Source organism: Thunnus maccoyii, chromosome 21, assembly GCF_910596095.1.
Source record: "Thunnus maccoyii chromosome 21, fThuMac1.1, whole genome shotgun sequence".
Lineage (NCBI taxonomy): Eukaryota > Metazoa > Chordata > Actinopteri > Scombriformes > Scombridae > Thunnus > Thunnus maccoyii.
In genome coordinates, this window is record NC_056553.1 from 12,691,929 (window position 1) to 12,834,285 (window position 142,357).

At 41.8% G+C, this 142,357-nt stretch overlaps 8 protein-coding genes across 13 annotated transcripts; 3 read left to right on the forward strand and 5 right to left on the reverse strand.

The window, feature by feature from the left end:
- Positions 1–11,914: 11,914 nt before the first annotated feature.
- Positions 11,915–24,199, reverse strand: qtrt2 (queuine tRNA-ribosyltransferase accessory subunit 2). 3 transcript variants are annotated; one of them, XM_042398925.1, is made up of 9 exons: positions 24,116–24,199; positions 23,603–23,806; positions 23,458–23,513; positions 21,669–21,745; positions 20,946–21,155; positions 19,761–19,960; positions 16,529–16,698; positions 12,965–13,079; positions 11,915–12,817 (listed from the first exon to the last, which is right to left on the reverse strand). In XM_042398925.1, the coding sequence occupies exons 1-9, from the start codon at positions 24,127–24,129 to the stop codon at positions 12,565–12,567; spliced, it is 1,299 nt and encodes a 432-aa protein (XP_042254859.1). In that variant the 5' UTR covers positions 24,130–24,199; the 3' UTR covers positions 11,915–12,564. The 3 variants fall into 3 exon arrangements, with proteins under 3 accessions (XP_042254859.1, XP_042254858.1, XP_042254860.1); XM_042398924.1 differs by having other exon boundaries at positions 23,603–24,152; XM_042398926.1 differs by having other exon boundaries at positions 16,547–16,698; positions 23,603–24,151.
- Positions 24,200–24,285: 86 nt separating this feature from the next.
- ccdc191 (coiled-coil domain containing 191) lies at positions 24,286–38,780 on the forward strand. Of its 2 annotated transcripts, XM_042398920.1 has the most exons (17): positions 24,286–24,792; positions 25,435–25,473; positions 25,743–25,878; positions 25,983–26,132; positions 27,445–27,623; positions 27,788–28,011; positions 29,775–29,931; positions 30,071–30,261; positions 30,471–30,720; positions 31,457–31,878; positions 33,250–33,341; positions 33,685–33,767; positions 33,857–33,958; positions 34,129–34,272; positions 35,696–35,848; positions 36,225–36,379; positions 38,599–38,780. In XM_042398920.1, exons 1-17 carry the CDS (start codon positions 24,715–24,717, stop codon positions 38,738–38,740), a joined length of 2,697 nt encoding a protein of 898 aa, XP_042254854.1. In that variant the 5' UTR covers positions 24,286–24,714; the 3' UTR covers positions 38,741–38,780. The 2 variants fall into 2 exon arrangements, with proteins under 2 accessions (XP_042254854.1, XP_042254855.1); XM_042398921.1 differs by lacking the exons at positions 36,225–36,379; positions 38,599–38,780 and having other exon boundaries at positions 34,129–34,256; positions 35,696–35,818.
- An 83-nt stretch (positions 38,781–38,863) lies between these two features.
- On the reverse strand, positions 38,864–49,316 carry zdhhc23b (zinc finger DHHC-type palmitoyltransferase 23b). Of its 2 annotated transcripts, XM_042398922.1 has the most exons (6): positions 49,027–49,313; positions 44,692–44,846; positions 42,700–43,389; positions 42,109–42,276; positions 39,877–40,146; positions 38,864–39,442 (listed from the first exon to the last, which is right to left on the reverse strand). In XM_042398922.1, exons 2-6 carry the CDS (start codon positions 44,829–44,831, stop codon positions 39,397–39,399), a joined length of 1,314 nt encoding a protein of 437 aa, XP_042254856.1. In that variant the 5' UTR covers positions 44,832–44,846; positions 49,027–49,313; the 3' UTR covers positions 38,864–39,396. The 2 variants fall into 2 exon arrangements, with proteins under 2 accessions (XP_042254856.1, XP_042254857.1); XM_042398923.1 differs by lacking the exon at positions 38,864–39,442 and having other exon boundaries at positions 40,060–40,146; positions 42,109–42,364; positions 49,027–49,316.
- A 1,612-nt stretch (positions 49,317–50,928) lies between these two features.
- gramd1c (GRAM domain containing 1c) lies at positions 50,929–63,449 on the reverse strand. Its single transcript, XM_042398919.1, has 18 exons — positions 63,192–63,449; positions 62,471–62,582; positions 61,938–62,061; positions 61,044–61,144; positions 60,095–60,190; positions 59,912–59,992; positions 56,877–56,995; positions 56,634–56,790; positions 56,388–56,547; positions 56,143–56,286; positions 55,913–56,031; positions 55,658–55,800; positions 55,457–55,560; positions 54,927–55,097; positions 54,252–54,318; positions 53,954–54,073; positions 53,436–53,541; positions 50,929–52,383 (listed from the first exon to the last, which is right to left on the reverse strand). The coding sequence occupies exons 2-18, from the start codon at positions 62,567–62,569 to the stop codon at positions 52,315–52,317; spliced, it is 1,980 nt and encodes a 659-aa protein (XP_042254853.1). The 5' UTR covers positions 62,570–62,582; positions 63,192–63,449; the 3' UTR covers positions 50,929–52,314.
- A 306-nt stretch (positions 63,450–63,755) lies between these two features.
- Positions 63,756–74,872, reverse strand: atp6v1ab (ATPase H+ transporting V1 subunit Ab). The gene is made up of 15 exons (XM_042398915.1): positions 74,726–74,872; positions 71,562–71,665; positions 71,043–71,171; positions 70,528–70,742; positions 70,302–70,439; positions 70,059–70,210; positions 69,770–69,932; positions 68,116–68,224; positions 67,786–67,908; positions 66,610–66,724; positions 66,431–66,494; positions 66,118–66,321; positions 65,804–65,898; positions 65,470–65,641; positions 63,756–64,488 (listed from the first exon to the last, which is right to left on the reverse strand). The coding sequence occupies exons 2-15, from the start codon at positions 71,641–71,643 to the stop codon at positions 64,396–64,398; spliced, it is 1,854 nt and encodes a 617-aa protein (XP_042254849.1). The 5' UTR covers positions 71,644–71,665; positions 74,726–74,872; the 3' UTR covers positions 63,756–64,395.
- A 1,948-nt stretch (positions 74,873–76,820) lies between these two features.
- On the forward strand, positions 76,821–81,401 carry naa50 (N-alpha-acetyltransferase 50, NatE catalytic subunit). 2 transcript variants are annotated; one of them, XM_042398918.1, is made up of 5 exons: positions 76,821–77,031; positions 78,827–78,960; positions 79,404–79,523; positions 79,642–79,708; positions 79,927–81,401. In XM_042398918.1, the coding sequence occupies exons 1-5, from the start codon at positions 77,024–77,026 to the stop codon at positions 80,102–80,104; spliced, it is 507 nt and encodes a 168-aa protein (XP_042254852.1). In that variant the 5' UTR covers positions 76,821–77,023; the 3' UTR covers positions 80,105–81,401. The 2 variants fall into 2 exon arrangements, with proteins under 2 accessions (XP_042254852.1, XP_042254851.1); XM_042398917.1 differs by having other exon boundaries at positions 76,822–77,031; positions 78,824–78,960.
- Positions 81,402–81,627: 226 nt separating this feature from the next.
- LOC121887839 (basic helix-loop-helix domain-containing protein USF3) lies at positions 81,628–92,569 on the forward strand. The gene is made up of 7 exons (XM_042398889.1): positions 81,628–81,751; positions 82,237–82,366; positions 83,643–83,674; positions 83,807–83,889; positions 84,093–84,189; positions 84,367–89,321; positions 90,179–92,569. The coding sequence occupies exons 2-7, from the start codon at positions 82,323–82,325 to the stop codon at positions 91,985–91,987; spliced, it is 7,020 nt and encodes a 2,339-aa protein (XP_042254823.1). The 5' UTR covers positions 81,628–81,751; positions 82,237–82,322; the 3' UTR covers positions 91,988–92,569.
- Positions 92,570–93,107: 538 nt separating this feature from the next.
- On the reverse strand, positions 93,108–120,236 carry boc (BOC cell adhesion associated, oncogene regulated). The gene is made up of 18 exons (XM_042398890.1): positions 119,896–120,236; positions 106,052–106,180; positions 105,323–105,595; positions 101,707–101,853; positions 100,872–101,015; positions 100,072–100,365; positions 98,664–98,936; positions 98,300–98,568; positions 98,023–98,188; positions 97,303–97,371; positions 96,741–96,950; positions 96,222–96,397; positions 95,890–96,112; positions 95,591–95,776; positions 95,289–95,500; positions 95,094–95,182; positions 94,531–94,682; positions 93,108–94,235 (listed from the first exon to the last, which is right to left on the reverse strand). The coding sequence occupies exons 2-18, from the start codon at positions 106,161–106,163 to the stop codon at positions 94,066–94,068; spliced, it is 3,165 nt and encodes a 1,054-aa protein (XP_042254824.1). The 5' UTR covers positions 106,164–106,180; positions 119,896–120,236; the 3' UTR covers positions 93,108–94,065.
- Between the last annotated feature and the right edge of the window lie 22,121 nt (positions 120,237–142,357).

Below are 142,357 nucleotides of genomic sequence, written 5' to 3' on the forward strand. Positions count from 1 at the left end.
GATTGTCTGATGTCAGCAGGGAGATTATTCCATAAGAACAGGGCCCGATAGGAATCGGCCCTGCTGCCTGCTGATGTCTTTTTAACTTTGAGTACACACAGGAGCCCTGCATTTTGAAAGCAGACAGCTCGAGATGGAACATAAGGTTTAAGGAGATCAAACAGGTATGATGGGGCATGCCCATTTAGGATTTTATAAATCAGCAGAAAAACCTTGAAGTCTGATCGAACATGAATAGGAAGCCAATGAAGGGAGGCTAGAATTGGTGTAATATGGTCAAATGTTCTTGTTTTAGTTAAGATTCTAGCTGCAGCATCTGAAGACTTTTAGTACAGAACAGGACATTACAGTAATCAAGTCTGGATAAAACAAATGCATGTATTAAGAGTCTCTGTGTCAGCCGTGGACAGGGAAAACCAAATTTTAGCTATGTTACTTAAGTGGAAAAAGGCAGTCTTGGTGATTTCTTTAATGCACTTCTCAAAGGAGAGGCTGGGATCAAACATAACACTGAGATTCTTTGGCTGTCACACTTTGTGAAATCACACAGTCGTTCAACATTACTGTTACTTGATCAAACTGGTGTCTGTGTCTAGCAGGGCCAACAACCAGCATCTCAGTTTTATCCGAATTTAGAGACAGGATATTTAGTGACATTCAATTTTTCACACATCCAAGCAGGCTTCTAATTTTGTAATTTAAGTATGATCATCAGCCCATAGGCACATACAGCTGAGTATCATCCGTGTAGCAATGGAAATTTATTCCATGACTATGTATAATTTGGCCATGAGGCACAATATAAAGAGAGAAAAAGGCGAGGGCCAAGAGCCAAGCCCTGAGGTACTCCATATTTAACATCAGAGAATTTAGATGTTATATTATTATAGCAAACACACTGTGTTCTTTCAGATAAGTTAACCAAAATTACAATTCAGTCTAATAGTACACAGTGATCAATGGTGTCAAAGGCTGCACTGAGATCCAGTAATAGAAGCACAGAGGTGGAATCTGAATCCATAGAAAGTAGAGGATCATTTATCACTCTGATTAGAGCAGTTTCAGCAGAGTGACAGGCCCTGAAACTGATTTAAAAGGTTTATATAGATAATTTTCTTTTATATGAGTTGAAAGTTGTTGAAACAAAACTCCCTCTAGTACTTTAGGAAAGATTGGAAGATTAGAGACTGGTCGATAGTTATTAAGAGACCCTGGATCGAGGTGCGGTTTCTAAAGTAGAGGTTTAACCTTAACACTTAAAACTTCTGGGGACAATGCCAGCAGTAAGTGATAAATTAACAACATCTAGCATTGTAGGGTCCCAGAAAAGACCAGAGGTCTTTAAAAAGTTTTGCTGGTAAAGGGTCATGTAGGCAAGTAGTTGGTTTAGAAGCTGACATGAGATTAGTCACAAGTTTCAAGGGAGGTAGTCTCAAAAACTGTAGTAACAGAGACTATCTGTGACTCTTTGTATAAATATGACTTTGGTAAGACAGGATCAGTAGGAGTAGCTGGAGTTGAAGAACTAATTTTGTTTCTAAAAAGTCTAGAAACTTGTGAGCCGTGATAGGTGGGCAGTTAATAGACTGCTGATTTTTAGTAAGTTTGGCTACAGTGTCGAAGAGAAATCTAGGATTGTGTTTATTAATATTGATTAAGAAAGAAAAATATGCTGTTTTCGCAAACGGATAAAGCATGCTTGTGTTGCAATAAACACTCATTCCAAGATAGGTAAAAAACTTCCAATTTTGATCTTTGCCATTTATGTTCCAGTCTCCTGCAGGCCCGCTGAAGGGCATGTGTCCCTTCATTAAACCAGGGTGTAGACCTCTTTAGTCGCCTAGTTCTGGTAGTAAGAGGTGCAACTGAATCCAGGAGATTAGAGAAGGCCACATTTTAGTCACCGCTGAAATTTTCAACAGAGCCTGTCTCCGCAGTGAAAGGAGCCAAGGCTTCAGGCAACTGCTGGCCAAATGCAGCTATAGTAGAACTAATGCGGCGAGTGGTAAATACACCTGTGCCGACATTAACAGGACAGCTTCAAATTTAATGTATACATCATCATCAATATAACTACTATACAAATTGAGGCCATGCAAACCTCAACCTCAAATAACCCTGAAAGTAAACAATTTAACAAACAGCAGTGGAAATGATTCTTAAAGCTCCACATATATGCATGTATACAGTAAATTACATAACGTCACAAAGATCACCTCTGTGGCATAATGATACTTGAAGCAGGTGGAGTACTGATTGGACATGGGTATACTGTGGCCCCATCTTATGCATTTCAGATGAATGTGGTTGTATACATGTACTTGGGAAAAACAGATGTAAACATCCCGGTTTACATTTGTACACTCTCATCTCCCCTACTGATCACACTGCTGGTGTCATTTCTCTGCTTAATGTCCCAAGTGGGGATGAGTAACTGAGGCGTGGTGCAGAGAGGTGGACAACAGTAGAGATTTGTGTCTACTAGTGGCTGTTTGACAGCCTTTTCATCAACAACATCGAAACATTGAGCTAATGCCAGAGTTTCGATGTTCACTGAAGATTCAGTGCTTTGGCTCCATCATTCTCCCTTCAGCCTGGAGCAATGATGCGAAAGATTCTGCTCACACATTATGTCAGTGTATCTATCAAAGTGGCAGCACCTATCACACTGCTGGTCTCCATGCCAAAACACAGAAAATCCCCGTCCACTGAAAAAATGTGTTTTTGTTGTTGGCATTTCTCTTGGATAATAACTTCATACAGATTTATGTTTTATGCACAACTGGCCACCAGAAGGTTCAGCTCCTCTGCTTAATAAGAACATTTTCTCTGCAGCTTCCTGAAATCTGAGTTGCAGATGTGCATGTACAAATATAATTTGTGACATCACAAATATTGGAAGCCAATCGTGGTCCAAGTGAAGTTGAAGGCAGTAAAGTGATTCACCTTTTGATGTTAAAGGATATGGCTGGTGATTTTCTTTTTTTTTTCTTATTGTCAAAATAATCTCATGTGCAAACCAACAAAGAATTGATCCTACTTATAAGTATTGTGTGTTTATCCAATACCTGATGTATTGTATTCCTCTATGCCATAGACCTATGTTGTTGTCCAAAAACTATTAAAAACATGTCAATGAGGCGCACTGATGTACTGGGTGACACGTTACTTTGCCCTGAAGATTACGTTCACGGTAGTTTGTTTAGTTGTTGTTTATACCCAGGAAGCTTTCTTCCACTATTTATCCAAGGAGTACCATCCTGAGATGGAAAAGATTGCTTTTTATTTGCTTGCAAGTTGATTCTGAAGCCTAATGCTATAGCCTACAAACTGTTTATCTTGGAGCTACAACTGCAAGTGGAGCTTAGTATACAAGTATTTATTGTATTAACTAAAGTCTCAAAAGAAATCTTTCTCCATGCAACTTATTTCCTAGGTGACTCTGACATTGTTAGCTCATCGCTAGCAGCTGTTGTTTGCTAGTTCATTAAATCAGACAATGTACTGTTCAGTGATATTGACAATGTTGGCCAGATGTTGGCCTTGTGTGATTACGGTGGGAATAACTGTGGCCCCAATACTTTCCTGCTGTCAACCACAATTTAAAATGTGTTTTTCATGTCAGTTGGATAGTTCGCTCTGTTATGAGTGCAGACAGCACGCAGAAATTGTTAGAATCTGCAAAGCTTACTTTTTCATCTGATGAGATATGTAAGTGAGCTCTCCCGCTGGCTCATTTAAAATTTTATACGACAGCTGCAGTGTGCCTCTCTCTGCAATCCAGTCATTTCTGAGTGTACAAGCACAAATGAGACTCCACTAGACTTCTTTTAAAATTTTGTGGCTTGTGTGTCTGTGTTCTCTAGTTACCGTGTGCAGAACAGTATAAGCGGACCAGCAGTGGTCGTGGGTGGATCACAAGGCCCGAGGCGGCTTCATGTTTGCATATTCATAGACACTGGAATGCTCAGTGAGGGAGGAGTAGATGTGCTTTTAAAGATTTTTTAGCCGTCATTGAACTTTTTTATTAAACATCCATCATAAACAAAATATTACTACAAGCGGTGTATCTTTGTATGTTCTATATTGAGTCCAAAGGGGATCTTTACAGAAAAAAAAAATCAGCTTATAAACATCACAGTTTCCAGTGAGTCTCCTCCATGCGGATGTGACTTAAAGCTCGACAAGCGAATCTGCTTTTGATGTTCCTTCAAATCCAAATGAACTTCTAAATCCCTGCTAAAGGCTATCTCCTCTCGTGAAGGCGAGAAGAAAGAAATCCTCATGTATAAGAGCAAGTACGATCGGATTTTTCTCCGGTACCACGCCATTGGTCCGACGGACGATTTTTCCAAGACCCAAACAACTCGGAAAAACTTCCCATTGGACCAACGCTCTTCATCTCTCCCACTTAAAAATTCCCTTTCTATTCTATACAATACTATACTGGTTGCTTGCTCCCTCAAAGGCTGCTGTCGCCTGTCATTTCTCTGTCATTCCCACATGTCCTTATTTCTTTTTTTACCCCTTTTGCCTCTGTAAAATTGAGAGAACACAATGTTCCATGGCTTTCTGTGAAAAAGAAATCTATGCACTGTGTCTTAAAGTCTTTACCATTAAGAAATAATGGAACACACGCCACAAGGTAGCTATCACAACATCGGGCAATCCTCGCCGTTCGTTCCTGGGAGGTAAAGACGTCGTGCCTCGACTGATACCTCACTTCATCAGTAGAAGGAACAACCAAACCCTTCTGTGAATGTGATCGGTATTTAATCAATGCTCTGCATGTAAGCCCATCAACATGTTGAGTCACGCTCTCAGGAACAACACCTTCTAGGCCGTCATTACAATCAAATTCTATTGATTTCAGCCTGATTGTCAGTGATGTCACTGTTGGTGTTTAGCCTCCTATGAGTGTTGATGTATGTGGGTGGCCGAAGACAAAAAAAAAAGGCAAAAGGCCAATTTATGTGGACATTTGTTTACACTTTGTACTAACATAAGGCACACAATGACATGTAGCCTGTGTGTTTTCTGATTCACACCTCTAATAAAGGCTGTGAATGAGGCAGTACACCTCAGATTGCTTGATTCTTGTAGCCTAAATACCCATTTCTCTTCATCTAGCCACTTTAAAATGTGAGACAGAGCATTTATTATATACAAATGAGACCATAATTCTTTTGGAATTCATAAATAATGAATTTTAGATAACAATAAGGCAACCAGATTTATGTGTGACATGTATATGAATAGATCGTTTACAAAGGAAATCTCTGAGTGGTTTGATTGATTGCAGGGTGATCACATAAATTTCACCATCATTAAGGCTTCCTTTGCCGCATGTCATTTTTCTCTGTCAAGCAAAAGCTATGAACAACAGTGGCAATCAAATACAACTAGTTTGAAGGTGCATTACAAATTACCCCTCAGGATCCTTACGGAAATCTCATAAACAACTCCCTCAAGGTTCCACATGTATCACACCGTTAGGAGAACATGAATCCCTCAATCATCACTCATTGTGTACGAGGGTTTTCAAACTACTGCCTGTACAGAAATAGATGCTTGGAGATACCTTTAGATGTAAACACTTTAGTTATAGCAAATCACATCAAGCCAATTCCCTGTACTATAAAAAGGAAGATGTTCTTTACAGCTACAAATAAAACTTTTATTGTTTTACCCAACACCCCTTTCTTCTTCTCGCCTTCCATTTCTGCAAACAGTCCAGACCTGATATTATGCTGAATGAGGCGCTCCTTCCCTGTTTTCCCGCACTCACCGATGACGCTCATCAGTAAAGGTCAAATCCTACGTGGCCTTTTCATCCGTCCACTGCTCTACTAGACTGAACACAGTTGACCTTTCATTCAACTCACTGTGACCTCTAGGACAGCAGAGCAATAAAAATGAAAAGCCTGCTTCAGTGAAACACAGAAACTACAAAGCACCAGCTCATCTGGCCTTCTGTAACATTTGGATAAACCCTTAATTAACTAGACATTTTGAGCAACATTTCCAATTTAAGGTAACCCAGATAAAGCACAGTGCACAAAGAAGGTTTGCCATTGAGAGAAATTATAGTGTGTTAATTCTCAGTATTTTAGCTCTTTTACTATATTACACAATAATCAGGCCCTTAGGACATGAATCACTGTACAGACGGATCATCACTCCCACAACTGAAAGATGCCAAAAATGAAAAATGTTACCGTTGTTGCCCTGGGTGTGTTGTTCTGCTATTGATCGCTATGACAAATATATGTCACAAAAAGCAGCTTTTTTTGAATATTGCCTAAAAATTCTACCCATTTTTCTTACTGTGATGTGTCTTTTTTTGCTTAATCAGAAGCAAATAAAGCAACACTTGTTCTGGTAAAATATGATTCTGAGTCCTGACCAACCTCTCCTGTCAAGTCAAACCTGCAGGTCTTTGTCCTTACACTGGCTGTACATTTTAATGAATTTGGTGTGTGTGAAGAGGCAAAGTGGAGAGTTTATGACCAAAGAGTATACACAGTAGAGCTGTGGACAATAAGCTGATTAATCAAACTTTCTCTGGTTCCAGAGATTTGCGGCTTCTCTTTGCTTTCAATGATACTGAACTGAATATTTTTCACTATTTTTGTATTTTTAGCCATGCTAGCAGCTTCGCTTTATGGATGGCAATATTAGCTGGTCATTTAGTCCAAACTAAAATATCTAAACAACTATTTGATGTATTGCCATGAAATTTTGTACAGACATTCATGGTGCCTAGAGGATGAATCCTACTGACTTTAGTGATACCCTGACTTTACCTCTAGCACCCCCATGACGTTCACATTTGTGGTTTTGAGTGAAATCTCTCAGCAACTGTTGGATGGATCACCATGAAATTTGGTACAGATGTTCATGTTCCCGTCGGGATGAATCATAATAACTTTGTGATCTAACTTTTCATGTCACGCCATCATTAGGTCAAACTTAAAAAAATTTCCAATACTTTATGACCAAACACCCCCAAAATGACATTCCCATTGGCCTCAGCTGTACTTTATGTTTAATGTTCATTATCCTATTAGCATGCTAACATGATGAACCTGCCTATACCTATTAAACATCAACATGTTAGCCTGCTAATGTGACCATTTGGCTCAAAGCACCACTCCAGCTGCTAGCATGGTTGTAGACTCTTAATCTTGTTGTTTGACCAGTTGACCATGCAATTTCATGTTGACATCAATACACCCAATATTCACTAGGGACAAAACACTACCAGTTTCAGTCCAATAACTATAATCCAATATACTCTCTCCTTTTCCCTTGTCTTTTCCCACTGAATTTGTTGTCTGGCACCTGGCCTAAATATGAGATGGGATTTGCACAAAATTTAGGCACAGCCTCATTCACCACCCAATCACTCAAGAACATTCATCAAAGTCAGTGGACTGGTGACGGTGAACATATTTTCAATTATACTATACTAATATAACTCCATATTACCTTCTTGTTTTGAGGAACCTTTTTGAGTCATGTCTGCTCTTACCACCTGGCAAGGCACATCTGGTGTGGACACAAATAACCAAACACACCTGTTGCGGTAGGCATACTAATACCAGAAAAAAAATAAATTACAGTGTCAGACCCCTTCCAGTGAACCATCTCCTGCACGAAAATAAAGAGGATTCATACAGTGCAGAACAGAGTGATGAAGCATAATACCCAGAAAAGGCACTGGGCATCCAAACAGCATGCAGCTCCAAGCTGGACCAGCTATAATCAGACCAGGCAAACAGACATATTCTACGCACTTTCTAAAAAAAGAGAACTAAACTGCCTTTAATGGTTTAATGTCAAATCCCTATTAAACGAACACACACCAGGGCAGAGGGTCCTGAGATATGTTAACTAATAAGTCTCTAGCATTAATGTGTTATGACCTTCTTACTGTATTTCAACAAAGCACTTCAACTTATAATGCACAGAGTCATAGCCCTGATAAAATATTCACTCATTGTGTTCGACAGAAGAAGGTCCCTGCTGATTTATAACACTGTCAGCTGATGATTTATGTGTATAAATGAATCCTGAAATACATCAGGGAGATAATCAGGCTTTGGCCTCCTGTTTAGCGGGCAATCATTTATAGTCAGCTTAGTGGCAAGAATCACACCGGCTCCTTGCTGGTGGTCAAGGGTTACTATGGGGACAGAGCAGAGGGTCAGGAGCTACCGAGGGAGTTGTCGCCGTGTCAGTGTTTTAATGTCCTGATCGCTTGTGATTGGGTTAAATGAAGGAGGAGAGTTTGTAAGGTGAGCTGTCAGTATAAGGTGGTTAACAGCGAGCTGTGGCTGCTGTGACACCTTGTCGAATCAATGATTTAAGCTCCCAATGCATCACGGACACTTGCCTCTCAAAGTGACAAATACTGGCACTCTCTCACTCCTGTAAAGACTTTGGATGTTCTGGTCTGACATCACAATCACTCACTGATAAAACCCCTCTCTGGCCATCATTTCCTCCACGATAACACCAGCTGCACCTCACACCGCTGGCTTTATGAGACTTTGTTGTTTTGGGAGAGCAGTGGAACTCATTCGTTTTTCATTTTGTGCTGCCTGCCACAACAGCAGATAACAAATCCGGCAGCCATGTGAAGTGCAAGATAAATGCGAGAGGCACCACTCACACTGCAAACTTGTCCAGAAGAGTGGAGAGACAGACAAGAAACTTGCCTGCCAGCCTGAATAGCAATCTGTATAATTGGTTGAAATGAGCTACGAGGGCCCACCTGCTGACTGTGCCATTCAGACCTCTTTACATGGAAATTGTGCCCAATGTCAGTCTTGCAGCAGAGAAAGAAGCTCACAAAGAATGAGTGTGTGCATCAGCTTCAGCCTACATCTAAAAAATGTTAAACTCTGGGATGGAAATTAACTCGTATTATTATATTAACATTATCAGCCAAAGACTAATCAATAGTAAACCTGCAGTGCTGAACTTTTACATATAAATGAACGTCCGTTACATTCAAGCCCTTGCGAAATGAGTTCACACAATGCTGATTAAGCTTATCATCGCCAGGTAAATCTCTGAGCTTAAGTTCCTCCCCTTCCGCTGTCCACCATGGGACCTTATTTCAGAAAAAATATGAACAGTAGTCCTGTCCTGTCTGAATTGTGCAATGAATTTGTTTGTCGTAAAACTGTTGAAGTTACATGTTAGTTACATGTGAAACCAATCAGTGAACTACATCTCTCATTTCGCACAATATACGTCACCAACACCAATATGTCTAGGTAACTTAGCTATTTTACACACAGAAATGTATCTGATGTGTTTTATCCAGTGACTCCTGGTCCTTTTGTCGCCCAGGAAGCCAAAGAACGAGCAAGACCTGTTGCTTGTGTGACTACACTCCGGTACGAAACACAGACATCATGTTAACATTAACTTCAGCAGCTCTGGTAGCTCGTGAAGAGAGAAAGTTATGTCAGTTTTTGGTGTGTAGTCTTTCTAATTATGTATTTTCACAGTGTTATACTTAAACAGTTTTACGACAAACTGCAACTTTCTTAACTTGCAAAATTATCTTTTAAATTGACAAATATCATGTGTATTTCATGGCACAATTTAAACAGGATCAAACAATTATTTGTCCTCCATCGTTGACTACCACTCATATTTTTTCTGAAATAAGGTCCCAAGGTGGTCCAGCGGTAGGGGAGGAACTTAGGTTCTCTATAGAGAGTTTTTAAATCTGGCGTCGGTGGCGACATTTCCGCTATGGCTTAATGAATGTATACCGCTCATGCTGCATGGGCAGAGCATGAACATGAGTCTCCCGCCGGCGGAGCCAGCTAGCTTCTGCATAGTCCTCTGCTAACTTGAATAAAATAATTTAATCACGTGGCTCTTCTCGACTCTCGAAATGGAATAAATTCTGATAGAAAAACAAGTCATTTTGCGGGGGTTGTGTGACAATCAAAACTATTTATCCACCAATTTATAGCCACAACAGCAGTGATGGAGGCTACGGCTGACTAATGGTACGCTGAATGCCCAGTACCAAAACGGCAGACAAAGTCAGCAGCTGTTAAACATAGCGGAGCATTTAGCAGAGAGAAGAGCCAGATATTTTCCTCAGGAGACCAAAACAGAGCTTAATGAAGACTGAATATTGGACTTACAGTCATCACATAGCCTGAAACACAACTCCAAATGAATGCTACTGTTGCTCCATGTCTGTTAAATGTGTAAAAAGGCAACTGTTTGCTAACATCTTCACCCTAAACTTCATATGGTGCTATTAAGTCAATGTTGTTTTCAAAGCTTGTTCTGCTACCCACTAGAAGAGTATTGTGGGAATTCTCGGTGTTGGAAGGCATAAAACCTCTGACAACTTTCAGATAATATTATATACTACACTTGCCAATTTAACTGGTATCCTGTGTTGCACTGCCAGTTTAACTACAGTTGATAAAATTCAACTCTCACTTTTTTAGACAGGAGCCACACCTGTCAGGGTACTGTGGTACATGAATCTAAAAAGCTCCATCAAACCTCTGGCTTTGGGGATTTTCTAAACTCTGTATGGTTGCCAAAATGTACGGTAATTAGCTGAAAGGAACACACTGACCCTGTAGGGAAGACTTTCTTCAGACAACACATATTTTGCTGTATAAGACCCATGTATAGTTTTAATATTGCATACGTGCATTCTGTAGGAGGAGCCCCACCCGCCATCCCCCTCACCTGCTATGTACTTATCTAAATTCTATGTCATTGTGCTGTATCTCATCATTATTGCAATCACTTATGTTCTACTTTATCTTACAGTTGAAGGTCACAAGCTTGATAAACATATGTCAAAAGGAATAACTGGTTGGAGTCCGGTAGTCAAGTCTTATTATGAACAATTTCACTCAAGAGTCATTAACACCAACTTCAAAGGGCCAAAACTATTGCAATAACCAGACTGAAATATTCAGCATACTTATCCAGAGTAGATTTACCAAACTTTCTGATAAAAACTCTTTGTCAGATATATATATTCATACAAAAGGGCTTTAATTTTTTTGGTTGCTGCTGAGCACCTTCACTGGAACAGATTCTGAATAAAATATCAATAGCGGTTATCTGAGGAAAGGAGGACAGTATCCATTCACTACCTAGTCTATTTTTACTAGAGCTACTCTGGGGGATTGACTTTACAACCTTCCCCACACTATACACTACATCTACTGCCATCTCATGAAACCTTAAAATAAACATAGTTAAGAGGCCACTGCTTGTTTTAGCTTTCACCCATTTTCCCTAAAGATATTAATAAAGTTCCATCTTTTCATCTTTCCCAACCAATTTTACGCCTACATTTCTTAAGCTTTTAAGCACAGCACCCACCTGCCAACCTACTTCTTTATAATGCTCCGTGCGGTTAAGCTAACCCACAAGTACAACAAAAATCCTCATTGCTGTTCCATAAAACTGTCACACTCTCCTCTCTCTCTCTGTCTGTCCCCTGTCCCCCCACAGACATCTGCACGGTTTGGCAGTCAATTATATCCCCTCACCTTCAAAAAGTCTCCCTCCATCGCTGCATGGGAGTCAGTAGAGACCCATATCTGTATCTGATTTTTATCCCTTCTCAGCAGCGGGAACGGTGGAGCTGTCAGCTCAAACCTTCAGTTAACCTCCCTGAAGCCCATGAGACAGAAACCGTCACATCTGCATGTGGAAAGCAGCTCATCTCATACATGCTAGTTATTTTACATGAAGTCAATAAACAGTACATGTGTGTGAAAAGCTGTTAGAGGAATCCAACTGAAGCATTAAAAATATTCATGTAGCACATGAACAAATACTTGATGAAGAAAAAAAACAAAGACAGATCAATAAAGTATGAGATGACAAACCCTCAAGGAAATCTTATTATAGACATGACTTTTTAATATATAAAAGCAGAAAACTGAACTTATTTTGGTGATTTTTTTTCACTGTAATTAATGGTCACTCGAGTTGGTTCTCCCTCCGGTCTATGCTGCTGTGTCAGTCAGTCCACATTACATTAGTCATCTGCTGACCTGCAATCAGACCACAACAGGAAGCACATAGGGATTCAGCCATAGTCGACAGTCCACCACCATCAATCCTCACATTTCTTTCTTCATGCAAATTCTTCTTGACCTCTCATGAAGCTCCTTTCCCTCTTCAACCACCTAACCCTGAGTCCGTCTCCCGACTATCCACTCAGATCAATACAGGGGCTTAAGAGATGTGAAACCAGGGTATAAACCGAAGGCGCAAACATCAAACGGTTGTCTTTATCTGTTCTGTTCTGTTTTCATCCTTTGCGCTTAGCTGTGCTTGAGAGACATGACTTTGGTAACATATGGAGAGACTCAAGTCTCAAGGTCTCTGCAGTATAACAGCTCATCCTCTAACTGGGCTGGGAAGAGCAAGAAAGCACTTTGATTGCCTCTGGCCAGGCTAGTCCAGTGATCCTTAAGAAGAGGAGCAGCCCCCCATCCTTTTCCTCCCCAGAACAATCCCTGTCTTATCACTGATTCTTCTATCTTATTCCTTTGTTTTTGTCTGCCAGTCTCTCTCCCCGAGTACCCGTCTCTTGAGGAGGTCCAATTTATCGTTAGCCAGAGCTTCTCTCAGGGCGCTGAAGAAGCCGTGATAGTGGGCTGTGTTGTGGATCATGAGCAGGACTCCAGCCAGCAGCTCATTGGTCACCAGCAGGTGGTGCAGGTATGCCCTCTGGTGGTTCTTACAGCAGTAGCAGCCACACCCCTCCACCAGGGGCCTGAAGTCATCGTGGTACCTGGATAGAAGTTTACACAGTTCAAAGAAAGTCAAAAACAGACACCTTAAATGTAAATCGAGTGTGCAACAAACACATGAAAGCGAGGATTTTGCAAGCATTGCTGCTTGTCAAAACTTTTAGGGTTTTATTATAGCTGCAACAAACCTCTTGTCTTTGAGTTTGATCTCAAAGGATGTCATCTGTGTTTGATCATCGAAATTATGATCTCCATTCTGCTGTGTCTCCCCTGCTGCGTCCCTCTCTTTGTGCAGCTCCAGCACTGCAAAAAACAGACATGCATCTCATTAATCCCAGAACACCCTAAACTACTCTCACCATAATTTGATCCTCAAGCAGAAAAAAGCCCCTATATATAGAACCACGGCGCCCCATCAGCCCAGCGGCAGAAATAAAACGCCAACATATAATGTAGCTTGACCCCTATTAAAACACTGCTGTGTCCTATATTCTCTCTTGCCATTATAATATAATTACTTACTGGCTATATTCTGACTACCAGCCTGTTTTACACAGATTGGTGTTCAATGCAAGGTGACTTCACTTAATGTGATGAGAATGGAAAAAAGTAACTAGAGCTGATGATGAGCTGTCATACGCTTTTATTAAGAGAGTTGTTGTTATTCACAGTAGGGCACAAGGGAAGAGTGGAGGTTCATAAAATGTATGTATTGGAAAAGCTACACCTGAAACTCTGGAAAAGTTTAAAGGTTAAATGACAATCTATAATAACATGGTCTGTGGGGAGCTGGTAAGATCCCCAATACGTGTTACTAGCAGCTTCCCTCAAAAGCCAATAATATTGTCTTTTGGGAGACGCTGCTGGAAAGAAAAGAAACTGAACGCTGTCTAGTTTGTGTAGCTCTGGTGGATATGTGTCACCATGGATTTTGCAGGTTAAGCAGATACTAATTGACTGAGGTTTGTTTTATCTCTGACTCACAGAAAAATGTGACAACAGCAGCTGGTTGAAACTAACTGCTGAGCAAAGGTTTAAAAACCGGTTCATATACAGATAGAAGTGGCAAAGCGAGCTCCAAAGTATGTCAGCGTGTGTTCTTTATGTAGAATTTACATAAAATTATAGACACACTATTTGTAATTTCAGGGTTTGCAACACCAGAATCCCCAAGGTCACTGGAAGAAATAAAGGCTCGGACGGGGATCATCAGGTCTGCAAACTTGTATTAACAACCCTCTGATATCATATTTTGTTTCAATGTAAACTTTGTACTATTCAAACCGTCCCTCTGTTTACATAATTTTTTATTACAGTTGCATAAGCCGAAAGTTATATGTTAATTATGTGCCTTCTTGAAGAATGTTCTACCTCTTTTTAAATTATTTATGTTGCTCTTCCTTCCCTCAGGTTGCCATTATTGTGTTGTTATTGTACTGTATATTCTGTTTGTACTCTATTGTACTATATCATGTAACCATGGAGAAATCTGAAATTAGAAACAGGAAGGAAATGGTCCACGGTGATGCATATAAGCACATAAAAAGGCAACAATACAGCAAAATGGATTTAGTGGAATCTGTGAAAAAAATGAAGCGGCAACAACGTATATAAACAAACTAGGAAAAGGAAATCATTATGGAGCTTACCCATGAGAATAAAAAGGACAAAATGAGGCCCGGGAAAGGCTAATAATATGCAAAAAAAATGGAGAAGTGAGCTGTGCTGATGAGAAAATGGTGGACAAAGTGCAGTGAGGGGAGCATAGAAAGATTGGATGATGAAAAGAGGAAATTCTGAAGATGGAGAAAAGGAGATCCAACAGAGGAAAACTCAGAGAGAGTGAGAGGAAAGGAAGGAAGGAAGGGGGTGAATTAGCATATGGTCTGCTGTGTCAAAAAGGACCTTAACTGGGAAGCGGGGGTGTTGACACCCCCACCCCCACCACATGGGGCCTTGTAATTGGCTGAGAGGGGAATTAGAATTTCTCTCCAGGTTTGACACCATCACACCATCTCACCTCCGCTGAACTCCATTACGCTCCCTGTGCAGAATCGATTAGTGCTGCCTGACACAAGATGCTGCCAGATACCAAACTTCTCTGTCAGACGAGTTTAACACAACTTTTTAATGAAGCGCAAAGTCCGCCACGGGCCAACTTGTGCGTTTCCCACAGCTCATGTCATAACACTTCTTTAGCTTTTCACTTGGGACAACGATCAGAACGACTGGCCTGGACTTAATTGTTACCTTACTGGAGCCGCAATGAAACACGACATCGATTTCATTTCACCAGCTGAATTTCTTTCTACCCAATTATTTTGACTGACCTGAGGCTATAAAATACACACATACAATTTGGTTCACTGTTAGATGTATCTCTGATTTTAATTCCCTTATCTGCCGGGTGATGTGACCACAACAGACACGCACTTTCTGCCTATTTACTGTGTGAAAACAGGCTCAAACAACAGCCAGACCGAGCCTTAACAAACTGAAACTAGATCAGGGGTTGCTCATTCACTGCAGACACTCTGCAAAGTCACACTGATCTGATTTAACTTTCGTTAAAGATGGTGTAATTAGAGAAAATTCCCTGTGCAGCCTCTTTGCTGCCAGATGAATCTGGTCTACATTTGTTCAAGATCATTACCATAATTCATTTTCAACTCTATGTACATCATGAGCATCTCCTATAGAAATTTAGATAAGCCTACCAGGCTCATTATTAGGCATATTTAATCATCAGCTCAGCTGGTTATCAGCTAATAAAATCAAACTGGTGCCTCTTCCCCCATTTCTAATATTCTCTGTATATATCTCAGCATATTTACAACGAGGAAATTTATATCACTGCTTTGTCTCCTCTTCATCGCTTTTATACACAGCAGTGATGCAGGTAAACAATTTCGGTGAGAGGAATCATATTTAACACCATATTAGCGATCACATTACTTTCAGGTTTCATTATAATCCGAAAGTATCTGGTGGGAGAGACCCCCTACCCAAACTCCCAAATTACATAGTGACATGTCAGTTTGCTCAAGGCACACGCTGCAAGCACTTTAAGACAAATGTGAGTGTTTTATATCTTTTTTGGGGGGTAATTTCCTTCATCACACTTGTGTAAAAAAAAAAAAAAAAAAGTAATTGTGTGGCTTTAGGCAAAGTTGCTTTACCTGAGAGGTCACTCTGTTTGACAAGAGCAGAAATGTAAAAGTAAGAGATGAAAGTGCTGCCAAATTCCAAAATGTCTCATCATTTCCCTTTGATCCCTTTTTTAAATTCTGAAACAAACCCCCGTGTGCTTTGATTTAAATGCTACATGTAAAAAAAAAAACATGTGACAGTTACACAGGTTACTGCCTGACAAGAAAAAAGTGTATGAAATGACACATTTACAATGGGGAATGCTTTAGCAGCCTAAAGTGAATAGAGGTTGATGCAATGGGAATGTTAGAGCAGCTGAAAGTTAACAAGCTTGATATACATCTATAATATGTACTTTGCATATTACAATATCCAGATGAGGCTGTAGCACAAGAGAAAGAATAGACTGAATAGAAAATCATTAAAAATAAAATAGGCTGTTTTATTTATGGAGTTTGGTGCTAAGGGACCAAATATAGAAGTTAATAAATCCCGCCAGCGGATCACAACTGCCAATTAAGTTAGTACGTAAAACCTTTTTTATTCGTCTTTTTCTGAGATATATATTTGCCTTCTAAATGACGTAACTTTATTCACCACACCTGCAAGGGGCGCTCTACCTGCGCGCTCCGGGTCCGGAGAGATGTCGAAGCTGAAGCAAAGAGCGCAGCCTCGCTCCGTCACCTGAAAGGGGAAGAAACTCTCGAACAGGTCCACGCCGGCCTCCACGCACGCCAGCACCTCATCAGGTCGCCCGACACCCTGCAGCAGTCTGAGAGTCACGCACAAATACAGCAGGAAGCCAAGCATGAATCAAATTAGAATTGAAATAAATCAACTATTTCCAATACACACTAATGTACCATCTGCAACATATTAATGCAAGAGAGGAGGCAGGCACGAACACCAGCAGCATTTCTCTCGAAAGGTCATGTGCTTTTTGCTCTTACTGGGCTTTCAGTTAACTGGTTCCCTCTCATTCTCCACCTGCAGGCGTCAAGGTCAAGCCCAATTTAGCATTCGATAATGACTCGACTCCACTTTCCAGAGGGAAACCGCATCTTCTAACAGCCAGAACAGCAGGGTTCCCACACCTTCTTAAACATCAAATTCAAGGACTTATCAAGGACTTTCCAGGCCCAATTCCCTCAGACTCAAGGACCCAACACGACATAGTTTGAGACGCGGATCAAGGTTAGTTACGACACAGAATTTTTATGAGAACTAGCAGGCTTTACAGAAGCTCACAGACTATGTGGTCTCTTGCCTTTTCTAACACAGCAACACAATATTCTAGTCTTGAACAAAATATATAAATCCAAGCACTATCAATGACCCATGTCTATTTATGTCTACTTTCAAAAACTTTTTTGATTTTTTGGGTTTTTTTTTTTTTTCAAATTCACAAACTTTCAAGGGTTTCAAGGACCCGTGGGAACCCAGGAATAACGAGTAGGGATGGTGTCCCATGGTATTCGAGATCAGCCTGTTCACGAGCAAACTACCACTCCTCACAGTAGGGTTGAGCCATATTGTATCGTTCATGATAATATCAGTATAATTTTTAATATGATCAAAAAAAATTCATATTGTGATTACAGCGATATTCCAACCTCGTTACGTAATGATGTCATACCGTTACGCACAGCAACAACAAGTATGGCTGAAAGCAAAAGCAACGTTGCTACCAGCTCCACGGTGGAGGAGTTAGGTCGGGTAGGTAGGGGGCGACTTCAGTGGTGTGGAAGTGGTTAAGTTACAAAAGATCAGATGTATAACAAACCGCTTTAATATGTAAGAAGTGCAAGAAGGCTGTAACAACAAAAGGGGGCAATACAACAAACTTATTTCATCACCTCACACAGAAGCACCCTGTTGAGTACAAGGAGAGCCAAAAGTCCTATAAGAAGTATTTCGTCAAGAATATCATTATCGCAGAAATACCCTGAAATATTTTGATATTATCTACAGAATAACCTCCACGGGATTCAAATATGGCAAAGCTAGATTATCTTGTTATCAATGTTTCTGTTTTATCATTAGTTTTAGTCTTCGCTGTCACTCCTGTAGTTCAGTTCAGTTTGTTGTGACAAGGGAAAAAAATTAGACATTTTTGAAGATAAGCTCTGGTTCAGTTACTGACTTATTACAAACGAACCGAGAGTTATAAACATGAGGTCATTTAGACTGACAGGTAACTCATTGATTGAGCAGATCTGGTGATTATCATCCTGCATCATTTAAGCTATGTACATGGATCCATGTGGGAAAAAATCAGTGCTTTCCTGCACAAAAGTGTTTATATAACTTGGTGTAAGGATCTCATGAAGACGTAACAGTCAGAGCATTGGTCGAGACTGCAACTGGAAGGGCAAAGACCAAAAAGAGGCGTCTTGAATTATATTTTGGTAGTCGATATCTGACGGACCAGGACAAAAAACATCACTGATGACCTGACATGCACATGTGTTACTATGGTTACCGAATAAAGTTGCATAATTATATAGATCACTTTCTTTAAAGTTCCCACAATCAGCAGATGGATGAGCGTAGCTTCTGAATTCATGTTAAATCTACTATCACAGAATCCTGCAGTTGGTCTGCTTTGCTTTCACACTACGAACAAACTGCAGCAGAGTGCGCTTGGTTGTTAAGTCCGCACACCAGAGTTTGATTGACAGCTTTCACACCGACCTAAATGAACCAAACCAAACCAAACAGGCAAACACACCAGCATTTGTTTGAACCAAACCAAACAAGTTAGGTGTGAAAGTACCTTTTATGTCTCTTCTTGCTGACATTCATCTGACACACAGAGAAAAATGGAAGCCTTCTTAAAAACATTTGGTTTACAATAACTTTTCTCAAATCTGTTTTTAAGGTTGAGAATAACTGTTTGAATTTGACATTGTAACTTCTATATTGTAAAAATGACAAAATGTGAGCGAACTTAAAAAATCCAGTTACTGCCAGCTATCAATGCAAAAACAGGAACAGTGGTAGATGGACAAAGAGTAACTGACACAGGTAATATCCATCAAGGTCCAACTGAGATAATGACTGCTGACAGACTGCGGAGGGGTTGGGCGAACTTCTGGGTTTTCACTTGTAATCAATCAAGCAGGATAATTAATGGATTGAGCAGGACCCAACAACTGGGACCGGTCAGTCTTTAAATCACACGGTTTTGCACACAGATGCCCATAACTGCACTGCTGCAGTTTATTACAAAAAGATATTACAAAAAAAGTAAAAATAGGCAGGTATCAATTAATTAATCTATTGTTAGTAAAAAATGAATGAGAATCAGTTCTGTCCGAGCTTCATAATATGTTGAGTTTCTTTCATTCTTTTCATTTCACCATTTTATTTTGTCGTTTCATTTCTTTTTTCATGAATACTTGATGAAGTAATCTATTTCACAGTAAAAATTGTTTTTTAAAGTGGACATTTCTCTGCCTTTTATATAGTAAATGATTCATTTAAAAAAATGATGGTGACTGATTGTGAAAATAATCTCTAGGTATGCCCCTGCAGGTCATCTTTCAGAGCATCTACAGGCTGTTCTTACACTGGCTGACATATGCAAGTCATGCCCTTTGACTTTCATCTCTCTTATTGATGTCAGGATAATGAATAACTGAGTAATACAGATGGTACTGTTTGTCCTCCCACCCACTATACTTTCTTTTGTTCGGTTGTAGTTGATTCAATGTCTTTAGTGAAAACTTTTCAATTTAACGCTGGGGAAGAGTGAATGACACATGGAGCAAAAATAAACTCCTCTTTCAACTGGAATCAATCCTACATCACACAGCAGTGGGCAGTGCTGACCTGGGTTTGTCCTCAGGCAGCTCTTTGGTCACAGCAGTGATGAGCTGGGTCCTCAGGGTCTGGTCCATGGAGCCTGTCTGGAGGCCATCCAGGCAGAATCCTGCCACAGGCCTCTTGGCTGTCTCCTTGGCTGAGCGCACCCTCTCTTCCAGGATGTCTCCTCCCTCCACCACCCCGAAAATCTCCACTCCCTCCAACTCCTGGCAATGACAGATGGAGGAATAAACAACTGACAGAAAGAAACCACTGACAGAGAACAAGAAAAATAAGTAGATGCTTAAACCAACAGAGCATAGATGGTAAACGAATAAAAACAGGAAACTAAATATGCAATAAATAAATCATCAGTGTTGTGCACAGATCTGCTGCTGATTTCTCCTTTCATTCAACACTTATCCTCACAAAGGCAGGCGATGAATGAGTTCTGCGAAAAGCTTTAAGTTTTATTCTTGCTAGAGCCCATCTGGGTTCTGATGACTCGACGTCAACTTGACTGCACATCAGTGGGAGGGGAGACACGGTGGGGGGTGGGGAGCGGAGCTCGGTAGCAATCAGGCAGCTCAGTACAATGTTGATGTCAAGAATTACCTGCGGCACGCTGTCGGTTCTGTTTGGCTCTTTGCTCAACATCGCTCTACACTTTACATTTACTGTCCTGAGGGAAATTTGAATTGCAGCCAGGCAATAATACAGACAGAAGAGCACATAAATGCAGCATTTAGCAAAGACATACAGATGGCGAAACACACATTTGATGATATAAAAAACTGTTAAAAAGACACACAACTTTCAGATTGATGCGAACAAAAAGAAACACAAAAAACTTCCTACACGTGACAACTGTGAATCTCCTCATCATATGAATTCTTTTCTGTCTGTTCTCTCTATCATGAAATGAGGTTGCGTTTCACTGCTTTTAAAAGAAAATGAAAACAGGTGATTTCATTAGTCACGCCTCTTGATAATGTGTGTACCCACTGATAATGTATTCCTCCTAATCTCACTGTGTTTACAGCCGTAGCACAGCTGCACAGCACCCTTGTGACAACAAGACCACCAAACATCAATCAAAATCCTGCGTGCTTGTGCCGTGCATGACCGACTAACAAAAATAGGGCTTATAGAGAAGTCTACTGCGTAGGAGAGCAGTGGTGTGTGTGTTCTGATTGCAGGCTGTGTGTCCACCTGTGATTTTTGGTGCAGCAGCAGACACTCGTCCAAGTGGGCGAGAGTTCGATCCACCGACTTTCGAACCCTTTTGCGGGAGGTGTTGGTCTGCCAGGTCTCTCCGTCTGCCATGCTCTGGTACCAGTCCGGCTGTATGATCTTCTGAAGATCCATGAACTTGTCCACCGTCAGCTCTATTCGCCCGCCGCTGCCCCACACCGACACCGTCTACCAACAACCCGGAGAGGGCATTTTCATTTTAAGAGACATTTGAGATTTCATATTCATGGGCTTGTCCTTTAATGTTTTCAAACTGATTGTTGAAGAGATAATTAAAATATTTGATCTTTTGTTACATTATAGCTGGAAAAAATCCAGGATAAACTTGTAGTTTATCTCTGTAAAATACTTTTGGCCATCCAAGGACAATAAAGGCTGCAACTGTCAGTTAAGTAAAATGTACGTAAACTGGTTTTTACCTTAAGATTACAATATAAACAACATATAAAATACTGGAAAAACGGACTACATATGTGTTGCTATAAGATGTAATCCATTACGAATGTTACTGAAAGACCCTGCTCCTCTGTAGGTATTGCGTTGCTCATGTCAACCCGATTTTTTTGCTAGAAAACATCAATTAAAAAAGTTTAAAAAATGAGAAACAACAGAGACAATAGCTCTGCTGATGCTACAATGTTAATCTGCTGTTTCTCTTTTTCAGCAGAAGCCCGATCTCACCTTGTAAGTAGTATGACCTGTCGGGAAAGAGGTCGCGGGGTCATGAAGCGAGCAGTACAACACTGTATCATGAAGACCTGCACAAAGTAATCAACAGAAAGTACGTATCACTCACATACAACAAAACCAGAGGGATTACACTCAGCAATGTCCGAGCACGAAGCAAGGTGACGGAGAGAGACACTTCATTACTGCATGTTAATGTAGCAGCTCCGGGTCTGGAGAGAGGAATGAGCTGTGGCCTTATCAGCAAACCCAGCTGCAGCAGAAGATCAAAAGGTGAGAAAACAAAAAGGCCTAATAACAGCAAACACTGCTATTATGTCTAATTATTCAATCACAGCTCTCGCCTTCTGGGACTTTAGAGACAATACTGTTGTAATCCCCTGACAGTTTAACAAGTGACACTACAGCGATTGCATTTCTAATTTGGTTGCCTGAGGCAGGGTAAAGCTTAGTACCACAACTACTGTTCCACAAAGCTGAATGAGGTCACTCTTCTGGGGCATTTATATAAATATTACAGAGAACAAAACTACTTTTTAAGTCAAGCTCATTGAGCTAATCAGCTTTTCAATATTGAACTTGACATACTGTATATTTAAAAGCATGCAAATTTGCACCAGTCTTTCCAATTTAGCCGGTGGAAATGACTTCCATAAACTCCAAGCTCTGCAGGGTAAATGTGTGCATCATGTATGCGTGACATTTACATCAATCAAACGTTCACACCAGTACAGGATTTTAAGCCCGGCAGAGGTTCTTCAGATGTTGTTGTTGTTATTTGTGAAATGTCTGATGCAGAGGGTTAAATGAAAATCACAGTGGAGCAGAAGATAAATAAGGTTAATTTAAAATAGTTAAACCTCCTATACAGCCTTCTGATCTTACAGTTCTGTGTAAACAACAACAAATGCAGCCTAATGGTTAAGATGCGTACCATGCATATAATGGCAACATACATGGTTTCATTACAGCCAGGGACCTTTATTGCATGTAAATCCCCTTCTCTCTCCCAACACATTTCCTGTCACCTACTGTTTACTGTCAATTACTGCAAAATACTACAGATGCCTCTATGGTCAGAGGACAGACAGTTGTATAACTGTCCAGAGTCTGAACACAGTTCAAATGCCATGTTGGTCCCTTAACAGGAAGAAAAAAAAGACTATTTTGAGAAAGATATTTACACTCTAAACCTTTTTTTACCTTTGTGTAAATATTGAAACATAGTATTCTGTCAGGGATTGCTCAAGTATCTGCTAATACAGAATGACTCCAATACTCTCTTTAAAAACACCTTGCATAAAGAGTGGCCACAAGCACTTAGATGTCATTTCACGCTAGAGTTCAGGGGCTATAACTTTTTAAATATGATATTTAGTCAAGTATTTCGGCAAATCAATCCATTGCAAATATTGGGAATCAGCACTATCAATACTTTTAAATGCACATGTTACAGTGATTCCAACAATGTCATACCAACAGGAGAAGAAGTTTGGTGCCTGTGTTAGGCGCCTGTAATTAAATCTCTACTGCATTAGCATGTAGCAGTCCTTAATGATTTCAGTTAGTTAAAAGCTAATGATGGATTACCTTTTAATCAATACTGAATACATCTGAATATATTGGAATAAGTGTCATCGTTATGTATGTCTAATCAATGGTGTTTGGTCTGTTTGAGTGTCCCAACTTATCCTCTCTGCTCCTCCTGCTTTTCCCTGATTACTCTCTAGAAGATAAGTGGCAGTAAGAGAGGAGAGAGAAAGTGTGATGCAGCTCACAGTACCTGAAAACTTCTTGAATCCATCCTTAAACTCCTCCAACACCTCCTGGTGCTCTGCTCTGGAGGGGGCAATGACGGAGATGTAGGTTAGGTTACAGAGAGAGTTCAGTGTGTGTGTGAGTGTGTGTGTGTGAGGAGTATAGCTTACACGTTGGACAGGGTGATCTGAGTGACAGAGGGGAGGGTGCTCAGGGTGTGCAGCGTGTCCTGGGTTAGGTGAGGGACTGTGCCAAAGTGTGTGTACAATAGGCACCCCGGGACCTCCAGGGAGTGCTGCCCCGTCCTGCCCAGCCCCGTCAGGACACCCAGCCGACCTGTGCCCTGAACCACCCGGAACAGCTCCAGCTTCATCCTGCCAGTCGCCATACGAGCAGACAAAAGGCTCTCTCTCTTAAATGACTGCACGACAATTGTCTCAACAGTAAACCCGGCTGGCTATAACGTCAGCTGAAGGCACAGACTAGTGAAACAGCATGTGAATTAGCCACGCAGCTAACTAGCCTCTCCACTCACGTGTTACGACTATGTGCAACCTTTCGCCGATTTGAGGTGTTTACTGCTAATAAATGACGGACTTTAAGAAAACCTACGCATTCACAGCTGTGTTTGTTTGAGTTATAAGTTATACGTTTTTAATCCAAGGGCGCCTTTCTTTGCTTACCAACGAAAAGTCATTGAATTGCAGGAACTACAAGTCGAGGAAATATGTCGTCATCAACAACGGCGACAGCATTTGAAAAACTAGAAAATACACTGAAATGACCAATGACACCTTTTTTCGTTTAAAACATCAAAAACCATTATTATATTCCACACAAATCTCCAAATGTGCATTATATGTCATTTATTTTATCTTACTTTAAAGATTCTTTCATTTTAAACGTAATTTTGGTTACTTCTTTAGCGAGGTGAACAAAGTTGCCATGGTTACCTGAGAGACGCCTGAACTACAAACAAAGTCAAGTGGGACACGTAGTTCTGAAATGCTATCTTGGTGCCGTGATTAGCCTAAAAAAACGGGTTCATACACTACATTACCCAGAGTGCTCTGTAATCGTATCGATGGCAGTTATGTGCACAGGTCTTGGCTTTTGCGAGGGACTCTTTGTAGTTATTTCTGAACATATTTTGATGGCATAGAAATAAAATAAGTCGACTATTCTGGTTGATGAACGCTGTTGGTAGAAGATCAGAAGAGGATACTGAAATGCTGGTTGGGATTACACTGTAATAGTGTACATTATAGTCTGTAACAAACAGATGATGACACTCTCAGGTCATGATCCTCACCTGTTCAGGTGGAGGAGGCTCAGCAGGAGTAAAACATCTGCAGACAAGGTAAGTTTAGTCTTTGGATTAAACTGACCACAGCCTCTATAGTGATTGGTTCAGACTTCACTACTGGGAAAAAGGAATTAAACTATGCTGTCTGTTTTAGATTATAAATCAAAGGGGCTCACCTCAACACATTCTCTTATCTTAAACATAAAATATTTTCCCCAGGATTATTAAAATCCCCTAGAGAGGTAAAACATAATGATTTATGTGCCCTATTGAATTTATGAATACAGGGAAAGCACATCAGTGTTAATACTATCTATAGGCTCATAGCTTGTGTCAGGGGAAGGTTTAGAGATGTCATACAAATGGCCTTTCTCAGAAACTCACATGCCTGCAGCTGAATCGCTGCTAGATTGCACTGACTTTTGGATGTCAGGTAAATGAATCTGAAGTAATCTGCTGATTTAAGGCAATGGCTAAGCTTTCCCCTGAAATAATCCGCACACATCAGGAATTGGCTCAGCCCTCAATTTGCACATTGTGCCTTTAGGCTCAAGGTGTCTATAAGCTCATCTGTGTACTTTCAAACGGGCAAAGGTGACCATAGCATGAGCACGAGAGCAGCATTTTCATGAACCCTGTGGTCTCTCGTGCAAACAGAATGAGCTCACACATTAAATTATTTTCTTTCTCTAACAGATGCATTTGAAGAATGGTGATATAGACCAGTGGAGGAAGGTAAGGAGAACTTACTGTATGTGCAGATTTGTGTTTATATTAAGTAGTATCATAAGTAGCCGATTAATCGATTAGTTGATCTAGAGAAAGTTTTGATAAGTGATTTGCTACTTTTCTCTTTTTTTTGTATCACTTTCAATTGAATACCTTTGGGTTTTACAACTTTTATATAAAAAACAAGCAATTTGAAGGTGTCACCTTGGACTGATAGGCACTTTTAATATTTTCTGATACATTTTTACTCCTCTCTTGAAATTCCTTGTCCTCAGCAAGTGGAGAAGGCCTCTGAGTTCGCTGTGTCTGAAGTCTTCTCCCATAAGAAACCTCAGTCAGGAAGCAACAACCTAGCTGTACCTCTGCAAAGCTCCGACCAGTTAAGAGCTCATGATGACGCCTACGGCGAAGGTAGCAGCACATAAAAAGTGTCTCTAGAGACATGTAACCTTCATAATAGAGAGTGTGTGCAGCGGCAGGCTGAACATTGATATTTGGGTTGTTGCATCTTGCAGCTCAGGCTCTTTTAAGCGATTGGCTGGGCAGTAAGTTGCGTCTGGAGCTGGAGATGGAGGAGGAGGAGGAGGATGACCTGATGTGCTCCACTGAGAGGAGAAGCCCTGCTGCACTGGCTACTGCACAGCCTGCTGCCTTGAACTTTGATGGTACTGAGCAACAATAAAACCTGTGTTTCCGACCTGAGGATAATTTTTAATTAAGCAAGACTTGTTCAAATGCAATACTTCTGGCCATAATGGGAATTGGGAGGTTTACGTTTAATATGATGTACAGTATATTAGGACTGCTGGATTAAAGCTAGTATGTGTAGTTAAATACTGTGTTTGAATGACTAGTGCAGAACATCTTTAAATAGTTCACTCCAAGTGAAGATCCAGTCATCACGTCACCTTGACACCAAACTCAGAAATACCAACACTCAGTGAGTTTAGACCCTGTCAGTCAATCTCCCTTCTTCCAAACCAGTTAATGTTAACAGAGACATGTTTGAATTTTAATTTTTCAAATTAACTACTTTTTTAAGGTTAAATTAATATATAGTTATACAATGTTTTTTTATAAAGGTATCATTATATATTATTGGTTTGGCCAAAAATTTAAACAAAATGAAACATGAATCACTACCAGCTATTAACTATTGTCATAAACTTCTGGTAATACTACGAGTTAAAGACCATACCAGTGGTTTTGCATGTTTTAACTACAAATCATGTCACCTATACTTTACATTGCTGCTGACCTTTTTTTAACAAAGATTATAAGTCTTTATACTGATTTACTACTTTTCAGTTACTCGTTGGCTTGAATTATTTTGACTGCAGTATGAAAATCAACTTACTTTAAACATGCTTTGATTTTGAATTTATCATAGTGAGCATGTCATTAACTTTTTTTTTTAATCAAATTAAAGTTATCATAGTGTAGTAATACAGTTGTGATGCAGGACTTTGTTGAAAACCATTCAAGAATCTAGACTTGACCATCAAAGTGCAAGGTTTTGAATGCAAGGAGCTACAAACTGAATCTTTATCTTTCCCACAATGTGCTGACTTTTCATCTTCTGGGTTTCATATTCTAACAACAAAACTCATGAGTGTGAAGCTTTTCAGCAATTTTCCCCCAAATGTGGGATGTTTGTGCTTCCAAGAGTTTTCTAAACAATCCATAACTCCATTACAAAACAGCTGAAAATATATAGTACATGCAAAGTCAGCAAGTGTTGCATCTCCACACATTGATTTTCACACCATGGTGAACTGAACTGAAACTAGTGGCCACCTGACGGGAAGGAAATCAATCTAAAAGTATTGTATGCTTTGCAAAACAGTCTGCAGTAATTTAAAATACAGATGATTTGCAGTTAATGGGATAAAACAAATAAAGCCACTGATATGGTCCTTTAAACACTCCTTCAGTTGTGATACAGTATTTCTCTTTCACATTCACTTATGCACGTAGATCTTTACACCCAACTGGCTGAGGAAGAAGAGCACAGTGCTGTTAGCAGCATCCTACAAGACCTGATGGAGCAGGAGGTGTTGGACTCTGGGATGATGGAGGAACTGGCGCTGGATGTTGGACAAACAAGGAAGAAGTTCAGAGACCCAATCATCACCATGGAAGCACGACACCAGCAGGTATGTTCCCAAATGTTCCTTAAATTCCTCAAGTTTCATAAGACATATGAATGCTGTGGCTTTGGAAACTGTCACCGTGAACAGCCCTGAGTGAATCAACTGGAACACACGGGCACCCAAGTAGCGTTCTCAATTACACTAATTGCTGCTGATTGCCACTGAAGGTGCGAGAGAACAGGGCTCGGCGGGATGCTGAGAGGCAAAGGCAGCAGAGAGAGATGGAGGCTCAGCGGGGTGCCAGAGAGGAGGCAAAGAGGAGGGAGCGAGTGGAGGAGACGAGGAAGAAGCAGGAGGCACGTAGGCAAGAGGAGATGTTGCAGCAGGAGATGGTGAGACTGCGACGGCAGATGGAGGAGCGCAGAGGCCTGGAACAGCTGGTTCGACAGAGGTATGTTTTCCACTAGGGGTGTGCCGGAATACAAATACATTATTTGGCACAGCACAAATAGTGGTATTTTTACAAATATTTGTGTCATACAAATATTTTAAAAATTATTTGTTTTTGGGAAGAAATAAAAACCCATGTCAAAAACCAGTGCACAGGTCAGTTACATTGCTATCTCAGCTCCACTGTCACATCCACCTGCTACATGACTCACATTTCCTAATTTGCACATCACTCTCAGAGTTGGAGGTGTTCCCCGGAGAAAAAGCTGAGCTACTGACACATGTGAAGTGCTCCCAAGGGACTCTCCATAACCTGTTGTTCCCCTTCTTCCCCCAAAGAAGGGGAACAACAGGTTAACTTCCACAAAGTTAGGTTGTAAAAAATAGGCAATAAATGAAAAGTTCAAAGCAAGAATCGCCTTGAAGTTCTTCCCTACACATTACACGGTGTGTTGTCTCTGTGTTATGGGTGTATAAATAGGTAGAAGTCTGTCTGCAATGAGGTGATGAGTTAAGTTTTAGCTCACTAGTCAGAGCAGTCATCTATGATCTGGGAGACTCCAGTTCGAGACCCAGTGTGGGGACCTCCTTCGTAAGGTAGTTTATTTAAGAACACTGTAAAGCGTAATAAAAACAACAGGATTTTAAGCCTCTTTCCACTTTTATTCGAATACAAATACGAATAATTTTGCTGCCTCAACAGATATAGACACAAACACAAATACTGGGCTCTCTGCTCATCCCTAGTTTCCACAACAACCACTGACCTCTGCTGAAGTGGTTACAACAATCTCCTATATCTGAAATTACCCTCAATCTCTGATATGATTGCATTGTACATGCCTGCTTCACCTTCCTATAGTGGAATCCACTATAGGAAGGTGAAGCAGGCAAGGGTCAGGGAGCTGTGAATCAACAGCACAAGTATGCCTGTGATGAGCTAGCTTCCTGACCCAAACTATTGTCAAAGTGTTCCTGTGGAGAGTACATAAGCCCTTGGCGAGCATGATGAGGCTGCTGTTGTGTAACCCTCTCTATGTGTGTACTCACCAAGGCCTTTGCTGCAACTGGAAACTGAGCCGAGGTTACTTTTATCGTCAACATCATTGTGAAAAGCAGTCGACAGGAATCAAAGTGCCACCTTTAGATATCTTACTTTCTGAAAATGTTGCGACTAAGAATAGTATTAATGATATACTTTCTGTTCAGATGTAACTTAATTGAGTGGGAAATTATATAAAGCACTTCAAAACGAAGAATAGAAAGAAACCTGGAGAACTGATTGGACAAGTGGAGTAAGGACTTGAGTACATTGTCTGGAAAGTAAATGTTTTGTGATGACTCAAAGTAATTGTATATTATGCATCATATGTCAGGAAAAGATTCACACATTCAATTTATGTATTAAGTGTAAAATGAAAAGAGTCTGAGTCTTTGCTCTTTGGGATTGTTGGAAAGGTAGTAAAATATGAATTGAACCTTGTGTTTTTCAGTTTTGGCCATCATTAAGGTATCCTTATGGATGGATTATTTTTTAATCATCTGGTCATAAAAAGTTTCTTCTTAAATTCTGGAAATCTAATTAGGCACCAAAAATACAAGACTGGAGGTCATTAATGTTATATTAAATGAAATTAATGTAATTAATTAATGAAATTAACATTTTATTTATTTGCAGTGTGATTGTATGGTATTGAGTTGTACTGTCAATTTTCATTTATGCCAAATTAAAGTATGGCTACTAACTGCATGTTTGTCCCACAGGGAAAGGGAGAGACTGGAAGGGCAGCGGACAGCGAAGAGCCTCCAGTCAGCTCCTCCACTTTCCACAAAACAGCAGCAGCGGCGGCAGCAGCACGACACAGAGCGACTATACAAAGAACAGAACATTCAAACCATGGTTCACATGCGCAACCTCAAGGTTGGTACCTGTACTATGTGTGTGAGTGTATGAGTAAGTTGTACAGTATATGTGCCTACGTTCATTCTTATAATTGTACATATGAGTCACAATAACTCCCAGGCCTGCATATTTTCATGCCTTTGTGCTCATGTTTTAGTGTCTGCAAAGGCATTTCTCTGGATGGTATTCAGTGGTGTTGAACCAAAGGCTACGTATGGGAAAAGCCAAGGCCCTTTATGACTGGAAGAGGCTGCTGACAGCCTGGCGGGCGTGGCGAGCGGTGGTGTGGGCAGAACAAAAGCAGCAAGAGGTGATGAGAACAGAAGAGGAGCTACGAGCTGAAAACAGGCAAGAAAAAGAGAAAAAGTACTATGAAGAGTCCTGTTAACCTTTTAACCTGGTAGAAATTCTGCTTTTTACTTCAAGTGACAAAATGCAAATCACAGGTACCTACCTATATTTGAGTGATACTACTAATTATTAAAGTATGATGAGAGACAAACAAAACATTTGTTAAAGCCATAATTGAAGTTTAAAAATACAATCACCTCCTCTAGACAATGCAAACTGGCTGTGGAAAGTGACCGAAAGCGGTTGCTGCGTTGGTGTCTAAATGAGTGGCAGCTATGGTGTCGCACGGAGAAGGAACAACGAGAGCTTTTGGCCCAGCAGCAGGAAACCCGACGCAAGATGGTCGCCTTGATTAATGCTGCATCAACAGGCAAACTCAAGGCCACAGAAACCCCAGCTCATCAGTCAATAATGGCCCCACCTGAGGCATCTAACCAACCAAAGAATGCAGACAAGGTGAGAGGTGCACTTACAAATTCTCATATCGTCAGCAACAATGCACAGGGATAAATGCAAATGCTCTTTTTTTAATGTTTGCCACTAAAAACAAAACTTCAACTCATGAAGAGTAACTCAAATATTACACACCGAGTGAAATCATGACTTAAACATCAGCGTTGTCCTTGGCAGGTGATGCCAAAGGCCTAATTACTGAGGCAATAAATAAGTTTAGGGACTAAACTGAGTAAGAGTTTTGTTTCCTGACTCCTCTCTTCTCTTTGCACCTCCTCTCTTTGCACCTTTGACCTGAACCTTTCACAGCACATCAACCAGGGAGAAAAAACGTTTTTCCCGCTGAAATATTCATAACTCTGGAGAGTAAGAGAGCAGGAAACATTTACAGTGTAAATGTAGAGGACAGGAACGCATAAAGCAGATGGAAAGAATTCTAGAGAGAATTAAGAGGTGTAGGATAGTGGAACACAGTTCAAAGACAGAAGAAATGGAGCAGGAGAAGAAGTTGGAGTTGGAGTGGTCGGTATGGAGGTCATATGCTCTATCAGGCCTCTGCTGCTTATTTATCAGGATTCCTGAGGCTGAATAAAGTTTCAGTGGAGACTAAATGCCCTGCGATACTGATAGGAGCTTGATACTGCATCTGTGTTATCCCCTAAGCTGTCTATAAACCTGGACCTTGGGGCTGGTTTAACTTTGCCATATCTTATTCTCTGCCCTGTTTTATACTCTGCAGGAAGATCATCACAGGTCAGGCACTTTAACCCCTGATGCCTCTGCAGCACATCATGATAAAACCCCAGTGGGTGCTGTGGCCCAGCCCACTCAGCCATGGCAGGTGAGCCGGCGCCACGTGGCACCGAATGCTGCTGAGCTCCATGAGGCACGGCAGAGAGGCGAGGGCGGCGGCTTTACCCGCTCAAAAAGTGCAGTGTCACTGGGCAGCAGGTTTGAAAATAGACACGCCGTCCAGCAGCAGATCATCACACAACAGAGGAAACTGCTCAAGGAGCAGCAAGAGCAAATTGCTCAGCTGAGGGAGAAGCAGAGTATGATCGGCTTGGGGCTGGAAGCACAGAAATCCGCAGCATTGACTGAGCTTTCTGTTCCGGGGGCTTCAAGGCCAAAGAGCCAAAACTTTGACCCTACAGAGCGGAGGTAGGCTCACTGCATGTCAAGGAGAGTGACGTCCATTGTGGGTGTATCATACTCGTATCAACATGTTAAAAGTGACAGATTTTTGCATCAGTCACCTCTTTGTGAAAGAAATTTTCAAGATTTCACTTTCACATAAGGCACACTTTATTAAGTTGTAAGTGGCTTGATTAGTTAATAAATAATTTAATAAATAATTGGTGTTTGTAAGCCATTAAGAGCAATTTTTTGGGTTTGTGAAAAATCTCTTTGGCGGGTGAGTCATTCATTACTACTATACTATAAGTAGTAGTTATACCACTTACTATAACTACTCTTGCATTTCTCAGTTTCTAATAAACATGATCAGTCATATTGACTTTATGTTTATTAGCTTAAATGTTAAAGTCATTCATTAAGGATAATAAACCATCAAGTCTGCAGTTAGGCATGTTCATTAAGCTATTGATAAAGGATGAGTGAGTTTCTTACTCATCAGTGAAATGTTAATGAGTCATCAGAGACTATAAATATTAATAAGTCCTTAATTAAGAGTTTGTACAATACTTAATTAAAAAGTCTGCAGTTGTAAAGGGGAATAGTTAATACATGGGTTGTACAGCGCTTATCCACTTAATGCTATTGGAGGATAGACACCAACCAGAAAGATTGTTCACAACCCGAAGATTATTCTCAATAATGGTCTACAAGTGATTTATAAGGCATCAGTAAATTATTTATTAACTGTTAATAAAGCCACAAGTTACAACTTATTAACTCTTTATGAAGAGTGACTCATTAGGAAGTGGTTCTATTTTCAGCAAGAAGAGTAATGGCTGAACAAGTTGGCAAGTCATTGTCTGTGGACACCTCAGTGGCTTAACATAGTTTGTTTTGTTTTGTTTTTAGAAATAATACCCTTTTAAAGTAATGTATTGAAAATCTAGCATGGTACAGACACTGCTTGTTTTCATGAGGCTCACGGAGGTGAATTGGAGTAAAAGCTATTATCCGTTAATAGCTTTTCTTATTAAATGCAAATCACACAGGAGTAAATACAAAGGAACTGATCAGCCACAGAATGATTTAAAAGCTTAAATGCCTTTTCCAAGAAACTTTTGAATTTATACAACTTTTTAGAGTTGTCAAAAATAAGTCAAACCTTCAACATAGTTCTAAAATGTTTTTATCAGTAAAAGCAAAAAGTTCAGCACAACATTGAAATTCGTTTATAGATTTATGGACAGTTTGATGCCAGCTTGAGCTCTTCTTGAGCTGATACCTGTCTGAATAAAATTTGCCAGGCAGGCGAGGATCAAGAAGATGCGAATGTGCAGACAGAGTTTTGACGTGCCTTTGTTTCTCTGCGTCTGGCTGTGATTGTTTCTCTTGCAGGGCACTGAGAGTTACTGGAGAACCTGACAGTCTGCACGCACCTCCGAGGAAAGCTGTCACACGCCTGACGTACCCCCATCCAATCACCACAGGTCAGTCCGCGAGTCCCCATACATATACATATACAAACTCATATATGGATATAAACACACACAGCAGGTACATGTTCTTGGAAACATGTGCTGTACCTTCTTTTGTCAAGAAAATTGCATGACCCTGTCACATGCATGGAGACATAACTTTCAAAGACATAAAAGCACATAGGTCTATAGCCCCTGCGACAGTCATGTTTACCTTAACTTTCAGTGACATTGTCATGATATGAAGGGACATACAGTACATAAACATCCACGTATCCACTCCTGAAACTCTTGTTGTACCTCTGTAGCATATCTTGTGTTCAGCTCTCTCCTCTCCATCTCTGTCTCTCTGAAGCAATGGAGGTCCGCGCACATCAGCGAGCGGAGCGAAAGAGGGAAATCGAGGAACTCAAGAGAAAGAAGGAAGAGGAAAAACTGGTGAGATGTTCCACAAGTTCCCACTGTGTAAGTGAAACCATGTTAAAAAAAGACAAACTTCATTATTAAAATAAAAAACCCTTTCTCAGGCTGAGATGAAAGCCGCTGAGGAGCAGAGGCAGAGAGAGGAGGAGGAGGAGAAACGCAAAGTAGCAGCAAAGAGGAGGGAGGAGAAAAGGCAGGAAAGAGAGGTAAGATGTGTTTTATATGGAGGTTCAAAGAGACGCTGAAAAACATGAGTCGGAATACAGAAAGCAGTCTTCTCCCAAGAGTAAGACCGAGCGACATGTAGCAGGACTGTACTCTTGTGACACATTGCAGAATATTAAAATGATATCACGTTCTCTGTGTGGGTGTGCAGAGGGAAGAGGAGAAACAGAGGCAACTGAAAAGGCAGCAGGAGCTCCTGAAACTGGCCCGTCAACACTACCACAGATCCTTGTTGCTACGGCGAGGCCTGGCACCGTGGAAACGCCTCATTCAGCTCAGGCAAGCCAACACACAGGTACATCACCTGTTCAACCACCTGTCCCAAATTCATCCTGCCTTCAGTCCTCTCTATCATTCAGAACGCAGGAGATGTTCTTGATTCTGGCCTTTGAAGAGTGCACTAAAAATCTTATTTGAGCAGATAATTGTGCACTTCAGGCGTTCCATTATCACAGATTTACTTGGAAGAGAATTACAATACACTAAAAAGGAAGAATTTTGACCTCCAAGGGTAAATATGGCACACAAAAAAGATATTCATGGATTTGAATAACAAAAACGTTGCCTGGTTAGACTTGCTTGAACATTAAAAAGAGCACATACTGCATGCGCATCTGCTATCTGGCTGGAAGGCAGTCAAACAAAGGCAATGTGTGCACAGACTGTAGTCTATCAAAGGCTTTTTATAATTCAAATCTTGAAAAGTGGCTAGATGTTTTTTTATGACACGTGGCCCATGGGTGGAAACAACACCCCCCCAATCTTCTCAGACTAAAAAGCTTGTCTAGTCGTTGCTCTGCCGTGTCTAAGGAAGATTATAAACACTAATCTGTACAAAATTCTAGCAATACAAAGAGGATTACACATGCTTTTTTCATTTTGTCTTAACTACTGTGATGCAGTTGCCTCAACCAACGAGGTAGAACAGCACAGACATTTTCATAACACTCGTAAACCAATAATAGGTGTAATTTAAATCACTTCTTAAAGCTTATTTTTCCTTTTTTGCTTTGGCTGTCAATGATTTATGTACTTTTATCTATTATCTCTGTTGCTGAGATAATTCTATTATAATAATAGATAATAGATAATCTAGTACCATCTTTGGCCATTGTTCCATTTAGTTAATATCCATCTATTGGTATTGTATTTTCCCTGCTTATAAAGTGCTTTGCAACTTCAAAAGTGCTATTTAAAGTTGATTATTATTATTATAAAGTACCACTTACCACACACTGTGTATCCACAGGCAACCCACTCTAACACATTTAATAAACTGATAATTGTGAGCAATGAGCAAACTGCTCTGGTAAAAATACTCCCTTGGCAGCAAAATCGAACAAACCCCAGGCAAAGCTGCAAAACACACATTTACAGTACCCACCAACCATCATATACTCTTGAATATGTACTTACACAAAACTTACATACACTCACACACTCAAAAAAAGGCAGAGGGAAAACATCCAAACAAAAGCGTGTGACACAGTATCATTGTTTCATCTTCAAAATGTTCCTGCCTTTGATCCGCATCACAAATGAACACAGAAGATGTTGTACATACACTTGTTTCACAGCCAGATACAAAAAGCTCTTTGTTAGATGTCGGAGTGCTTCATCATTTCATACCACTCCATTGTTTCTACCTGGCCCATATGATTGAATTTTGGATGCATTCATCAGCGTGCATCGGCGCTTTTCTTTTCAATCCCTGCCAGCTGGCTGAGAGACATCACAATCTCTTCCTCCTGAGGCGGTGCACACTAGGCTGGAAGCAATCAGCAAGAGAGTCCCTGTGTGAGAAAGAGGTTTCTGCTGACCAACTGCACCAGCACTTTTTGCTTCGGAGGAGCTTAAGCTGTTGGAAAAGAGTGTGTATACACCCGCGCACACACACACACACACACACACAGTTACTCAATCAAGATTGCAATCCATCCTCTGACAGTGAGCTACAGCAACACCTTCCTAATCTCCTCTCCTACCTGCACTCAATTTCTGGTTGAAGCGAGTACCATCTTCATCACTTAAAATACTGAGAAACTTGAAACTGTTGTATTGCTATGAATATCAAGTCATTAAACTGAGACAAAATGATGATTATACTTCTATTAGATGGCTCATTAGGTTTAATTAGAACTAACAGCATTTTCCAGCTTAGAAAAGATGAATATGTACGTTTTCAAAGCAGGATAAATCTGTATTTTACTACAAGTGATACACTTTTATACTCCTTGTCTGCATCAGCTGAAGGACTGGCGGATGATTCAGGAGGAGCGAGCCGAGCATTTCTATCGCACTCGCACTCTAAGGAGGTTTCTGCTGGCACTGCTGGACTACGTGACCCAGGAGAGGCTGGTGGAGTGGGACTGTCAGGAGCTGGCTCAGGAGCACAATAACAGGTCTGCTACCCGTGACTTTCCCATATGTTCACTGCATGGACGCTGCATTGTGTCCCACCCCCCTCCATTAACATTATTAACTAACAATATAACATCTTGTGAGACTTAAATTGCCAGTTGAAATGTAATGAAGAAACCACAACACCTTGAATTCTTATAAGTGTTAATTTTCACTGTGTAGACATTTTGAGGCCTATTCTATAGACTTTCAAGATATTCAGACACCATGAACAAACTTGATTTGTGAGTAAAATGTTTAATAAGTACTGCAGAATGTGATAAAGGTTAAACACTGGAACATTCACTTTGAGTATAAGCAGAAGCTGAACATAAACTGTATCACTATGAAATGTGAGCATGATTTGGCAGATTTTTTTTGGGGCAGTACATTGTGATATAAAATGAAAGAGAACATCATCTTCTTTGGCAGACTGCCTCATATCTGCTGTTAGCGATAAACGTCTCCTCAGATTATGATTAATGGAGTCAGTCAGGTATTTGGCTACACAGGTTGAAACTTCAATGTGACAAAACTATTTTGCATGGTGCAGTGTTTTTAAACTTATTGTCTATAGCTGCAATAATACACTTTCTATCTACCTCATGTCTTTACTTTTGTGAGTAAAGATGATATATGGATCTAACAAGACTGAGAGTCTACAGCCACACTACAGACTTGGTGAATAACATTCTTCCGAAATGCTAACATGCTGATGTTTGGTAGTTATGTTTACCATATTCACCATCTTGAAGGATAGAATTTTAAGCCTGTCATTAAACAATAGCCAGGTGCCCATATGTTCACTTAAACTTAAAAGTTTTCCCTGCTGTAATCATTCCTGCTGTTCATACTGGCATTACAGTAAAAGATTCCCTCCTTATGTGCTGTCAGTGCAAGTGATAGGGGACAAAATCCACAATCCTCCATCTGTGCAAACATATGTTTCTAAGTTTTTCTGATGATAATATGAGGCTTCAGCTGTCCAAACTAGTCAAATCAAGTGGATATCTTCCAAAGTTACAGCCTTTTTGTCACTCTCCATGCACTGCTCAACAGGGAAACACTATAAAGACTTTGGAAGTTATCAACTTGATTTGAATAATTATGATGGCTGAAGCCTCATAAGCTTCAGATAAACTTTTGAATATATTGTTGCACTAAACGAGGACTTGATGTGTCCAAATGTGGATTTTGTCCCCCATCACTTACATTGAAAGCACATTCGGGGAGGAGTATGAACAGGAGGGATGATTATGGCAAGTAAAACCTGTTTAAATGTTCATATGAGAACTTGACAGGTGCAGGTATTTGGTCATAAACCAAAGTGTTGGACAAATTTCAGTTTGTCCAATGCGCTAGATGAAAAGTCATGAGAAACCATCAAAGTTATTACATTCATCCTGAAGGGTACATGAATGTCAAGACATGTCACTCAAAACCACAAATATTGATGCTGGATAAAATGTCATAAGAGCACCAAAGTCATTACAATTCATCTGAGGGGGACATTAATGTTTATACCACACGTCATGACCATCTCATAGCTGTCAAGACAAAAACAGCAAATGTCAACCTCATGGTAGTGCTAGAGGAAAAGTCAGAGGATCACCAAAGTGGAAGTAGGATTCATCCTCCATGAATGACCATAAATGTCTGCACAAAATTTCATAGCAATCCATCCAATAGTATTCAAGATATTTCGGTCTGGACCAAAGTGGTGAATTGATTGACAGAGGGACATTACCATCCCTCGGGCCATGCCACTGGTGTGGCCAAAAAAAAAAAAGTGTTTGGTGACTCATTGTTAAACTTACCTCATTTGCATTGTAATTGTTTTTCAATGTTTGTTTTGCTGCTAAATATTTATTTTAATCCAACAATTACATCTTGCCTCAATTATGCTAAATAACACTAATACTGCGTTTCCCACTGTGGACTAAATTTGTTTGCTGCAGCACTGTTCCAACTTCACGATTTCACTGTCATTGCCACAAAATGTGAATGTTTATAATCTTCAGCTTCTCTGGTGAGGCAACTAAATGGCCGCAGCCTGCAGGTGAATTCCAACCAGCTGCCCAACTGCTATAGTCCACGAGCTCCCAGTAACATCGTGTGAAAACTCATTAGGTGTTGATAACCCAGAGGTCTCAATAATTCAGTTTCTTATTGCTTGCATGCTCTGTTCCCGTCTGTCCCTCCATCTGCCTCTACACTTCAGACGGGTGTTGCAGAGATGTTTCCTGGCCTGGAGGCAGCTTCCATATCTGCAGCGCAAAGAAAGAGAGAGGGAGGAGCGGCGGGAGAAGCTGGGACGGAAAGTGTCTGAGGTTCTGCCTGATTTCTGCTCCTATCCACTGTAGAGCCTCTGGGACAAACAGTCACTGTAGGAGACAATGTGCATACCGACACAGAGGACACACAAACATCTCGATAACTGCAAAGAGGACAAGGGCGCACACACACACAGCAAATGAATACACATGTACATTTCTCACATTAATTTAATAAAAAGAAATTCAAGTTCATTTCATACAAACACTCACTGGACCTGTACAATTTTTAGGATACAAAAAAAAAGCTTTCAATCCATTTGACAGCCAATAAAAGCGGCTATAGTGGAAGGCAGTGAAGAGTAGACTCTAAATTCTCTAGCTGACATTAATTTGTATTGATTTATCTCTTTTATATATATATATTTCCACAGCTGTTTAATGCAGAAGTCAGTTTGAACCAGATTAAAAGTCACAACTCATATATTCATACCTATCAAATCATTCATTATGTTTTATGTTATGTAACACTTGTGCTGCCATGTTTAATTTATCTGTGACAAATATCTTGTAGTGGTAAAGTTCCCTCCTTTGTTTGTGGAGGAGGTGTAGTGAGTCCTTGAAATGACGTCTAGCCCGTGTTGGTCAGGACCGACCGGTTTCCGAGGCGACATCTTGTTGCTGCTGCTGTGCTCAGAGATAACGTCCCTACAAGGATCAACAGTGACCTTATTGTTGTTCAGGGTTCACTCATTCTCACATTTGTCTTTTTTCCTGACTCCCAGCAAGGCACTAAAATGTAGAGGAGACATAAAGACAATGTTCAAGTCCAACGAAGACAACCAGTGTGAAAAAAAGTGATATTTGTTTGGCGGAGAGACGGTTGAGAAGTTGAATGAGGCAGCAGTGGAGGGAGACTGAAAGGTCAATGTGAGTGGATAAAGCTGCATAGACGAGATGCCAGTTGTCAGTGACATGAAAGGCAGTGAGTGTTTCTTATTAGGGTTTGTAGTTGTTATTGCTATGTGTCAAAGACAGGTGGCCGCTCCATAGCTGCAGTAACATGTGTTAAAAGTCCTGGCAGTTCTCAGGTTTGCTGCCAGGAGACGGCAGGCGACGTGAAATCAAAGTGGAAGGAGCCATGCTGCCACCCAGTGGACATGAACAAAACAGCAGCCACAAGCCCCAAACTCATTTCCCCCCCCCCATCAGGCTACGTCTCTTACACCAAGTCTGTTGGGGCGGGAGAGGGATGATTAATTTTGTCCGTCATGTTCATGAACTCTGCCCAGTTGGCACGGAAACCTCGAGAGTAGACGCCGGTGTCCACGATGAGTCCCCAGTAGGCGCTGCGAGCGGTTTTTTCTCGCAGGGCGATGCGTGCTTCGCGCTCGGTCACATTGTAGCTGACGTTGATGACCTGCACCACCAGCAGGTGGAGGAGCCCACCAGTCACGATGCTGCTGTACCACGCACAGGTGAAGCACAGGGCAGTGCTGGAACACAGACAAAAGATGGTAAATCCTGCTGTAGTTTCACAATAGATCACAGTCCAGACAGTATGAGTGTCTGCAAGGTTATTACTGTTCATATATAACCAAAAAAATTTGGTCTCATTGTGTCTTTTTTGGCATTGCACAAATGAAAATCTGACTACATTACACTACATGATCAGCACTTGTTTTAACCACTTAATCCTTCAGCGTGGTATCTAAAGAAAAAGGGACAATAAAATGTGATAAAGAGAAGCTTTCATCTCATAGAATATACATTTCTTTTTTTCAAAATGAGTTTTGAAACAGAACATTATTTTTTTTTTACATATTTAGGACATAGTCTCTGTTCAGTAGTCTGTTTTCAATGTGTGACAACTAAACAGCACTAGCAGGCCAGTCAAATTTGTGACAGGAAGTGCCAGAGTAGATCATTTACTACTAACTTCACATCCACTCTCATCACTGCGATCAAAAATACTGTCTCCAACAGCTTGACAGGCAAGACTCCAAGGTTCTCTGTGAAACTGGTTCAACACTACAGTCAAAGAAGCCTGCTGTCCAATATGCAAGAACCTCAATTAGTCTTCACTTTATGGGTAATTCTGGGAAAAATGTCAACATGCCCCACTGTGCCTCAGTTAGTTTCCTTGGGTTTGTTACAAGAATTTCTGCTTTTGACTGCTGCTATCTGCCATTTCCTGTTTCCATGGGTTCCATTTTAACTGTGGATGTACATATATGTATATGCTGAATTATTCAATTTAGACTTTTAATAGAATTATTCAGTTTGTATTTGTGCTGTTAAGCAGATGCTTAGATGTTTATTACAGATATTCTTTACAAATTAACACATTTCTTCCTGAAGTACTGTGCAAGTGAAAAACCACGGCCATTTATGCTTTGCATCTTTACACAATGGAAGGAAACTTGCTTATAGAGCCTGACCAATGAAGGATTTTTGAGGCAGATACTGATGTTAATACTTAAAAGAAAAAACTCTGATGATCAACCAATATTCATTTTTTAAAATAAACTCATATCATAACACTTTCAATAATGATCCCTCCCTAAATTTGTTTTTTTAAAGGCACCAAAAATGTATTTTCTCTTTCTCAGCTTCTTTTTATGAGAACACACTATTCTGTTTTTTCCACATTAAAAATTTCTGTCTCTCTTTGTTTTTGTCTGTGCTCTTCTCACTGGTTTGAAGTGGACGGGATTCATTACAAAACATTTTTTGCATAATTTCAATCAGAATCTAATTGGTTGGTTGTTTGGTTGCTGTCAATCAAATCTGATCAAACCACAAATAAACAGCCCTAATGAAGGAGATCAGCTACATTTTTGACTGTTAAACTCTTAATTATTAATGTTTTACTTTGATTGTTGATGATTTAGTCATGAATATTTAATGTTATAGAGAAATACAAAAGAATTGTGACCAAGACATGTACTGAGTCTGACATTTTACAGTGGAAAAATAAACATGTAAGTGCTCTCTGGTGGACAAACTCTGTAATGATGACACTGTTTTTTAATTACTGCAAATGTACAGTGTTTTTGGAATTTCTGTGCTGCAATTTCATGTTAATTATTTGGTCAAAAAGTGCACTAATGCTGTGATAGGTAAACACTGGCCAATAATAACTGCCCTGATTTACTGGTCAGGCTTTACTTGCTTGCATCCAGACTTGATATACATTTCTGTAGCCTTATTTTTGGAAAAAACAATTCTGTGGTTATTTGAAAGTGGTTATTTACCTTCTGGACCCAACAAATCCAGCCTGGGGATAGTTGGAATGAAGGGCTAAAAGCAACCCACAGACACAACAATTTTCAACAAGTCTAATTTTCCTTTAATTAATCTACTGATTGTTTGCTATTTTAATATGGTAAATAGTAACTTAAATTGAATATTTGGTTTGTTTGTCTCTACGAAATGCATGTCTGTATTCTCAGTACCTATACTGGTTGTAGACCCCCGGGCAGTAGAGCAGGGCTGTGAGGAGGTTCTGTCTCGGACACACACTCTGCAGCACCAGGCTGATTCCATACAGGGACGTCAACAGGAAGAGGACGAGCGTAAGCAGGAAGCTGCGGTGATTGGCCTGCCCCACGCAGCTGTTTATCCTGCCCCGGGCAACAACGGAGGGGACGCACAAACACACAAGTACACACACAGGCAGACAAAACATCGTACTGAGACCCCAGGGTTACACTACACACACACACACACATGCAGGAACATACATATAAGTGTAGGAGTGGATGGCAGCAGGGAAAGGTTCACTTGTAGCTTATATGAGTGTGTGATGTTGACTTGAACATACAAATATGTGTCAATCAACTGAACTGAACAGGACAAACATCTTATTATGAATCCTGAAAAGAAAGACAATCACTTAAGGGCAATGTTCTGAATATTCAAAAGATGTTTGCAGTTTTATTAAATAGAGTTTGTGTAGAAAAAACAGGCGAGGTTGAGATGAGGTGAGAGCACAGAAGGAAAAACTGATGACAGGCCAGAGTGAGAGGCATTTTAATGGAACCCACCAGACACAGTGGTGGTCGAGACGCAGCACGCAGACACCACAGATCCGACAATGTCCCGCCCTCGGTGGCCGCACCACCCTGCACACCGGACACCAGTTCTTTCGGCTACTCTCCTTCTGCTCCGCAATCGCCTGCTCCGACGATCCTGCCCGGTTGGCCACTGTCATCATCGCATCTTGCCTCCCCGCATTTATGGCGAGATCTCTGTCTGCCAGAGGGCTGTAATAAGTCACCGTGCTGTGGACGGCCTCTTGGTTTGGCCGCACGATGCCAGGTTCTCTCTTGGTGTGGACGAGGGCCACCAGTGTAAGGATGACCCCTAATGTTACCACTGTCAGCTGGACCAGTCCAACATCCCCGCGGGGATGCACCTCTATGATGAACAGGTAGTACATGTAGGCCAGGGAGAAGAGGGCCAGGCTGAGGAAAAACAGTGTGCGTCCCTTCTTGCGGTGGGTGAAATAGTAGTACCACAGCACTAGGCCCGGCAGAGCTGTCAGAACCACCACACCGAGCAGGAAGTGTAACGCAGCAAGGTGCAGCAGGACGGGGAGGATTACAAGAGGAGGGATGACAGACAGGTCCACTTTCCGGGCTCCACCCCACAGCCAGGGCACACGGATCCGGTCTGTGACAACTTCAGCCACCTGGGACAAGGATTCAGGTTTCTGAGGCTCCCTCTTAAAAAACCTGAGAGAGCAAAGACACAGTGAAATATTTTCACTTCAATAGTTTCCTCATTACCTGGAAAAGGTCACCCTATGATGCAAACCTGCACTTCTTCTAAAGAACCCGTATAAATCTGTTTAGATATGACATAGCAGGAAGGGCACAGGTGTAGTTAATAACATAATTAACGACCGCATTTCATTTCATCACTAGAATGAGTTACTGGGACACTTAATGAAACTGAGCAATCATTAATTAACGTCATTCGTTGCACATGTGGGGCATAATGGGCCTGTTATAGCAAGATTATTTAGTGTGAGGAACATAGTCAAGGTGAGACATTTTTCATTAAATATATTTGACCCTATTTGAACATGACTCCTATAATATCACAGAGCTGATTGTAGGGATGCAGCAATTATTCCACTGGAGATCTGTTGATTATGTTCTCAATTAATCAGTTAACTGCTTCTTATATGAAATGTTACACATAATGACAAATGCCTGTCACAAATCACAACAGCTACAAGTTTTATCTTGAGTTTTTTAACTTAAAAACAGAATGGTGTATTTTCGAAACCTTACCAGCAAATATGTTGTGTTTTACTGGATTATCAACTGATGAATTAATCTACTTCTTGTTTCAAATCTAGTTTGTGGAGGGTCATTTTACAGCTAAACATAAAGATGATAGCGATGAAATTCATGATTCAATGTTAAATTAGTCAACAATTTGTCAGTTATCAGTTAATCTACCATTTATCAAACAAAAATGCCAACATTTTTCTGATTCCAGCTACTTACATATGAGGATTTCCTGCTTTTCTCTGTTTTATATCCATGTAAATTGAACATGTTTGGGTTTGGGACTGTTGGTCAAACAAAAAAATTCGCATGAAATTCGATGCACATATTCAATGTGAATGACCCATATTTCTCCGTCAGTGTTATTATAAAATTCAACATTTCTGCTATCAGTTATATTCATCCAGTCACAGTGGCTGACTCAGTTTTGGTGCCACAGCAATCCCTGACCTCATGTCACCTTACATAAAAAGGATTTTGATGAGCTCTACGCAGTGATGCGCACAGACATTAAATTTGGGGAAAAGACGAGTGCACTGGTCTGGATCGTTATTCAGTATCAGCAGAGAGTTGAGATACCAGAATCAGTATGAGGAGAGAAAAAACATGATCGGTGCATCTATTATTTGAAGACATTACTTTGGGCGATGTGAAAATGAGACAGGCATTTTTTCTACTATTTTCTGACATTTTATAGACTAGCAGATGCAGCTCTGTTGTTAGTCTAATGCCCCTCACCTGTCACAGACATCATCGAGGTCCTCGCAGTCGCAGCAGCAGGCTGCTACATGGCTGCGCTCTCCGTGCCTGTTGACATACTCGCAGCAGCACAACGTCTCCTCCTCCTCCTCCAGCACCTTGTTGGCTCGCTTCTTCATGACAGACAGCCTCGCCTATCAGATGATAAAAAGAGTTTTTTAGGAACATCATTAAGCGCACTCATGTAAGCATTTGGTTAAGAAAAGTGACAGATGAGAGACAGAAACTGAGAGACAATAACAGAAAATTTCTCTAAAAGCTCACTGTGCTGAAATGACCTTTGCGTTCAGCAGCTTACCGGCTGTTCGCATGTGTTTTAGATAGTGGAGCGGTTCCAAACAGATTTCCACCACGCAACGACCAAAAGCAGACCCTGCTCATTTGACCCTACCCAGTCCACCTCCTACCCTCACATCTGTCACGCATCTGTCATCTTTAATAATTTAAAGCAAGTGGACGTGTCCACCGCTGGAGCCTGCTGGCTTGCAAAGACTACACAGATGGAATTGGGTTGAGGTGAGGCAGCAATTATATAACAATCACAGGTCTTCAGTATCTCCTCAATCACAGAAAGCAAGACTGGCGATTCCCCAGTGAACCACTCAGTGAGATTAATCCTTTAGGTCAGTTAAACCTCCCTCTGGGGGGGATCTGGTTCTCTCGAGGGGGCCTGAGCGAGCCCCTGATTAGCAATAGATAAAAGGATGGAAGCCTGTGTTATTATAAGTCCACCAGCGATCAAACTAACAACGTTCAGAAAGGTCACCAACATCTAACTGTAGAGTCCTTCCAGTCAGCCATGAAGCAAAGTCTGCAAAGGCTGAAAGAGAAGAGACTGTCCGGGCTACATGTACTGATTAATGTCTGTGTATGTCTGTGTATGTCTGTGTGTGTGTGTGTGTGTGTGTGTGTGTGTGTGTGTGTGTGTGTGTGTGTGTGTGTGTGTGTGTGTGTGTGTCGTAGCACCAAATAGCACATCTGCTCCCTGACCAAAAAAAAACTAATACTACTGCGGGGACTCGTAGCGTGACTGTGGAGCTCAGCAGTTTTATGCCCTGTTGTAACGCTCAGACAGTTTCTGTGGTGTACAGTGCTCTTTAACTAGAAATTGTTGCAGGATATTGAAAAACATTGTATTGTATCCTTGCAAAATATGCACCAGGATTACTGTAGTTCCTCTTCATGAACGATGGGAAGGGGGTGAAAAGGTAATAATAATTATTGGAGACCCATAGGTGGGGAGGACTTTGTCTGAATTGCTGTCCACATATCCACATTTAAATGGTCTGATTTTGTGCCTAATCATGACTATTTCTGCCAGTTGGAAAAACAGCTGAGCAAAATAGGTATTTGTAGGTTGAATTAAAGCCAGAGCCAGAGAAATGACAAGAAGAAAACAAACAAAAATGGCAATAAGCCATTACAGAAATAGCTCTTTTAAAGGAATAGTTAAACATTTTGCCTTTTTACCGAGAGTCAGAATTAGGTGAGAAGAGCAACACCACTCTTATATCTGTCCTTTAAATATGCTTAGCTTAGCGTAAAGACAGCTAGCCTTGGTTCTGTCCAAAGTTTAAAAAAAAAAAAATCTACCAGCAGCTCTAAAGCTCACTAATTAATGTGTTACATGTCGTTTGTGTAATCAGTACAAAATCCAAAGTGTGATAACAGTAATTTGTGGTGTTATGGGGGGTTATGTGCGGGACTACTTCTTGGGCAGGGGCAGTGACTTCTTGAAACCTTGTTGTCATGGTGAGGTTGCTAGGTAACCAGTGAAGTCTCCAGAAAGTCACTGCTCCCGGCCAAGAAATAGTCCTTGTTTCCAGCCTTTATGTACAGATAAGATGACACAGACAGATATGAGAGTGGTTTCAATCGTCTCATCTAAGAAGGCAAAACGCATTTCCAAAAACATCAAACTTAAGGTTGTTTACGGAAACGACAGCTTTTTTATTTCTTTGATCGACATGATAAATGGTAAGTAACTAGTAAATGCTATCACAACTTGTGTGTCAAGTAAAAAGAGGAAGTGAAAATAGGGGATCAGCTGCAAAATTATAAAATTACACCCCTGCTCTTCCTGACAGTTACAGTTTCAATCTGCAAAAACCTCCTTAATCAGTTACACTTAGGCTAATAAATGTATAGAAGATATATAAAAAATGTATTTTGATTGCTTAATTGACACCTTTTCTTAATAAACAACAATAAAGAAGTTACTTCCAGGCATTGAGTAAACAAATGAAATTAACTTGGCTTACAGATTACATCAAAAAGAGATGTAGTTGAGGATAAACACTCAATTTATGCAGCTTGTCATTTCATTTGCAGATTATACTCTATAATTAGAGTAATGTGGGACAATTTCTGCAATTGGCACTTTAGCAATATATTTTGATATGAAGCCAATACATTATATCTGCACCCAATACCATTCTGAAATCCCCATGGTGTTTTCTAATCTTATCAGAAAGGAGAATGCAGATATCACATTAGGAGAAGTAACAGCAAATTTAGAAGTATTTCTATAAAAGTGGTTATTATGAGCCTTTCCTAATGTGGGACAGCTCAGAAATGTGGGACAAGGCTGAAAGTCTATTCATACAATGAATGTATGGTATTAATAATCCTTAACTTTAAATTACTCAGGCTACAAGTCATGGTTATATCTCTAGAAGTCTGTATTCTATTTTTAGTTATTCTGTTTATTAGTCTATTTAGCTATTGTATGTAACATAGCCTTTAGTTATATTTGTTTCTTTTACGTACCCCATTGTTATTGTATTTTGATTTATGTCAAGTGGCTGCTGCACCACTTTAATCTCTTCTATCTATCTATCTATGGGTGACAAATTAAAGGAAAAACCAACATAAAGTGTCTTAGCAAGGTGTTGGACCACCACGTGTCGCCAGAACAGCTTCAATGCGTCTTGGCTTTTACAAGTCTCTGAATTCTTCTGGAGGGATGAACATCATTCTTCCAAAAGATATTCCCTGATTTGGTGTTTTGATGATGGTGTCTGACACATCAGTCTAAAATCTCCCATAGGTGCTCAGTTGGGTTGAGATCTGGTGACTGTGAAGGCCATAGCATATGATTCACATAATTTTCATACTCATCAAACCATTCAGTGACCCCTCTTACCCTGTATTTGTATTGATTTGCAGTGACCCTTCCCTCTGAGGGGACAAATGGATCCAAACCATGCCAGCAAAATGCCCCCCAAAGCATAACAGAGCCACTGGATCCCCTCACTGTAGGGGTCAAGCATTCAGGCCTTTACCGTTCTCTTGGTGTGCGCCGCACATGCACTCGCCCACTTGTCGAGAATATGGTGGTGATGACTCATATGACCATATCACTTTTGTCCAAATCTCTGTAGACCAGTGCCTATGGTTTTTGCACCACTGAACTCTCAAATACGCTTCATCTTTGTAATGAGGGGTTTATGTACTGCTACACTACTATAATATCCCTCTCTATGTAATTGTGAACGGACTGCTCTTGCTGATAGTCTCATCACGTCCTGCGTTGACAATCTCAGTCACCTGAGGAAGAGTTGCTCTTCTGTTTTTCCTTACATAATCACACTAATGCTCAAGCATCACAGTCACCAAATGCGCGCCGTCGACCACAATTTTTTTACTAGTGTCTTTCCCATGAATATAAATGCTGTTCCTATTTAAACACTGGCCAGTTGAAGCTCCAAAATACAAAATTAGTATCAACTGGGCCTGTTCAGCATTTTTATACATGCCACGGACGCATGATGGGATGTTAATTGCTTAATTGCACCTGTGTGGAAGCATCTGAATTTGTTTCTCCGCTCATTTATTCAGATTTTTCCTTTAATTTGTCACCTGTCTGTATCCCTCTAAATCCTTTTGTCACTGACATTTGAAGATTGCCTTGCCCCTATTTTATAGCATCACATGTGTGAAGGAAGTAATTTCAATCACATGGCAGCCCCAGTTTGACAGCAGTCCCATTCATTAGCATTTGATATGAGGAAACGATAAATGCATCTGAGCTCAACTGTCCCACATTACACTAATTCGCCCTAATTTGACGTATCTCACGCTGAAAATGAAATCTTGCTCTCATGAGTCGCGTTTTTCTGTACTTGCTGCTCATTTTTTTTGTTTGACACTTGAGGCTGTTCGGCTCATAACAACCAGTTAATCCCAGACAGTTAATCCATATTTTCACCTATCGTACCTGTCAACAAACCGCACTGCGTCAAACAAGACTACAATGTTGAGCCAAAGACAAACAACTAATAATAATAATAATTAGACACAGCGCGAACATACCTGAACACTGTGCCGCTTACATGCCGACGCTTTCGAGTAAATATCGACTGGTTTGACAACGGAAGTCTGTCTCCTGGTAACTGTTGTCGTATCCGGTGTGGAAGAAGAGTAACGGCGGCTGGAGACCAACCAGGCCGGCTTGAAGTGTTCGAGTGTCGGGAGGGAGCCTCACACGCACCGGGGGGTTTTGGTTCGGGGTTTGGTGTTTGAGGAAGACGTCCTGTAGCTCCTCTGCCGCCAAACTGTAGCAGACAGTTTCCCTCCTGACGTCAAATGAGGCAGACTTTCCCCGCCCAGGACTCATTTACACCTACAGGACAGACATATACCACACATACTGAGCTCACTGACAACAGGAATAGAAGGAAACTGAGTTTTGGCACTTCAGGGCTGACATTGTTTCTGATAAATAAAAAAAATATATATGAAAAATGTTAGAATACACAGATATTACAATAATCCAAGTCCCTGTTGTGACATTACAATACAGTATACCAGTGATGGAAGAAGTACTCCCATCCTTTACTTAAATATACTCCACTACAAGTAAAAGTCCTGCATGAAGTAAAAGTACATAAGTATTGCAGTAAAAGCAGTGGTTTGGTCCCTCTGACTGCTATATTATTATATATGACATCATCAGTGTGTAAGCAGCATGTTACTGTTGTGGTTGCTGGAGGTGCAGCTGGTTTGACTACTTTATATACAGTTAACTGGTTTAGTCCAGTGGTTCCCAACCTAGGGGTCAGACCCCTCCAAAAGGTCACCAGATAAATCTGAGGGGTTGTGAGATGATTAATGGCAGAGGAAAGAAGAAAAAACAAAGTTTTGATACATAAATCTGTTTTCAGTTTTTGGACTTTTTCTCTAATCTTTGATTTTGGTGAAACATTGGATCATTTGAACATTTATTAAAATTAAACCATGTGAGAAGTTTAGGTTTAGTTTAGAAGTTTAGTTTAGAAAACGCACCATATGTAATTTCCATACATGCTACATTTATGTGTTGTGTGTAAATGCAAACATTTATGATACTTTTGTGTAACATGTATAAAAAAGGCTAAATCACCATGTCTATCTCCATTATGTAGACATGTAGGTTATATGTATATGTGTTATACATACATATGTGTCTTCAATATATGTCCATATATGTTCATATATTATTTTTCTGTGTGGATATAATCTCAATATAAACTAACCTTATTGCTCATACACTATAATTCCCACTATCATACATCAAAAAGATACTTTACAGGAAATATAATATTTCCTCCAGGAATAAATGGGGACCTGTGTCATCAATAATTCAAACTAGTCTCAGTAGTGTTGTATTTCACCTTTGACAAAGGAACAAAGACACATTTGGCTTTACTCCCATTTAGTCTTCCACTTCTGCATCATCTATTACGCAACTAAAATGCTGAGTAGTGTAAACTGTTTAAAGTTTACACTCTAAAGGTTTAAAGTCCTGCTGTTTTTAATCAAGTCAGACTCTTAAAAAGGAGAAATATTATTGTTTCTCTTTGTTCTCAGGCAGTTCAGTTTAAAGTATTGTGCTTCCATAAGCTTTGAAACAACCAGAACTTTATATCAAATGTGGAGTTGTAAGCCGATTTTCACCAGCAGTTTCTATTTATGGTTTTACATCTGAATATATTTGATTTCATAGTAGCACAATCAATATTAATGTGATCTTTGTGTCCCCAATCCATGTACCTCAGTGCACTGTGCAGCATTTTTGCAATCCCAGTACCTGTATTGTACTTAGTGAAATCATTGAGAACCATACTATGTGACACATACATATGCAGAGAGACTCTTACTTTGACATGTAAATAATATTTTTTTAAAGATTAGGGAGCAGGATTGTACCTTCAAAAAAGGTGCACAAATAAGCAGTCAGGCAAGAAATATTGTTTATTAAAACAGTGCATCGCTATATGACAAAATGTACAAAACAGCAATAATTTTACACAAGTGGTTGTTTGCTGTAGTGATTTTGTTAAGTGAGAAAAAGAGCTGAACAAAATTATCCACACAGACATCAGTGAAGGCAACACTGTAAACATCAAACAAGGCTCAATGTAATCGTAATGGTGTGTCACCAACAACTGATTAAAAAAAACAAACAAGAAAAACAACTATTGTGTTCATGTCAAGTTGGAAATCACAGCACAAACTTGCGTCTATGAAGTGTTGACAGTGTAAGTGCACAGTACTGAGATATCCTGACATATTCTCATTGACCCTACACCTTTAATGAAATAGCATCAGAGTAAATAAGTACTAAAATTAGAGTGAATCATACATTTTTTTAAACTTGGCTCAGTGCAGAAAAGGAAGAAAGAGAAAAATACAATCAAGTGCGATTACAGTAGATACTGTAAATCAGGCTTGTCACCTCTTTGGGCAGCTTAATTTTCACAGTACCTCTTTCAATCAGCCCAGTAATGAGCTAGAAGTTAATGAATCAAACATGTATTAAAAATATGGTTTGAAGAGAAAAAAGGTATACCATAAGAAGACTTTTCTTTACACAAGATTTGGCTCATATACATTATTATAAAACTCAAAGAATGTTCATCTGATGTTTGCACTTTAATGTGCAACATTGCAGCCATTCCTGCAGTTTACACATAAAAGATTTATCATGATTACAAAAAAAGGACAAACTTTTAAATTTGAGTTATTGACTCTACAATTTTAATTTCAAAAAAATAAAAATCCCAAAAAAGATATCTAAAACACAACCGAATCTATAAGGCGCTTGTGCAAAAAATTAAAATATGTGCAAAAATGTTAATAGGGAAAACTGTTGTTTTAAATAATATTGATTCATTTCCCCTGAATAAAACAAAAATATAAGTATCTACAATAGTTCATTTGAAGAGACATGAGGCTCATCAGAATATAGGAAGGCACACATGGAAACTTTTCTGAAATCCGATGCCGCCATTGAAGAAAAGACTGAAAAAGAAGCCAGCCAAGTGAGCTGACAGCAGCACCCGACAGAAATCTAAACCCACTGCTCCGTGTGCAGCTGACTGATGTAACTTTGTCCTCCCAGCAGTCAGTCCGCAGCTTTAAAAACATCCGGGCACCTGATTCTCCAACAAAAGCTTTGGGACGTGTAACCCCTAGCAACACGTGGCATGACAGGAGTCTGGGGACATCTACATGGCAACGTCACTGGATACCAGAGGTTTCCTCAGAGGCAGCTCACTACTGCAGTTAGTTTGTTTTTTTCACAAGGGAAGAGGCACATTGTCGCCAGGTGTGGGAGCGTCACTGCGGCGCTGCCGTTTGATTGGCCAAAGCAAAGTTCTGCTGCAGCATCATCAGAGAGCTGCGGAGCTGTGAGGAAAAGAAGAAAACTCACTCAGCAACTACAACACCTCATTTCTCATTTGAAAGAATCTCAAGATGGGTTTTTAAAAAAGTATTACAAGACAGCTACGCATTTATATGATGAACTCAAAACAGCTGTATGTCTCTGCTTTAAGGTCTGTACTCTTTCAGCTTTTTTCAAACTAATTCAAAATACACTACAAATCTCTTCCAGCTTTTAATGTTTACAGATAAACATCATTCATTCCTAAGTCAGTGTGCAGATGTTTTAAATAAATTTCATATTGTTCTCAAAAAAATCATGTTCTGAGCACAAATATAATACATAATAGTCTAGTTCATCACTCTTTAAGTGCTCTGTTTAAAAATCCTCCCTGCTTGTATTGAAGCTCACACTGATCTACAACTACAAAGCACTTTAAAAATGAATTAATCAGTAACTCTTGGTCATTTTAAATCCACTATCTCAACTATCACTCAAACCTTTTAACCTCTGTTTGTACCTTTAATTGATTTTGTTGTTACTCTATTTATCAATTGTGTGTCTATTTTATTTTATTGATTCTTCTTTCTTGCTCGATGTCAAATAAATGAGGGCTTTGCCCTCAATGATTTTCGAGTTTAAATAAGTTTAAAAAATTAATTAAAAATAAATAAATAATAATAATAATAATAATAATAATAATAATAACAACAACAACAACAACAACAACAACTTTGCAGTGTGTGCATTCTCAAAAATCCTGACTGACCCTAAAAAAGACTCAGCATTGTACATCTTGCAGCTGACCTTTGAAATTTCATCAAATTTAACTGCACAACTTTCACACAAATTTGCCCAGATTGCAGTCAGAAAAAAACAATATTTGAGATGTAATTGTAACAACTACTCAGAGGCTTAATCATGAGGTAAAAGCATCAAACCAATAAAAGGTAATGTGTGCCGAAAAGTCCACGGTGAACGTCACTATTTTGAACAAAGCAGTGCACAATATCTACAATCATGGCCAAACTGGTGCTACAATCAGACTTGAAGTCTGTCATGCACTGTGTCCTACCTGTTCTAAAAGACTGATGGAGTCCTGCAGTACAGTTTTTAGCAGTTGCGCCTCCTCTCTGGTCCTAAAGCCTGGTCCCTGCCTGGGACCATATTCAGGCATCACGCTGTCAAACAGATGGAAATTATTCTCATGTGCAAAATATGACTTTGATGTTTGCTGCATAAAAAGGCAGCAGAAGACACAGAAAAAGAGGCAGAAACAAAGTTATGGAAATGTGAGTGGAGGGGCACTGATGCAAGATGTCACTTACATAACTGCATTTACTGAGGCAGTTTCAACATTATGAGTCATTAAAACAAGAGCTCTCTTGTATGTGGGCTGCTTCAACGTTACAGACAAAGAGGTGGTGGAAGACTGAGCCCTTCCCGCTCTCCACCCACACCAAGACTTCTGCTTTCTGAGTGATCATGGCAACTGCTGATATAGTTGCTGTCTGTGACAGATGATTACAAAAAAAAGGAAAATGCAAAGAAATATGAATGCTGAAGAGCAGCAGCTGCAGAGAGTTATCTGACCTGGCCTCACTCCTCTCCCTCAGACGATGCTTTGTGCTCAGATACATGCGGTGGGCGACGTCCTCCATGGCCCACAACTTGAAAAACAGGCCCAGATTCATCATTGTCAGAATCAGCAAACTGAGGAGAGACAGAAAGTTTTGAGTTTTAAGATTTGAAAAGAGTTAAAACCAGAAAACACTTAACTTTCTTTTCAATCAATACAGTTTCAAAATACATGCAGGACCTGCAACTAATATGCACAGGTACGCATTACAAACCACATTGTTTCACATGTGTTTCCAGGTTGTTAACTTACATCAAACTCATCCCAGCCACGACTGCAGTCATGTTCCATCTGTACGGGCCGTTAATCTCTGTGGGGCCTGAAATACAAAAGCAAAGGGTCAGTTTGAGTAGAAGACAGATCAATAAACAATACATGGCTGTTTAAAATCATGCAGGCTGTTAAAAAACTAAACCTGGTTGGCTTGCAGTCCGTACAAAAATGTCTCGTACTCATTAGCAACATTTTTCTGCTTTAAAAGATATTTCCAACCAGTGGCATGCAACACTTTGCAACAGCCAGAGATATAAATGTGGCTATTTTTTGATGTGTCATGGGTGTAACCTAATAAGTCTGTAACATGCTGTATTCCTCCACCGATGATCTCAACATTTTTCAACATTAACAGTAGCAGCAGTTTCCACCGTAAATCTTCACTTTCAATGCCTCTTCTATGCTTTGCATTTGTTACAGTTGCCAACATGGCAGCGAGAAATTCTTTGAGTAACTGGATGTTCAATACACCAGCCTCCATTTGAAAACATTCATACGTTTTGGAAGTGATTAATGCCTCCCTTTGGCTTTACTAACTACATAAAACTATCAGAATGATTTACATTTGAACGACATGTACAGTATATTTGCATTGATTAGGAACTAATATGTGCAGCAGAGCAAGCTTAGATCATCACTTATAATGTCATGTACCAATGTTGCCGTCTCTGTGCTGTTCAGGGTCTTGTCCGTACTGCTTGTTGGGCTTCATGTGCTCTGGCAGCGTACGGCTGTAAGTCCGCCTCCTCCTCCGCAGCCCACTAATCTTCCCCGAGTCTCCCCCTCCTTGATTCATCTCTGCTTCCTCCTCCAGCAGTTCCGCTTCTGCATCATAATGTCACAAGTGCCCACACAAAGGGGCATGCATTAAATGTATTTAGACACAGTCTGCTTAATGGCTGAATACAAAAAGAAACTTCTTTGAAAATGTACATAATTAAATGAAGTTTTCCTGCAACAGCTCTGCACTTAAAATGGCTGATAAAGCCATACAGCCCATTATATTTCCCTTCTCCTTCCTTGAAAAAGCTGCTGTTATATGATTCACTGTTGCAGAGGGCGATGTGTGTTGGAGGAAACCGTTCATATCAGATCAGAGATAAAATAAACCACTGGCTGTGGAAAGAAGACAGGGAAGTGCTCTTGTCTGCCTCCACAGAGTGAGAATGAGGCTTTCTACTCACCCAGCTGTCTGAAATAATCTTCAATGCCGCTCCAGGAGTTTTTGGTGATAAAGGATTTGACCAGACCCCATGGCTGCTTCCTGTACTTCACTTCAGTATAGACCCTAGCAGCACAGTAGACATTTTAAATGGCAGTCACATAAAAAAAAACACAAAAGATAAGTTGATATAAAAATGCCATAAGTTAAAATATCAGCTCACCTTAGTCGACACTTCCGCTTCGAGATACTTATGATGTAGTATCGATTTTGAGTGTAAAAGTAATCGTGATAAGGAACGTCGTGAGTGTACACCTCAGAGTCCACCAGGTAATACTGACCATCCCTGGATTCTTTGTACAACGTCTGAAAGATAAATGGGAGTAATAAAAATAATCAGCAAGCCATAATTCACACAAAAACATTTGTATTCATCCGTTCAAGTGTACACACACCATTCACACTGATGTAAACACACCTGGTTCTCTGTAGCGGTGGAGAATTTGCCAATCAAAGGGTTGCTGATGGTTATTGTGTAGTTCAGACTCCTCTTCGTGTTTCCTGAGTCGTCTTTTTGCCAAGCGGTAAAGCTGGCGTCTGATAACACATAAGGACAACGTTGAATATCACACGTGTACGCTTGTGTGAGCTGGAGGATACATTAAGTTTTGGGAACGACTGAGAGCGAAGCAGAATCCAGGGACTTACTTGTTATCTTTCTGACGTTCATGAACCTGCGGGTGAAGTCGGACTCGGTGAAGAGCAACTCGAACATTTTGTTGGCGCTGATGTGGAAGACTTTGTTTAGATAAAGGCGGCCCTGTACCTGGGACAGACTCACTCGGTCTTCCACTGATGGAGCCAAGAGAGAGAGCAAAAAAAAAAATGTAATCACACAAAAATAAATTAAAAAAACAAAACCAAACTCCAGCACCTGGGTTATATCCTCTCACCATCCTCAGTGCTCTCCGAACCGCTCTCCTCAGACACGCCGTTCTCGTTAGCATTGAGGTCGAGAGAAAGCAAGGAGCGCTTCGACACCCGTTCTGGAGCGAGGCGGTCCAGCGAGGGAGCAGGACTGCGCCGTTGAGACAGGGTGTTGCGGGAGTCATCCTGGTGAGAAAAAAAAAAAAAAAAAAAAAAAGGTATATAAAATGATTTAAGATCACACAACATCACAACAACACTAAATTTAATACCGCGTTGGTGGAGTTCTGTGAGCCGAGAGGGGAGGGCAAATCCTCCCTTTGAGGCGTGGAGGCCTCTAGGGGTGCCTGCTCCATGCCAGGGAGGCGAAGGGAAGGGGACCGCTCTAGCCGGCCCAGGCCATCATCACCACCAGGCTTCACGGTCAGACTGCAGACAGACAAACGGTATCAAATTAGATTTACATGCATGATAATAGTGTGCGAGGCTGGGTGTGCAGGTAGGAGTGTGCATACCTGGTCTGCATGCTTGTTTCTGCTGCTACCTGTAAACTCTCCATCTCTTCATGGCTCAGGCCCAGTTCATTCCCATAATGCTGTTTAACCATCTGCCACAACTCCAAGCTGCTCAGAGGCTGAAAGTGAAAAAAAAAAAAAAAACAACACACCAGCAGGTGAGTCATGAAGTTATGACACACCTGTTGAAATCTCGTCCTGTTGCCCAATATGGACTCCTCTGATTTGGCAAAGAGAGGCCATAATGTGAACATAAAACAAAACAAAAAAAATGGCAGTAGAGCTGCAACAATTAGTCGATTAATTGATTAGTTGATCAGAAAACTAATCACCAATTATTGTGATAATTAATTAATTGTTTTGGGTCATTTCGTAAGGAAAAAAAACACTGATTCTGAATGATTCTCTCATTTTGAGCTTCTTAAACGTGAATATTTTCTGGTTTCTTTAATCCGCTGTGACAGTAAGCTAAATATCTTTGGGTTTTGGACTGTTGGTCAGGTCAAAACAAGACATTTTAGGTTGCACCTGGGCTTGAGGCAACAGTGACTTTTTTTTTTTTACCATTTCCTGACATTTTATAGACCAAATGAAGAATAACCTGCTCTAGACGGTTGGTTATTTTAGCTGCCTCTGAATTTGAGGCAGCTGCAGGTAACCTAGAAACATGTAGCCTTAACACAGTATAATTTACAGTCTCATCTGTATGGGTGACCAGCACATACTGCAAACCTTATTATCTCTCTGTAACGCTTAGATACTCATCTTACATTTTTGTGTTAACCCTTGGCTGCCTTGAGAAGTCACCAAAACAAAGAATATCTGTAAAAAATAAAATAAAATTAGACCTTGAGAACAATAATGAACACCTGCGGTTACAGGTGTTCGGAGGAAATATCCAGGACAATCAGTCTTTTACTGAAACTAAATTACAGACATTAAATATGTTGTTCCAAGTGGAACGGTGTCTATTATTTTAGGCCTGTTTATTCCGACGCGTAAATAATGTTTCACCATATGGCGCCGCTTTCCGGTGTTGTAACTCGTTTAAAATAAAGCTTAAAACCGAGATAAAGTTTAAAATCCGTTTCCATAGGCTTTACTTACTCGTCAGTGTACATTTTCCCCGCAGCAGTGAGCTTCTCCAGGCGGTCAGACAGTGATCTGTAACCTGGACGCACAGCGCACTTCACACTCAGGAAGTCCTGGATTTGAGCGAGTTGACGCGCCGCCCAGATTCACACCGAGATAAAAGGTAAATAAAAGCTGGTTCCACCTGTCGAAAAGTCTGGTTCACCGACAGACGTTCAGAGAAGAGCTCCTATGTTTTGATTTCGGTCCCGTAAACAGTTTCAACCCCGACACAATCAGAGAGTCAAGTGCTCCCGTTCAGACGCAGGTCGTCAACGAAAATAAGCCCTTGCAACCACACCTGGAGAGGTCAATGAACTTTTTGACGCTGATGTTTCTATACAGGTGTTTGTGCTTCAGATCCCAGCAGACCAACACCCCCTATGGGCAGGCTGCCATAGCACCTGTCTACAGGAACAGTCGAGTGAAGGAAGCTATACAGATTATACAGTCATAACTTTCACTAGTTAATCATAGTCATTGTTTACAGAAAGATTCAGAATTACTGTTTTTTCTTCTTCAAAGCTTATAATGTTTACATATAGCCTTCTTTATGCATTTATTTCCCTATCATAATCTATTACTTATTAGCCTATAATGAATTGTCTATTTGCTCTTAAAGTGCAAACACTCTCCAAATAATTGGTTGCTTAATCAAGTGCTTTCACCTCCAGGGTGGAAGAAGTATTCAGATCCTTTACTCATGTAAAATGGGGATACTACAATATAAAATATGTAATTACAAGTAAAAGTCCTGCACTCAAAATCTTACATACATAAAAAGGTATAAAAGTCGGTGTTGGATTATTATTATTTACAAGATTATCATTATTACTGATGTGTTAAGTGATAATTTAATACTGCAGCTGGTCGAGGTGAAGCTTACTTACTACAACTATTTGGTGTTAAAGGTTCCCTGTTGAGTTTTTGGCCTCTAGTCGCGCTATGAGCACACAGTGACACGATACACAGTCCTACCAATCTTGTCACACTATTTCTCTGATTTACATGTGGATAATAGTGTTTAGAAGACAACTCCACAGGCTATCTTTCATATATAACAATGCATCATATTTGAGGGGCAGCTTACATGTGAGCTGTAAATAAAATCATAATCTGCAAAGTATAGCAATAACTAAAGCTTTCAAATGTATGCATTTCCCACTGAAATGAAATGAAGAAGTATTAAGTAGCATAAAGAGCCAAGTAAAGTACATCAAAGTTTTATTTTTATTTATAAGTTCACCTACTTTCAGTTCCTGTTCTTCAGCTATTTTCAGTGTCCTCATACTGACTGACAATTCAACTGCCAACAGAAACGTCAAACGCTCTAGGCTCTCCAACTTCAACTCAATAAACAACATCTCTCATGCAAAAAATTGACTTTTTAAGACATTTTTACTTGTTTGCAGTAAAATTCACACATTGTAATTGTCATCATAAGCAATAAGCAACAATTATGCAAATAAAAAAGGTAGCTAAGATGAGCTGCTGGGTTTATCTTAAACTATATCCCTGACATTCAGTACATGTAGGTAAATTATCCCTACATAATAAACACAGTACTTCAGCAGGTAGAACAATAAACAACCCTGCTGCTGTGTACAGATCTTTACCCTACATGCAATAGCAGCACAGCACTGATAACCTCAAAAGGAGACAGTCTGTGGCCGGGGCAGTATGATTTGTACTCTGGACCGATGAGATAAGTGATGCCAAATGGGATAAAGTCACAGACTTGCTCGTTCTCTGGGAGGATTTTGTCACAACAGTCAAGGTTTTGGACAACAGCAAAGTCTGTGTTGTCTTTGAATCAGATCACAAGATTAGTGCTGCGAGGAATGTGATGTAAAATGACAGTGAGGCTTGTAGACAGATGAATCTGAGCGGAGCAGGGCCCTTACCTTGTCCAAGAGTGTGTTTTGCCACATGCGGAAAACACTCTGATAGCTCTTCTCTCTCGCTGAGAAGGAAGTGAAGAACAACTGTGGGCAAAGACATAAAGTTATCGATCATCTGTTTATCAAGGGCGAAACTTGTTGTGAATGGCTTTTCTCCTCTGATGGTGATCACACAATAAACTGCACCTTCTCTGCGCTCGTGCAGATCTGGATGGCGTTGGGAATCAACCGAGCCGTTTTTTCTCTGGTCATAGTCGTGATATCTTTAAGAGTCAGCGTAATCTATAAAAAAATTAAAAAAGGTGGAAGGTTACAGTGGTTAGTACATGCATGCTTATCAAGAAAAAAAAATCCACCCTTAGATACGACACACTGTTAGATACAACAAATCCTCCTACGCTCTGGAGTTATTTTGTGATGACATATCATTATCACTTTTAGCAACTCCCAGAGAAGAGGTGTGAACTGAGGCTCGAAATACAACCACGGTCGACTGAGGCTGCTGCAATGTGGTAATTAGTGCAGCTTCCTGGTTGTTTTTCCCCTTTTGTATGTCGGATGTCTTTCTCTGCAATTGTTGCACATGATTGCAAACTGTTACATCAAGATGTTTTTGCTGTTTGCTTTTGAGGGACTGACACAAACAACGTGTATATTCTGGATGGGTGAAAACATTTATGCTTCTTTATCATTTATCAGCATCACCTCCACCTCATTTTGGCCAATTTGTGGCAATTGCAAAAAATACATTTATATATCTTTCAGCAAAAAGGGGCTCAGAAATGCAAGTTTTTTTTACTATGAATTGCTTTAACCTTGTGTTTTAGGGTGGATTTTTCCTTTAAAGTGCTGCACAATCTGTAGTAGACCAATATATTTTTTCTCCTACAATTCAAGGGAGTGAATTTTGTCTTTCCTTTGCTAAATTTTAGTAGTTAACCCGTCTTTTAAGGATGAAAAACAGTATTGAAATTCATATATGTGGTAAAAGAGGAAGAATTCATATGATCAGATATCAGATACAGTAATGAAATCTTTGCACTATATTTCTGTATTTTGTTTCTTTGTCCACACAGTCCCTTTCATGTGTTGTCAGTGTGCTCCTTCCCTCTGTCCTCCTCCGCTGTCTAATTACCTTCGTACCCCAAAATACATTGCTGTAGAAACAGAGCCAGTTCTCGGAGAGGTAGAGGCGTCCCTGAAGGAGGATGTCTCGCTGGAGGGCACATGGGTAGTCTGAGGAAAAAATACATGAAGTAAATCATCCACAGACATGAGAGTGCCTGAGGTCTTCTTAGACACACTATTTATAAAACAGGTGGCTGTAGTAAGATATTGTGACAGCTGTAATGAGATTACCTTCTCTCAGTTTACCGTAGGTATCAGAAAACTTGAACAAGATCCATCATTACAAACTGATGTTGTGTAATTGAATCCTGTTTGTTTTAAATTCTAGTTAAGATCTTTTGGTTTCCGATAAATGCCACCTGTCTCATGCTGAGTTACAGCGTGATGGGTATAAAATGAAACACATTTGACGCAACAGTGCAGGTTTTTAACACATGGAGGCTTGGATTTCCTTTCATTATTTTTCTTTTTTTTTTTAGTAAGTGTGCTATACTTCAGCTTCAACAAAACACTGAAACAAAACAAGACACGTAATATAAATGTGATCTTGTCACGCAGTGTTGCTGCTCACGTAATTGGAAATTCCTCCCTGACCACAAAAGCATCAACCAGTCTATTAACTGATGTTTCTCTTTGCATATTTAGTTATTTCCCTATAGCTGATGACTTTATTTAATGTTTTACAAAGTTTCTTGTTAGAGTTAAACAAGCAGATCTAAATGCTGATTAAGAAGTTATTTTCATGCTGACAAGCACAAAATTCAGAATAACAAATGGAATATTTGGATGTTTATGCCATAAAAATGTGAAATTAAAATACTGAATATCAGCATCTTAAATAATAAAAATAATATCTTGATTAAGAGGCGACACTGTCATGTGACACAGCTTTGTAACTCACCCACTATGAGTCTCTCTGACTCCGGCAGTTCTTTGAACAACTTCTTAAACTCGTCACACTTTTGTTTGTAGGTAGGCAAAGGGCCTTGAGGTGCGGCAAGAGACGGTCCCTGAGGATCACAGCTCTGATGGATGAGAGGAGAACATTATTTATAAAGCGAGACATTAGTGAAGTATTTGTCTACTCATGTATTCTTTAATCTTTGTGCAATAAAAAAGGAGCTGTATGATAAAAAAAAAAGTATGTAGACAAAAGTTTGACTGGAGGTTAAAAGAGACAGACAGACAGATGGAAACGGCTGCAGTGGGATTAAGCAGATGGTAAACAGCATTATTAGCCTTTTGGGTTTTGCATCAGAGACAACAGTAATCCCACTTGCATGAGATGAAACGTGGTGTGAATCTGAACCACTAGAGGGCAGTCATTTTCCAAAGTTATATTAAAACTACTCGATTGGAGTGAATTAGTCCTTAATGTCAAAATGTCAGCAGAATCTTTCTATTGATTTTTATGAAGTCTTGAATTTTTATTACCTCCTCATTATCAGAGTTCCACATGACATCCGCCAAAGATGCTGACTCATCCGTAATGTCATCACTGCCCACACCTGACCGGTTGGATACCTGGTCCATCTGCTCTGCTGCACTGCTTAGATTTAAAAAAAAGATGTGATCATTTCAACTCTTTATTCCAGCTTCCACAAAACTTTGACATGTTCACCTCAATATCCAATCTCTGCAGTGGCGCCATGAGGAGAAACTGAAGGAGAAAACATTTGTGGGTCTTTTTTTTAAAATTTAAATTCAAGGATTTACTCTGAAACTCGGTGGCGAATGTCATCAAACAGGGCTATCCAGCAGCCCCACAGGAGAAGTCATTATCACTGCAATAAAACTGGTTCGACTGGGAGTGCTGCGTTTAAGTGTAGTCATGTCAATGAACAACACCCTTAATCCGACAATCTCTCTAGAACAGAAACGGTGTCGTAAAAAGAAGGTTAAAATAATTTTGCACAGAATTCAAGTGGCTACCATACTCCTTTACTCTTTCTGTGCGGTGTTAGATTGTGTTGACTGATAGAAACTATGAGTCGACACGGATATCAAGTCAAACAAAACCAAGACGATAAAAGGTTCCTATCAGATCTGTTGTCAAACGTGTGCGTAAATACTTTTACGCACGGCGCCAAAAGCGCACAGGTTGCTCCACATGCGGGTCATCTATGGAAAAAAACCGTCGCTGTCAGTCACCTACCTGACACGGAGTGGACCCAGGGTTCCCTCCTTCACGACCAAGTTGAAGAGCAATAATAAAACTCAGTTTGGTGGCGCAGCACTGAAGTATTCAAACAGCTCCGTTCATGAGTGAAGTGTGCCTTTCATCCAGCCGGGAGGAAAATACCTTAAGGGAGTTGTCACCTCATTGCTCTTCACATAACTAGTTAAGATTTCCGAAATGACCTCTCCCTTCCTTTATTTACGACTCAACTCCTCCTGAGGACAAGTTGACTCTAATTATAACCACGTGTTTGCATTCCAAGTACTCAGGTGTGCATTTAGATACAGCAGCGTGATGTTTTCATTATTAAATCAGTTGTTTTTTCTACACATGAAAGTATAATTAGTGACACTTGGCTTCATCACTACTTTAAGTAATTGTAAGCACAAAAAATAAGCTTTGACCTTTTTAAAACTAGTAATTAAAGTGGTTAAATTACTTCTGTGAAAAAAGCATCCTACTGGCAGGGTGCTGGAAGTATGAGTGATATGCAGAGAGACCAGTTCAGCCACATTGGCATTCACCTTAAAAACAATGAGGTCAAACAGGCAGACACACTTTATTATTTTTTTCCCCCACATTTGAATTCTTTGGGAGTAACATGATGAAAGTATTTGACAGTATTTGGCTGATCGCCGGACTCTTACACATTCACACAGCAAAGTACACAACACTGCACAGCATGAAAACACAACCATAAAAACAAAAAGAAAGAGCAACAAAGCCTTCACGTTGAAATGCTGGCAATAAATAGACTGATCTTATTAAATTTATATTCAATACTCTTCTGTACAGATGGTCTTTGAATTACAATACATCAATCCTCTTCGGGAAGAGCGACACAGCTACAGACAGAAATGTAAACAGAGAAAGGAAGAAACGGGGGCGAAGAGATCCCTCTTTCATACGCACATTAACACACACGCACACACACACACACACATACACACAATCAATGACCATGCAGAGGATCCAGAGTCGGCCTTTATGAGGCAACAAATAATAATGAATACAGTACATCTTTCTCTTTTCCCTCCACATGAAATTGCACTCACACAGTCACTCACAAAAGGAGCACAGGGGAGCAACACAGATTTCGGGGGAATACGAGGAGGTGGAATGTGATTCTGCAGTGGAGGGGTCAGAGATGAAAACTGGAAAGGTGTGAGAGGCACGGAGCCTATTCCTCCAACGTGCGGAAGGCGTTCTGCATGTCCTCCAACAGCTGCGCGTAGTCAGCCTTGATCTTAGCCTCGCCGTCCTTCACCGGGTCCTGTGCCGACACAGAAGTATAATGTGAGTAGAAAACAAGAGGTCTGAACAGACTCAGTGCAGGATCTGTAGCGCCTGAGTTAACACAGATGATGGGTGGACTTCAATGCATTAGGTATCGTTCAAGCACTGTGGGGAATATAGTCATTTACTGAAACGTATACACAATTAATTTTCCACTTCTCTATTGTGATTGTCTCAACATTAAATGCACAGAATTGTTTTCATTTTTTAAGATAAATATCCAAATTCTCTGGTTCCAGCTTCCCAAATGTGAATATGTTCTGGTTTCTTTAGTCTTTGTTGATAGTAAACTGAACATCTTTTGGTTGTGAACTGCTGGTCGGGACTAAAGAAGATATTTGAGGACGTCACCTTGGACTTCGGGGAACAGTGATCACCTTTTTATACCATAATCTGACATTTTATAGACCAAACAACTAAGACATTAATCGAAAAAATAGGTTCACTTCATCTAATGTCTAGACAGACTTACTGCACAAACAACACTATATATATATATATATATATATATATATATCAATGAGACAAAAGTCAATGAAAACCAAAATCACTGATTTAGCAAATGTTTTAATAATTTTGTTTCTCATGTGATGAATGCTTCAAATAAAGCTGAATTTTCCCTATTTTAGGTTGTTTCTTTCAATCATGATATAAATCTTAAGAGTTTGTTCAATATTTCACAAGACTAAGTCTAAAAGTCTAAAAATCTTTTAGACTAAGTTTAAAAATCGGACGTGTTGGACAAAAACAACAATGTTTGAGTAATATAAGACTTCTAACCCATTTTTAAACATTTATGTCTTCAGTAGGCTGAAAAGTATTAAGATGGACAAATACATTGCTGGTTTTAGTCTTTTCATGAACTTTGTTGATATTAACAAAAATATAGAATACCACTTTATTAAAACATAAAGAAGAGGAGATACAGAACCTGCATACACAAAAACCACACACATACCTTGAATTTCATGGAGCTGATCCTGTAGAGGATTTCTCCCATGTGCTCCCTGATCATGGCCCAGGTGATCTTGTTGTCGCTCTGAGCTGTGGTCTCCACCGCGTGCCGTGCCATGTCGTAGAAAGCGATCATGTTGGAGAGAATGCCCACTGTCTTATAGAATGGACAGAACCTGCACAGATAAAAAAAAAAAAAATCAGATACAAGTTATCACTAAATCAGATTTTTTACATTTTCGAGCCATTAAGCCTCTCAGAAATAATCAGATTCATGATGAGAGACATTTGTTTTTCCAAAATGTCCAACTTGAGGTGTGTGCGTAGTTGAATGTTACCTGTCATAAGGAGTGTAGCCGTTCTGCTGCAGGAAGTCGTCTTTGATCAGTTTGGCCACTTCCAGGGTGATCTTGTCTGTTTCTGCCAGCGATGCCTGTTAAGAGCGATAATCAGGTCAGACGCTGTGTTTGAATATTACAGAAGTGACAAAACATCAATCAAGTGTTTGAACAAGCTGATATAGAATATGACATTTTTTATTCAATGTGTTTCTAACTTTGAAAGGACTCAAAAAAGGAAAAAAATAAAATGAAAATCAGATCAGACTTCATCTAAAGATCAAACCAGTGCTGCCAGCTTTATGCTGAGTCACCTTTCCGACGAGCTGCACGATCTCAGCCAGGTCCTCCTCCTCCTGCAGGATCTCCTTGGACTTGGTGCGCAGCGGCACAAACTCAGCGAAATGCTTGTCATAATATTCATCAAGGGCACGAGTGTATTTGCTGTAGCTGATGAGCCAGTTCACTGAGGGGAAGTGTTTCCTCTGAGCCAGTTTCTTATCCAGACCCCAGAACACCTGAGAGAAGATTTAAAGGACTTATAATAAAATCAAGAACTGAGCGGCTTTGATCAAACAGGACGATACATGATACACTTGATTAGGAAGATGATTGGATATGACTTACCTGAACAATACCAAGTGTGGCTGAAGTAACGGGGTCAGAGAAGTCACCACCAGGAGGTGATACGCTGAAGAAACCGAACACATTTTAACATTTTATTTAAACCTGAAGTATTTTCAGTTGCAGTCCATAAAAGATGTGCAGTGTAAGGTCTCCCTCTAGTGAAAGAAAGCTGTACTCACGCTCCTACAATACTGACGCTGCCCTCTCTCTCAGGGTTACCAAGACACTTCACCCTTCCAGCACGTTCATAGAAGGAGGCGAGACGGGCGCCCAAGTAGGCAGGATAACCGCTGTCTGTTAACACACACACACACACACACAGAGGAAATATGTTTTTATATACAGTTGACTTATATTCTGCTTTTTACCAAGCAATGATTGAACACTGCACCATCATGCTGGCTTTCTCTTTCAAAGCAAAGTGATACTGGCTCCACCTTGAGGGGAATTTAAGCATTTAAAAAACAGACTTCAGCTTCAGTGAACCTGACTGTTTGATAAAGGTGTCATTTTAACCTCAGATCCTTTTAACGTCAAGTTTATTTTAATGAGACTTAAACCTGGTTGGAAGAGCTGATTGTGTAAATGTGTATGGTGAGTCCTTTTAACATTTAATCAGTGGGGCTGACTGGTAGCGATTCAGTTTTCACTAGTCACAATGTCATTTTGACTAGTTAAAATGTTAATTTAAGATATCTGTAAAACAATGTTGACATGTTACAAATATATTTTCACGTGCAGAAATGACATTTCAACTAGTCAAAACTGATTTACAGATATCTTTAATTTAATTATAGATATCAGTAATTCACTTTTCACTAGTAAGAATAATGTTTACTGATATCTACAATTGAATGTCCATATGTTGAAAAAGGATTGTGACTTCATGTAATTTCCCATTTTAAATATCAACAACTGCAATTCCGATATGTCCGACACGTCAACAAAACATTTCGGATAAGTTGCCTGGTCAGTGGTCAAACTAAAAGGTTTAAGTTAGAAGAAAATCAAACCATCACAAAACATTAGAATAGTAGTGAATTATTACCACCTTTTTGGTTATTGTACTAAAAAGGTTTGAGAGGTTTGTCCTTTGATTTTCTGTTTTGTGAAATTCACAGATTCACTCCTTTTTCCTTTCATAAAGTACATAAACTGATCACAAAAAAAAAAAAAGATCTGTTTTATATAGATAATAATTTTCTCATTTCTTGTTTGTTTCCTGCTGCTCATGTTGTCAGGGGAGGAAATGGTTTGTGTTTGTGTTTTATTACAGAGTGCCAGACATACAGAATTACTGAAGCTTGAATCTCCATTTAGCTCTTCTTATAATCTCCAGGAGACTCCAAACTTACCAGCAGGCATCTCAGCCAGACGGCCAGAAATCTCCCTGAGAGCCTCGGCCCAACGGGAGGTGGAGTCGGCCATCATGCTCACATTGTATCCCATGTCTCTGAAGTACTCAGACAGCGTGATTCCTGCCAATACAAACCTAGTTAGTATGCACTACTCATGTGGAGTTAATCTACAAACAATCACAAAAAGAGAGTGAAAAAGTAATCTATTAAGTAAAGCTGGTGATTGATTTTAATCTTCATGTAAACGATCTGTGATCAGATAAATGATGTGATTACACAGATAGTTTCTTTTAACATGTGTATGTGATCAAAGAGTATTTCGGACACCTGTGTAGATGGAGGCTTCTCTGGCAGCTACAGGCATGTTGGAGGTGTTGGCCACCAGCGCTGTTCTCTTCATGATGCTCTCCGTCTTTCCATCCACCTCCATGGTCAGCTGTTGGCCAGACAACACTGTCAGTCACCTTGAACACCAATCAAAATCACTCTAGTCGGGATATCCTGTGATCGCAATAGGCTCGTTTCAGATGAGCAGGTTAGATTTCTGTGTGACTTGATCCTGGCTGTGATGTCACGAGATCAAGGCGGCTGCTTTCAGAGATAAAAACGTGTCAGCGGCTCTCCACCGACCTCAGTGCATCGTGAGACATGCCAACATCTGCTCATAAAAGAGCTCATTGGCTTAGATGTTTCACCGATAATGACATTTTGTAGAACCCGAATTTACTGTTAAATTGTAATGAGTTATTTTGTACTATGAAGGTTTACTCTGTTAAAAGGGGACATACGCTTTTTCTGATCATTTATATACAGTTATAATGTCGGATATTTATGTTAAACATGGTCAATGTTTCAAAACTTGAGGTGAACCTATGTAAAAATGCCGCCTTCAAGTCAAAAGGCCATCAGCCTGCTCTGAGCGCCTCATTTACAAAGTTACCTCTACTTCCCCATCAAACTGACATCTGATTGTTCATAGTCCTTGTTGCCAGGGTTGTTGCTAAGGTTGTTGCTAAGGTTGTTGCTAAGGTTGTTGCTAAGGTTGTTCCACAGGTTTTTCAGGTTGTCCACTCACATATCTCGGTTAAGATTTCAGCTCGAACATGTACACACGTATTTGAGAAGTTTATATTTTGAGTAAAAAACAAGAAAAAGAAGTAAAATCCTACTACTACTATTTATTTACATTGCGTTTTTATGTTTATTTATCAGCAGACTTCTAGGAGCTGGCCAATCAGAACAGAGGGGGCTCATCAGGAGGGGGGCCAGGAGCTAAAACGGCCTGTTTCAAACAGAGGCTGAACTCATGGGGGCTGTATAAAGGACCAGTATAAGATAAATAAGGAGTTTTTTGAACTGTAAATCATGCAAAGATATTTTAGTAGAGCCCCAGAATATAAATATAGACCTGGAAATGTGCATCATACATCCCATATAAAAGAATAAATGCTATGTGGTTCAAGATGAGTAAAGTCAGTCCAAATATTCCAGATACAATAACAGAACAGTAGCTCTACTTAATTATTGTGAAGGAACACAAAACCTTTGGTGACCGGTGGGACGTCAAATGAGGATTCACAACATCTGATTATAACGGACAGATCAATGAAGGAAACTTGTGTCTTGTATTAGTAACTCTTTCTTTTCTTCTGCTTGTGTATGTCGTGAGGATATTTTGACTATTGATTGATGTTTTGAATACATAAGATTTTTCTGTAAAATAATGTAACAAATATGAGGGAATAAACGCTGTCATGCTTATCACAACACATACTATACATACGACATTTTAAAACCCTATGAACTATCACAGAACATCAGCTGAACACTAATTATTTGTGACTGAGTTAAAAAGATTAAACTAATAAATAACATTTTATTTATCTTGCATCTGCTAAATGTTCATGACTTCTTGTACAAACTAAAACCCGAAATTCACCTGAAAATGAGCCTAACATCACGACTATCTATCGCTACCCACCTCAGGGAAGTCTCGCAGTACTTCTGACATCTCGTTACCACGCTCTCCACAGCCTACGTAGATGATGACGTCACTGTTGGAGTACTTGGACAGGGACTGGGAGATGACAGTCTTACCACAGCCAAAAGCTCCTGGGATGGCTGTGGTTCCTCCCTGCACACACCTTCAGAGGAAGGAAAGAGCGAGAGAAAATGTACAGGAAAATAAATTAAGGAGGAAGATCAATTAGCGCTAGAACACTTTGAAATGTCTCAAGTGAAAAAGGTTAAAAGGAAGATTAGAGACTAACGGGAAAAGGGCATCCAGCACTCTCTGTCCGGTCAGCAGCGGGTGATTGGCGGGCAGCTTCTCTGTGACGGGCCGCACTTGTCTGACGGGCCACACTTGCACCATGGTGAACTTTTCCTTCACGCCCTCAAACTCCAGCTCCATCACTACATCCTGACGCACACACAAACACACACTCACCATCAACACAAAGCTACATCTAACAGTCTGTTCTAAAACACAGCCGGATGTAGTTCGGACTCACGGTAATGCTGTAGTTTCCGGGAGGAGCCACGTAGGTGACGGTGCCTCTGTTTTTGGGAGGCAGCATGATCTTGTGTTTGATGAGAGAGTTCTCATGCACCATGCCGTAGATGTCTCCTCCTGTGATGTGGCTGCCGACCTAACAGTGGCGAAAAAAAAAAAACCAAGAGACATAAATATCATCAAACATGCTAAGAGGAGGTTTGGACGTCGGAACACACACATACCCGCAGGCTCTTGCTGGGAGTGAATTCCCACGTGAGGTCTCGGTTGAGGGCGCCGATGTTTACTCCTCTTGGGATGTAGATGCTTTGTGTGATGTCGTTGATATCCTTCAGGGGTCGCTGGATACCATCAAAGATGGATCCCATGATTCCTGGGCCCAGCTCCACGGAGAGAGGTTTCCCCGTTCGCAGCACAGGATCTCCGACAGACACACCGGCTGTGTTCAAGCTCAGGAAAACCCAACAAATGTTTATGAAGTTTTGCACAAGATGAACAGATACAGTACTGTATATAAAGAAAGATGTACAGTAGGTGCAGGAGAATGTATACTATTGTAATACAATGCACTAGAATGAGATTAGTGTAAGAAAAAGAGATGCACTTGAGTGTTATTTTCAGTATATAGTTCAGTATTCTTGAAAACTGCTTTATCGCTTCACACATACAGTTGGCTTAAAGGAAAGTGAACCTAATAGCAGCCATAAAGAGGACAGACACAGCTGAACAGTAAGGATACACGTCTCCTCGTAGACCTGGATGGTGGCCATGTCTCCCTCCAACCTGATAATTTCTCCCACCAGCTCACTGTGGCCGACACGAACCAGTTCATACATGGCTGCTCCCGCCATGGCCGTAGCCGTCACCACTAGAAAACAATCCAGGTCAACAATCAGTCAGAAGAGCAGCAGGTGAAAAAGCCTGTTTTCTTTTTTTTTTTTTTTTTAATCTCCGTTCTCAAATATTGTTGTTACAGATTTATGTGTTTCTTCCCTAAAACCTACAGGTCCATTACCACAAAAATAGGAAACAACAAAGAATGAGACATGCATGCACAGGCAGTGTAGCAGCAATCCTGTCTTTGTTTTGACTACTGTAAAATCTTCAAACATGTAACTACATGAGCTTTTCTTCCTCAGCGATTTCTCATATTTATTTCCTTTTCATTTGTCACCAACTTTCTCTTTTGTTATAAATGCAAAGTGCTGGGAGAATGTAAAAAGATGATTCTGTCTTTATGTAAGTGTGTGGTGGCAACCTGGTCCGGAGACTCCATGAACGTATCCAAACTCGCTCTCTCTCTCCTCATCTCTGACCTTGGGCAGCTTGGACATGTCCATCTTCACAGGATTATTCTTCTGACTGGAAGAAGAGGAGAGGAACAAAGTGAAGGAGACACTAAGAAACAGAAAACTAAAGGGAAGTTAATCAGAGGAGTACAGAAGACGCCTCCATCTCTGCTGCAGTGGTCACTATTAACAAAATAACCTCAGTGTCTACATTTTCATTATTGAGGATTTTATTAGCAGTCATAAAGCAGCTGCTGGTACAAGTGCTTTGATTACTGGTGTTACAGTTCATTTCATCCAAAACCACACAGAGCTGATGTGGGAATAAGTAGGGTTTGTTTTTTATATGCAGCAAGATCAGGAAAGTGAGGGGAAAGATGACAAGTGATTATGGCTGCAACTAACAAATAATCTGTTGATTATATTTTCAGGTAACTGTAGTCTATGAAATGTCAAAAAATGGTGAAGATTCTTCCCAGAGCCCAAGGCGAGGTCTTCAAAAACCCCAAATACACTAAATTACAATTATATGAAGAAAAAAAAAAAGCAAATCATAAGAAAAAACGTTTGATATTTTCACTCAATAAATGACTTCAATGATTAATCAGTTCTCAAAACAGTTGTCTACTAATTTTCTATCAATTAACTAATCAGCACTACATGCAACTGAGCCTGCAGGATAGTTTCAAACTCAGTATATTCATGCAGGATGATCAGTGGGAAAATGGAGAAGCACAATGCATCACTGAAACCGACTGTACAATGACACATTTTGTTGATTTTTTTTTCCTTCTGAGTAAAAATGCAGTTCATTGCCTGTAACAGTCCAGTAATCATTAGCACAGAATCAATTAATTTTTTTACTGACAGACGTTTTTGTAAGAAGCATCTGGTGTACATATTTGCCCAGCATTGTGCTTGTACATCAGTTGTGGCACCTCCTGTTGTAACCATGGAGACCTCGAGGAAAATACAGCATCATCACGGCTCACGACTCAGGGTGGTCTGAGTCGTAGCCTGAACTAGGAAACCCCCCCCCTCCAACCCCCTCCTCTGCTGCAGGTCCAGTAGCACTGTGCAGTTAGTATGACGCATCAGGCTAACATTAGAGGGGAATCCCACTCAGCAGCATGTTCCTCTGTTTCCCCTTCACACATACACATGTATGTAAACACAGAATGAGCGTCACAACTGTCTCCAATGGGTGTATGCTTTGATTTCAACTCCAATCTTTTAAGTTTTTTCTTTTTTTTTGTAACTCTAAATTCTTATTATTCATATTTTCATGCATCTGCTAAACACACAGCTAGATGCAGGAGTGACACAAACACAAGCTGTCATCAGTCGTGACATGAGCCCATCCCCACAGAGAAATGAGTGCAGACGCTGTGCACACATTTAAGAGCAGCTTCATCTGCAGTATACTGTATGTATCAGCCACAGATCACACACACCCATCCAGTCCTGTTAATTAAATGTGGTATCCCTTTGTGCTTATTCTCTGTCTAACACACAGGCATCCTTGCCCTTTCCCTGTCCTTCCCACTGATGTTGAGATCTTCCTGTTTACGCCACGCTGCTTATTTCCCATCTGTGCAGGAATAAAGCAGCTCCGCCAAGGGGCGAATACAAGAACTGCCAGAACGACACCTCAAAAGGTTTCACTGTTCATCTGGAAAATCATTTCTTTAAATTATTTTTAAAAAAGGACCAAAAACATACAACATTTCTTTAGTTTCAATTTGTTTGTGTTTTATCTCAAAGACAAGCAGCACATTTACATTCACAGGTAGGCCTGAGCAGCTCAAGTATCAACCTGATATTTTTAAAGACCCTCAAAAGAGCAGTATACAGAGGGGAGATAAGGTTTATTGATCTGATGATTCATTCATTCAAGATCACAGACAACTTTCAGCCTGCTTGATTAATGCTAATTCTACAAATCAAACTAAAATGACATTTAAAAAAAAGCCCTTTCTCTATTTGTCAGAAGCTTCTTTACAGTCAGTTAAAGGTAAATAATCCTGGCATTGACGTTTCTTGTTAAATAATACGTTTCAGATAAAATAGTTCTGACAAAAAAAATAACAGACATGACACTTGATCATATGATCCTGGCACATGACTGGCCGGGGTTTTATGAGGCTCTTTAAGGAAGTGGAAAACTAGCATGGTGCAAAACTGGGAAGTACAAATTATGACTGTGTGTGGAAACACTGGAGACTACAATCCTCCACAGAAAATGGGCATGGGGGCATACTAAATATAATTTCCCCTCTACATTATCCTATTACTGACCTTAGCTGTTATGCTGGCTAAACACTGTGATGGATAGTTGAAGGACAGTGAGGAAAAGTCTTCTATCGTCAGCAAATTCAAAGTGGAAGAAGGACCGCATATTAACAAAGCAGAGACAATACTGCACCTGAACATATCTAGTAATCTAGAGCTGAATATGCGCTTTTTCTCTGTTAATATTTGAGCTAAAGGATGGCAGTGGAGTTGACAACACTGAGAAAAAGCATGTTGTCTGATCAGAAAATAGCCTGCTCACTCAGAAATGTAACATGTAAGTGAGATGACCAGGCAAAACATCCTGGTACACTGATGTTAATTGAAAACTCCTTGAAGACAGCTAGTTGATAGCTGTAACAGTCGGCTACTTTATATTATTTCTTCTATTTTTTACACACAAACCAATGCCAAAATGAGAGATTTAGTGACCTGGTAGCTTATAAACATGGTACATTTTGTTTAGGGGCTGCGATTGTGTGCTATTACCATTAAACTGATGTCAATGCAGTATATTTTGTTTCACAGCTCTCCTCGAAACTGCACCTTAGCTAGCTACATTAACTCAGCAAAGAGAGTCTAAAATCCAACCAATAAATCATAAATAAGCCTGCCTGTAATCCTCACTTTTATTTAACAGTAAGAATAACGTTAGCTAGCTCCGTTTGTTATTCGGTATCATGAAAATGAGAGCAAAGACTGGTGTCTCGGCCTGGCAGAAAACTGCTGGCTCTAACATTTTGGTGCAACGGCTGAGCTAAATTATTTCCCCCGTTGAAGCTAAGGTTAGTTTATAATGTCGCTATTGCAAAGTACAGTTAAACAAGAATATAATACGTACCGTCTGGTTGTGAAGTGGTGGTTTACTGTCTTGCCTCGAGAGAGAAACGACGAGCGCTGCGATGCGTGACAGCAGACTGCAGATCAGCTGACTTCAGTCATTCGCTGCTCGGCTGGTTTTTACTGCTGGGCCGCTGCAACTGCCGCCATTTTGGATCCGCCTCAGCCGGAACACCGCAAAGATTTTCAAGTGATGGAGATCGATCACTCTAGATGACAGTTGGTCTGCAGCAAGCAGGCGCTCTCCAAGATGTCTTACTGGAGATGTGTGTGTTGTATTTGGGGCCCTGTGTAGTTCACGTGGTTTAGATTTTAATGTTATAGACAGGAAAGTAACATTTACTCAACTACTGTACTCAAGTATAATTTTGAGGCACTTCTTTGAGGTATTTCCATTTTATGGTACTTTATACTTTTCTTACTGTACATTTTCTCCATTTATTTTGCAGTAAAAGCATTTTTTCTGATAAAAAAGCTATTTTAGATAAATAAATATTCGTATTGTTTACATACTGCATATGAAAATATATATAATACATATACAGTATAATGATAAAATATGATGTAATTATTGATCAAACTACCCAATAGTATGTAAAGTAGTTAAAATTGGTGCTTACATAATAATAATCAAGTTATTATAAAACAATATATAATGTAATACTCTCTGGGGGCAATTTTCTGCCTAAAGTAGCCTACTTTTACTTTTAATATGTTGTTTAAATTTTACAAAAAAAAAAAAATACTATCGTACACTGTTTACTGATACTATACTTATAACATTTTGAATGCAGGACTTTTACTTGTAGGCTACTGGATTATTTTTATATGGTTGTATTGTTAATTTTACTTAGGTAACACCTCTCAATATTCTTCCACAACTGGTGGCAGCTATGAAATACAGCCAGACTGCACCTAGAGATGTGTTAGGCATTTGAAATGAATACTACACTGTGCTGAAATATCAGCAGGTATTTGTGATTATGAATAATGGTGTTGTTGGTCCCCCACACAGTATTATTACTGTATACGTCCAGAGTCAGATTTAAAATCAACAAGGTGAAAGACCATTTAGACCACTGGTTCCCATTCTTTTTGGCTTGTGATCCTAAGCCAAGCAATAGCTACTTGTAACCCTTCGTAAAAGTTTACTCAAAGAGATGTTCCCTTTAGATAGTTCAATTTGAACCCCTTGTGGTTCCTCAGCATTTACAATATGAGGTGAGGTATCTCTCATCCGGTGAATATCTTTGCAGCGACGTTTGAGCCAAAATGGAGTCAGTACCACATATCACATATAATATTAATTATTAATTATTTACTCCATATTAGTTAAATGTTACCTAAAATGTTTAAGTGAAAAAATCTAAGAATTATTAGTCCCTGTCTAATATATATTTGTAAGATATATTTGTGAGGCTAGGTTTATGTTTTGTGTTTTAATTTTGCTTTTATAACAGTGCATGAAAAAATATATCCATTAAATCTTATTTGCGAATACTGTCTTGACAAACGACAGAAATTATTTAAAAAATGAAAGTAGTTTTAACATGCACACAAGAAATGAGTATTTTATACCCTGAGTTAAGACTCGTAGGCTGAATTTCTGATCAGGTTGCGTACAAATCTCTGATTGTCAGGTTTTAATGCCAACTATGGAATTAAATGGCCCTCTAACCGGTGGTGTAAAAAGTATTTAGATCATTTACTTAAGAAAAGTACCAATACGGCAACGTACAGCAATTACAGTGCTGTGTATCGGTACACGGTATACGATAGTATTATCAGCTTAATTTAAACAACGTGTTAAAAGTACAGCAGAAAATTGCCCCCAATGAGCATTATATTATTATAGGAAGTACTGTAAGTTTTGCATTTCAGGTCATTTGACTGCTTCCAGTTTATTTTTTACTTTAATTTTTTTTTTTTTTTTTTTTTTTTTTTTTTTTTGATTCTTTGGAGATTTTGTTCAATTAGTATGACACAAATTTAATCTCATAGTAAAATAAACATAACTAACCGTTGGGACGGTGTTGAGCCTGAGAGACTAAACTCAGGTCACAATAATCCCCTTGAACATGCAGCAGTGCTTGTGCGCATGCGGGGGTCAGGGTTGACAGTCGTGGAGAAGGAGTGCGGCGGCGGCGGCTAAGCTAACAGCAACCATCGCAACTAGCTACATGTGGAGGGTAAAACGGGAGGCATCCCCGACCCTTACTCTGTCAAAATCCCTCCTTTTTTACCCTAAACAACTGTAAAGTTCAGCCTCGTCGAAAATAAGGGATAATATCTGTTTACAATGAAAGGGTGAGTGTACGTTTTTGAGTCACGAATAAGTAGATTAGCACGAGTAAAGTTTTTTACAAGGGGAGGAGACGGCGAGGCTAAGCTAGCTGGCTAAGCTATTTTTATTCTGGTGTAGGATAAAAACAGCAAACGGCAGCGCCGCTACCGAAACAGTCTAGTCACGGATAGTCCCGTCAACTTAAGCTGATTGTCGGTTCATTTAAATCGCGTAGAAGCGGTGCTAACTAGCAAGCTACCGCCGGGAAGCTGAGTCAGTAAAGCCACTTCAGCTAAGCTAAACATGCAGACACTGGATCTCTGCAGCTCAAGTCATCTTAAAGTAGCCCAGCAAGTCAACTTTTCCTATAGACAAGCCTGTCAGTAAATGCTGGTCAGCTCTGTTACCGACACAGTTACACTTTGTGCCAGCTTGCTCGGTGAAACTTGATCTGCCAGTAAAAACACTAGCTGTGTCAGATGACATGAGGGGCGATTAACACTGAACTGTGGGTGTTCAGATAGTTTTGTATAGACGTGTGTGATGCTGGTACTGTACATTACTGTACATCCCAATGAAACAACAGCTTTTTTTGTATTTTTGGGCGGGTGGGGGTGTAGTCAATCCTATAAATACCACAGTGAACCCCTCAACCAGGCAAACTGGAGTGTTGTGTTTGGGCCGCTTACTTACAGATCCCCTCCAGACATGTTTAAGATGTATATAAAATACTCTATTTTGAATAATAATTTGTCTCTGATATCGTTTTCCCACCAAAAGAAGTTAAATTGTAAAGTGTTATAATCCTTACCATGACATCTACTCCTTCTCTCATTAAAAAAAAAAACAGAATCAGTTTAACTGCTGGACGCACCAAGTCTCCTATTGTGTTGTAAAGTCCATTCTCATTGTATGTGCACTGGAGGCTTCAAGTCTCCACATCACACCTGTGTAAGTTGAAAATTGGATCATGATTGACTTCCAAACTATTTGTGATGTCACAAATCATGCTTGTCGGCCCACCTCTTAAAATCAGATTTTCAATGAGAGAAACTTTCAGCAGATGAATGTGAAAACAGCCTTTTAGTGTCAAAACTCTGTTCAGTGAAGCTCAAACATTCAACTGTAGTAACAAGAAGAAAAACGTATTTTTGAGTGGAGGGGACTTTAAACACCAGGACAACACTGTGACAGCTCACAGTGCTGTGGAGCAATAGCACAGCTTCCACCACTACTGGATTGGCAGTGGCTTGATTGTAGGATTGATTTAAGGGTATTAAATAGGGCTGCAACTAACAATTATTTCAATTACTGATTAGTCGCTTGGTCTATAAAATGTCTCTTCATCTTTAAATAGCTTGTTTTGTCTGATCAAGAGTCCAAAATCTGAAGATGTTTGGTTTACAAGACGAAGAACAGCAGCAAATCCTCACAATTAAGAAGCTGCAACTGGTAATGTTGGGCGTTTTTGCTTGGAAAAATCTCAAACTACTTTTGATGATTACATTTGTGTTGATTTAATTTTCTGACAATCAGATCAACCAATCAATTAGTCATTTAATTGTTTCAGCTCTAAAATACACAACTTTTATAGAAAAAAAGAAACTGCATCCAGGTGGTGAGTTTGGAGGAAAAAAATTGCAAGAGCCCAGCAGCCTAACGTTAAATATCAATGTTAAAGTCTCAAGATGGTGCAGCTTGCTGTTGTTCGTCTTGCTCCTGCACAGTGGATCTTTAATGCATTTTGAGTCAGTTTATCCTGAATATAAATGTGTACCTCTTGTCAGCCATTTGACCGTTTTGCTCTTGTTCCAGTAGCCGGATCGAGCTGGGGGATGTTACGCCCCACAACATTAAGCAGTTGAAACGCCTGAACCAGGTCATCTTCCCTGTCAGCTACAACGACAAGTTTTACAAAGATGTACTGGAAGTTGGAGAGCTTGCAAAGCTAGGTAAGAGACATCACTCATGTAACTTTCACACACGTAACTCTGAATAAATCCTTTTTGAAAAATCCTGTTGCAAGTTCTTTATTATGATGATAGTGGGATGTTAATGAGAGTGAAGACACACAGAAATTAGTGGCAGGATCCAGACCAGTAAGTGAAATGCAGGGGACCCAATAACCATGTTAATAGAAAGTATTCTTTTAACTGCTCGATTTCCACACAAGTTTTTTGTCAAAGGATATGTGGAGGCCAATTCATGTGTTTCACAATATTTTTTTACATTTTTTCCTATACTGAGGCCAGTTACTGCACTGTCAACAAAACCTCAAATTTCCCCGCCCTCTGCTCTCTTGGCAGTCATTGTGTCTGAAATTATAATGAAGGAAGGGACCCCTGTCTGCTGCTGTTGTTTCAGCGTTGCTTGTTTTTTTTTTTTTGTCTTGCAGCATACTTCAATGACATTGCAGTGGGAGCTGTGTGCTGCAGAGTGGACCACTCTCAGAACCAGAAGAGACTGTACATCATGACGCTCGGCTGTCTAGCGCCCTACCGTAGACTTGGAATTGGTAAGAAACTCTGCATCTCCAGGGGACTAAGAAACACCCCACTGTATTTTATGGCATTGTAGTGATCTAGCGGTGTTTTTATTTTTCACCAACTTTCATTTTGTCTTTGTCTCTCAAGGTACAAAGATGCTGAATCATGTGCTAAACATCTGTGAGAAGGATGGCACTTTTGACAACATTTACCTGTAAGTATCTAAGTGCATAAGGTGTACATGGAGTAAACTAAGGCTGCAGCTACTAGTTCTTTTCATTGTCAATCGATTAGATCTTTTTATGTTGTTTTTTTTTAGCTCATACTCATAAAACTCACTGATTTCTCTCAGCACTACAATAAACATAAATCCACATTAATCCTATTGTTAAATGTGACTTTTTACAATTAACTCGAGTTCTTTTTTCGCAGTCATGTGCAGATCAGCAATGAGTCAGCCATTGACTTTTACCAGAAGTTTGGCTTTGAAATCATCGAAACAAAAAAGAATTACTACAAGAGGATAGAGCCTGCAGATGCCCATGTGTTGCAGAAGAGCCTGCGCAGCCCATGTGCACCCCCCACCGGAGAGCTTCAGAAGGCAGAGTAGGGGCACAGCTTTCGGAAAGAGCACATATGTGCCCGCCTCCACAGAAACAGAACTGTGACAAATGCCCCAGGGTCGACACATTCAACACTTTCTTCAAAGGACGCTAAAAAGAGAAAACAAATTTAAAGTACAAAAATTGCATTTATTTTGCAAAGGGGTCCCCTTTGATTTTTGCATTTTTTTTTTTTTGCTCCCCTTTCCTCGTACACATAATTGAAAATGACAAAAATTCCAGTATCCAAAAGTGCTCCTATTGACACAGATGCCAACTTCAGACAGTTTTAGACCTGGTGGAGGGGGAGAGTGTGGTGTTTGCAAATCATACTGTTTGTGTTTGAGTTGTTTGTATGCGGTTATAAAGCTAACGGGGACATATCTATACTTTTGAGCAAAAGAAAACAGTTGGTTTGAAGCGGTAAAAGTGTTTGAAAGACCATCACTGACACACACACACACACACACACAGTCCCAGCTGGTCAGCTTGGAGTGACGCTTTGGGTTGTTTTCGTGGAGCAGTCACAACTCTATTCCCTTACCACCTGAACCCTGGGATTTATGGGAAATGAGTCTGACCAGTTTGTTGATATGTCATGTCCAGAGAGGGAATAGCAGAAATGCAACTCCCCTCGATACGGGCGTATGGAAGGCTGAACGGTTTTGAGGTGGTGGGAAGATGTGGTCACCACTCATAATTTCTGAATAACTTTATTTTCCAGGCTGTTTAATTTAATTCCCCTTCAACTGTTTCTGTTATTTTAATTTTTTACATCGAGATGGCAAATGGTTCAGAGATTCTCCTGGGTTTACTGCTTAGAGTGAAAACATTAAGAAATATTAAGGCATGAGAGAAGTTTCTCAGAAGGGCGCTCCACAGTGTCATGTGAGGGAAGTCCAAATAACATGTTTAGGATTGGATTTGGGCATTATTTTTCAGTAGTAAAATAAAGGTGTGTGAGGATGTGTGTCTTTAAACACATGAATGTGTTTAAAGACATCTTACCTTTAACACCTTTGGCACCTTATGTAGCCACTTTGCAGAAATGGTCTTCTCAAACTTCCTGCCTCAGTCAGCTTCATTTGAAGCTCAGCTGATAGTGTGGGAGTTTTTTGTTATGGTCTCTCAAACAGTGTATCACCCAGAGGAAGCTCTGACCCCTCTGCATGCAAGGAGAGTTGTGTCCTCTCCACTGTAGTATAAGCATGTTTTTCCTTTCTTTTGAAGAATTTTATCTTTTCTGGAGCTCTATATTGTAAGACTTTTTAACGTCTAAATAAAGGAATTACTATTTGCAGTAAATGTGTTACTAATTGTCTTGTTCTGTTCTATGTCCACGATGATTTATGAGCTAATTATCACAAGATTATAGTTGATAGTTAACTTAAAAACATTTCCTGCGAGAAATTTAACATGAATGTATAGCTCCATTCTGTGTAAACCCATCCTTGGATGTTGATTGGCTGAGACCTCCCGTATTTGAAATGCTATTGGCTGACAGCTCCCACAGAGCCCTCCTCTTTCTGCACCAAGTTAGATCTACAAAGATTGTTTTGAGAGATGAGTTGAGTTGAATGGCTTGCTAGCTAACAGTTAGCCTCCAATCTCTTTAACTTCTCGCAGGGACAGTCTCTAAAATGCCGAGACTACAGGTGAGTGCCAACTACACTCCATTAGTAGCGTTTTAACAGCAGAACCGTGAATAAACCTGCCTCTGCTTTGTTTAATAATCATACCTTGTAGCGGAGCTAAGCTAGCTGTTAGCGAAAGAAAGCTAGGTTAGCTGGATAGGTAATAGCTCAGGTTGCTTGTTTGTGGCTGGTTAAGTGACGAGATACAACTATCTAAACATCGTTTTGTGTCGACACGTAAAGCAGAACTCTTAACTGTATGTGTGATTCTTTAATCATGCTTTAATAAAGATGTAATATGCAGCTAAATGAGTTTATGTTAGCTGTAAAGCTAGTAAATCTACACCAGCTTGTTGTAGTAGTTGAGGCTCAGTTATCTTAACAAGGCTGCTGATTTTATTTCTACTGTGACAACATTGCTGCAGACTTATTGTGCGTTATAGTCTAATGTTGTCTGATGTCATCGTGCTTATTAATGTTGTATGTTTCATGTTGTTTATTTGCAGTACGGGCACGGAAGGGATGTGAGGTCCAGCTGGTGAATGTGTTGACTGGTCTAGTACCTTATCACACAGGCAACTGTTGGGACAGGATGCCAGAGATGACTGAAACTCAGACACCTGGTCGTAAACCTAAGTAAGAATGTCTGAATCGTCTGCTCGTCATTGCTGTCTTTAACCAAATTATCATTACAAGCACTTAAATCCATTTAATCATGCAGTCTCATTGAGATCAATATCTCTTTTCTCAAGAGAGACCTGAGAACAAGAAACAGTCATAAGAGCACAACCAGAACAACACATTTAACACAACCAACAAAGAATTAAGAAAAACAGTTACAAAAGTCAGAAAAATACATCAGATAATAAAGCTTTAACATCTGCAAGAGGAATCAAAGGGTTAAGTTTGAGGGCAGTTTGCAGTTCATTCCATCTAAAAGATGCATGAAACCAGTTCTGTTAACATTAGTGCGAACATGAGGGATGTCTAAGGTTAAGTATTTACTTGATCATGTACTGTAGGTACTAGATTTAAATGAGAGGAGAGAAGAGATGTGAGGTAGTTTGGAAGCTTTAACAGTAGAGCTTCATAGATGAATATCATGAAATCCATCCAACCTTGTGATACAGAGGACAATGATGAGTATGAAATTTGTCATTTGTGATGAAGCGTAATGTACTGTGATAAGCAGGGTTTAACTGCTGAAGTGATGATGGGGCAGCATGACAGTACAGAATATCTTCATAGTCAAGGACAGACATTAAGGTTGACTGCACAATAGTTTTATTGTTTGAAAAATACAGACAGCATCTGTAAATGTTGGTCATGGTCATGTATTCTGGAAATACCCCAAAATAACCAAATTCTGGGAAACGGTATGTACAACTATGAAAAAATATTAAAATACAATATTGCTATGGATATTTCTCTACTGGACCTATAGAGCACAATGATGAATACCTGGTCAAAATATTAGTAGTGGCTTGTAAAAAGGGTAAATGGGGTAAAACTGACCCACCAACTTTGGACCAGTGGACACAGATAGTCGAGGAAATCTATTTGATGGAAAAAGTGACACACATTGTGATACTGCAAGAAGGCAAGAAGAAAAATGGGAGAAATGGACATTATCCCACAGGGAGGAAGTGACACTGTAGACTAAATGGAAATTGACAAAGACAATGACCTGATAGACATATATATTTCTGATTTGATCTATGGGTGTTTTCCCTGAGCAAGTGTTTGTTATTATTTTGCATATAATTATTTAAAAGAAAAAGAAAGCCTTTAATTCTATACAAGAAGCCTAGTTCATTTTGAAATTTTTGAGTTAAAAGTTGAATATGAATCTTGAATGATAGTACACAATTGCAATAAAAAGACATATTAACAATTATTTTATTTTTTGCAGAAAGAAGAAAAACAAAGAATCCCACAATGCAGGTGAAATAATATCTCTATAATATCTTCTGTTATGCTTCTGTTCAAACCTTGCTGCTTAGTGAACACTACTTTACTGTGGGGCATCAAATTAAATGTAACTGGGCATTAAGGTTTTGTTTTGTCTTTATTTAGTTGAGAGACACAGAAAAGAGAAGATCAATGCTGGGATTAACCGCATTGGTAATCTTCTGCCCTGTTCCCAGGCACTTAAACAGGTAAGAGACAAGTCGCCATTACTGTTTTTCCTCATCAGCAGCCCATTATGATCAAATTGTTTTCTGTATAAGCTGCTGAGTTTATAGCCTGATAATCAGACTGAACTACTATTTTGTTTCACTTATTTAATATGGATATATATGTGAACCACAAGTATCCTTTTATGTGGCATATTCTGATATCAAACTTTTATCCTATTTAGAGTAAGAACATGATCTTGGACCAGGCTTTTCGCTACATCACTGAACTGAAGAAACAAAATGACACAATGCTTCTGGAAGGAGGGGATAAAGTCCAAGGTGAAGTTAAATAATCACACATTTGCAGCCAGGCACACCAGGAACCTCCCACAATTATACATTTATACATTGTGTCATTATGTGTATATGTGAGTATTGATTTATGAAAGAATGATTATATACAGGATGTTCACTTGATAGATCATTATGTGGTATGTGTGCTTGGTCTTGGTGCAGCTGAGGAGATCCGTCGACTGCGGCGTCAGTTGGAGGAGCTGCGGAAGGAGAGTGCTCACTACATCGAGCTCCTCAAAGCCCATGACATTAACCTTCTGGAAGACCCCACTATCCACTGGAAGGGCAAACAGCGATGTGCCAAGGTGGCAAAAGTGACTCCCACCCATCAACTCCCAAAGGGAATCATTGTCTATTCCAATGGCAATGTGATGTGCCCGGCAGGGAAGGAGACAAGCCCAGGAAAACAGCCTTCTGAAACATTAATTCTTCAGCCACCTTCTGAGGTCAGTGCCGGGTTAAGAGTTAATGGAGCCCTGCTGCAAGTTAATACCTCCTCTTCCACCCCTGCTCTTCTCCCTGGATCAACTGTCACTCCCGCCCAGTCTACGCCAGGCCTGAGAGTGGTAGAGCAGTGTGTGATTGAGAAACCGGCTGCAGCCCCCACTCTGCCACCTTCTGTGTCTTACATCACCCTCCAGCTCCCTACAGTCACCACTGCCCTGCCCCAGCAACCTCAGCCTGCAGCCCCAGCCCAGACCCTGAACATAGCAGCTACTTCAGCCTCACAGATCCCCACTGAAAGCCCTGCTCCACCTGTGTCCAGCCTCACCACGCTAACACAGACTGTAACCACCTCTAGAGCAGCAGCCTCAGAGGTCTGCTCTTGGGTCACACAGGACACTGCCATCAGGAATGTAAGTTACACTGCTATCCCTAACAACCAAGCCCTTCTTAGGGCTGGGACAGCAGGCAGCACACAGACCACCTGGACAACACTGCAGATGGCAGGGAACACAGTGCAGCCAGTCTGCCAGAGTCTTCCCACCGCAGAGGTTAGCAACACCACCCAGGCTGTCCAGCAGGTGACTGTGTGTCCCATGGGCAACAAACCATCTGTTCAGCCCATTCAAATACAGATGCAACCTCATGTTTCTGTACAACAAGCACCCATTACAGCCCACATTCAAACGCAGCCCTTTCAGAGACCACCGCAGTTACGGCCAGCAATCCTGAATCAGGCACAACCTGTCCTAGCCCCCCAAACTCAGTGTGCTGTTCTGCCCAAGCCAGCTGTGGTGGCTCACCCTGCCATCGTGTCACAGCCCCAGTCTGCTGTACTCCAACCTGCATCACTGGTTCCCCATCCTCCGACAGCCCTCATTCCTCAGCCTCAACCCCTCCCTCAGCCAACCCTGGTGCCTCAGCCACAGGCCACCGTGCTGCCCCTTCTTCAGACCATGCAGGTGCTGCAGGTCAATCCAACTGGAGGAACAGCCTCAGGGGTAACAGCGCCACAAAACACTAACAACAACAACCCAAGTGTGGTCATCCTGCAGCAGGCCAATGCCTGCCCTACACAGTCAGTTATAAGGGAGGAAGTAACCAATCAGACACCCTGTCAGCACATTGTAATCATCCAGGCACCCAATCAGGCTGCACCTGCCCCTCAAAATCCTCAGGTCGGCATGGTGCCTGCTGCTGTGCCCGCTGCAGTACCTGCTTTGTCCACTCAAATACCTACAACCAGCAGTTCAACGTCTGCCACTTCCTTACAAAGTGTTGGGGGAAAGCAGCTGGTGCATATTCTCCCACGCCCTGTTCAGCCTCAAATGAACCATCCTCTGCAGGTCACCCAGGCATCCGCTTCCCCAACGGTTCCTCCAACCCCACAGACTATCACTGTGAACGGCCAGGTGTTTGCCCTGCAGCCCATGAAGACCTCTGAAAAAGCCAACTCCCAGGGTGGCCAGAGTACACTACAGCTGGTCCAGCCCACCACCACTGAGGAACCAACTACTAATGTGGCCCTCAACAGTTTAGGGGCCCTCAGCAGTCTCAACCAGAGCATCTCTCAGGGCCTTCCACTTACCATTTCTAGTCAGAACAATGGTCAACCTCCAGCTGCTCCATCATCAGTTACCCAGCAGAAGCAGCAACAACCTCCTGCTCCAGCGCCCCTCCCTGTAACCACACTTGCTCTACCTGTGAGGCAATTGCAGGTCCCTTGTTTGAGCCCAGTGAAATCAGGGCTGGTGGTTAATGCCTCTAAGGCTTCAGGAAAGAGGCTTCGTACAGCTGTCAATACAAAGAGGTTAACAGCTAAAAGGACCAAACCAGCCAAGAAGAAAGAGCTCAGTCAGGTGCAGCCTGCTGTTGCTGTTTCAGCTAAGCCCGTGGCTGCAGCAGGAGAAGATCAGACGGTTACAGTGTCGCAATGCTCAACTGTAAAAGTCACAGACATTACCCCCACTTGTACCACAGCTGTCACAACGACAGATTGCAGTGGAGCTATTGGAAATGTCACTTCTGCACAAACAACACAGAAAATGATTGTGTGTAGTTCATCTAGCGGGCCGACTGTATTTAGCCAATCCCACACACAGAGCAAAAGCTCTGGCAGTGCAACTCAGAGTGATGTTTTATTCAGTCATACAAACACTAGTGGTATGGCAACTGCAGTTACAACTGTTAGTGCCACATCAGTCAAGCCATCAGTTAGTACAACTGTGGCCATTGAGAGTAAATCTGCTGTAGAATCTGGCAACAACTCAACTGTAACCAAACTCTCTGTGTCAGAGGTGAAACAGCTAACCACCAGTACAGCAACTAGCACAACACAAAGTAAGTCAGCCGCTACCTCTGCTGTTTCTAGACAGAGTAGATCTGTGGTCAGTTCTGCAGGTGCCGCTGAGGCTCAGTACACTTCCACCACTGTTTCAACTGCATGTCTGACTCCAGTCTGCACCACAGCCACTGCAGCAGTATCTTTAAACCAGGCTACCCAACCAACTTCAGTATGTCATAACCAGGGATCTAATACCCAAGATCCTCCTTCCTGTAATAAACCTGATTCTCAGCCCATCATTTCACCCTCTGTGTCCACAACTGTAGCAGTCTCATCCGTTGCACCAACTTTTTCTGCAGCCCATAGCTCCGTTACAGCCCCTACAACAAGTTCAGAGTTCAGGAAAAGGGTCACAACCACTAGAGCTCCAACACAGCAGACTGTTGTGAACATGCCCATTCTCCCCCCCTGCCATCCTGCTGAAGTCAAACCACCCCAGCCCCCTGTAAGGAACAGTGAGGTTCAAGATGGAAGACACTCCGCAGCAGCAGAGAAAGAGGGCTTGGTGGCAGCCACGTCTGACACTCCTTCTAGGAAGGATTTTGTCCCGTCTCAACAGGTGTACACTAACCTAGATGATCAAACTATAGAGCACCCTATGACATCTATCAGACAGACAGATTCTCCCATGTCTACAGGGGCTGGGGGAGGCAGAGGGTTCTCTGTGGCATCCATGCTTCCCCAGGGTCACAGTATTAGTGCGTCATCTGGCTCCTTTGGAACATTTACATTCACGTCTGAACAGGCAGAGATGCTGGCTTTGGCCATGCTAGAACAGGACAGTCCTGGGAGGAGGACTGGAGGGTGCTCTGGGGAAAACACTGCTCCAACAAACCCCACCACTGCCACATGGGAGCCCCCAAAAACTTCAACAGTGTCTAGTAGTAAAGAAAGAGGCTCAGCTGGACAACAGCAAGCTAAAGTGACTAAACCCTTGGACACAGTAACTGTTAAACCCGCAGTCCAGGTATCTGTCAGAGGACAGGTTGGGGAGGGGTCTGTCAGTGGGCCCAGCGGAAGCAGACATCCACAAAACTCATCTCATCTCATCTCATACTCCCAGTCTCAGTCTCTCAGCTCCTCTCAGAGTGGCACCGTGGCTAGCCTCAGTGTAAACAACCTAATCAGACCCAGCTCCAATCAGCAGCCCTATCCCGGCTCTCCCAGTCTGGCTGGCCAACAGGGCTCAGTTCCCTCACCTGTGGGGACCTCAGCCCACATATCCCAACCCTCAAACAATGCACTCTCACCCTGCTCAGGTGCAGCTCAGCTGAATGAGTACACCCCTATAAAAACTGCATTAATGAGGGCTCAGGCTGGAGCTGGTGTGGTTGAGCGACAAGTGAAGATCATCTCCAAGCGGCAGGCCCAGGAGGAGGTGATGCTAAACACTGGAAAACGACCCAAGCCTTGCCCTCCAGCAGCTACCACTGTTAGCCATATGGACGTAAAAGCACCAGATCACAGCCAGATGATGGTGGGACAGCTGCCCCCCACCTCCTCAGCCATAATGACAAGGATTAATTCTGAAGGTGGGGGTCCCCTCTTCTCCACAAACTCTTTCATGAGCCCTGTGGTCCGGCCCACAGATGGCCACTGCCCTCCTCAAGGACCCCCTGAGCAGAACCAGCCAGGGGTGCTTCATCTGCCCCAGGGTCATCCACAGCATGCTGCAACCCAGCCTGGCCAGCATCTGGGAGGGAACCTTTACATGAAACAGCAGCAGCAAGAACAACAGAGACACCATCTGTATCATTTACAACACCACCTGACACAGCCTGACCCTGCACAGCGGCACTCACTACACCAGAGGGCGCTTCAGCAGCAGCAGCAGGAGCAGCAGCAGTCGCATGTGCAGAAGAAGCGGAGTCTTGTCAGAGGCAATCAGACTGGTTCGCCTGCTGGCCTGCAACCGAAGCAACATCACCTGGAAAAGTCTGGAGTTCAGCAGCAGCACTCACATCAACAGCAACAGACTCAGCATCAACAGCACACACAGCAGCAGCAGCAGTCACAGCAGCATCCACAACAGTCACACCAACAATCACAACAGCATCAGCAACCAACGCAACACCAACAATCTCAGCACCAACAACACCAACAACAGACACATCAACAGCAGCCACAGACGCAGCATCAACAACACCAACAGCAGCAGCAGCAGTTACAGCAGCAGCAGAGCTCTCACTCCAGACACCAGCAGCATCTTCAGCAGCAGATCCAGCAGCAACAGCAGCACTTTAGGCACCAGGAGAAAAGCTGTGAAGCCCAGGCAGCAGGACCCAGGGCCCACCACAGCAGCCACCTGGCCCAGCAGGAGCACCTCAAGGTTGGTAGCGTCACATGATGCAGAATATGACAGTATGACTTTGTTTGTTCGTTCTGTTTAGCTGGCTGCATTTTCTATTGCCAAAATAATATAGGATGTATTTGATAAACAACTAGTTGAACCAACTTTTATTATATAACTAACAGAAAATGCAGCAAGTATACATTTAAAATTGATAGTCATTTATCAGGTAAAGTTTACTAAGCATTGGCTGTTCACAACTTAACAACTGCATTAAGTAGCGTGACTTCTTTCTTGGTGTGATGTCACAAAATAAACTAAATACTAGTAACTTGTGAGGGACACTTGTAATTCTGATATTTTCTTAACTAAATTATTACGTGATTTAAAATTAAAGTAATTATAAAACCTCAGCAGTGACATTTCTGTCAGTACAGTCTTCCAGGGTAAAAGTTCAAACTGGTGGGTAAATTTGTCATACTATTGGACACTGTGGCCAATAACAGCATTTCCCTTACACAGACGTAGCTGTAGCATCTTATATTTACACTGTCGTAGCATGAAAATCCCTAAAAACAGAAGAGGTTGGAACTATTTTAAAGTTAAACCCACTTAAATTATTGTAATACCTGGTCAGCTGTCATTACATTTAATTTGTACTATTTTGAATTTACACTGTGTCTGGAAACTGTCAGGGGAAAATATTTAAACAAGACGTTAAAGTAGGCAAACCTCATCTCTGAAGCACTCATTCATGCTTTTGGATGGGTGGGTCTCTCCAGGTCAGATGACTAATGCAGTTAAAGTTGATTGATTGATTGGTTGATGATATTCATTGATAAATCAGGCTTGTGTTAGGAAGTAACATCTTGACTTTTTCTCCTCCTCCTCCTCAGTCTGGTCAGGACCATAATGCTATGCAGAGGATGATGAGCTCTAGAACTCTGGAGCAGCAGCTCATCTCTCCTTCCAGTAATCCTGTGTCCCGGTCGTCTGATCTGGCCTGTGCGCCGTCACGCCAGGAACGCCACCGTGTTTCCAACTACTCTGCGGAGGCACTCATTGGTAAAAGCTCCACTAGTGGCGAACAGCAGCAGCGCATGGGTCTTCATCTTCAGCCTGGCCGTGGTGCCACCCAGGAGCAACCAGACCTCCGGGGTTACCTGGACACATCACGTGGGAAGGCCAACATTGCACACAACCCACAGAACCGCCTGCCCTCAGACCATCCAGGGTCTGCCGATGTTCAACGGGTGTCTGAGTGCCCACCTTTCAAGGCCATGGGTGGAGGAGCAGGAGCACATCAACTCAGTGGTTTTGAGGCACAGGTGTCTCGTGGAAGTGACATGGCCCCTAAGTCGGTGCCTCCCTCCCAGAGGGGACCTCAGGGGCAGCAGCAGGGCGGGTTCAGGATGGGTGTTGGCCCTCCAGCAGATGGCAGGAACCGTGGCGGCTACACTGGAGTTCATCTTGGCTCACAGGGAGTACAGGTTGGACCGGCGCTGCCCCGGGAGCAGGAAGGTTGTCATCAGAGTTTCATGCAAAGTCTCCTTTCCCCCCACTTACCTGAGCAGAGCAACCACCAACGAGCAGTGCAGTGCTGCCCCCCAGTCAGCATGGAGTACAGCTGCGTGCCCGGAAGCTCTGCAGCAGACATACAGGCCAAGGCCTCCAGCCCCAGTGTGCCCCAGACCCAGAAGGCCCCAGCTATGCGTCTTGGAGAGGGCAACAAGGGCCACATTTCTCAGGTCAATAGTAACATGCATGGTGTGCGAGCAGGTCTCCCCCATCCTCCAACCCCACACAGCAGCTCTGAGCCAGGCCGCTCCTCTGCCCCTTCCAGACCGCCCACTGCTGTTAGCCAGCACTCTCGTCACATCACCCGCGATACTCAGCCCACTAAGCTGAGACCTGGCGACCGGCCTCGATCAGGTACTCTGAGATCAAGTAACCCCTTTGAACCTGAGGGCCACCTGCCTCTGCCCTCTGGAGGAGGGGTGTTGCTGAGCAGGCCGCAGTCTGGAGGGGAGGCACGGCGCAGCACTATTGTTCGCTTTATGGCAGATAGTGCTCAGGTTCCAACCGACAACAACCTGGTTCCTGACCAACACCTTGCGCAGAACTTTGGTTTCCCCTTTATTCCAGAGGGAGGGATGAATCCTCCACCTCCCATCAATGCTAACTCCACATTCATCCCTCCAGTCAGCCAGCCCAACGCCTCCCGTACGCCGTCCCTTCTGCCTGTGGAGCCTCAGAACACTTTACCCTCCTTCTATCCTTCCTATTCTCCAGCTGCCCATCCCAGCCTCCCAAGCGATGTCACCCTCCAATACTTTCCCAACCAAATGTTCACCAGCCCAAGTGCAGACAAGGGTAGCGCTCCTCCGCTCAACAACCGCTTCGGCTCTATCCTTTCCCCGCCTCGCCCTGTGGGTTTTGGCCAGGCCAGCTTCCCCCTGCTCCCAGATATGCCCCCTATGCCTATCGCCAACTCGTCTGGAATCACCCCGCACATATCCAACTTCAGCCTCACTTCTCTGTTCCCTGAGATCGCCACAGGCATGCCCACTGATGGCTCAGCCATGCCTATGTCTCCCCTGCTGTCTCTCTCCAACACGTCAGCTGCCGACTCTGGCAAGCAGCCCAACCGTCCTGCCCACAACATCAGCCACATTCTGGGCCATGACGGCAGCTCGGCTGTGTAAGGAGAGCTCCTGCTGCATTTTCAACGCCATGGTTGGCTGGTGTTCTGGAGGGAAGAGTTTAATTATAAGTTTGAGATTTATTGTTCTTTTTAATGTTCAGAACGTGGTGGTGAAGCACCTGATGAATGGTTTCTAGGTTAAAATGACACACCAAGTAAGTTTGGTGGTGTTTTGTTGTTTACATGTTCACACAATTTCAATCTCAAATTTGTTCCTTTGGCATATGTATGATGTCATTGTTATAATTTGTAATATTTCAAAACTCTTTTGTTTATAAGGGGACATGGAATTGGGTCCTTTTAAGCTTTTTGTTTGAAATGTTGGTTAAACCAGCTGTTTGGTAGTAAAACAAAATCTAATTTAGGTTTAGAACTTGAATTCAATGTATTCTCTGTGATTTAAGAAACCCTCTGCACAGTTACCTACCAATGTAATTTACTAACTTATATCAGGTTGTTCTGTACAGAATGTTTTTTTCCAAGAGATATTTTGTAAATACCAATGTTTCATATCAGAATTGTTAGATTATGTATGTATTTGTAAATAGAAAATTGATTAATAAAGTTTATAAGGAGAACTTTGTATTTGCTGCCAACTGGAGATGTGTGTGTGCATGTGCGTGTGCATGCGCGTTTTTGTTTTCTCATTGGGACCTTTTCCAGTATAAATCCCAACCTTGTCAGGATCAATAGTCCAAAGTCCAATAGTACCAAAGCCCAATCCTAATGAGGCAAAACATTATTTCTGAGGTTCTGGTTAAAGTTAGGGTTTGGGTTAAGGCTGTCCACAATGGAGGGAAGTCAATGCAGTGTCCTAACAAGGATAAACGTGTGCATATGTGTTTCATAATATAATAATGCCCCACTAGGTGGCACTTGAATTCAATAACATGTTTTTTTCTAGCAGGGTATTGTTTCAAGATCTGACAACGGGTGGAACAATAGTCATTTAAATAACCACATTGTTAGAACCAAATTACACAGTAAATTGTCTGCTCTCTCTGTGAAACAAAACAAAGCACAGAAAATACTATTTAAGCACAGTGTAACGTGTAAAGAATGACTGCAGACTGTAGTCATCACACATAACTCAGATTGAAAAGATGCATCAAGGACCCAGATCGATTTCATAAGCATTTATTTACATGCAATAGTGCTCCAGCATGTGCAGCCACAGAACGGCTACACTTAAAAAAGGGGGGAGTGTAGATTCAGGATCTCCTTCATTTTGATTGCAGATGTCTCTGGCAAAGACTAATACTTAACGCACCAACCTGTGAGGGAGGAATAATACTGACACACATGTCACAGCGCCCTCACCTGGCAGTCATTTGGTAACCAGCACATGAGTAAACAGAAGTGGTTGCAGTCTAGTATATAAAAGATCAGCTTATCCATGACTGAGTTAAAGATATTTTCCAGAATCTCTCCCATTCAGTGATTTAAAAAAATAACAAAATCAAAAAAATAAATAACTATACAATATATAATCTCTTGTTCACTACTGAAACAGAATGATTTATGTTGCATACACTTGTTAATAGTTTGTTAATGATGAACAATGCATAATACATTTGTGTTATCGCTATACAAAATGACAGACGAACAGTTGTATTTTGAAAACGTGAAAGAGCAACAGAACTAAACAGCAATGAAGCACCTCATAATTACAGCATCAGACTTTCTGTTGAATGGTCCCTTTGTTTCTGTTGTGTGTAAAGCTAAGTACCTAAGGTCCAAACATTTAGGATGGAGGTCTGCGAGGAATGAAATGAGGAGTGAGGAGGGTATGAAGTGCTGAACTGAGAGGAAGCCCTTGATCTTCTTCACGTAAGGAATGACGTCTCAAACTTATTTCCCTCCTCAGGAAATGCAGACTAGAGTTCAGCATCACAACATGGTACTCCCTTTGTCCATGATGTAGTGAGGTGGGGGGTTCATGAATTAAAAGTCTTTTTCAATATGAAAATAACCTTATATACAGTATAATCAAACACTTATGTACAAAAGCATAAATATATAAATATCTGTGATACAAAAATAAATATTTTCTCTTGTTTTCTTCTGTTTAACAGTCTCTTATGCATCGGTGGTGTTGTCTGTCCCTTCGTCCTCAGGCAACGCCTCATTTGGGAGGATGTTCACTCCCTGTATCGATATATCTTGGGATTGTGGCGTTGTGGCTGTTGAAGACGATGTGGTGAAAATCCCTTCATCTTCTAGGGATAGAAGAGGAAAGGACCCCGGCTCTACATGAAGAAGGAGGGAAAGAGAACTGGTCAGAAAACTTGAGGCTGGTTTTGCATGATATGAAGTACTGATACTGAGGTTTAAATAATGTCAAAAGTGTCAAACATTTGAGCATGAAAGTTCTCGTCCTCTGGATCAGTGTGTTTCACAAAATAATCTTAACTCAAAGTCCATTTATGAGGTTTTTCTGAACTTTTCACCTCATCTTCATCAGCCAATGGAAATTCATTCAAACAATTTCAGTCCAAATCATTTCAGTCAGGAGACGATTTTAATGGAAGGGTGCACCCTTACTTTGAGTGATGTCATCCTCTGCTTTGTCCCCACTGCAGAAGCTGCCATCTCCTCCTAGTTCCTGTGAACTGACGAGTTGATGGGAAGAGTCAAGGAGCTGAAGAGTGGAATCATCAGGAGGGAAGCAAGTCCGTTCATGATGATCAGGACCACTGATGGAAGGAGGAGAAATAACTATTTATGTTATGGCTGCGACTAAAATTTATTTTCACTTTAAGTCAATAAAATGTCAGAAAAAAAGTCAAAAACTTTAGTTTTTTTTAGTTTATAATAATATGAAACAGAAATCTTTGGCATTTTTTCTTAATAAATTACTTACATAATTAATCTGTTATCAAACTAGTTGTTAGTAAATTTTCTATTAACTAATTGATAAATTGATCAGTCGGTTAAAATTCTGTCCCTAAAATGGAACAAATATTGTGAAAATCTAAACTGTTTTGTCTAACTTGAGCATTTGTTTTTTTGCTCCCTAATTAGTTGAATAACTTCAAATTATTTGAGAATGTCCCTCAAATACAACACAGTAGATGTATACAGATATAAGATATAAGAGTTTGTACCCGTTGGAGTAGTGGTAGACAGGCAGATGTCCATTTGAAACTGTCTGTGGCAACAATGTGTCACATTCCATGTCACAGTCCACCTCCTCCTGCGAACACAAGAGCATATAGATTATAAACTCATCAAAAACAAAAAGGACATAATAATTACAGTTTTTTAACAAGTAAAATAAGCCTGCATGAACTGTGTTTTACCTGCTGCAGCCCTGGCAGACAGTGCGTGGGGTGGTGCGGTTTGCCGTTGGGTGTGTATTCCCCATTAGGGGGGTAGACACCATGTGGAGCGGTCATGTGGGCGTCCAGCGGGCAGTGGCCAACCAGGGCAAGTCCCTGAAGAGGAACCATGGTGTACTGGCATGATGATACGGGGGCGGCCACAGCAGGAAAACACAAGTCTGACGTTTGCTCTGGAATAAGCACAAAAAGAGAAATGCGATTAAACACACATGGAGGAAAAAACTCCTGCAAAGACCTGAGTGACTATGAGGAACACTTACTCTGCTTAGCCCAAGCCCTCCAGAGGCAGAAGGGGATGAAGGCGACAATGATGAAGACAAAGGCTCCAAGGACAATACCAACAATGAGGTAGGGAAGGTCGCCTGGCCGGGGCACCAGTCCGCTCTTCTGTTCCGGCCCTGGGTCTGGGGTTTCTGATGGAGCAGGCCGCTGCTGATTAGAACGAGCTGAGGATAACAGAGGAAGAAAGGGGGATAAAAACGGTTAAAAAGACCATTCAGACTCACTTTAGTGTCTGTAGATACATCTGAAAGGTCAGTTTGAGCCAAAATGGCCTCACCTTTCGTCTCAAGGATCACCACATTGCCAAATTCGCTCTCTCCCTTCTCATTGAAGCTCTGCATCTTGATGTCGTAGGCGGTCTCAGGCTGCAAGTCAGTGATTGAATGCCAGTATCTGTCTCCCTCCACCACATCCTTCTTATAGTCACTGTCATTATCGCTGTCTGTCGGCCGGTAATAGATGTAGAAACCGTAGATGGGCGTATTGTTTACGGGAGTGTACTGTTGAGAGGAATAAAATGTTACAATTTAAGATATCACCAAAAAAAAAAGTTATGCTGCTTAATGATAGGGAAATTTGCTTTTTCCGTTTTTTCTTCTCATCACTCACCGTCCATTTGAGGATGATGGTGGTCTCATTGATGGCTTCATTGTAGGTGATGTAGGGTCCATCAACGGGGCGTTCATGGGTTCTCCCACCCACCACTGTGTACGCCTTTGAAGGGGCACTGGGAGGACTGGAACCGATCACATTCACCGCCACAACACGGAACTTATAAGACGTACCTACATGGAGAGGGATAATCATTACTAATCTGTCTCTTGGGGCTACAAGCTGTTTAGAATGAAGCTCTGTATTGTGTGTAGACTAATGATGTTTGTTTTCAATTTAGGTTTTGTTTTCCTTTTCAGAGCAAATGCAATGTTGATTGCGATCTGGTTATGGTTATGATTGATGGCAGTAATTACTTTAACAACACTCATTATGCTGATGAATTTACGGGTCATGGGACTGTAATTATGCAGGACATCATCATTGTAATTATATGGTACTACATCCAACTTCTCGCCCCGACTCTGCCAAAGTCAGAATAATAACAACACTGTTGAAGTGCGTGTGAATACGGACCTTTCTCCAGGCCAGTGATCTCCACCGAGAGCCGCGATGGGGGGATGTTTTCCACCGCCGTCACCCAGTCCTCTCCTGCCTTCTTTACCTTCTTGTACTCCACCCGAAACGACTGGATGGGGAACCCGCGGTTGCCACGAGGAATCCAAGTCACGTATGCTGACGTTTCTGTTGCTGTGGAGACTGTGGGCTTGTCTGGTGCCTCGGGAGCTGCGGGAGGAGGAGCAGGGGTGTCAGATAGAGGACAAGAACAGACAAACTCCCACACAACGTCACTGTAATGTCTAAGAAACAAATGACAGTAATGGTAACAAAACAAATAACAGTAATTATGACAGTGAAGGCAAAAAAACACATCGCAGTAAACTTACTGAGAGCTCATCCTTCAGTGACAGAAGTGAAAGAGAGATCGAGAAATGTCCATGTTAGTCAAAAGGAGAACGGTTAGAAGTTGAAAGTTTTACTGTACAACAATATTTGGTTACAGTTATAGTTAGTATAGTTATTTGGAGGTGAAGTTTGCACAAAGAACAGTAAGGTATAGGATTGAAGGGATACTCACGAGAGAGGCTTGGTGAAGGAACTGCAGGAGTTTTTGGCGGATCATTTTGCCCTCCTAGACCTTTGCGTCCTGAAGATGTAAAAACAAAAAGTCAGATTAGAGTTTAAATTAAGGAACTGCATTCTAGGCCATGTTTAAAGGACAAGATTGGTGATATTCTATCTTTTTGTTGTCAATAAATCTCATGAGAAAACCAACAATGTTTGAGTCCATCCCTTAATACTTCCCGACTTCCCAGTCTGTCTGTGGCTCTCAGCCTTGAGCTCATTCATCTCTAAGAAGACGTAAACCTTTAAAAACAGGTCATGAATACACTTTTATAAATTTTATAGTCTAAATAATATCCTAAAAGAGCTAGGCATCGTAAATTGTAGCAAACATTCCTCTACTACAGTAAGTCGGGTACTGCTTGAGGAAGGAACACGTCTTTTAAAATAGTTTGAGGTCTATGACACAGAGGAATAAGATATCAGGTTTAGACTGCATATTCAATATTTGTCATTAGGATCAACTCTTTGTTCGTTTTGGTCTTTTTGTAGAATTTGTTAATAGTAGGAAAAATACAGATCATCAACAGATTTATCCTTTAAACATTTTTCATTAAATACACCGTCAATGTAGAAATTACGACATAAATATCAAACAGCAGGGAATCAACATGAAAAGCTCCAGCACGTGTGTATTTCTAAACACTCCATGACAACTCTGACTGTGTCGTACCTTTGCCAGTTCTGAAGGTCATCATTGCAGGTTGTCCCAGACCTGCGCAGTTCTTGGCAGTCATCTCCACCTCATACAGGCTGTCGGGCTGCAGCTTGGCCAAGGTCAGCTTATGGAGAGAGCCTGAGATGCTGCTAGAGGTCCACTCTGCTAGAGGGTCTCCCACCTGAGAAAGAGACGGAGGGCTGAGTTACTGTTTGTTGAGTGTCTGAGTGTTTGAATGTGAAGACACTAAAAGATAATATAATTAAGTCTGAGAAAAAGCCCTTTGCAGTACCTTTCTGTATTTGACCATGTACTCTAGCACAGGGGCTCCACGGTCATGCCGTGGCCTCCAGGTGAGCTCATAGTAGTCAGCCTTTCCGGTGCGTGGCTGGCTGAGGATGATGGGCGCGTCCGCAGGCAGGATCTGTCCCGGCAGCTCAGAGCAGTCTAGAGGTAACATAGCGCCCGAGACCCCAGGCCTCACGGGCGGCTGCTCTCTCAGCACTTTATCTGGGCTGAGGGGCCGATATATCGAGGGCAGCTTCCCTCTGGATGAGATCCCTAAAGAGAAAAAGGCACATACATCATGAAATGTCAAGGCTGTGAGAAGGAATAAAAGCATTAAAGCTGATAAATTACCAAATTATCCAACTTACCAGTTGATATTGTGATGAGGCGAGCGGAGGCCTGTGAGCTACCCACTCCGTTCTCAGCCATGCACTGGTACAGCCCATCATCCTGAGGGCCCACGTTGGAGACTCGAAGCACCCGCGACGTCAGGCGGTGGCGAGGAGACGGGGAGAGAGGTTTGGCATTGTGGAGCCACATCACCGAGGGTGCAGGCTTACCACGCGCCTGGCAGGTGAAGCGCACCGTCTCGCCATACACTACTTCCTGCTGCTGCAGCTCCACCGTCACCTGAGGAGGCTCTGCAGGGGACAGAGGAGAAAGTGGGTAAGACACAGAAACAAAGTAAAGAGGCTGCCTCCAAAGCTTATTAGGAACTTGAATGTTACTGTGAAATTTTTTGATCAATCATTTAGTCTATAAAATGTCAGAAAAGAATGAAAAATGGCCATCACAATTTTCTAAAGCACAGGGTGATGTCTTCACATAACTTGTTTTGTCAGTCAACAATCCAAAACCTTAAAAAAAATTAATTTACGTTAATATGAAATGGAGAAAAAACTACAAATGCTCACATCTATTAAGCTAGAAGCAGTCTATTTTTTTTGCTTGTTAAAGAGCTTCAATGAATAAGTGATTATCAAAATTGTTGGTCATTAACTTTCTCTCAACTAATCATTTTAGCTCTAACAATATCACATGTGTATGAGTGTGCATGTGTATGTATGTATGTATGTGTGTGTGTGTGTGTGTGTGTGTGTGTGTGTGTGTGTGTATGTGTGTGTGTGTGCATGTGTGTATAGAGGCTATATGACAGGGGATTGTGAGGAGCCAGGGAGGTGAGGCCCGGTAAGACCCAGAGTTGATGGTTGGCTGCTTGTGAATCAGGGAAAAACAGAGCTCATTACAGCTACAGCAGCTCTCTGGCTTTAATTAGAGCCAGCTGCAGAGAGACAAGCCTACAACACACACACAAACATGCATGCACGCACACACACGCACACACACACACACACACACACACACATATAGAAATCACTGTAAAAACAGTCATCCATAACCTAGACCCACTCAATCTAGTCCTGCTACAGAACAGAGAGCTCTGTCTCCACCGACTCTTTCTTACACAACACCACCCAGTCTTACATGCTTCTCTCACACACAAGTGCGTGCACACATACAGACCCTTGTCTTCTCTGTCCGCCAAACAGGAGTCAGTCTAATTATTAAATCCATGACATAGACAAAACTCTACTCATAAAAAAAAAAAAATTTGCTATGAAAAGCCTTAACGGGAATCTGCATGTAACAAATTAGTTTGGGGTCTGGTTTAAAAGCTGTCAAAACAAATCATACAAAAAGTCTAAATGAGGAAAAGTAAACCAACGCAATACGTTCACACTACATTCATTTACTTCTCTCCTCTACTTTACTTACCGAACACTTGCACGTCGTAGAGCACCGTGGCAGAGCTGCCCAAGCCGATGCCGTTGTCAGCCCGGCAAATGTATGTTCCCGAGTCGCCTTCGCCCACTGCATCAATTAGCAGGTTGCTGAGCAGGAAGCGTGTGTTGTTATGGAAACGCAGGTCCTGCCCATCCTTTGCCCAAGTGACCTGCGGAGTAGGGATGCCACTGGCCACACACTCCAGCACCAGCCGCTGGCCTTTGGTCACCATGATGGAACGGGACGCCGGCGGGTAAATGATACGAGCGACTTCTGACGTGGAGCCTGGAAAAGATGACATTCGCTGTGATGTGACACACTGACACCATTTATAAAGCTGTGAAGGTTCTTTCGCCCTTTTCTATTTCTTTAAATGATTGTTGTGTCTGGATTTGATCCAGAATTGAAAGGATTTAAATCACAATGTGATTTCTAAGCACTTTCATCTCTGCCTTTGAAGACGTAATATCAAAGTGTTCAAATTCTGAGTTATGAGCGCCAACACCTGTGACTAAATGTATCCTGGCAAGATCGGATGAAAAAAGTCGCTCTGAACTGGCGAGTGTGAGCCACATGTGCGCCACATGTGCCCCCAGTAACAGTTACAAACTAATGATGTCTTTCAGTTTTCCTCATGTCGTTTCTTGTTGACTGAACAGTTGATATTTCAGTTTGGCAAATTTATGTTTCATGTCTTTCCAATGTGTTATGATACAAATTAGTATTAAAACAATTTGTGTAGTTTTTTCTGTTTCTGTGTTAACATCAGGGTGTTGGAGATGGTGACTCACGGCGTATGCGCAGGCGGTCAGCGGAGGTGGAGGTTTTGACCTCCTGAGTGACGGGGTTGTAGGCAGCACACTTGTACGGCCCCTCGTCGTCCTGCGTGGCATTGGCTATCTGCAGGTTCCCTGACGGCATGATGAGGTAGTTCCCTGCAGGAGATTTTTTTTAAAAACAAGATGTCAGACAGAGCTCTTAAGGCCTGACAAACCTATAAATGAATCAGATTGTGCACCAAAAACACTAACACTCACACAGCAACTGCAAGGGCAGTTAATCCTTTTAAGTGGCAAAAAACAAGCAATACTATCAAAACAGTAGCATAAGATCAGCCGTTATGTGCAGGAAGATTGAATTCAAATATACAAGAATTTACAGGACAAAGACGAACCACAGAAAAATGAAGTCCACGTTGTGAAACACAGCGTGTAACATGAGTACTATGTGCCATTCCAGTGCATGTGTGCACTGTCAGAGACCACAAGGTGGTGCCCTAGAGTCTGCCCAAGAGCAAGCAGGGAATGCAATTCAATGTGGTATTCATTTCCTCACAGATAAGCTGCAGATATCAGTACCTACAGCTCCCAGGCATCATCAGCATACCAACCACAAACCACTGGAGCTTTTCTTCTCTTCCAGGCAACTTAGAAGTAAATAGTTTGAAAAATAAACAACTGCATCCCCATGTTTCAACATTCTTGAGATAATACCCTTATCACCGGTTTTACGATGGGTCAGATAGCAGGATTATAGCATTCCGGTAAATTATGAAGATAGTATGGGAATAAAGAGGGAGGCAAGGAAAGACAGTGAATTAGCCGCAATGTGAGAGCAGCACGATACCTTTGGACGTCTCCAGCCATTCCTGTTTGACACTGTAGCGGACCTGAGCCTTGGGCTGGCTTTCCGGGAGGTGACATTCAATAACAGCCGTGTTGCCTTCATCGACCTCGATTTCCTGCTGGTCATCAGGCTCGAAGTCCCGCAGCTCTGAGAAACACACAAGCAGGGAAAAGTCAGCGCTGTCGCATAGCTGCAGCACTATTCTTTCATCATCCTTTACACTGTGTAAATCACAGCACTGCACATATACAATCAGTCCTCAGCTTTAGAAGTAGAAAACCACAATATTCTGAGCAATAATAAACTCTATAATAACTGTGCTGTTTCCATATTGGGTGTCTCTCACATCAGCATGTCCTTATTGTATTGTAACCGCATTCCCACCACTTCTCTAACGTGTTCTCTCTTTGAAATAAAAACCTCCTCCACTTACATTTAGCAATTTCTTTCCCACTGCTTGTCTTCACGAGGAATTTTATAAAAGCACTCTGGCTAAAAACATGTGCCGCATTTGAAGCAAATGTTTCTTCTTTACTCATTTTATGTCACTTTAGATAAGGATAAAGCCTAAAAGTGGTATGTGTAACATTTGAGTAGGTGTCATTGATCCTGTCAAACATTATACTGGGACTGGAGCCGGTTCAGATTCTGTGGGAAATGGAGAGTGGGATTACTGGGGCCATGTGCTGCGACTGTGTCCCACAGACACACAGTCTGCACAGCACAGACACACATCTGACCTCTGACCTGTTAAACCCCCCCGCACCTGAGCGGCCCGAAGGCCTGCCACAGGGTCAAAGGTGAGAGGTGTCCATCCTATAGAGTTTCAGAGAAAGATATCCAGTTTGAGTTTAGGAGGAAACAGCAAAAACTCTGCTCTTAAGAAGCTGAAAAAAAAAGAAAAAGAAAAACCCACAAAAAGCTTAGCGGGGGGGATGCTGCCATTTTATAGATTTGAAGCAGGAGTAAACTAAAATGAGAGGAAACGAGAGAAGGGAACAACTCACGAGGGGAAAAAGAAAGTAACAATTTGTCATGCAGGAGTCCAACAGTGAAATGAAAGATAAATAAAACTTCTCCAAGAACGTAATTAAACGTCTACCAGTCTTTGTTGATTTATTCTTAACAAACACAGCCTCTCTTCATTCTTTCCAGAGGTGCTACAACTGCTTTGTTTTTCTTGGACCAGCAGCTCTCTTTGGCAAAAAGACCACGCTGCTGGTATAGACGGTCAGCTGATGAGTCTTTGTATACAGCTCTAATTCAATAAGCAAAGTTTAGTTAAGGCCAGGGTATCTACTGATATGGACATCACAGTGATTTACTCAAAGCACTGAACAAACACCTTCACCGCAGGCAGCTCTGATTTATTCAACATGCATGTTGGATCAGTCTCTCCGTCTGAGTCTGGGGGAGCTTTAATGGGAGAAATGGGGGATATCAGAGGTCTACACACACACACACACACACAGCTTTATCTCCGACTCTGTTTCAGCTCTTTTTCTGAAAGATGAGAATCCCAGCCAGGACATGTCAAGCTAAGTGGTGTGTGTGTGTGTGTGTGTGTGTGTGTGTGTTTGTGTGTGTGTGTGTTCGAGGAAAAAAAGCCTTAAAGAGAGACTGTGTGGCGCTCCATTTGCTAAATCAATCAGGTGCTGTTTTTACAGCCAAACCACCCCTCCCCACCCCCCCATATCTGTACACCTTCCTCCTCCTGCCTGCTTCCCCCAAATTCCTCCAGTTACACCTTTTAACCCCCCCTCACACACACACACACACACTACCACCCCGCATTCTTCACAGGAGCAACCCCGCATGGGTGCCTCTCAGGTGTGTGTGCGTGCATGTGAGCGTGCACACATATGTTTGTGTGTGTGTGTGTGTGTGTGTGTGTGTCTGCATCCTGCAAGCCCCGGGTGAGAGGCAGAACAGAGGATTGATGGTATTCATAAAGTGAAGCAGACCTCCCGCACCAGGGCTGCTTGGCAAGGCCGACTTAAATAATTCTAGAGAGACAGTGCATTTATCATCTTTATGTGAAGCAGCAGGAGGCCCGTGTGTGTGTGTGAGTGTGTGTCTGAATTATAACATGTTTGTGCAATGTGTTGTGAGTTCACGTTGTGCAGATACATGTCTCTGTTTTCTGCAGCAAAAGGGAGGGTGATTGTCTGCACAAGAATTTGTGCGTGGAGCTTTTAACTTATGCCAAAAAAGTGCATATTCTTCAGAGTCGGATAGCGAGGAGGGTCTGGAATCAACCTATCCTGATCACAAAAAACATGTGCATACGGCTAAGAGGGCTCACATGGAAAGGCAGGCATGTACACTCTCCCTGTGGAGCAATTCCTTAGGCGGTTTGAGGGTGGCCGAGGAGTTATTAAATTATAGACGTTTTTTGGGGGGAGGCGAGGCAATCTGTCTGGCTTCACGTGTGGTCATCTCAACATGATTCATCCACTTTTGGAGCTATCAATAAATTTTAATGCCTTTGTACAAGTTCCACACCACAGTTTCTCATAATCACAGCTTGACAGACGATCACATGAGAACACGAGAAGATAACAAAGGAGGAGGGAAAGTGAAAGATAATGAAAGGTGGGAAGGGGAGAGAAAGTGACAGGGTGAAGAGTGAAAAATGTGTGAGGGAAAGAGAAATGTGTGTGTAAGGTTATGGAGGGTTTCAAGGAGACAGAGAATGTGACATCACGTCTCATCTTGTGTGAGGATCTTGTCTCAACTGGCCTAAAAACACTTCAGACTCCAGCTCTGGCAGTCTCATACATCACATCAATACATGTGAAACAATGAGTACAGTTAAAAGCGACCTTTTTTTTGTACCTAATAATGTGTTCAAGTCAGGCATACACCCATAGCCTCTGTCCACTCGCTCACGCACACACACACCACCCTTATCTTCCCCCTGCTTTTTACAAAACAGCCCTCTACCCAATTACGGGGCCATAATTTCTGGTGAGCCCTGCTGTCGGGTCCCGTGGAGAGGAATGTGGTGTTGTGGGGAGCAGAGGGGCCGAAGAAAGGCAGGGGGCCCCCAGGCTGAGTCCTGGTCCCCTCTCCCCGCTCTGACCGGCCTCGGCCCCTGGGTCCCCTCCATTCCTCTGGCTCAGGTTACACAGCTTCAGGCCCCCTCTCAGTCCCATGATGCATATCAAATATAACACTGCACACTCAGACCGGCACTGCACTAAAAACGTCAGTATGGAGAATAATTCACTTTAACTTCCATTAGATCAATATGACACTAAAAGCAGCAGTTTTTGTCTAAGCTCACAGAATGATTACTGCCCGACTATCCGGAGCCGTTATCACTAATCAGTGATGTGCAACAGTTTCTCATCATTAGCACCAAAACTGTAGCTGAAGCTTTATAAGAACCAGATTCAGACAAGCCACAAGTAGTGGAAAAATACAAGGTTTACAGTGTTGTATTGGTGAGAATTTTAAGCAAACAAATACCACCCCTTCACTGTTTTTGTTCTACTAGAAGAAAATGAAGTCAAAGGCGTTCTTTGGATGCTCTGACAAACCAAAATAGGGGCCACAAGGGGACTGTGTTTTTGTGTTTATGTGTCGTATCTTTGTGTGGGTGGCTACTCACTGGCAGCAGTGACGTTGGCAGGCACACTGGCCAAGGCTCCAGCGGCGGTGCTGGCCACACACTGGTATCTGCCCAGAGTCAGGTTGGAGAGAGTGGGGATAAACAGGCTGTTGGGCCCCAGCACCACCCCAGGATCTCCATCCACCACCTGCCGGCCGTTGAGGCGCCAGCTGATGTTGGCAGAGGCAGGCCGGGCACTGCAGCGCAGGTTGACGCTGCCTCCCAACTTCTGTACCACCGACACAGGCTCTTCAGTGAACACTGGAACCTCGTCTGATGGAAAGAAGATTACACAGAGCAGTCAGCAGCAATATAAAGCTCATACAAGTCACCATATACAGGTGTTTCCCTGCAATACCTTTTCCTTTGGAATTTCTGTTGACATACAATACTTCTTTTCTTTTCAGTTCAGTACTGGTGGCTAGTGCAGCTCATCCAAGCTACCTACTTCTTCAAATGTATTTCAAACAAACTGCTATTGCAGCTGCCAGACACGTAAAACACCTCCCTCCCTGTGAGCCAGAATACTTTGTTCTTGGCAAGACTTATCCTGCACCAGGTGTTTGGAAAAACTAATGTAAAGGCATTCATAAACTGATCATAGATTAAGTCCATAATAGGCTATATGAAACAATAACAGAGTGCACAAAAATAGAGACTTTTTTTCATTTTAATCCTGCAGATTTGTACTTAGATCCAATTTTTCATTGTCTCATTTTGTCTACTCACCGGAGACGGAGGCGCCGCTCTGCAGGCAGCACAGCAGTACTGCTCCAAGAGCGCACAACACTGGAGCCCTTCTCTTTTTCATCCACGGAGTCCAGTCTCGCTTTCCAGACATCTTCCATACACTACCTCCTGAAACACAAATACAGAGAAGAAGGGTAGAGGGTCATTTACAGAGTTGGTATACTCAAAACAAACAGCATAAGCTATGACCTTCTGACTGAAACAAACAGAAAGACAACAAAGCCACCAAAATTCAGCTTGGAAACATATATAATCCATCCAAACAGGCAGTCTTGCATTTATACATGTGCTGCTCTCTCTACTTCTAACTTAGTTGTATACACACATACACAAACAGGCAGCCATTAACAAAACACAACCCAGGCAAGGCGGTGCACTCTGCAGTACCCTCAGCAGCCAAACTCCAGACACAAATAAAGCCTTTCTTTTCTGTCAGCCCCCATCTCACTACTGACCCCATCTCCTCCGCCTGTACCCGCACCCATCCAGCCTGTGTTCATCAAAAGGGCGCCCTCATTCTGCGGGCCGTAACCCGACCCCTCCACCTTCCCGCTCAGGTGAAACCGATACAGGTAGAGGGTCCAGGAGGAGGAAGGAAAACACACAGGCTGCATTCAGCAGTTGGGACAAAGAACAACTAATGAGAGGCAGGAGGGGAGGGGGACGGGGGAAATATATATCACAGCACTGCGGGAGTGTGTGCATGTGTGCGAGATGGAGGTTCTTTTATACTTCAGTGCAGTATGTATTGGGAGGAAAATGGAGGAGAGGATGGTAATGGTCAGTCTATTAACAGTTAATATAGAGAGGGGAGCTTTTCTCTCTCCCTTGTCGCTTGCTGCCAAGTTTCCCGAATTCTTTCCTGTCAGGTTAAACTAACAACTTCCCGTCAGGATGAGGAGGGTGGTCCTGCAAAACTGAATCTCTCTCTCTTTCTCCCTTTCCCTCTCTCTCATATACATACATGTCGCTGAACATGCACACACTTAAGGGCATAAACTGTCCTGCTTCGAAACAGTAAAAATGGAAGTGCACAACTTTCTCATACATATTTGTCCTGATCTTATTATGGCAGGGAGATGATTGATGAAGCTCGGAGACTAGGGACTACACACAGACACACACACACAGAACAGGCCAAAGCAGGACAGTAAGAGAATGGAAACTCTTACAACGCACCTTCATCATCTAATGGCCCCAGTGAAAATGTTTAGCTGCCTGGCACATTTATTGAAAATGAGCAAAGCAGCAGGCTGATGGAAAAACAGCTGTTAACTAATCCAACCGCCACACGAGACCACACATTACTGTGCTACATTTTAATTGCACATTATGAATGTGTGCAAACAATTTTAGATTGTTGCTGTACATGTTATGAGCATTAACAAAGAACTACCCAGAAAACAATGTAGAGCTCTAAGGATTACATCCGCAATGACTGATGACTGGCAGCGGTAACAAACTGTGAATATAACATCAAAATATTATCATTTTTTAAGAAATTGTTAGCAAACAGTTCCTTATTTAGTGCAAAATTAGCACTCATTTGTTTCTGGCCACCAATCTTCACTTTCATTTTAGCTCTGTTTTTGTTCTCCACCAACCTCTGAGTAAAATATCTGGCTCTTTAGCTGCTAAATGTTCCACTATGTTTACTAAGTCAGTCGCCTACTTAATCTGTCTGCTACTTGGTGCTGTTTACAGTGCATTTATCAGAGCTTTTTGCTCTGAAAACAGCTGCTTGGTGCGTCCAAAAATGATGCCGATAAGAATATCAAGAATGAAGCAAAGCAGTAAAGTTGCTGGCTGTAAAACCAAAACAAAGACACTAAAAGACAGTAAAACACCTCATAGAGCTGTGGGGTGGGGTGATAATTCTTTGAGGGTTCGTCACAATGAGTGACGCCTTTCACATACACGTAGTCATGTGATTCATCATTAATATAAAAACATTGATTACAGCTGCCTTAAGCAAGGCAAAAAATTTGGTGCCAGACTAGTTTCTCAAATGTGGAGATTTACTGCTTTTCTGTTTTATTGAATATCTGGACTGTTAGTCAGAGAAAATAAACCATTTGAAGATGTCAGTGTGGACTGGGAAATTGTGACAGGCATGAAAATAATCCTTAGTTGCTGCCCTACATACATGTACACTTCCATTTACTCACACGTCCACTCAGAGTGGCTCATCAGTAGTGGGCTCGCTCAGTAAACAAACAGCAAGCTACAGTGGAACCAGGAGTGAGCATAGCTGAAGGCCTGTGGCTTCTGTGGCCGGTTGCTGTATGGACACAACCCGGGACAGCTGCCCATAAAAGACACATACATCTGTATTGAGCACCTGTCCTAACTGTGAGAGTCGCTAACCGTAAACCACACCAGTCAATCTGCCAACTGGACACACAGCAGGACACTGAGACCTCTTACCTGGCCGGTTTATTGTTGCCAAATTCTGTCTCTTTAACACACAAATAAAAGCAGAGGCAGTGAGACAGGAGGAGAGACAGAAACAGAGATAGAGCTTTGTTATAACCTCGGTATGAAAAGGCCCCTCGTACATCATCACTCCCTAAAAACAGCCCACACTCCTTTGAGCCTGTCTGTCTGTCTGATTCATTAGTCAGCTGGGTCCTGTGTTTGCTTAGCGGATACCCTGCCTCAAGATGAAAAGTTGGCCTGACATCTACGTCCAACTTTTTCCATCCATCCCTCCCAGAGAAGTCACAGACAGAGAAAGGGAGAAGAGCCTCCTACGCATCAGCGAGACTGATAAAAACCAGAGCACACTCACAGACAGCTCCCCTAAATTAAGAACTGAGAGAATGTGTTAGTGTGTATACGTGCCTGTGACTGTTTTGTTACAGCCTCACCAGTAAAGTACATGGCAAACACTTTGTGGGAGCAGCTTTGTGGCATTAAAAAATACTTCAGTGACAGTTCAGCGTAGGGAACTGTGTGAACTGTTCAAATCTGCCAGCTCCAGAAGTATGATTACAGAGGAGTGGAGTTATTTCTGTAATCATGTTGAGGAATTGAGACTTGACTACTGTGAGACAGGGCTGCCTTAAGACTCGACTTGACTGCATGTGAGCAAGAAATCCTGGAATAATAAAAAATACATAAGACAGAGACACATAGAGCTGTGTGTTGAATATCAAAACGTGTCTGTTGCTGATGAAAGTTGACATCACATGTTTGGCCCAATTTATAGTCTTGTTGACTTGCTCTTTAGTAAGATTGTGGCAAGACACATTTAAATCTAAATTTGCCAATTTTAGTTCTTGTACAGCTGCTTGTGTTTGGATAACATTTAAGTTTGGCTTCTTTTGAAGAAATAAAAACTTATATTCCTCCAAGCACAGTATCACAAAATATAACTTGTTGGTAACAAAACTCACATATCCTGTCAATCATAATTCAAACAACACCCAGCCACACATCTTACATGTTTATTTATTTATTGGGCTCATGCATTGAAAGAACTTGAAAAGAACACTAAGTAGGGATATCAGCGCAGATCCTGATTTTATCAAATGGATCAGGTATTGGCCTTGATGTCAGCAATCCACATAAAATACTTTACCTATGTCATTATAACATTCAGTCACACCAGGCGGCCAACTTAATTTCTAGTGCCACAGCGCCTGGTCTCATGGCACCTTGCATAAAAATTATGCCAACGAGTTCCTCGCAGTAAGGTAAACAGATTTTACATTTGGGAAAAAGAGACCACTGGTATCGGATCGGTACTCCGGGAGGGAGGAAAGAAAAATATTGAAATGCTGTGTCATTTTAATGGACCTGAAAACATCTTGACTTTGCTTATGAACACTTGTGACTTGACTTGGACTTGCCCTCAAGACTAGGGACTTGAATTGACAGGTGTGTGTATCCATGTGCAACATCTGTACTGTGTATATATCGTGGAGAGTGCTCGGAGAAACCGCAGCTAGCAGCTAGTAGCTAGTATGAGGTTGTGGCAGTGGTGTGTAGGCATGCATCATGAGTGTAGGTATGCGAGTGCCTTATATGTCATTGTGGGAGAGTCACTTGACAGAAGTTCATTGTGAGCGTGCTAAGTAAAGACACCGGGGCCCCTGTTCTCCCGGGCCACTGCCGGTCCCATTGTCCCCCTGCCTCCGTGGATAAATTCATTTTGACAACCCTGCTAATTGGATAAAACCAGACTGGAGCCTCCTCCCTGAGCTCTCACATTCCATCTGCTTTCTGGCATGGAGAAGACACACAGGAGGGGCGGCGGTGGTGGAGGGGTAGCAGGGTAGTAACTCCTGAGGAGCTGAGCTGTTGAATATTTATCACCTCCCCAAACTCCCCTCTTGCCCTCCCTCCTCCCCCAGTTTTACGTCTTTTTACACCCTGTGCCCCCCTCCCCTCCCCTCCCCTCCCTCGAGGTTCTCCAAACACCACAAAGCCCCCCCTTTAGATAAACACATGCGGTGTCAAGTGTGAGGAGTGCCGGGGGTTCAACTGCCCCGCTCGGGCCCGCGGCCCACAATGCCATGCTGCATAGCTGCCATGCGGGAGGCCGGTTGCCCCTGGCGACGCTAACAGGCAGAACGCACCTTAATAGAGTGGAGAGTCATTGTAAAGCAGTGAGCCGGTGCACGGACAAAGACCCCGCAGACCCCTGGAGAAAGGGGAGACGCTACTCTGAAGGGCCCGGGGAAGAGCTGATGGGCCCTGCTCAATGACCAAAGAGAAGGAGGGGGGGCTCAATGACCAAGAGGTTTGAGAGTAGTGTGTGGAGAGTTTGGGGAGGCGGAGAGGGGGGGCTCAGTGCCTTTATGGATTGATGTGAGATGGGTGAAGGGGGTTTATGGGTGGAGTGGGGGGGGTGGAGGGTGGGGGTGTGTGGAGAGGTTGACTGAGAAAGCAGAACGGCAACTCAAATTAATAGAGAGGATGTCAACTGGCAGGCGAGCAGGAGGAGAGAGCAGGGCCTCGTCAATGAGAGGGTGTGTTTGAGAGAGCGTGTGTGAGAGCGTCGCTGAATGTCCCAACATATTTTCCCCTCACTCTGTCAATCTGTTTGCTGGCCTCTCGCTCTGGCCCCGGTTTCTGCTGAGTGGAGGAGGATGAGGAGGGTCCAGAGATTGCTTAACAAACCAACAACAGTACAACAGCACACCCAGTTTACCATCGGACCATCATGCAGGGAGAGAATGACAACACAACAACAAAGAGGGGATTTTTAGGAAGAATTAGGTCATCAAAAACAGGGCTGCAACGAGTTATCATTTTAATTATTGATTAATCAATTGGGCAGAAATGTCACAAGTTCCAAGATCACAAGTTAACATCTTTCCAAGCCCAAATATATTCAGCTTAGAATTACATAAAGTTGAGAGTCCTCACATTTGAGCCGCTGAGACCATCAAAAGTTTGGCAACTGTTCTCGAATCAACTAATCAATTAACTGTTTCAGCACTAACGGTTGACAATAAAGGTTTTCTCTCAATTGTGCCACCAAAAGTCAAACAACAATAATGTCCCTATGCCCTGACCTGATATGGGCATTTTTTCAATGCAGACACTTATGTGATTGGTAGTTAATTACAGTAGTTATCAATATGTCATTGCCTGTTTTTCACGTTTAAAAGATGAAATGAAAAGTTTAAACTGATTGTCTGGTATCACTTATGGCGTCCTTTTCAAGTATAATTCTCCCATTGAGTATCTGCCATGTATCATCATGGTGCCATGGATAATGCAGAGTGCTTTGGACAATCTCCATACTTCTCTGTTGTTCTTCACACAAGCAAAAAACTTGGCAAAGAATAAATCCTAAATCTATTCCCATCTATCTCTCCTCTATCTTGAGACCGGCTTTCTCGGACAAGAAGAGAACGTTCTGGAGTCTTATCTTGGCATGGAAACTCTGCCCAACAGGTGGAGAGGGGGTCAGTCCAAATCCTCCACTCGAGACATCACTTGTTCTCATGCCATAAAATTACACATCAAAAGCAACTAAGCATCTCTAATGAGGTTGAGAATTTACCCCCCTCCTACACACACACACACACACACACACATATGCACACGCTTCACTAAGTATTAACGAGCTATATGCTTGTCCAAACCCTCCTTCACCCCCCGAACCGACACTAACGAGCTACAGAGCGTCTCGAGGATTAACGAGGGGGATCTGGACAGACCCGCAATGGAAAGAAGGGGGGGGCGTTCTAATCAATTAGGCACTGCCGTATTTGCATAATTTAGATAACGAAGCTGAATTAACCACGGAGAGCTAATTACGGCGCCATGGTGAACACACCCACCCGCATTCCTCTGCCTGGCGTGAGATGCCAGCGTGCCCACCAGGGCCATGGGAACAGGACCATCACGCCTGTTTTTAGGGAGTCTGAGCCAGATAGACTGACCAAACAGAGATTTAGGTAACATTAGCCGATCACATCTGAGGAGGAAGAGAGGGATGGAAGGAAGGGAGAAAGAAAAGAAGGAAAGATGATTATAGAAGGAAGGAGGGAAAGATGGATAAAAAGAAGGAAAAATGGATGCGATGGATGGATGTATACTAGAGCTGCAACAATTAATTGATTAGTCAATCGACATGAAGTTAATTAGCAACAATTTTGGTAATTGAATAATCACTTCAGTCATTTTTTAAGCAGAAATTCCAATGTGTGTGCTGGTTGTAGCTTCTGAAATTGGAGGGTTTGAAGCTTTTCAGTCTCATACATGATAGAGAAGTGAATATCTTGGTGTTTTGGATTGTTGATCACACAAAGAAGACATCTGAAGAAGTCACTACAGGCTCTGAGAAATTATAATGGGCATTTTTCACTATTTTCTGACATTTTATAGACAAAACGATCGAACAGTTAATCAAGATAATATTTCGGCAGATTAATCACTAATGAAAATGATCACCCCTAAAAGATAGATAGATGGATGAAAGAGAAAAGGGGAAGATGGTGGAACAATGGAAGAAAAGCGGGATGAAAAGATGGATAGGAGGAAAACAAGAAAGGAAGAAGAATTACGTGGAGGGATGGAAGGAAATAAGGAAAGATAGATGATGGATAGATGGAAGGAAGGGAGAATAAAAGAAGGACAGATAGATACAAGCTATCTCTATAGCTGGCTAGCTAGCTATTTATTATCATTTATTCATCTATCTAGCTAGTTAGTGAGATACTGTAGATTGATACAGTAGCTATTCAGCTACATAGACACTCTAACTCTAGAACTGTATTAAAGACACACTATACATTTGTTATCCTCATGTATGCAAATATTTTGACGATGTATTAATTGTTTGAGTCATTTAATCAAGCAAAAATGCCAAACATTTCCAACATGTCAAATTTGAGGTCAGTTTTGGACAGTTGGTTGAACAAAAGAAGATATTTAAAGTAGAGCTGCAACGATTAGTTGATTAATCAATTAGCTGCCTACTATTAAATTAATCAGCAACTATTTTCATAACTGATTAATCCTTTGTAGTCATTCTTTAAGAAAAAAAAGTCCAAATTCTCTGATTCCAGCTTCTCAAATGTGAATATTTTCTGATTTCTTTAGTCTTCTCTGATATCTTTAAGTTATGGAGAGTTGCTTGGGACAACAGTAGACATTTGAGGACATCACCTTGGACTTTGGGATGAATGATCGACATTTTTCACTGTTTTCTGACATTTTATGGACCAAACGATGAATTGATCAATTAATAGAGAGAATAAACAACAGTACAGCCCTAATGTAAAGATGTCACTTTAAATGTATAGAGTATATGTGTGTGTTGAGACTCTTGTATGGAAGATGGACCATTTCTAACTAGCTTTAACTGAGCAACAAGAGTCTCATACGCTCATAATCATTCCCATACAATACTGGGAAAACTAACTAATAGCCGGGATTTCACAGTACTCATGACACACGCGCGCACACACACACACACACGCAGTTACATATTTCACTTACCCACAACCATTCTTTCGCTGCCCATGTTCTCTCTCGCTGCACACGCACACACACACACACTTGATGACACATAAGCAAGCAATCACACAAACTCCTATTACATGGTAAAAGTAAACTCACAGAGGCACATAAATATGCAGACCTCAGGAAGTTTTTCCAACACCAAATGTCAACATGCAAAAAAAAAAAAAAAGGCTACCACTTATCCTCGGCTTGAGAGATAAACTACATGAACATCACGGCATTCATGCATGCTATTATAGGCTGTCATAGCTGTACATATATGTAGCCTACTCCATGTGTGTTCCTGCATCGTAGGGAGGGAAGGCGAGAGGGGAGGAGGGACGTGAGGGGGTGAAAGGGGCCCCCAACTCCTTTGGCAGCTCATGCATCAGAGTGAATGGAACCAATTATAAATCAAGAGCAATTTCTCCCCATTATTCAGCAGGAACCAGGAGGGAGGGAGAGAGAGAGAGAGAGAGAGAGAGGCTGCCTGGCCCTGTAGGCTAACTCTCAGTGGGAGATGAAGGAAGGAAGAGAAAAAGCAGAGAGAGTGAAATATTATATGAAAAACAGATATGAGGAGGCATTAGGAAATCGAGATAAGAAGAGGGGGAGGCGGAAAGAAAGAGAGGGATAGATGAGGGAATGGAGAAAAGGCTGTAAAGTTATATGAAACAACTGAGGGGGAAAGAGTTATAGCAAAAACAGATATGAGCAGGAATTAGAAAAGCTAGAAAAAAAAAAGAGACAGGAAATTGAACAGAAAGAGAGGGTGTGGAGCGTCAAATGGTGTTCGAGATGGAGCAACCGGTCGAAGTCGGTTGTAAAGTGAAAGCTGCTCTGGCCTGAAGGAGTTTGTTAAGAGGAGAAACAGCTGGAGGAGGCTCGTTTCAAAGAGAGCTCTCGGTTTCAGAAGCTGGATTAGTATGTGTGTGTGTGTGTGTGAGAGAGAGAGAGACATGGTAAGGCAGAGCTACCATTTGTCCTGTCACTCAGAGCCACGGATGTGCTCTGAAATATCATAAAATACAACCTCACGCACACATAAGGTTGGACGACAGACAGAGGCGCACTGTCGATGGAAAATTCCAGTTCTGATAACCTCGGGGGCCCACTAACTAACTAATCTGGTGCCCAGTGATTTATTCTGTTGAATCATGTCTTCTCCTGCCAGTTTGACATTCTTCAATGATGAGTTTTTTCTCTCTGGGGCAACACTTTAAATCTGATTATTGGTTAAAGCCCTGGAACACAACCCAGCTTCCTTGACGTTTTTCTGGTGCTTTTAATTGTTTCGTTCACACATGCTCAAAGAAATACAGTTCCAGCACATAAAAAAAAGGTACCTCAGGTTGTAGTCTTGTCCCTGAACATGATGAAGCTGCAACAAAATGTGTGTAATAGAGACAGATACTAGCTGAGGCTTCAATTGAACAGTCCCAGTCAGAGTGTAATCTTGTCTTGCCTGTGTGTGAATGATCTATTAGAGCGTCTGGGTTGCTTTTGGCTCGTAATAACACCCCCTAATCTTTGTCCAAATATCTGCTTTGCACACACAGGGCTATTTGTCTACACACACACACACACACACACACACAGCTTTCTTACACCGGGTCTGGAGTTGATCAATGAGTGAAAAGCACTCACACCAGACTCACAACGTGTGTGTTTGTGTTTGCGTGTGTGTGCGAGAGAAAGTTAGAGTACGGCTTGGTTAACTTCATTATCCAATCAAGAGCTTCTTAACTTTTACTTTAAGTAGTGGAACAAATCAACTCAACTGGTTTAAAAGGCTTTGGATAATCAGTATTAGAGAACAGAAACAGGGACAGAAAGCTTTAATATATTTATAATACAGATATTAACTGAAGACAGACATCCTGATATGGTCTCTGGATGCTATTTGAATTTTTAAAAAATGGTGTTTTGCTTTGGAAAAGTTGCACAATCATCTCTGAAAAGCACAATTCCTTTGCAACAATTTTTCCATCTGAGGCATTTCATCTGTCTCACTTTTCCTCGTGTACAATAAATCTTCATTCCTGCCTCAATAATCTCACTGTTTGATCGCAGCCTGTTTAATTAGCCTCTCCAACCCTCTGTCAGAACTTTCTCCTTCTCTATCCCCCCCTTCTTTTTAACTTCACATTCCTCGCTCTCTCCTTCTCTCTCCCTCTCTCCCTCTCTCCCTCTCTCTCTGTGGTCCTGGTTGACAGGGAGGATCAGGAGGAGAGAGGTATGCAGCCCCAGGGGAGTGGCCTGGACCCCGGCCACCTGCCGGTCCAGGTGTCCCTCTCTGGTTATCCATGTCTGACTGGACACAGAAAGTCTCACGGGGACGCGAGGCCTGAGCTCCGAGCCTCCAATCTGTCAGTGCTGAAGGACTAATGCACCGTATGTCAACAGGCCAATAATGTTCGGCTCTGGGAAATCAGGCAGCCTTATTTGGCGATGAGTGTGCTCCTGGCTCGTTTATGAAAAGTACATTAACCCAGAAAAACTCTTGATGAAATTAAAAAGAGTAAACTACCCACTTCTCTCACGCACGCACTCATTCCTCCCCTCTTCTAGTCTTAAAACGACCACTCAGGTGAGGCCGGCTGAGGACCAAAATGACAAGCAATACATTCCAGTGTGAAGAGATGATCCTGAGTGGACAGGAACCATCACTCACACACACACACACACAAAGACGCGCATACACACATTTGCAACGAAGGCCCTCAGATTCTGCCTGCAGGCTGTTATGACTGCATGAGTGTACCCGCTGTCATAGAGATGAAAGCATACCCTCAGGAAGGATTTTTTTCCTCCTTTGTCAATTAACGCCAATGTTACACCCTCTACAATAACAATGCTGCTTTCCAGCACTGCAGTCAAACCTCAGGAACTTTGGCGAACACTCACACACACGAGATCCGAGCGGTAACAGCAGTCCTCATGGAACCGCTGGCTGTTTGTAATCTTGAAATGCATCTTGAAAATTCATCTCCATCTGAAGACTTTGATTTACATCCAGATGTAAAAAAAAAAAACATACCACGCTGTAAAAAGCAAGAGTCAAACAAGTTAAATCCTATCCCTCCACTTATAACATACATCAGACTTTAAAACGGGGAGAATAAATTTCGAAACCAAACTATGATATGAGTGAAAAACTGTATTGCCATTGGCCGCAAACCTAAATCCACACACTAACTTTTCTTTACAAGCCATGATACATACGAAAGCTCAGCTCCTATAGGCCGAATGAAAAAGAACCACTATACGGGCCAAAGAGTGGAAAATTGGCCGCTTTTTTGCTGCTACAAGTCCGTTTGGCAGGTGTCCAAGATCAATCAGATGTAATTTCAAGTTCCTTTCATTGAAAATGTCTTTCTGGCAACACAAACTTGGACACATCAGACTCTGTAACGAAAAGACAAAGTTAGTTTCCTGTCCTGACCTATAGGCACGCACATTTTCTGTCCCAACTTGTAGGATTTTAGAGGACTTTCCTACACCGTTAGCGGCACATTTTCAGTGCTACCAGTTAATAAGTGTTGTATTGGCATGGGACCATAGTCTGAAAGTCATCATAATATCCTGCATAAGTAAAAACATGATATTATAATACTTCTATAGGGACTTGAAGTGTGCCTGTGGTATTAAGCAATGAATGAGGTCTACTTTACTGTAGTCTAGGGCTGACGATTATTTGGTTAATCTTTTAATCTATGAAATGTCAAAAAAAAAATTCTCAGAGCCACGGTGTCGTCTTTAAATTACTTGTTTAGTTTGAGTGTGTGTCAAAATCCCAAAGTTACTCAATTTACTATCATATATGACAGAGAAAAGCTGAAAATCCTGACATTTGAGAGGCTACAACTAGGGGATGTTTTGCATTTTTGCTTGAAAATAACTTAAGTTTAAGCTTCTGTTGATTGGATAATCAATTAAATCAACTAAGGCTGTACTTTAGAGGACTATTGGCAGAACATTTTCCGTACTTTCAGGTAGTAGCTGTTGTTTTGGTCTGGGACAGCAGCCTGAAAGCGTCTCATTCATCATCATATCCTGACTAAAAACAATATCATGATGCACCCATACGAAGCATGACTGTGACTTTCAATAATGAATTGGGTCTAAATGTCTTGTTTGTATTATAGGAGTTTAGATGTCATATTTTCAACCTACAGTAGCTGCATAATGTTGAAATATGCTGTGATATCTTGTAAGATTGATTATGAACTCTTCTAATTATGTTTTTCCGGCTCCATACAAGAAATCAAAGGGGCCAAAGCAGTGTGAGAAACAGGCAGATAATCAGACTGGAATCAATTAGTTCAACTTTGATCCACCCGACTGCCAGAGCTGATCAACAGAAACAACAAACTCATGCTACTAAACAACAAGAGGCTCCTTTTTTTTTTTTTTAACTGAGACCAATTAATTCCCTCATAAGCTGTGCGCCTAATTGGAGGAGGCCGGGCCATTCGTTTCGACTTTTAATCCAAGTGACATTGATTCAGCGGGAACAATCAGGCCCTCTTGTCTGATGCCATGTCTGTCACTGAATCGCAGAGGTTCCTCCGTGCGAGGCAGTTGAAATGTAATCCAAATAACAAAGCGACACCTGGGGTTGGAAACTTGAGCCCCTGCGGCTGTTCCTGCAAGGCCTCTCTGTCTGTCCAACCGGCCCCCACGGAGACTGACACCCCGGCCAAGACTCATTAGCAGCCCGGGGATTAAGACAAACATTTTCTCATTAAATCAGACGTGAATGAAGAGGATGATATCAGGAGAGACAATCTCTCCTGACAGCGACGCAGGATGCTGCGTTCCTGGCTGCTCTGAGCTGTCAGTTTATTCCTTAATTAGGTTATTCTAACACTATAGGAGTTTGGTTTTGGGGAGGGGGGGGGGGGGGGGGGGTAGAGGGGGCTGTAGAAATGCACTCAGGTAGCATTGTTATAATTTGCTCATTTTGTGCAGAAACAGGTGAGTAAAGAAAATGTTTTGCATCTTAATCCAGCTGATTATGTTTGGTATTTTCACTAAAACGAAGGCGCATATTAGGTATTATCTATGAGATCCATAATGAGCATCATCATGACACTGATGGGTCAACACACTGTTTACCTCAACATGTCAATGCATTTTGTCCCTTTCCTTTACTTGAACACCGTTTTCCAAACTTTACATCCACCACTACATGGCTGCACTCCCCGATGGTAATATGGGGGTAAATCTGGCAGAGCTCACCATGTCTGTTTTCTGTTACCCTATGGGAGCGACTACATATAGGCTGCGGCCTGCAAAACGTAGACACATTTTCCTTCAAAGAAAACGCATGTATTCCTAAAAAACACAGCTGTGAATCTCTGCAACGTGTCACACAAAGCCGATTCCTCCTCACATACATGTATCGGACTGTAATAGTCGGCAGATACACAGAAATCAAGAGGAAAACGTTGGAAAATACGGACGCACAGCTCATCCAATCAACAACAGGCTAAGTCCCAACGCAAAGTTAACTTTTCTTGTTTAAAAGTTGATCCAAAAGCGAGAGCCAAAACGCGCGTTTCCATCCAAATAAAGGAGATTTATGGTGCAGACACTTTGTCGCAAAGTTACACCGCATCAATAAGAAACAAAACAAATGTTGCTATTAAAGTACTCACAAGCATGAACAAGTAGTCTTGACCCAAAACTCACAACTCTTTCTGTTTATAAAGCAACAATCGAGTCGTTTAAGAGTCCCGTAGAGCTGCAAAACACACATCATAACTGATACATTTATTTATAACTTTATAATACATGTTGATACGCAGCGTAACACCGCAAAAACATGGACCGCATGAAGGAGTAAAACTTACCAAAACCGCTGTATTTGGTGCTCACACCTCGTTTTAGCCCAGCCGATCTTCACTTCGCCTCTCTTCTGCGGTGAGTCTTAGTCCCAAAAAACAAAAGTTTTTACTTCTCTTTTCCCTCTAAAGCCTCGCTGCTTTAGTAATTTACTGCGATGCCACCGACATTTTCTTCGGCTCCCCAAGTTCTCACATTGAAAGGCCGTTTTTGGATGACTGAGCTCTCAAACAATTCTCCCTTTTGCGACGCCTTTTCGGGTCCTCCCACTTCCCAAGCAGGAGGAGGGATCTGAACAATAGGGACTGGCTCCCAAAATCCCAGAGCTGGGTACTGCAGCGCCGTTTCTTCAGACTACAAATCCCTTCTCACAACCCCTGAGGACTTTCCAGTGGTTGTGCGTAAAAGTACAACTTTGGACAATATTTATAACAAACAGACAGGTGAATATAATTAGAAAAACTCTTAAAAAGTTATATTTCTCCAGACTACGGTGTCCTGGAGGAGAAAAGTGCGCCCTCCCCCCCTACCCCTCCTGCTCTGTTCCCCCTGATTTGGTATGCGTTGGTCCCCACAGAGTTTGTATTGACCCCGGTCCATTGAGGCCTGCAGGCCCTCCAGTGCAGCTGTGCAGTGCAGTGCTGTGTTGTGTTGTTGTGGACGGGACGGGCCCAGGCAGGACTGTGCAGCACACACACACACACACACACACACTCATACCACAGTGATCACAGCTCGAACCCCCCCTGTGCTCGCTCTGGAATTCTCTTCTCCACTTCAATCAGCACACTTTGAAACGAGGGGAGCCGTTCCTGTCCAGTTCATTAATAACCGACTATTCCCGAGATCACAGGGTTTGATAGGGGGGTCTGTTGGTGGGAAGCCGGCCTGCGTCTCGCCCCTATGAATGCAGGAACTCCCACCATGATGTACCTGTGGGGTTATTGCAACCCAGCGGGGGCACCAGTCACTGACAAGCTGAGGCATTTTATGACACCTGTTGCTCTTGTTCAGGTGAGAGTGTGTTTGTGTGTGTGTGTGTGTGGAAACCCAGTGATACCTTTTCTTTTTTCTTTTCTTTAGCTTTTTCACTCAATTCTAAATCCACATCCCGCAATCTGCAAGTTATACATTCACAAAACCCAGCAGGATGTTCCAGCTTCAAGATGTTTTTCGAGGAGTCATTAATCGTGGGTGTTTTCCAGTGTTGTGGTGCAGTTTGCCAGCACTTTGCAAGCTCTGCCAATGTTTTGGTGTTGTTGCTACCGCGCAGGACTTTTGTTTGTATGTGGCTCCCTCACACCAGCGCCACCCCACACTACATTGCACAGAGAGAGAGAGAGAGAGAGGAGAAACTGTGGGGACTCCCAACCCCAAAAACCCTCCATGGCGCCCCTCCCCCCTCCTCTCCATCTCTCCATGCTGGGCAGGATGAATTAGCCCGGGACAAAAGGCTTTGTGGGCCGGCCATGAAAGGCCTATTAACCATACTGCATCCCCCAGAGGCCCTGCCCGCAGGACACTGCCTCCCAGAATGCCACTCTCTCAGCAGGCCGCAATCCCAGCATGCACTGCTTCCCTTCAGAGCTAACCCCTGTCACCCCCGAGCCTCACTATAGAGCCCCACACAGATTGTCATGTAGATGATTATAAATGCTGTTATGAAAGTAATGGAGAGTGAGACGGAGAGGGGGGGGGGTGTCAGCGGTGTGTGTGCATGTGGTGTGATTTGTGCATTTCACCAACAAAGAAGTCGAGGTAGATGGAGTGAGAGCGCCGGGTGAGTTTCGGGTGTCGGCTGTCAGGTGCGAATCTGTCCAGTGTGTCTCATGACTAAGGGAGCCGGGGCGTATTGTCCATCAGTGTGTGTAGAGTATGAGGTGATTTCTCCTCGAGGGTCTCAACCATGCGATGCCGTCTCCTCTCCGACCTCCTCACTCCATTGTTTAGCTGGGCGCCATGACAACGACCCGCTCTCTCCCTCTCTCTCTGTATCCTGCTGACCTTAGCAGCTGTGTCACTTCCTCAGTGTGACAAAACCCCAAATGAATCACACTCACACACTTGTGCTTTGAGCATAGGTGAACTAAATCAGCATACGTTCACTCTCACATTCATGAAAGCAAGATGAATCTTTTAGTCTCTATTCCACTATTTTCATTATTTTGATTGTCTTATGCATGTGCTGTTGATCTGAAATTGCATTGGGACCACAAGTTATTGCACAAGCAGAGAAGAAATATTAAATTATAGGTTGGAAACTTTCAAGTTTGTCTTAAAACAATAGTAACATGTCCATATGTGCAATATAGTGCAAGTCCAATGAAAGATGGATAGACGGGGGAGAGAGAGAGAGAGTTGAGCAAGTGAGTATCTTCCTGAAGTTATAGTCTTTTTATTGTTTTTTCATTTCCACAATACTTGCTTTGTCATATTTTCATATCAACCACCTCATATGAGCTGAACTTTAAGGGCCTTATACAGTAAATGAAAGGAAAGCTGATAATCATGGAAGAAAATTGGTGAAAATGGTGGACCTCAATTGTGTTTTGGGACACATTCATCGCAGGCTAATTAAGAGCCTTGGTAATCAAGAGCCCAATAAAGATGTCAGTATGCTTGAACTGACGTAGCTCGTATGATGTGTTGTCTCTCAAGACTGAGGGTGACCGTGTTTATAACTGTTCTGAGCAGCCATACTTGTAGGTGGAGCAACCAAGTCAGCCATCATGGTGATGGAGAGACACAAAAACGGTGCACACTTTTGAACAGTCTGTCTTCAAAGGCATTCATGATGTTGCACTCAGTTGTTCAAATGAAAAGTGATTGTGTGAGGGCTTTAAGGTGAGTTCAGACAGAAAGCAAAGTGAATTTTCGCCTCGCCTCATTTGCACCCATTTGACCGCTGGACCGTTTGTGTTTATTCGACACAAACAGCCAAAATACCAGCTGTGGGAGTGTGTCTGTGTGTTTGTGATCAGCTCAGCCTCTAACTGAACTCAGAACTCACCAGAAACTCTTGTTCTTTCTGTTATTTCTCTCCAGTCTCTCTCCTTTTCCCCCTCGTCTGTACGTTTATGAAGTAGATTCATAAAGCGTTAATTTTTCAGTCAAGTTGAAACATCTTCAACTCTCACTGAGGCGTCTTCACGAGTCTTTCCGTTGACTTTGTATGTGATGGAGCCACCTCTAAAATTTGCTTTACATTGAGTCCGAACACACCGTAAGAGAGAAGTTCAAACCCTGCATATTTTCTCACTTCCATACATCGGGCCAGTCGCTGTGAGGAGGTCATGAATGTCGGACACAGCAATTTCATGTCGGAAAGGTGTGTGTGTGGTTCAGATGCTGTTCGCCCCTTCAGCTGAAGCATACTGACACAACGAATCAGCTGAGTCGGTATATACTGCTGCTGCTGCTGCTGCTACAGCCCACATCTATAAAGCAGCTAATCGTGATTAGTGTGACATAAAATAATGCAGAAAACATTGTCCGGTGGGACACTGTAAGCACCATTTTTGAATAAAGTGAAGAAAATAAAACTAGTGCCAGTGCATTCATTCAAAACTATTCTAGTACATTCATGACTGTGACTGAAACGTTTTTGTTTTGCATTTTCAAAACATTACAGCATTACAAATGGATGATGATGCGGGTTGATGATGTGTCTCTACTTGCACATTTTTGGATCATAGTGCAACGATTCACCAGGCTTCACTGCATTCTCCCACCTCAAAAACTGATATTGTACAGTCTGACGCAGATTGAGACCTAGATTTGATTAAACCAGGACCTTTCACAGCCAGTATAGACAGGAAGAAAAATATGAATGTGTGAGTAATGTTATAAAAAATCCACACCTATCCTTTAAAGTGACAAACTGCATTTTTCAGTGAGAACAACAACAACAACATTAAGCTCTGTGGGAGTTTCAGGGTTCATCCACACTGACAGGAGCAATGTGCTGCTGGTCGCTACACAAACACCCTCAGTCATGGTTCACATCTTTACAATAACCAAGACATTCAAACAACAGCTGTCTCTATACCAGCCCAGTGTCATCCTATAAGGCCTTGCTATTCCCGACACATAATACCATTACAGTATCTGAATAAAGGATTAATGAAGCATGATGGGAGGTAGAATCAACAGTACGGTGGCAGGATATCTACTTCCTGACGTTTTCTTAGCATATACGCCTAAAAATAAACCCCTGCGAGCTGAAAAACTGCAGAGCACATGTCAAAGCTGTCCAAAGTAAGACTCAAAGCAGAGGTTGGAGGAGTCGTCTGTATTTTTCCACAGTTTCTTCTTCGAACTTTCTAAATTTGAAAAAAAAAAAAAGAAATACAGAAAGAGCTCATGGGAAAATGTCTTCATAGAGAACTGAATGATGGTGTTTTATGACCTCTGAACTACAGCTTCATACACATGATGAATGTAAAATCCAGTGAAGGAGAAAGTACACAGTCTCTTTCTTCAGTTACTTTCTTAATTTGAGCAACTTGGAAAGAAAATCTTGAGCTGCTCAAAGCATCAAAAAAATTGCAGCAGTTTGTACAGAAAACTAATTTCTCCCCAGAGTGGTGAACAATAGTGCATAGCTAGAACTGTCCACAGCAAAATGTGTGGATTATTCTGAGTAACACACATGTTTATTCTGCAAAGAGATATTACTGTTGAGTTTTTTCAGTACTTTTATCGTCATATATACAAATTGATTTAACCTCCATTATAAGATAAGATATGATAAGAATTCAGCTGTTGCACCAGCTGAGCGATAATGTGAATAAACAGACATAGAATAAGACTAACAAATTTAATAAAATGTAGAGTAGAAACAAAGAATATAATGCAAAATAAAATAGAAAGTGTGTGTGCAAGAATGAAGTGCAGACAGTGGTAGGAGAGAGATTATACTGGTTTGGCAGCTGAAGTCTCAGCAACAAATCTTACAATCCTCACTAAGTGGTCCTGCATGGTTGATACCACCAGAGGTATTTGGGAAAACGTATTTTTGTGATTTGGATGAACTGCTCCTTTAAGTTATTGTGGTGCTAGTAGCTCTCTCTCAACTCCATACTCCGTGTTAATGTAGCATCAACATACTTTGGCATTTTGTACTAAATGATACACAACATGTGCTGATGGATGTTGATCAAACTGCACTTTTGGAACGACACTATCGATTTAACTTGTAAGACTTTTCCAGATTTAATTCTTATTTTCCTTTTTTTTTTTTTTTTTAAAGATCTGTCTGTTGCTGTCTCACCACCACCTGTTGTTTATTTTAATTTTGCAGGTGTGAGTGGCTCCATTTCCTCTGTGCACTGCACTGTGGGACTGTTGTACACTAGAAAATGAAGCATTTTTTTAGAATTCATGCTGAGTTTTGCATATCCTTAATTATGCCTCTTCCAGTGTAAACACACCTGCGTAGAACTGGTTTGCAGTTGGAACACAGTTGTACAGAAGTCAACAGGGGTTCATGTAGTTCTACTGTATCTACATTATATAGATCATAAACTGTTTGGTGGCTGCTTATCAGCAGTAGGCGCCAGTTTCAAGGATTTTATGGGATCGAGATTGTATGGATGGTTTTTAGGAGTGTATTGTTTGTTTTACATAAAACCTGATTCTGCAAAGTATACTGGTATCTAATCAGATTACTTTACATTTACATTAATCTGGTAGATACTTTTGTCCCATGCAAATCCTCCACATACACACACTTTGAAGGAGTTTCAGGGTTTTGCTCAAAGACACATTTGGAGGAGTTTGAGAAATGGATGAGCCGCTCTACCACCCGAGTTACAACGATAGAGAAATTTAATAAAGTATGAAGTGAAATATTCCATCAGAAATGAAGTGAAGCCAAAGTATAAAGTCACAAATGAAAAGCTGCATTTCAAAACTTGACTTTAATAAAAAATGCTTTGCTTCAGTCTTACAATGACATGTTGAACTGCGCCTTGGGCTTCACATCCAGACACGCAATCAAAGTTCTCAGTACAACTCAGAGAGAAGAGATTTATGGCGTCTTTTCCTTTTCAGATGTCTAAAGTGCACACACACACACACACACACACACACACACACACACACACAAAGAGGGAGCATCTTTGACTCTCACTGTGCCTCGTTGCCTCGGGAGCTTTTCATATCCAGAGATTTTATTGTTCTTTTTCATTCTTATTGATGTAAAGCTGACTTTGTGTTTGTGTGTGTGTGTGTGTGTCGGAGGGATATAGAGGGTAATAGGCTGTTATTGGTTCTCATTCCAGTGTGATTGTGCTGTTGAGACAGAGATCCGGGCTCAGGTGGGGTCAGACCTCAGGGTGAGTTACTGTTTGTGTGTGTCATGATGTGGAATGTGTGTGACTGCTCTGATTAGACATTGTTTTTCTGCAGAGAACAGCCTCATATCTCCACTGAGACCACGCCATGTAATTTTCTGCAACTGTTTTTTATTGCGCGGGGGTTCCTGTACCAAGTCAGTGATGGCATTTGTTTGTTGAGATTCATTTGGGTTTATTTTATTTACTGTAAGTTTACTGGTTTGTTCCAGGGGTTTTTGCAACTTGATCCTGATCCAGTATTTCAAAGTGGGTCACCATCTCTGGTTTAAGATGAAATCTGTAATTTGCATTTGTGTTTGAATCCATTTTCCATCCTTTAAGCTGTTTCCATAGTGCAAAGGCTTCTGAACTGATATTTAAGCTCATCTTTGAGCAATTTCAATTTGGCTTCTTGCTGCCTCAGATTGAAGCTTCTTTTTTTTTTTTTTACAAAGCCTGACATTTATTTGAACTATCATTATAGAAAAAATGCCTGCACTCTGACAAAAACCTAGAGGGGGCTATTCATATACAAAAAGAGATCAAATTATTTCATAAAAGTGAAAAAAATCCAAAAAAGGGACATGAGAGTCGTATATAAAGCAATAAAAAGCTACCACATGCAGAGGTTTTGCTCTTTATGGTTTTGGTCTCTATGGTGGCTAATGTTAGCTTGTATGAGACATTACTGAGTCACTTCACCAACCTCACCACTCTTCTCTACTTCTGCTACTTTTACACTAAAGTTTTAGCATTTACTATTATGTGTAACTGTCACTTGTGGCCACTGGGTTAAGCTTTTCCCCAGTTTGGGTCAATGTAGCACCAACACCAAACTGTGTTAATGATGCCCAGAAAGCCACTCAAGACAAGGGGTTATTTTGACCCAGTTTTACAGTCATACTGTCATTTTACTGTTCTTTACTCAAACTAAAGCTTGTTAAAATCTACTCTACTCTTTTTAATCTTACGTGTCATGGTTGGTTTTTGATTGTATATAACTTGTGTTTTAAATATCATATGCACATCATTTTGTACAAGAAACAATGCATTAGTGAGTTTTTAGTTAAAGCTTGTTGTGTAACACTGGGTCAAAATAACAGATTGCTACTGGGTAAAGTTAACCTAATGTTGTATTGGTGCTATATTGACCCAAACTGGGTAAAATTTTAACCTAGTGATTTTTAGTGTGTAGGCTCACTTTAAGAGCAGCTGAATGTCATAAAAATCTATATTTTTTTAGCTTTTATTAGCTGTCTGGGAATCATGTAATTGTATTTTTTTTCTTTTTCCAACAACAGAAAACAATGGTAAAAATCCTGTTTTTAAAAGCCACATTTAAAATGAACTGTTGTTCTCATTTAAATCTAACTTTTACATAAACAGTTTGTTTGTTCCGCTGGTATCTAGATAACAGAGGATTCATGTTTCTTGGCCTGAGTCTGTACACTTAATAGACACTTGAAGGCCCGACTCAGAGCGTGGTTAGTGTACAGATCTTGATCTTCCAATTTTTTTTCCCCAGTAATTGTTTGCCCTCAGCAAACCCTCAAACATAACTAGTATGTTGCAACGTGGAAAAAATCCTCTTATTGACATAATCTGACAGCAGCACGCCAGCCTCACTCCATCTCAAACGACCGTCTCCTGTTTCAGGTTTTATCAGTGTAACCGTGTTATGACTGCTGCTGAGCTGTAAATATTGTCCTGCTCTTCGTGGCATAAAGCCTATACTGGCCTGCAGTTGAAAAGTTGTGACTTTATATCCCTATTTGAGTGAAGTGTGAGTTTTGACTCTAACTCTAACTGTGTCCAGATGCGGCAGACAGTCGTAATTGGACCTGGAGCCAGTTAAATCCCAGACCCGCTCTGCTCAGCTCAGCTCATACAGCTGCTTGGCCCCGGCCTGGACTGGCCTTACAACGCTTCACTTTTTAAACAACAAATATTAATATTTGAATATACAGTCTGGTACATTTCTACATCTACCTCTTCGTGTTTTTGCTCTTTCAGTTTGCTCACAGGGGAGTCGGATGAAGAATGGGCCCATCAGAGGAATGGTACAAAAGGGTGGATAGTAAAGTTAAGTTATAGGCACAAGCCAGTGTTGCTGAGTGGGTCAAAAGGTTGAACGAAAGCCAAGGTCAGGGAGTGTAAGTTGTATATCAGAAGCCAGGGAGTGAATGCCAGAAGACAGAGAGGCGGAGGGAGGAGAAAACATCCAAAAACCTGACATGGCTGAAAACAGTTGACATTCCACCTTTTATCAAGCACCTGGTTTTATCATCCAAACCCTCCCTGCATATGGTTTTATTTGGATATGTCTCTCTATCACTCCCCCGCCCTTTCTCAGACTCCCCTCTCATACTTTTCCCCGTTTCCTCCCATCATCCATCTTGGCTTTTGCTTCTCCTCCCTTATTTTGACTCTCTTTCTCACCCCCCACCCCTCCCTCATCCATTTCTCTCCACCTTCTCTCCCTCCTATCATCTATCTACCATCCCTCCCTCTTTCCATCTCTCCCTCTCCGACTTCCTGCTTTCCAGCCTGCCAGACGGTCATAATTAACGGGGAAAACGATAGTCCCCCTGGCCCTCGGGAGCCCTCTACACTCACTGCCCTGAGAGAGAAGGAGTGTGTGTGTGTGTGTATGAGTGTGTGTGTGTGCATACTCAGATCCCTGTTTCCCCCGTACCTCCAGACTTGGCCTATGGTCCCACTTTAACTCAATGCGTCTTTATGTTCAGTGTCAGCGGCGAAGCATGATCTCACCCCCACCAAAAAACACACCAAATGACTTACAGAGACTCCCAAACACAGGCCGCAAACACAGAGTGGCCCACTATCCAAGAGAAATAACACACACACACCCACACACGCACACACACACACACATTCATACACAAGTCGTCCACTGGCAGCAATCTCATTATGACTAATTTTGACGAGAAAGCAGGAGAAAGTGAGAGAAAGTGAGAGAGAATGAAATAAAGCTGCCTGGTTCTTTGCTTTACCAGACACTATACTGTTTTTTTCTTCTTCTATTCATATTTTTTTCCTCTCTATTCATTGATTCATTATTCTGTTGTGTATGACATACATATGTGGGACAGAAAAAAACATATAAATCACAAAACAGTGTAAATCAGAACAGATTTTCCTCCACATGCTGTGATTTTACCTGTCCAAATATGTGCATAACTGTGTATGTTTGTGTGTTTTCTGTACCCTCTTGCCTTGGCATCACCCGCCCCCTCTTCCCTCTCTCCCTTCCTCACTCCCTCCCTCCCTCCCTCGCTGCAGTGCTGGGAGGCAGATCCCAGATCAGAGGGCTGGGAGTCGGAGCTGATAAGGAGCTGCACTGATGCTATCTGTCAGTCACAGCCAGAGGGCGGGGCTCAGAGCCAGGAGGTCAGGACTCTCACGGTCCCTCGGCTCTCCCCTCCTTCCTTATCTAAACAAACAAATAGGCTCCTCAAGATGCTCTCACACACAAGCAGAATGCATGGGGAGGGGGAGCGGGGGGACAATAACATGAACACCTAACAATGCAACAGTGTACAACAATACAGTCCAATAACCTGTTGATCAGGTCACACCTGTCCTGCTAAACAATTAATAAATTATATATTTACCTTCATGTAAACCTAGTGTTTTGCATGTTTTTTTGGCAATGTTACACCGTAGTGGTGCAGTAATAAAGTACAGATTGATTTGGAAATACTGATTTGGAAATTGATTTTAAAAAATAAATGCAGACGTGATGTGCACTGTAATGGATTATACAGCTCATGCAAGTTTCAAGAGTCTGCTGACAGACAGTATGGAAATGACTAGAAATCAATGGTTAGAAGGTAGGAAAAATATCTTTAAACATCTAAAACACAGTAGCATATATGTGTATGTGTTAGTAAATGGGTGAAAACAAATGGGTCAAAACCAGTGTATGACTGTACGGTCAAGTAAGCAAAAATTGACAATCATGAACTTGCTAAATGTGGAGCAAATTTCCCTCAGCAACAAGAGTCTGGATTTAATTTCTTTTCCCAGTTTTAAAAAATCAGGTTGGTCTAGTGTTACTTTTAAGGAATGCATGGAAAAGATGTTTTTATTCCAAAGATATCTTAGTTAATTTACTTTGCATTAACTACTTGAAGTGGGCATTTTAGTACTCTTCACCACATTAAATGTAGGTCTACACATGCATACTACTTGCTCATACAGTGAATAAACTCAAATGCACACATCCACACAGACAAACAAAAGACCTGCAATCACCATAATCTCTGTCGTTTGCACAACTAAAAATCATGTTGTTCGAATACTGTTTCCTAGCACCTGTTTCCCCTCTGTGCTTGTGTATGTGTACACATGTGTCAGTGTTTGTTCGCCGCCACAGTACATGTGTGAAGGTATATGTGCTGGCGAGCGTGAGTGTGTCTCTGTGGATGTGTGTCTGTCCAGCAGTCTAAATATTGTGTTGTGCTCTAGTAGCAGCTCTTCCTCTGGCTCTGCAGTAGCAGCACGCTTGACTGTTTATTTTCCTTCCTGATGGACGAATTCTCATCAAATAAGCAGACACTGCCTCCGAGCCTGCTGTCCAACCACGCGCTCCCAGAGGATATCCCACCCACTTTCCTCCGGGCTGGTGTACAGCGTGGCCTCTGCTCGTTCATGATGACTGACAGCTCTGTGAGCCACTCATATAAGAGTCCTTACCAGCATCATGATACAGACTGCAGTGATCTCTGCTGAAATGTCTTCAATCAGCAAGGATTTATGTCCTCAGAGATGCTTGAGGATAAACGCACAAACACACAGAGGATATGTGATAGATGACACTGTGTTTTCTCTCTGTCGCCATGGCAGCCTCCTAAATTAAGACAGAGAGAGATAAGGGCCAATGGTGGCTGCCACAATGGGGGCTTTATGAGTCAATATGGGCCTGGAGTGGAGAGTCACAGCAGACCTTTGAATGAGAGCTCCAGAGTGAATAAATGAGTGAATGTGCAATACACACACACACACACACACACTCCATGCGTGAATCTCTGTAGTCTTTTAAGCACAATTTTTACTCAATATTCCTATTATTGCACATTTCCTGTTAAACATCTTCATGAATTTCCCTCTGAGTGAAATATGCAACCCTAAGACACAGTCTTTCTATTGAGATTCAAAGATTAGTCTTGACCTTGGAGACAGCAGTTGATAATATAATCTGACCACAAGCTCCATTTAGTTGCTCTTCCAGAGCTTTGAATCGTATCACATGATCTTTGTCAGCGGTGCAGTTTGCCCAGTTGTCATGGATCGTTGATTGTTCACATTTTAAGCCAACATGGATAAGAACATCTGTAGTTCCATGACAACTGGGCAAACTCCATCTGCTGATGAAGATGTTATATAATCGAAAGCTCCAGTCCTGCTACTGAGAAGTGTTTTGTTCTTGCTGTTCCTGTGTATGTCGTGTGTATAATTTTGCGTTTCTCATTTCTCAGTAAACATTAATTTAAACGATGCACATCACGAGTTTGCAATGACAGACTTGCTAAAAGGTTTATAGGGTTTTTAGAGGGCTTTTCCCATTTTCCTGGTTATCAGGTTTCACCATTTGTAGTTACTTAAGGGCCTGATGGTGTGTCAGCCGTTACAAACTCACGCTGTGCAGCCATATTTTTTCAAACCCTTTTTTTTTTTTTTAGATTTTTTTTTTTTTAGGCTGTGCAGAGAGACAGGAAACATGGGTAGAGAGAGGGTTACGACATGCAACTAAAGGTCAGCGGCCGGAATTGAAACACAGACGTTGCGGTTATATGGCAGGCTACCAGGGCGCACCAAACCCACTTTATTTTTGACTTGGTTTTAAATTCAAGTGGAGATCACAAAGTTTCCAAAGATACCAAATATGTCAGGCTGAATTTTGGGGACATAAAATGATGCACAAGACATCTAAAATACAGCTGTTAGATGGAAAGGTGCAGCTATAAAAAAAACATGAAGTCTTGTGTTTTAATATTTCACTGAGTCATGAAGCTTAAATGAAGAACTGGTACGAGATGACAGAATATATATTGCATGATAATGTCAGACAGTGTGGAATAAGTTTAATCATCATGAGGACTACTAAAACAATTAACGTCTTCAGTGGCTCTGGAGGTAGAAAAAATAACTTTTATAATGTCATCAAGCCCACAAACTTCAATCAGAAAGCCTGTGTTAAAAAATGGGGGTGTGGAGGTTGAAAGAAGTGGGTATTTACCAGACATAGAGGGTCAAATGAAAGACACTATCAAGTTGCATGATGGGGAAATATAGGATCCAGTATCAGTCGTCGTAAAGTTTGACCTTTCTTTTTCCAATTCTCTCTTAAGAGTCACCCAAATTCATGGAAGTACAATACACAATTGTTGTAGTGACTCTTTAAGGGCCTAAAAAGCTCTCCTCTTTCACATGAAGAGACTTTTCCCCCGAATTTCTTCTCTAGTCATTGCTCTACACCACTTTTTTTTTCAATTCTGTGTCACTTTACTGTAACATATGTGAACCGCCCAAGTAGAATTTCCTGGAAACTTACCTGGCCAAGAAAACTAATTCATTCTGTCTTTTTTTTTTGTGTGCCTTTCATATGCTCTCAGGTAGAATGCATCTTAAGTAAAACCACCTGGCCATTATGAGCCCCCCTCTCCTCCATCACTCCTCCTCCCATCTGTAGAAGAATGAGAAACTGCAAGCCGTTCTGGACCATGCATGGTTGTGATTACATGTTTATGTCCATATTTGTAAGTCTGCTGGAAGGCGTCTGTGTGTGTGTGTGTGTCTGCCGTGCTGACGACAGAGTGCGTAACTGCGTGTGCACATGTGTATGTGTGAGAGCGAAAGTGTGTACACTGCGAGTTGTGAGAGTAAATAAACGCTGTGCAGAGGGGACTCACGTGGCGTTATTATCAGAGCTCAGAGAAAAGACAAACTGTTTTTTCTCTCCGGTTTGATTCATACCACCCCTCTGCTGCCTCCTCCCTTTCTCTACGACCCACCGCAGTACACACACACACACACAACCTTACCCCCACCGCCCCAAATTCAACACATGGCTCTAATCAGGGGATTATTTTTAGCACTTTGGGCTTTCAAGGAGGAATTCTAATCAGTTGTAGTATTGTGATTGTTTTCAGTTTGTACACTCTCAGCCAGACTAGAGCTTTATGTGAATGAAGTGTGCAGCCTCATCTATACAAACTAAACCCCGAACAGTGTCACAGGGGCGAGGTCACAAGCTTTTGGGTCATTTTGGCTTTTTTTTTTTGTACAGACGCCTGCCGCTTGATTGCAATCATATCCCGGCAGCCTCGTGATTGGGGAATTCTTTAAAACGGCCCAGATGCAATGCGAAAGCCAGCCTTCTGTGGAATCACTTACTTTGATGATCTTTGAAAAAAGTCCACAAAATAAAGTTTGGTTTGGAAACCACAGATCAAACCCACACACACACACACACACATGGGCTTGTACAGTATGCAAACTCACACACTCACAATTTGTGGTACACTGAGGCATTCTTTCTCCCTCCTTCTCTCTCTCCGTCTCTCTCACACACACACACATACATACACACTAACTTACACTCATTAATCTGGGCAGACTCAGGAAACCGCTCCACTGAGCTGGCTGGAGGCCCTGGGAGGGGTGGAGGGGTGGACGGGTTGGGGGGGTGGGAGAGGGGGGGGGATCAAAGCGAGGACGAGAGCAGCAGACTCGCTGAAAAGAAACAGCAGAAGAGGGAAGAAAAGAGAAAAGAAAGTTTTGAGAGGGAAGAAAAGAGAAAGGAAAATTTCCTTTGCTCTTGAGTTCTGAGAATACAGGAAGGAGAGAGGATCTGAAAACCCTCGATTTAATGAACTGAGAGTTAAGAGTGTGTGTGACGGTGTGTGTGTGTCCATCCATACCTTCAGGATGTGACACTGGGTGTGTGTGTGTGTGTGTGGGTGTGTGTGTGCATGTATAAAAGTCATGAATAGATCTGAGTTGACCTCTGCAGAGAAAATAGAGAGTTTCTGCAAAAAGTTTCTGCATAAAAAGGAAAAAACCACAGAATGAAAACATGCTCAAAAAAAAACACACACACACACACACACACACATACTGTACACACATGCACAGGCAGAAAACCACACATTCATGCACGCACTCACACGCACGCCCCCCCCCTCAAAAAAGCTCCGCAGGGAGGGTCGACAGTCCTTAAGAAAATATTCCCCAAAGCACTAATTAGAAAAACGATGGTGCTCGTTAATAGCCAGCCACCCCACACACACACAGGCATATTCTCCCTCCACCTAAACTCCACCCTCACCCTCCCCTCCTCTCCTCAACCCCCCCCCCCCCCCCCCCCCCCCCAAGTCTTACAGAAGAAAAAAAAAAACAACACAAAAACAAAACAAAAAAGATTCTGGCAGAGAGAGAAGAGAGCGTTCCTCTGGCAGGCCTGGGTCAGGGCCCTATTTACCTACCGCAGCACTGCTACACCGAGCACCTCCCCTCAGCGCCGAAACCTGACCCTCTGTCTCTCTCTGACACACACACACACACACACACACACACACTCACACAGATGCGCATGAACATACATAACACACAAACCAGCCCAGAAGTGGCACATGGTCTTGGTTAAAAGGTTCTGGGCTCCAAATGAAACCCAATCTCTCGTGGAGTTATTCCCCTGATTTCTAAAACTTCATTTCAGAAAACGTGAAAGAGGAGTTAGATAGCCCATTTTTTCCCTCCGTCTCCCTCAATCATTCCTTACCCCCCTCCTTTTTCTCTTCTCCTGATTAAGTTGCACAGTAAAAAAAAAAAAAAGAGGGAGAATAAAACAGCCGGAGGATTTCTGGGGGCTTTTTGAGCCTTTATTATCCATCACTGGAACCAGTTCAGGAAAACTGAGACCAAGGGAGAGGAATAATAGCTCAGACTTTCTCACACAGATAGTAAAGTGGTTCGAACGTGCACACACACACGCACGCACACACACAAACACACACATACACATACACACTGTACATGTAAATACAGTGGCAAAGTTTCTTCACACAAGTCTCAATCAGGACAGATGAGGTGGCAATTTCAGGGAATCAATTTGTTTTCTCTCCGCTCTCTTAGCTCTCTATCTGTTGCTGACATTTCCTCCCTGTACCATAGCCGAGCCCAACCGCCTATTACTGCACCACACAGGCCCTTATTAAATGTATATATAGTCACGCTTCAGACCGGGAGACACTCAACGCACTTTCTCACACAAAAGCCAAAAAGAGCGAAAACACGGGTCGTACAACAAACTCCTCTCTTTTGAAAGAATACAACGACGGGGAGGGAAAGGGAAGGAAAGCTTGACCAGGATCCAAAATGGCTTCAGCCTGTGTGGGCGGACGAATACAGTCAAATCCTACATGCCTGCGTCTTGTTTCACGGTGTCCTTTCCTCCCCCCCCCCAACAAAATGTGCGTCTCTGTCACGCTCCTCTCCAGCCCTCATTAGAAACATCTCACTTAGGGTAACAGTGTTATTTCAGTGTTTGTAGCTCGTTATGGGAGTGTTTTTCCTGCGGCGTGGCCCTCGCCATGAGTGTGAGTGTGTGTGTGTGTGTGTGTGTGTGTGGAGAGAGGGAAAGGGAGGGAGGTAAGGGAGGCAGGGTGCGGGTGTGGGGGCTTCTTAAACACGGGGTGAGAGCGTAGAACGTAGAGTGTGATTCCAGATGTGTTTTTTACTGCTCTGGCGGGGATGACAGGGCTGTAAAGAACCTCTCTGGAGTAGCCTGGAGGGGGGGAGGAGGGAGAAGAGGGGGAGGAGAGGGAGGAGTTACAAATGCTCGGCGGCTTAGGGCCCTCGGGGACGAAGCCAGAGAGGAGTTGGAGAGGATTGGGATGGTGGTGGACATACTAGTGTTTGGGGGTTTGGGAGAAGTAAAGTGCGGGGCAGTTTTAAGGGCCTCAGGGACTGAAATAGAGGAGTTTGAGGGGGGGAGGAAAGAGACAGAATGAAATAGCTTTTCCTGGCAAAAACGTTCCACTTTATTGGCTCAGGTGTGTCGAGCAGAGAGTCTGGAGCTGTGAAATGGTGACTGGGGGATATTAGTACATGTCATAGCTGCAAGCCGTGTCTCTAACATAGCCTACTTTCGAGGACAAATCTCAGACTAAAGACCAGTTAATTTGGGAAGGCTTGTCCAATTGGGGACAAAAGCTGTGACCAATTGGGAAAAGGCTAAATTTTTGGGTTAGTGGTTAAGGTTCGGGTTAGCATTAGGCAAGTAGTGGTTATGGTTAGGGTTAGAGTAAGTCTCCAGGAAATGAATGTAAGTCTATGTAATGTCCCCAAAAGTGACCTAAGTAAACGTGTGTGTGTGTGTGTGTGTATGTGTGTGTGTTTGCTTGTTTGTATACTTCAAGGAAGTGCGTTCATGAAATGTTCTTATCTTGCTGATAGTTAAATGAGAAGATTGATATGACTCATATCTTTCCATTAAATATGAAGCTGCAGCCAGCAGCCACTTAGCTTAGCTTAGCATAAAGACTGGAAACAGGGGGAAACAGCTAGCATGCCTCTTTTTAAAGGTAACAAAATCAACCTATCAGCAACTCTAACTTGTCACTTTTACACTTAGTTTTTTGTACAGATTAAACAAAAAAAAATTACATATTATCTTTAATGTGTTGGTAGCTACCTTTGGACAGAGCCAAGCTAACTGTTTCTCCCACAGACTGAATATAAAGATGGATGTAGCGAGGTGTGATGTCAACCACTGTTTTGCGTTGGAGGCAGTTTTAAGCCCTAGAGCCGCTGCTTACAGTCGGTGCCAATTTTTTCTGTTTGGAGCCAAGCCCTTCAAAAAAAGGAGTGCAGGGTGTTGCCTTTCACGCTCTGGAAATACGCCCTGCTACCTTGGACTGAGCTAATGCTAGCTTACTTGGAACACCAAGCGCTGCACGCTTGAGCTAACGTTAATTATTTTAGCTAAATTGTGCTAACATGGCAGGTATTGAGCTAAAGTAACATTAAACTTAGCCTACTGAAACATTTCAACAATAGTCTGACTCAGTGTGAGTCTCGGAGCCAGGGAGAGCAGCAAGTGAGCCAACTGTCAATCACAGCTGTCAATCAATGCCCACATGGCAGACATCAAAGCTGCTATAAGTCTTCAATGGAGCAATAATTTCCAAGATGCCCACCAGCACACTTACTAGAGGGCCTGAATTTAGCAATTGAGACCATAATCACTTGTTGAAAAAAATGATTGACTTAGTATTTCTAAGGAGAAGTTGATGCCTTTTGAATGGGAGTCAATTAGAGCCAGGGTTTTTTTGGAGCCAGCATGTAGCAGCCATCATTCAAACTGTGGTAATTGCCACTTGGTTAACCCCGTTTACACTCTTTATTCTAATCTAAACTAAACTAATCAGCTGCTGGCTGTAGCTTCATAATTACCGTACAGACATCAGAGTGGTATCAAACATTTTACCGAAAATGTCAAACTATTCCTTTAAGTCACAAATCAAGTTGCTTGAAGTGGACTTTCTCCAAAGGACTTGAGACTTGTTTTGACCAACTTTAGAATTTGACTCGCCTGAGAAGAATTAACAACTCTGGTGAACATCATGCATTAGACGTGTGTGTATGGAAAATCGAGAAAGCTGCAACTGAGACACCAAAAAGACAGACATAAAGGGAAAGAAAGAGAACTATGTCATGCAGGAGACTTGATGTAGGAGTGTGTGTGTGTGTGTGTGTAGTGCACAGTGTGATCCAGCTCTGCTGGTCCTGCAGCTTGTTAGTCATGCTCGTTAATATGCGCCTGCTTTACAGGCTCTGTTCAAAGACTGACGTGGTGTTTCATCTCAACCTTACCTTCTCCACGCAGACTGAGACACAGGAGAGGAGGAAGAGGAGGAGGAGGAGGAGGAGGAGAAGTGAGGGGATTTAGTGAAGGCTGAGAAGAGTGAGGAGAGGAGAAGAGTATTTTCGTGAGGTTGTGGATTAAATAAAGATTTTACAGGCAAAAATCAAAAGAAAATAAAACAAAAGACACTAATTTATTGAAAGGTGAGGTAGAAACAAGAAGAAACATGAGGTGAGCGGCTGTCATGGGAGGAGAGAGAGAAAAAGGAGACAGAAACTGAACAAGGAGGAAAATTCAGGGCACCTGCAAGTTTCATCAACTTAAATAAAAGATCATTAATCATCTCTCACAGATTTCTCCCATAAAAACAAAAACTAGGAAGCAGCTGTTGACAGAAAATAGTCAGGAGAAGAGATGAGCAGGTCCGAATAAACTCGTTCTGTGCAGACAAACATTGTTCAAACCCCCATAACTTTATTAAAAGTTTTAGCTGAGTTCCCAAAGTTTCCAAAGCTACCAAATATGTATTTTGAGAGAATATTTTGGACACATTTTGGAGAAATTATATTAAGTAATGCACAATACATTAGCATATTTACATTTGATGGAATGGTGCAGCCATTAAAAACATGGAGCCTTGGATTTGAATATTTACCAAAATATAAACATTATTCAACTTTGAGTAAAAGCTGGATGATATAGAATAAACAGATACTGTCAGACTATGTGTAATAGGATAATTTTAACAATCTTACAACCACTTAGTGTGCTAAGGGGTTGCTTTGTCACCAGAGCAACAAAAAAAGAAAAGAAAAGAAAAAAAAGCACATTTTAAAGCAATAGTTTGACTTTTTTTTGGGGGGGGGGGGGGGGGGGGGGTATGTTTATTTGCTTGATTGCAAAGAGTTTGACGAGAAGATTGATATCACTCATATCTGTCTGTTAAACAGGAAGCTTCAGCCAGGAGACTGTTAGCTTAGTGTAGCACAAAGACTGGAAACAAGGGTAAAGAGCTAGCCTGGCTCAGTCCAAAGGTAACAAAATCCACCTACCAGCACCTCCAAAGCTCACTAGTTAACAACATATAAAAACATATCTCATTTGTTTAATCAGTACAAAAACGAAAGTGTAAAAAGTCTTGTCACTCTGAGGTTGCCAGACAACCAACGGAAACTCCTGGAAGTGGCTGTGTCTAGCCAAGAAATAGTCCAGAACATAAACCCCTGTAAAACCACAACCCTGTCGTCTTTACACTCTGGGTTTTGTACAGATTAAAGAAACAAGATATAAAGTGTTTATTATTGAGCTTTAGAGGTGCTGGTAGGCAAATTTTGTTACCTTCAGACCAGTCGTTATGCTAAGCTAAGCCAAGCGGCTGCTGACTGAAGCTTCATATTTATCGTATAGACAAACATACAGAGTGGCACTGATCTTCTAATCAAACACTTGGCAAGAAAGCGAATGAGCGTATTTCTCAAAATGCTTAACTGTTCCCTCAACTACACTTTTGAAACAGTATTTAAGACATTAAATGCTTTATTTCATGCCATTAAAGACCATATGTGGCCATTTAGATAACATTATGTCATATATTTTAACTTTTCCAGGACTTGCATACATCCTGAAAATGTAAATGTGAAGGAAGCAGGAGGAGAAGGAAGTGGAGGAGGAGGTGGCGGTAAAAACACGCCACATCGTACCACATCGTACCCGACACATACTGTGTGCGTGTGACCGCTCACTCGCCCTCTCGTCTTTCTGGGGGATCAGAAACAGATGTGCCTCCTGCCCCTCTTTTCTTAACTCTCACAAAAAACACACATACACATACTGTCTTGTACACACATGCTGGCGGCAATTCAGAACCGGCACCAGGACCCAGCCGGAGTGACGGCCCAGAGTGACCCTGAGCTTGACCCCGGCCAGCAGCACCTCAGACAGGAAAGGGACACAATTGGGTTCAGCTGTGACCCTCCGCCCCCTCTCCCTTGCCTGCCCCCCCTTCTCATTAAGACAAACTGTTTTTAAAGGCAAAGCAGCTTTCACTACCACTAAAGCCAACACCCTGGAGCACGGAGAAGGGCAGCAGGGTGAGAGGGGGGGGGGTGGAGGGAAGGTAAAAGAACGAGGAACAAGTATAAGTGGAGCAACGGGGTACAAAGGAAGTATTTTTTTTTAAAAAGAACAAAAGATCAAGGTGAAGGAAAAAAAAGTTAAGAGCGAAAAGGGGCAGAGAGTAAGAAAATCCAGACTGAGGGAAGAGGGGAAAGAGAGGCATATCAATTGCAGCTGTTGCAGGCTCATGTTCCCAGAATCCATTGCAACTTGGCACAGTTTTTCTAATAAGAAAGGGTGGTGTCATGGTTACATTCATATCAAAACATCCAAAACAACAGCTTTCAAACTGGGGAAAGAGACGCAAAGAGAGAGAGAGAAAAAGAAAAGAGCGATGAAGTCACTTTCTAATAATGACAATTAAATCAGTGTAATTATAAACAGCCCTATAAGCACGTTTGTCTTGGAGACAGACTGTTGAGTGTACAAACAACATATTTGTTTGTTTAGGGATGTACAGCGCTGACATATGGAAAGAATTGGACTTCTTTCACTTCCATAAAAAACAACAACAAAAAAAGAACTTTTTATTTTACTTGCCTCTGCTTTTGTCGTTCCCTCTGTAATCCATCAACCCCTCCAAACTCCCCAAACACCCACATTTCTCTGCCAATTTCTTCATAACAGCGAGCATTCAGACTCAGTGGAAAGTGTCTGTCAGATTGCCTGTTCCAGGTCGAAGTGTCTGTCTGCAAAACTGCTGAAAACATTTGCATATTTTAGGCGACCTGCAACAGCTAAAGAAAACAAACTATACAGATCTGAGTATGAGGGAGTATGCATGCATGCGTGTGTGTGTGTGTGTGTGTGTGTGTGTGTGTGTGTGTGTGTGTGTAAGTGAGAGTGGCAGGGCATGCTGAGGTAGATTAATACCGCCGCTCAGAGGGGGGTTCCTCCATTCAGGGCTGACTGATGTGCGTCCCAAATTGATTTATGAAAACGGCCCTTAATCAATTATGTGTGGAGAAAGAGGGAGAGAGAGAGAAAAGGAGAGAAGAAGAAAGAGAGGATCTAGGGGGGGTAGAGTGGGAAATAAAGAGGATGGAGCCGCGGAGGGAAAAGTGCGTGAATGATGCTGCTCTGCTGTGGAATGTGTCTAATGGACGCCAGTTTATGCCACAGGTGTCCAACACGGTGGACGTGATGGCGTGTCAGAGAAAATACAAAGAGCTGTGGCTGATCCTGATGTATGCAGCCGCTTCTTTAGGCAACACACTGTGCAATGCTGCATCCATAACATTCATCCACAGCATTCATAAAACATGTGAAATAGTGTTTTGTTGATAGATTGGTCTTATTTGTTTGGGAGAAAGCTGACAAAATGCTGACATTCTCGGGTTTTTAATAACTATGTGTGGATGGACACTAGTTGGTTGAATCTGTGCAGCGGCAGCGTAATGTGGTTTTGCAGTAATAATGGCCCAGTTTTCGACCGGGGGGGGGAGAAGCGGAGTAGAGTAGAGCGAAGCTGCAGTTGTTTAAAAAGCCCTTCCCTTGCTTTGCCCATTGTGCCTGAGACAGGGGTGTGTGGGGGAAGCGGGGGGTCACGCTGAGAGCTCGTTTCTCCTGCCTGTCAGAACTCTATCTGGGATCCAGCCGGAACTAATCAACTCCAATAGGCCTCCCCATTACCCAGGGTGCAATGGGCCACGGGCCGGGGGCTGGCCGGTGGGAAACAGAGAGGAGGAGAAGGGCAAAAGGAGAGGGGAGAGACCCCTTCCTCCCCTCTTCCCACCAGCACCACCACTACCACTATCCCTCCACAAACACACACACATACACACACACTCGCACATGCACACACAAACACTCTGTACTCCACCAGCCCATGCGGCACACACACACAACACTCCCACTGTTTCACACTGAAGCAATAATAAACACTTGCAATAATATTTTCACAGCAAGCAATAGCCTGCTTCAGATCAGAACCTCGCACAGCTGTGGAGTACACTCCTACACACATGGGCACCCCCTCACATGCATACACACACACACACACACGCAAACACACACACACACAAAGTCTCCTCCTCACGCACATGTCACGCCATGCTGATTCTAAATGTTGAGTCATTTTAAAAAAGGTGCTTTTTTGGTGAGAAAGCAGCAGGATCAGTTCAC

Excerpts from the sequence above, each read along its gene's own strand:
- LOC121887839 (XM_042398889.1), top strand. The coding sequence starts at position 82,323 with ATGCCAGAGATGACTGAAACTCAGACACCTGGTCGTAAACCTAA. Across the intron at positions 82,367-83,642 it reads ACACCTGGTCGTAAACCTAA|AAAGAAGAAAAACAAAGAAT; the intron begins GTAAGAATGTCT and ends TATTTTTTGCAG. Across the intron at positions 84,190-84,366 it reads AGGAGGGGATAAAGTCCAAG|CTGAGGAGATCCGTCGACTG; the intron begins GTGAAGTTAAAT and ends GTCTTGGTGCAG.
- boc (XM_042398890.1), bottom strand. The coding sequence starts at position 106,163 with ATGTCTGGAAAGCGAGACTGGACTCCGTGGATGAAAAAGAGAAGGGCT. Across the intron at positions 94,683-95,093 it reads GTCTACCACTACTCCAACGG|TGGTCCTGATCATCATGAAC; the intron begins GTACAAACTCTT and ends TCCTTCCATCAG. Across the intron at positions 94,236-94,530 it reads AGAGGATGACATCACTCAAA|AGCCGGGGTCCTTTCCTCTT; the intron begins GTAAGGGTGCAC and ends TTCTTCATGTAG.
- atp6v1ab (XM_042398915.1), bottom strand. The coding sequence starts at position 71,643 with ATGGACATGTCCAAGCTGCCCAAGGTCAGAGATGAGGAGAGAGAGAGC. Across the intron at positions 70,211-70,301 it reads CCGGAAACTACAGCATTACC|GATGTAGTGATGGAGCTGGA; the intron begins GTGAGTCCGAAC and ends TGTGTGCGTCAG. Across the intron at positions 65,899-66,117 it reads TCGTGCAGCTCGTCGGAAAG|GCATCGCTGGCAGAAACAGA; the intron begins GTGACTCAGCAT and ends CGCTCTTAACAG.
- gramd1c (XM_042398919.1), bottom strand. The coding sequence starts at position 62,569 with ATGGACCAGGTATCCAACCGGTCAGGTGTGGGCAGTGATGACATTACG. Across the intron at positions 56,548-56,633 it reads CACAGAACTCCACCAACGCG|GATGACTCCCGCAACACCCT; the intron begins GTATTAAATTTA and ends TTTTCTCACCAG. Across the intron at positions 55,561-55,657 it reads AAGCGGAAGTGTCGACTAAG|GGTCTATACTGAAGTGAAGT; the intron begins GTGAGCTGATAT and ends CTGTGCTGCTAG.
- naa50 (XM_042398917.1), top strand. Across the intron at positions 79,524-79,641 it reads CTACCGTAGACTTGGAATTG|GTACAAAGATGCTGAATCAT; the intron begins GTAAGAAACTCT and ends TTGTCTCTCAAG. Across the intron at positions 79,709-79,926 it reads ACTTTTGACAACATTTACCT|TCATGTGCAGATCAGCAATG; the intron begins GTAAGTATCTAA and ends CTTTTTTCGCAG.
- qtrt2 (XM_042398925.1), bottom strand. Across the intron at positions 13,080-16,528 it reads AGGTAGAGCGCCCCTTGCAG|TGCTGGAGCTGCACAAAGAG; the intron begins GTGTGGTGAATA and ends TGTTTTTTGCAG. Across the intron at positions 12,818-12,964 it reads ATCAAACTCAAAGACAAGAG|GTACCACGATGACTTCAGGC; the intron begins GTTTGTTGCAGC and ends ACTTCTATCCAG.
- ccdc191 (XM_042398920.1), top strand. The coding sequence starts at position 24,715 with ATGATGACACTCTCAGGTCATGATCCTCACCTGTTCAGGTGGAGGAGG. Across the intron at positions 30,262-30,470 it reads GAGCTACGAGCTGAAAACAG|ACAATGCAAACTGGCTGTGG; the intron begins GCAAGAAAAAGA and ends CACCTCCTCTAG. Across the intron at positions 33,959-34,128 it reads AGAAAAGGCAGGAAAGAGAG|AGGGAAGAGGAGAAACAGAG; the intron begins GTAAGATGTGTT and ends GTGGGTGTGCAG.
- zdhhc23b (XM_042398922.1), bottom strand. The coding sequence starts at position 44,831 with ATGAAGAAGCGAGCCAACAAGGTGCTGGAGGAGGAGGAGGAGACGTTG. Across the intron at positions 42,277-42,699 it reads CTCGACCACCACTGTGTCTG|GATAAACAGCTGCGTGGGGC; the intron begins GTGGGTTCCATT and ends TGCCCGGGGCAG. Across the intron at positions 39,443-39,876 it reads CCCGCCCCAACAGACTTGGT|TGCCTTGCTGGGAGTCAGGA; the intron begins GTAAGAGACGTA and ends TCTACATTTTAG.